The sequence below is a fragment of the Peromyscus maniculatus genome, chromosome 7 (genome assembly GCF_049852395.1).
Source record: "Peromyscus maniculatus bairdii isolate BWxNUB_F1_BW_parent chromosome 7, HU_Pman_BW_mat_3.1, whole genome shotgun sequence".
Taxonomy (NCBI): domain Eukaryota; kingdom Metazoa; phylum Chordata; class Mammalia; order Rodentia; family Cricetidae; genus Peromyscus; species Peromyscus maniculatus.
In genome coordinates this window covers 96,103,996-96,248,174 of record NC_134858.1, presented here as the reverse complement: position 1 = coordinate 96,248,174, position 144,179 = coordinate 96,103,996, and the positions used below count along the sequence as shown (strand labels likewise).

The window sequence follows — 144,179 nt, the reverse complement described above, 5'->3', positions numbered from 1 at the left end:
TCTCAGCTGTTCACAGGCAGGGTGTGCACACTCTGGGATCACTCTTCTCGGCTGTTCACAGACAGGGTGTGCACACTCTAGGTTCTCTCCTCTCAGCTGTTCATAGACAGGGTGTGCACACTCTAGGTTCACTCCTCTCAGCTGTTCACAGGCAGGGTGTGCACACTCTAGGGTCACACCTCTCGGCTGTTCACAGGCATGGTGTGCACACTCTAGGTTCACTCTTCTCAGCTGTTCACAGATGTGGTGTGCACACTCTAGGTTCTCTCCTTTTGGCTGTTCACAGGCAGGGTGTGCACACTCTAGGTTCACACCTTTCAGCTGTTCACAGGCAGGGTGTGCACACTCTAGGTTCCCGAAGGAGGAGTCTGACAGCTTGGATCTAGAACAGCATTCAGAGCTTCATATGTCAGGGAACTGGTCCCCAGCTGGCAGCACTGTTGGGAAATGATAGAAACCTAGGGACTGGGGCCTCGTTAGAGGAAGTATGTCCCTGGAGCATGTCCTCCAAGGTTGTATTTAGTCTCCAGACACTCCCTCCACTCTCTGCAAGTAGATGTATTCCATCACATGCTCCCACCGTGACATGCTGCCTCTCCTCAGACCCAGACATAATGGAGTCAAGTGTGCCTAGACTGAAACCTTTGATACCATGAGCCAGTGCAGTGGTATCAATGGGGTCTACTGGAGTCTTTCTTCCTTTTCAATGGTTTTTCTTGGATCCTTTTTTATAGCAACAAAACCTGATAGAGAGGTGATGGCAGGTTCTATTGCTGTCACTATAAGGATCAAGTGGGAGGTAATCCTTCGACCTTCCAGTATCCTGTTGATTTAGATGAGGCAAAGTCACTTTAAAGATCAATCCAACAGCTGGGCGGTGGTGGCGCATGCCTTTAATCCCAGCACTCGGGAGGCAGAGGCAGGCGGATCTCTGTGAGTTCGAGGCCAGCCTGGTCTCCAAAGTGAGTTCCAGGAAAGGTGCAAAGCTACACAGAGAAACCCTGTCTCGAAAAACCAAAAAAAAAAAAAAAAAAAATCAATCCAACAGCCAAAGTAATCGATGTCTTCATTGAGTGACTGACTGGGAGAATCACCCCACAGCTCAGAGTCCCCTCCACAGTACCTCAGCTCTCTGGACTCCATACCTGTTCCAAAACCCTCACAACCCAAAGGAATGTCTGTTTGATTGATCCCTGTAGGTCTGACCAGGTCAGTCTAGCACGCTGAAAGTGTCTGGCTGTTCTTGCATTCAGAAGTTTTGATCTGTTGGAGGAGTGCCCTCTCCCAAGCTCTCAGTGCAAAGTCACCCTCCAGAAAGGCCTCTGAATTCTGTTATTACCTAGAAAACTGAAAACTTTGGACAAAATGTTTAGAAATGAGAGCTCAAGAATATTCACAAGTGAAAATAGCACTTTTCCTTCTAAAAAATTTAAATATCTGAAGATGGTTATTTACATCTTGAAAATCTTTCTGATGTAAATTCTGGAACCATGTCTGGGTTGTGAGGAGACTGCTACCATGCTCTCTTTGGTAGGCCCCTAGCTCCTGACTCATGTTCTCAGATGCCACAGTGAATGCCACAGGGACTCTGGAACACCATGACTCTGGAATGGATTTCCTGGGTCCTTGATCTCCAGAGAAGAAAAGGGGGGCTCTGGTGGAGTTTACTGCAATCTTAATTTGAGAAGAAGTGTCTGAGTCAGTGGAGAGATTGGCAGGGCAAAGCAAGAATCATCCATCCATCCATCCATCCATCCATCCATCCATCCATCCATCCATCCATTCATCCATCCATCCACTCATCCATCCATCCATCCATCCATCCATCCATCCATCCATCCATCCACCCCCCACCCCCCCAACCCCCAACCCCCCAATCCCCAAATACATACATACATACATACATACATACATACATACATACATCTACCCATACATCCATCTGCCAGCCCTTCATGGGCATCTGTTGGTAACAGACTATGGCAGACTGTATTTTTCAAACACAGTCCCTCCTCCACCTTTATCCAAGTCCATATAATTTTCTTACAGTGTGAATGGCTCATCTTTCACATAGAAATGGAGACCCACCCGAACTCCATATGGATCCCTGGATGGCTGTGTGCAACTGGCATAACATGGCAGAAGTTATGTGACTGTTGACTTCAAGTCATAAAAATGATGTGGGTTCTCTCTGTGTGCCATGTTCTGTTCCTCTCTTGTGCTGCCTTTCTGCCTCTCTCCCTTCCTCCATCCATAGATACTTCATTAGGAGGACACTCACACAGAGAAACCCAGCTAGCCCCTCAGTCAGTGAACAGCGTGAGTTATTCGACATTGTAAATGGTCCTTCAGAGAGTTCTGGACCTTTGCTGAAGTTCTGGCCCTGTGGACAAGATATCCCTGCTGTGTTAAACTCCTTACCTTGGAAACCCTGCTGATGAGAACCGGCTTGTTTTAAGTCATTAAGTTTTAGGATAATTTGTTACACAGCAATTGGTAGCAAATACAAAATCCTGTGAGGAAGCTGGGTCCACAGGGAGGAAGAGCTGTCGGGGTCTCTGGGGGGAATCTCCAGCTAACAGGTGGAAGCTGGATTACTTGATGCTGCTGCCACTGACAGACACTCTGAGAGGGTGTGCCTGATGCCTCTAAGGTGGGTGTCTCCGGGACCTCAGAAAAGCTGAATGGAAGAGCTGACACTCATCATATCTGAAAGGACAAGAAAAGCCAGCTGGGGAAGGGAATGATGACTGCAGGACCTAGAGCAGAGGCAATCCCCGGGAAATGGCTATGCAGGGGCAGTTGCCACCCGGGCTTTCTTGCCATGTGAGCAACACATATCTCTAATAGATGAGCATCTAGCAGGGCCTCAGGTTGGCAAAGCACCTTACATCTGCCCTGGACAAAATGCAGTTCCAACCACAGCCTCTCAAACTCTGTCCCAGGCTCTAGCAAACTGGCTGGTGAGAATGTGGCCTGTGGCCGGCAAGAAGCCTTCTCCCAACACACTGCCTTCTCCTTAGTAACAGGGACTGTGCTTGTGTATGAAAACCAGTGGAGGGGGCCTGGGGATCCTGATGGGGCTGCTCCCCAGAGGGGAAAGGCCTTAACATGAGTCACAGCAGCCTCCATGCTGTAAGCTGATGTTGTCATGCTGGGCCAGCACAGCCAAGCTCTGACTCCTTCCAGATGTTCCCCCAGATGCTGCTGGTAGCCCAACCTTGCTGTATGAACTGCCCTCTCTGAACAGTTCCTCATGCTGGCCAGGTTCCTTCTCATGCATGAGTGTCTGCCTGCTGTTTCCACAAATCTCTCCTCCAGGAAGCCCTCCGTAACCCCCTGGGCTCCTTAGGATTTCATACTGCATGGACCTCCATCACAGAGTGTGTGTCTGACCAGGTGCGTGTGTGTGGCAGGGTGTCCCAGAGAGCATGGAATATGTCTTCCAAGCCCAGCACAGGTCTCCTTTAAAACCAGGTTTTGGGTGAAGAGGCCAGCATAACACTCCTGTATCTGTCACTAGAGCTGTGAGGACAGGTCCTGGGTTTGACATGTCCTTACATGCTCTCCTATGGTCATTACAGGCCTTTCATGCCAGCCCCCATTCATACTGACTAGTGAACAGTGAGCCTCTGTGTCTTATGGTCTTGGGCTTGAAGTGTCTTTTGTCAGGTCACTGAGAACTTGTGTTAGTCAGCACTCTGGATATGCTTGTTGGGTTGAACTGAATGAGATTCTGGGATAAGACCATGGGATCTTAGTGAGCCTGGCATCACTTCATGCCTGATAGATTTTGGGTTGTGGGTCAGTTCTACACATTTCTCTCTCTCTCTCTCTCTCTCTCTCTCTCTCTCTCTCTCTCTCTCTGTGTGTGTGTGTGTGTGTGTGTGTATGTTTCCACATATATCCACATATGTCTTCCATGACAATGTATGCTGTGTGCTACATGTTAACGTGAGGATGCTCCCTCTGAGCTAAAAGCTGAATATCTTCCTGAAGCCTTTTGTCTGATAGGCCCCAGAATGGCCAGCTGAGCTCAACAGGACTCTCCATAACCTTTTTAGGAAGTCCTGAGTCATGGCACAGTCACAGCCCATGACACTGCTCACCCTGCAGCCCCCTGCCTGGGTGGTGTGCACGTGGATGGGGCCAACATTTCCCCAGCCTGCTTGCTGCTTTAAGGAACAGATTATAATTCCTGCATGGGCTGCATCTGCAACCAACTTGAGAGAAATAATTGTTGAGGGAGTTGAAAGAAAAAAAAAAAAAAACTGTAGTAAGGAACTTCAATCCATCCATCCATCCGTGTCATTGAATTAGGCTAATCTAAATCCTCAGAGCCTAATTTAGCAGCCTCCGGGCAACCTCTCTGTGCCTCTCTGGAGTTCCTATTGTAAAGCCCTAGGCAGACATGCTCTTTGGCAACCGTGGGCAGTAATGGCCTGGCAAACTGAGGACACAGGGCCCACGAGGGACACCAGCTGCTCCTCGGGGATCTATGCAGGAGGAAGCTTCAACCAGCGTCTGTCCTTGCATTGCCCCGCCTCTGCATGAGCTGTCCTTCCACCCCAGGCCCCTCCGCTTCACCCAACCCTCCAGGATTTCAGTCACCCAGAGGGCTGAGGAGAAAAAGAATCTTCAAATGGAGGAGCTGACACCTGACTCCTGCAGAATTGTCCTGATGCTGCTCATTACGTGCCACACCACAGGACTTCGCTGAAGCCTTGATTTCAAACACAGGGCTCATCGACACTGACCCACAATTGGCTGGAAGGCGGCATGAGCTGAGCCTGCGCAGTAGCGCTTACCTCATTGGTGCCTCTGTAATCATGGCTTCTTCAGCTCGCTGAGACTCTTAACTGACTCAGTTCGATGCCCCCCCCCCCTTTTGCTTTACACGTTCTTTCCCCTAGACTCCTCCCTCATTCTGTCTGAGATTCACTCATCCATTCATTGCCTCCCCCCTTCCTCCCTTCTAGTCCGTGCTTTATGGACTGCTCAAAGGATTGAGAACCTAGGGAACACCCATACCTAGACTGTGCCCCCCACTTTTCCCATATCTCTCTTCTTGCCTCTAGCTCCCAACTGCCCCTTTGGTGGCATCGTCTCCTATCTGCACCCTCCACAGAGCGTAAGAGCTGATGGTGGCCGGTGGAGAAAGAAGCCTTTGCCAGGGGCACTTGGGAGAGGGAAAGGTGCTGAACTGACCTGATAAAGAAACTAGTGGAGATGTGTGGCCTGGCTCCCCCACCCCTTTGATCAAAAGCCTCTGAACCCCTGATGACATCCCATGGCGTATTCCTCTATTAATCAGAAAAGCCTTGACAGATGTAAGCAATTTGTCTTTGGAGGGGACTGAAGGGGGATGTGTGGGAGTCGAGCTCCATCGGGATAGAGAAGATGCTAAGGGGAAGGCTTGAGATGGGGACTGAATACATGCATACTAAGAAGGCAGGAGCAAGAGGAACCAGGCAGATCAGAAAGGGAAGCGTTTTCATTTCAAAGCATATTTCCTCCTTGATTGAATGGCCCCCCAACTACTACCGCCAAACCAAGATGCAGGAATGAGGCTGAGATCCAGGGGTTAATCCTACCCAGGCCCCTGTGGAGCTCAGAAGCATGACTCCGTGGGCTCAATGTTGGGGTTCAGGGTGGTGTTCTCATTCTTAGGACCCTTGTGATGTTACTGGGAGCCTCTGCCCTTGCTGGTTGATGCTGACGATACACAGCTTGTGAGCACTACACACCCTTATGAATCTGCCAGGCATGCAGAGGCCAGGAGCTGGGCACTAGGGATTCAGAAGAGAAGCAGCATCAGCTCAGCAAGTCTATAGGCTGACTTCTGAAACCCCATATGAAAAGTCATATAGTACAAGGTTTCTGAACAAAAAAAGACAAAAAATAATTTAAAATCAAATACACAGTGAATCAGACATTTCTGGCAGCACTCACCTGTGTTGTATCATGTGACTTCACTGCAACCTGGATCCCAAGCACAGTATATGATCTCTTTAAACTGAGAATGCCACTTCACCATGAAATGCTTGTGAATACCGCCTGAAACAGCCTGGCTCAGGTTTAAGAGTACTGTGTGTTGTGAATGACAGAGTTTCATTTCACACGTAAAGTTTTCTGCTTTTATAGAACCATAGTGGTTTAATGACTGAAATCGACTTTTTGTGCACGCATATGTGTATGTGTGAATACAGATGCCTGTGGGTGTTTGTGCAGGTGTTGTGAGTTCATGTGCAGGTGCATGTGAGTGTGTGCAGGTGCATGTGGGTATGTGTACAGGTGTATGTGGGTATGTATAAAGGTGCATGTGGGTACATTTGCAGGTGCATGTGAGTGCATGTTGAGGCCAGAGGACAACTTCAGGTGCCATCCTCAGAAATGCCATCCACCTCCTTTTGAGAAGGGGGTCCATCCATTGGTCTGTAAGTACCAGTCAAGTTAGACTGGCTGGCCAGAAAGCCCAGGGACCCTCCTGTCCCCATCTTTCCAGTGCTGGGACTGTGGGGCCTGCTACTACCCTTGGCTTTTATGTGTATCCTGAGAATCTTGCTCAGATTCTGAAGTTCTCAAGGCAAACACCAACTGGGCTCTCTCTCCAGCCTAGGGAAAAAAAGCAGTATTTCCTTATCCTCATTTCTCGACACTAAAGTATCAAATTGATATATCTTTGAGTTGAATTATACTAATTTTGCAAATTGCTGTTTGAGATTCTGAATTAAGTTTCATCAAACAAAAATTATTCAATGAATTTTTGGCTTGAGATGAGGACAGAATTCCTAACAACTGAGAAGTGACCCTAAACATACTTCTACCACTCTGTACTATACATTTATGCGAAGTGGTATTCTTAGCATTGATGATTACAAAACCAAATTATCATTATCAGTCACCTCTGAGAAACTTTCAAGATGCTGTCTGTCCTGCAGTATCAATATCCAACCAAGCTGTATTATGGTTGATACCAGCTAGCTCTTGCAGGATGAGCAGATGTGCTCATTTGAGATGGACCTTCTCTTGCCTACCTGTTTAGAGGATTCTTGCTCATCCTGAGGATTCACTTGGGTTTCCTCCTCCACCCCCCTCTTTCCCTTGCTAAATTTTTACATAAAAAGACTTGTCACTTTGGTCTCAGTGTCCAGCCAGAGAGCTTGGTACAGAATGGCCATGTGGCTATGTGTGAGTGGGATGGAGGTATCAGCAGAGACAATGGTGTGTGCAAAAGTATGGAGGTCAGCATGAGGCAGCCTGGGTGACAGCCCTGTGGTCTGTGCATCTGTGTCAGTAAGGCTGCATCTAAACAACACAGAAACTGAAAATAAAACTGATTTTTTTCTTTAGTTCCCACACTTGGGAATCTGGCCCTAAACAAAGACAGCCTAGCAATCTGACTACAGCTGAGCATCGCACAATCTCCACCAAGTGGCTCGGGAGTGGGGGAGTGCTCCATGAATCTGCTTAGATGCTTCAAACCTAACCTTTAAAACTCACTCTTGTAAGTTTCCGAGACTCAAGCCACGGCCAGTGTTTTGATCATTCGCCTCCTTCCCCTTCCAATAAACACCTAAAACACTTGGCCAAGCTTTCTTGTGGGCGGGATTTACAGATCTGTGACTCACCAGAGTGAGCCAAGGAACATGAAAAGATGTCGCTGGGGAGAAATATACAGGAAAGGATGGGAGAGGTCAGCGCCTCCGCCAAGCAGGACAGACTCCCACAGCTTTTCCTAATAAACAAGTTTCCAGGGCCCTTTGAATTCTTCTTGAGAGGAGAAGAGCATCCGCATCCACAGTGAGGGGAGGGGAGGAAGATTATGGACCACATGGTCCACATGGACCAGCGACCACATGGTCCTAGTCGTTCTATGGGAGTGAATGGATCTGGCAGGATGCAGAGCTAGGATGTGACTGGCACCAGGGTCATGGGTGCTGACAGCCATCATAGGTCACCTGCTGTTTGCCAGATTTTGGCTTAGGCCCATGTCATAAAGCTCTGAGAGGCCATGGCTATGTCTCGGGTGGCTGATAAGTAAGAATGAAAGCTGGAACTGCTGCTTCCTAAGCCCCAGTCTGTCCAGGCTCCAGTGTGATTTGAGCAGGTCCTGGATTGTTCAACATGGCTCTGACCTGGGATCTGGACCAGAGCTTCCTTACTGCAGAGACTGGTGCTATGGTAACAGCAAGGATGTTTTCCTGAGGCCAGGAACCTCCAGCTAGTTTGGAATGTGAGGGTTTTTCATGGGATTTGCCCCAGTCTGTCCAGCATTTTGTACATATGATTTGAATTAACTCTCTCAACCTGTGCAAAGGTGAGTTCTGTTGTCTTTGTTTTCCAGATGAGACCATGGAGATTCAAGGTTATGGAACTTGCCAGAAATCACATAGACTGTGACAGTCTGTGCCATGTAGTTGATCTTAACTTTCTAGGTGAGAAGGGACTGGCCTCTCCATCCTCTGGTGCCCTCTAATCGAATTTTCCCTGTTTACTCAAGGTATTTTGGTATGCTCAAAGCTCAGCACACTACTTCTGAAGATCGAATGTGTCTGAGTGTACATATGGTTATCTGTAGCTATGTGCATATATGAAGTAATATGTGAGTTGGCTTTGCGAGCGTGTGGATGTGTGAGCATGTTGGAGGAGAAGGTGAGGATGTAAGCGGATGAGCTAGCAGGACTTAGAGGGGGAGCTGAATGCTCCTGTTCTCTGATGGACCCCACAAGGAACAGCAACAACAGAGCAGGCACTGGAGTCCCAGCAGGGAAGACACATCCCCTGCTATGATGGACTTGATAATGGCTGCCAGGAAGCCTGAAACAAACTTGTAGGAACCGCCTGAACAGATGAGCTTTGAAGAGATAGATAGTGCCATTAACTGAGTACTTATAATGTGCTGAGTGCTCTGCAGACATGAAAGCATGCAACCCTCAGACCACTGCAAGGACAGGCTGTGACATTCTTGCATGTTGAGTGAGGAACATGGCTCAGAGAGGTTCTGGAGCTTGCCAAGGCCACCCAGCAGATTGGTGAATGTGGTTACTGTGAATCAGGACAAGCTAGATTTGCTCTCCAGTGACCAGGCTAAGACCTTCTGGAGGTGTGCAGTCAGCAACCTGAAGCCCGAAGGATGAATTCCAGAGGGCTGCAGGGGAGCGGCTGAGGGGGAAGCTCAGTTAGAAAACAGGTCTACTGAAATGGAAGAAGGCAGGGAAGAGAAGGAAAGACCGTTGCTATCCACTGGCAAGACAGCAGGGGGCGCTATTCGTGGCTTCCGGTGGTGTATCGAACAGCTGGAGTTGGAAGACAGTCCTGGCAACTGGTGGGCACATCTCTCTAATAGCTAAGAGGGTGCCTGAAGCGCCTGTAGATGCAGATCTAACTGGGAGGCTATGTGTGAATGTCTCTCAACATAATCCCAACACCAGGACCCAGCTGCTTCATTTGCCCCCTCCCATTGGAAAGTCAGAGTCAGGTAGTTGGTGCTGCAGGATGAAGAGCGGGCACAGACCAGAAGACTGACAGCCTGGGAATCCCATCAGACAACAGGGGAGAAAAGTAAGTCGTATCACCCAGATTCCCCACTGTCCCTCAGGAATCCTGAGAGAGACCTGGTATAAGGACACACAGGTAAGCCCGAGGGTGAGTCTGATTTCAGGGCTTATCATTATTACCATAGAAACAGATGAACTTTCTCAGAGAAATATAGCCACCAGAGAAAACAGCCTCGGGACTGGACCAGGAGACCACAACCCCAGTGATGGTCTTGTCCTGGAGCCGTCCACAAGTCCTACCAAACAATGTGTGTAGGGCTGTGTGGGGCTGCCACTGTGAGGGTAAAGATGGTCCCACAGAACAGGGTAGACTGAGAAGGGCCAGTTGGTGCACATGGATAAGGCAGAGAGGATTCCTGAGCATCACTGAGGAAGGATGGACCAAGACAGTCCAGAGATTCCAGAGGGCAGAGCTTCTCAGACCCAAGTATGAGGGGCAGGTGAGAGGGGCAAGGAAACAGGCAGGCCTCTGCCTCACTTTTCATAAGCCCCTCTTTTCACCAGAGGAGAATCATCACCTTCTCTCAACTCATCATCTACGTGCTGTCCCTAAGGACCATTGCTGTAAACACCCAAGACAGCAGCCCTTTAAAGACAGTCTGCCCTACTTCTTCCTTCAAGTGGGGAGTGTTCCAGTGATGCCCTTATCTTTCCATTCTAACCCCAGCACACCTTCTAGGGGCAGGTGGGAGAGAATGAAAAGAATGTGGTGGCTTCTCCAGCTCGCCTGGCTTAGCTGCTGTCCCATAGGGCAGGAGCACAGACTGTCGTCAGCATGTCGGTCAGAGCCTTGCAGATAGTCTGAAATAGTTTTTGTTGCCTTAGCTTTAGGGCTGCAAGTAACTAAGAGAGATTTGGAAAACCTGACTGTGTAGCAAGAAGACGAATCCAAAGCCAGTTTAATGACACAGAGGTCCCATTAAGGATCAAAGCTCGTTTGGTGGCATTAACGCCCCCATGCATGTTGCCTCATGGCTACAATATGGCAGCCACAACTCTAGGCATCACGTTCTCATACAGCCGTGTTCAAGCCTGCATCCCGTGCTTCTCTCTCCTGAGAAGGACATTTCTCCCAAAAGGTTAGCTAGGACCACTTTCTCTAAAATCAAGACACCAGTCATGGAACCAGTGAGGCAGGCTAGGGTAACTTCAGGTCAGGAAACCAACGGTGTGAGACATGGCAGAGAGAGGACACCAGAGCGAGGCGCCTCCTGCGGCAGACATGAAAGCCAGACCAGAAAGAACGTCCCAGGTGGCCGCTGCTGAGCTGAGCGGATGGTGCTGAGGGTGCCGGCCGCAGTGATGGTTGTTGACGGTGGAAACGGTGGTGGAGGAGAAGTTTCTGACAGAAGAAACTGAAGGAGGATGTGTTTACTCTGGCTCGTAGTTTGGGGACACAGTCTCCGTGGTAGGAAGACATGGTGGCAAGATCACGTAGAGGTGGCCGGCCACATTGCATCTGCAGTCAGGAAGCAGGGAGAGATGAATGCCGGTGCTTACTCAGCTCGTGTTCTCCGTTTTATACAGACCAAGAACTCAGCACAGGGAATGGTGCCACCCACGACCAGGGTGGGTCTTGCCTGCTCCGTTAAACCTTCCTAGAAACACCCTCATAGACACACCCAGGGTATGTTTCCATGGTGATTATAAGTCCCATGAAGTACACGATCAAGAACAACCATGACACCGAGGATGGATGGTCATAGCAGTGGTAGTGAGGGAGATGATAGAGCTGGGAGCTACAAGTTATAGGACACAAAACTTTACGTCACACTCAATCCTCCTGATAGTCCCACTGCCTCCTTTAGAAGGGAGCTGAGGCTTGGTCTCAAGTGTTAGCAGGTGATGGAGCTGAGATCTTTTCTGTGTCGTACTGGCTGCTGCTGCGGGCTATAGGGAGCACTCCAGGGCACTGCCATGCACAGGTGTGCAGGCGCCTTCTTTCTTCTGTCATAGACGTAACCAGTCTCCAGTGTCTTTCCTGTTAGGCTCATTCAACACACCGGCGTTCTTGGGGACAGAGGAGAGAGAAAACACAAGGATCCTTCTCCCACAGAGCCACCTTCCAGCAGGATGCAGGCATGATAATAATTAACTAATCAATAAATGGAAACAGATCATAATAAGGGTAATGAGGACATTGTGACCAGTTAGTGCCACCAGAGTGCTTGGGGACACAGCCTTGTTTATGAGTCTGGTAAAGAGTGTCTGAGATGGTACTGGCTGGAGCTTCATGGTGAGATGGGCAGCATGGGAGACCCAAGGGAAGGGAATTCCAGGCCCAGGGATCTTCAAGGGCACAGGAAGGTGGGGGCAAAAGAGAAAGAACTTTTGAAAACCAAAAGAAACCACCCTGGTGGGAGGGCTTTGCAGACCAGGGACTGGTGTGTGCTGGCGTGGGGCCTGGGTCTTTATTTCTAGTGATGGGAAATGCAGTAGAGACTTCAACCGTAGAATGCATGGTTTGCTTCATGCTTCTGGAAGAGTTCCCCTGGGCACAGCATGGCCCTTTTGAACGGCACATGCTCATGCTCCTTGCCCCGTGCTTCTAAACTGCCTCCCTAGGGCTGCATGTCCATGAGGCGAGAACTGAACTTCCCTCCCTTTGTACCTGCCTGAGGCCATCAGCAGTGAGCCTACAGAAGGGGCGCTGAGTACCCAAGTGTTGGATGCCCCCGTGGTTCCCTGGAGGGACCTGAAAGCAATGGCCCTCTGCAGAAAGTGGAAGGTACCTGCTTTTCAGAAGCTCCTGGGCCTACCAAAGTAGCAAAGCAGACTGAGAAACCTTTCTGCAGGTCTCAGGGTTCCTCTCCGCCCTGTCTTCTGTAGCAGCAGCACTGGGTCTCATTAGGAGGGGGGTGTCAGTGGGGGGAGCTCAGTGTCCGCCGGGTCATTCCTCCAGTGATACCTGATAGGTAGCAGACGTGTGTGCTGGGGGTGACCTGGCATGCAGTCATCCCTCTGCCCCTGCCTGCCAACCAAGGGGCTCCCCTGCCCCTACAAGGTGCTCTGCAGAACTCAGCTCCAAATACATGAAACATGAGGCCATCCTCATAATCAGAGCTGACTTGTGGGAAAATTAAACACAGAAGGGCACGCCAGGCCCGAGCAGCCTCCCTCTCTGCCTTCCTGGAGGCACAGTCTAGGGCTGGGCACCTTGAGGAAGAGAGGCTGACCGGCTGTCAGCCAGAGAGCTGTGACCTCGGGTGGCAGTTGCATCTAGATGACATGTTTGTATCAACTAGAACAGGGAGACTAATAACAAAAGGAGAATAAAAGGGTGAGATCGTTTTTTTGGTTTGTTTAGAATGCCCGTCCACTCTCCTAAGTTCTTGTGGTTGGATATCATTTGTTTCCATTAAGTTTTACCAGGTGAGTCCGTTGCAAATTACATAATTCCTTCTGAACCCGCTGGAAGGAATGCAGGGTTTGTGGAAGACACCATGTGAGCTTCGGTGGAGAACTTCAGAGTCAACACACAGTCGGGGCAGAGAGCTCTAGATGAAGGTTTCAGAGGACAGACCCTGGGGCGGTGGGGGGGGGGGCGTTTAAGGCAGGGCTGGTCCCCCAGCTCGACTCCACTGACACCTGTGTGGGTTGAAGGACATCCCAGGAGTCTTCTTTTTTGGGTGTTGTTGACCTTGTCCCCAGAGTCCCAGGATGACACTGAGCTAGAGGTCTTCTTCATGTGTCCTCACTTGTCCAGAAAGCCCTTTGAAGGCTGCTGTGGGCTCCCTTTCCACTTAGAAAGATCCGTTCTCATTAGGATTTAAAGCATATGCTTGGCTGAGGCTGTCAAAATGCATCACAGAGATGGTCCCAAACCAACCACGGAGCACCCCCCTGTCCTGATCAAAGCAGAGGAGGCATCCTCCTGCTCACAGGGGTTGGAGCAGAGTATGGGAGAGCAGGTGGGGACTTGAGTCTGACAGGCCTGCCAGCTAAAGGCCAGGGGCCTTGTCCCCAGGATGTGGAACAGTTGTACAACTGGATAGGTCCAGTATAGAAGGTCTCTTTCTAAAACCAGAGCCTAGGGAATCAGTCAGGCACACACTGTCAGGATGATGGGCTAGGGATATAGATGAGTACCTATGGGCCTGGTGTGGGAGGCTGTGTGTTTATGTCCAGGAGGTTGGTGAAGGGTCATAGGAAAGAAGATGAATCAGAACTGAGGACAGCAGCTCTGTTGCTGGAGTACTTACACTACTTAATCTTTTAATTAAATATTTTATTTAATATTCATACTTGCATATAATGTGCTTGGATCCCTCCAACTCCTCCGTATTCCACTAGCTTTTCCCTCTCAACTTCATGCTTCTCTCTCTCTTTTTCTCTCTCATTTAATACCCCCTGAGTCCATAGCACATCCTGTATGTGGCCTTCTCTGTAGGCTGCTCCTTAAGCTCTCTCTCTGCTCCAAACCCACCCATCATCACTGCACTATGATACCCTGGGATAGCTGAAGACACATTTTCCCTTTCCCACAGTAAATTCCACCTGCCTGTCAGGCTGTGCCGAGAGTTGCCAGAGGAACCTGCAAGGCTAGATAGAAGTGGAAGGAACCTGCAAGGCTGGAGGCAGAAGGGACCTGTGAGGCTGGAGGCAGAAGGGACCTGTGAGGCTGGAGGCAGAAGGGACCTGTGAGGCTGGAGGCGGAAGGGACCTGCAAGGCTGTTCCTTCTCTGTGCTTTGTGTTCCTCCCTAATGTGCATCAACTGAACTCTGCACCCCCTACCCCTGGTAGCAAGTGCTGGTTCTGTACAGTCCCAGAGGTAGCCCAAGGGACCCTTTCAGAGGTCCCCGGAAGCCTTACAGCCCCCTCTTACAAGTGTGCAGACTTTCAACCCCCAACTCTCATCTTTGCTGCTGCAGCCCCAGGGATTGCTGCTGACCTGAGCGTTCCTTCTATGCTCGTGTCTTTGAAGCATCTGCTCGAGCCATTTGCCCCGTTTTTAAGAACCTGAACTGATTTCTCACGCAGAGTTGCAGGAATCCTTTCCTTAAGTATCTACGCTGTCGTTTCCACGGTGAAGCCTCAGCTCTGTGGCTCCTGGGCAACCGCCTTGCATGAAATTTGCTGTCGGAAGGATGCATTGTCTCCTGATGGACATACCTGTCCATGCCTCCGATTTCCTAGTCATCTAAAGGGACAGGGATGTCACTACACAGCCAGCCAAGGAGATGCTTGTGAAAAGTGCATCCCAGGCCTGGCACTGAAGGAGAAGTTCGGTAAAGGCTCAGCAGCTCCAACAGGATCCTCTTCAGGCTTCTTCAAGCACAGTGGTCTCTCGGGCTGCTGCAGATCGAGGGGAAACTGAAGTGTTCTTCTGGGGCCAGTTGTCTCATCTAGAAATATTTTGTTATTTTGACTGGAAAAATCTACTTTGCACTCACCAAGGCAGAGAAGAACAGACCAACGCAGTTATTCCGCCCAACTCTGGCTTGAACCAGTGACTTGTCTGGGGTCACCTGAGAAGAGCATGGGTGAGAGGTGAGGCCTGGATGCCCCACAGGCAGCTGCATCACCAAAACACCCAAGATAGTGTGGGTGAAGGCTGTGTTCGGGGAAGTTACCTACATGGTCCACCCCATAGTGCCCTCTCCCCAGGCAGCTGCCTGCTGCTCACATAGCATGGGGGCAGGACTCCTGAGTCATGAAGCCTTTTTCTCAGCGGTGGGAGCCTCCTCCCCACCCTGCAGGACAGAACATTTCTATGGGAGGAAACAGCAACAGGACAGAAGGCAATTTTTTAAAAGAACCGAGAACCAACGCCCTGAAGGGAAAATAGTCCTTTTTGCTTGCACAGCCTAATCGTAGAAAAGCCTTAATGAGAAATGTTGAAAACTCTCTGATCTTCCAGCTACACTGTTTAGAAATGAAAAAAGGTAAATCATAGACTTGTAGGAAACAACTCAACAATTTGATTATCAGCGATTAAAACAATTAAGCAAAAGATCTGAGCAGATAGTTTGGGACTGAAGAGGTCGAAATTACTAGCAGGCACACGAGAAAATGCTCAGTGCATTTAATTAATCATAGAGAAATTCGAATTAATTTGAATGCAACCCCATCTCCACCTGCTAGTCTGACTGGAGAGACCAAGTGTTGGCCAACACGTGGCGCGGCCGGAACTGTAACACGTTGCTGGTGGGTTGCAAAAGTAATAATAATAATATAGCTGCCTCAGAAAACGGTCAGTTTCTTATAAAGTTAAACATACTTCTAATACGACCCAGCAATACCATTCGGAGCTATTTACCTGAGGGAAGTGAAAACATATGTCTACCAAGCTTTGTATGCAAATGTTCATTGATGTTTTATTCACTATGGCCAAAATCTAAAACAATCCACATGTCCAACCATTGTGACACATTAGCCCAGTGGAATATTAACTCAGCAATGAAGCCGGTGAACACAGTGACGGGGTGGATCTCGGAGCAATGCAAGGAGGATGAAAACACGCAGGAGAGAACATGTGCCATGTCTAGGAGTCTGTAGAAAAAGAATGATGGAATCTACAATGACAGGAAGTTATCCTGTGTGTGCTTGGAACCAGGGCTGGTGTGACTCTAACAGGGAAGAGCACTGGTTACTCTAGACTGAGGGTGATATTCTATACATTGTGTCAGTATGTATGTGGGTGTGTACACTTGCCACTAAAATCTGACTAACACAGATGCATTTTATGATGTGTTAACTGAACCTCAATAAGGTTAATTCGAAAAAAATATCACTTTATAGCATGAAGCAGTCTTCGCAAGACTGACATATGAGACAGGGACTTGTCACCATTGAGAGGCTCCAAATGACCCCTGTTAATATGAAACCCCATTACACACACCTGTGCTGGGCACTGTTTGTACGTGTCCTGCTTTGTGTCCAGGAGCCTGCCAAGAAAGAATGCCGTGAACAGTCCTTACCTGTTGTTAGATGGACTGAATTGGAGTACCAGCAGGAGCTCCGAGAGGAAGGTGAGGGTGATGTTTATTCCTCTAGCCAGCCCTGCAAGGGTGCTCCAGGCTTCCCATGTCCCTGGACTGAAGGTCCCAGATCCCTCTAGGCAGCCTGTCTAAACTATTCGAGCTTTCCAGGGTCTGGTAAGCCTGGCAAGCTCCCATTTTTCAGAATCTGTGCTGTCAGGGAGGCTTCCCGACAGCTTCCTCACACTGCCGGGCTTGTGGCTAGTTTGCTAGTTAAACCATCCTCAAATGATCCTTATCAGAATGCCATCTCTCACTTCTGGGGACACAGTTGACACTGTGTCACAGGATCTTGGTGGAATAAAACTGAGGCTTGGACTATTGCTGTGGGATGTTCTGTATGTCCTGTGGGAGCCCATTCTCAGGTTCTTTGTGGCGTTACCCAGCAGGTCCGTATAGAGGATGATTAGGACCATGGGCCTGAGTGCAGGTGTTTGAGATGGTCTGCACTTGGCTGTGCTGGGGGATGGTCTGTATGTCAAGTTGCTTTGATTGGTTAATAAATAAAACCTGATCGGCCGTGGCTAGGCAGGAAAGATAGGTGGGACTAACAGAGAGGAGATATAAAAAAGGACAGAAAGGCAGAAGGAGACGCTGCAGCCGCCGCAATGACCAGAGAGGCTGCAGCCGCTGCCATGACCAGTAGCATGTGAAGACGCCAGTAAGCCACCAGCCACATGGCAAGGTATAGATGTATGGAAATGGATCAATTTAAGATAAAAGCACAGTTAGCAAGATAAGGACAGTTGGCAAGAGGCCTGCCATGGCCATACAGTTTGCAAGCAATATAAGTGTCTGTGTTTATTTGGTTGGGTCTGAGCGGCTGTGGGACTGGCGGGTGACAGAGATTTGTCCTGACTGTGGGCAAGGCGGAAAAATCAAGCTACATTGATATGGATGTAACCAACTGTTTTATTAAATAAGAAACACAGAAATAATGCAAAAGAGAAAGCCGAGAGGTCAGAGCTCAGAGCCAAAATCTCACCCTTCCGCCTGCGGTGTCCCAGCTTCCCGAATGAGGGCTCCTTTTCCTGTCTGTTAGTCTATTTAAAGAGACAGAACAAGCCACAGCTATCTCACCTCACCAGTTCCTCAGCTGGTCTTGTTTCCTCAGACTGGAAGCTTCTGTGTCCTCATCCCAATAGCTCTCAGCTGAACTGTGTTGCTCCAAAGCCTGAAAGCTTAACCAGCCAAATGCTTCTAGTTTCTGGTCCTCACGCCTTATATATCTTTTTGCTTTCTACCACCACTCCCTGGGATTAAAGGCTGGCTTTCTGGGATTAAAGGCGTGTGCCACCACCGCCACACTCTTGCTATGGCTCTAATAGCTCTGACCCCCGGACAACTTTATTTATTAACATACAATCAAAATCATATTTCAGTATAATTAGATTACCACCACATTTCCCCTTTTCTATTTTAATAAAAAAAAGCAAAAGGTTATGACTAACAAAAGAAAAACTATACACAAAAGTACAATAACTATATACAATATATACAAATAATAAATACCTAAACAGGTATTTGACAAGTCAGAGAAAATAATTCCATTATCTATCCTATTTTGGTAATTCCAAGATGTATCTAATGCACTTTCTATCCTAATTAATTTTTCAACTATAAGTAACTAATCTTCAACCATAACTAACTAATCTTCAACTCCCTCAGAGACCCAAGAAGGAAATAATATTAGCTAACAAAAATAAAAAACAGGAAGTGCATACAAGCAACTTCCAAAAAATTTGTAAGTTGACAGAAACAGCCAGCTGCCTGGGCAGTCACCTGAGGTTTCTCCACAGTGTTGGGGCATCATCTTCAGCCTATAGGCTTAGTGTATCTGACAGACTCATTTGTGAAGTAGGTTGTACACAAGGTCAACAGTTCAATCTCACATTGGGTGAGAGCAGTCCATGTACCAGAAACACCTGAATTCCACTAGTGTCCTGTCATGATTCAGGATTTTAATTTCTGGAAATTGTTGACAGTTTTTTTTAATTCAGCTGTCCATTCTTCTTGGCTGTGTATATATGGCTTCATCTCAGCATCCTCTTCTTCTCCACATCCCTCTATTAAATGCCAGTCTACTTTTGAGAGGCATGAGCTTTCAGCTGCTGTTCCATTGTACAACAGAATCCATCGGCCCTCTGCCTGTTAAGCTGCCTTCGAAGAAAAGGGCACCGTACCTTTTCCGGATGCGAAGGCCACTTCAGGGATGGGGCCATATTGTCCTGGCCTCAGAAGATGCCTTTTGATAAAGCCATAACCACACTTGTTTTGGTAAGAATCAGTAGTCCATTGTTCGTGTTCTGTCTGTCCATTTTGTCCTGTTGATTCGAGGATACTTTGTTGTCCAGTGGCTAACTTTTGCCACAAGGAAAGTTGACTCCATATGCAGTTTCTTCAATGCCCATATTTTCTCTGAAATAGATTAGTACTGCCAGGAGCTGACATGTCTCAAAAAGAAAAATTTTCTAAGTTATTAAAACATTTTAAATGCCATATTCTGTAGATCTCTGAAGGGTTTGAAGATGACCTGTCTAAAACATCTCTGCTCAATTTTTAAAACATATCTAATATGACTACAAGTTCTATTGAAATATCTAACTACTAACTTTCATTTCTTTATATCCTAGTAGTTGGTAATAATAACATTCAAGGATCAGAAATTTGTATTACATTGTTAAATGAATGGTATAAATACAATTAGAAATATACATATAGCATTTTCTAACAATATCAGTTTCAAATTTGTATACAATATAAAACAATTCAATCCAATGTAAAGTATTAGTGATTGTCTTTTTCTTTTCTTTCTTTCTTTCTCTCTCTCTCTCTTTTTTTTTTTTAACAAGAACCTTAAATCTAATCTCCTTTGCTTAGCCTTTTTCTTAACCCTTGACAATAACTTGTAACCAGCCCCCCTAAATGCTGAAAATTATCCCAGACCCAAAACCCATTAAAAAGACCAAAAAACCACCCACCCCACACCACCTCTTTGGGAATGTGGGCGATGTAGTCTTAAAATTGCTTCCTGCTGGGTATGGGAGAAGTTTTCTTTATCATGAAAGAATGCTCTGAGCACCTTGTAGTTCAAAGCTGATCTGTGGATGATGTTTGTCAGCTTAATGATATCATTATTGTCCACGTGGAATTGTTGTTGTTGTGGGGCCCCATCTTCTTTCTGGAGACTTCAGTTGATGTTAGGCCTGGCCATGATTTCCTGCAGAAAACTGATAAGAGACTCGAACACAAAAACATATATATGCAGCTAGCCTTTTTTCTAGAATTAGTTAGTACTCTATATGACCATTCATATCTTAACAAAGTTTAAAATGTATATATATCTATATATCTTTATATGTTAATCTTGTAAATTTTGATATAAAATTCATACTTTAAGAAAAGTTTAAAGAATCAGAATAGAATCAAAGAGTTGAGATTAGTAATAGAATAGTCCCTTAATTAATTTTGCTTTTGTCCGGTACCATAGCAGAAGATGGCTCTTATTCTGGCATGATACAGGGAGTTTGCATTTTCCTTTTAACAACATGCTTGATTTTAAAGAAGGAGAGAGCCATTCTCCAACTCCAAAGTCAGCTTTAAATTATAATTGAACTGGGACTATTAGAAAACCAATAGTGTTAAATCTTTAGAGAAAAGCAGAAACAAACATTTAGGAAGACATAAAAATTTTTTAGATAATATATACCAATACACCGTTTCATTCTGTTTCTTGGGATAGATGATTTGTCCCTTTTCTTCAGTTGTCTCATTTGTCCAGTGTTCTTCAGATTCCTTAACCTTCATTCTCCTAAAAGACAAAAACAAAAAACCTTTCCCCAAGACTAATTTTGGGGATGTTTCCTTTTGACAAGTTATTATTTGATTAAATGAAAAGGCATGTGTTATTGATACCATTTAGTTTAAATTGGATGTTCATGCTGGTTGATGAACTATCACCTCCTCTAATTAAGAGGTCTCTCTTGTTCAAATCGAACCTTTATCAATTTTGATGGTACCCACAGCTTATCTTCTCCTGTAGAAACAAAAGCAAAACCTCGTCCCCAATGTAATACATACCCTGGTTTCCATTCTGAGGTCAGCACATCCTTAAAGTATATAGGCTGATTTAATTCTGTAGTTTTTTCTATTATCCAATGTCTCTCTGCAGCTGTTGTTCCTTTCTCATTGGCATTCAGAAAATTCAAAGTTAGAAGAGCATTATGCAGTCTATTTCTGGGGGTTTTTGTTACCCATTTCTGTTTATTTAGCATATCCTTTAGAGTTCTGTTTGATCTTTCTATAACTGCTTGACCTGTAGGATTATGTGGTATGCCTGTAATATGTTTTATATTGTAATAAGCAAAAAACTGTTTCATTTTAACAGAGACATATGATGGAGCATTATCAGTTTTGATTTGTGCAGGTATACCCATGATGGCCATAACTTCTAGCAAATGAGTGATTACAGAATCAGCTTTTTCAGAACTCAAAGCAGTTGCCCATTGAAATCCTGAATAAGTATCGATAGTGTGGTGTACATATTTCAGTTTTCCAAATTCTGCAAAGTGAAACACGTCCATCTGCCAGATTTCATTTCTCTGAGTACCCTTTGGGTTACATCCTGCTGGTAATGGCGTCTGATTATAGAAGGAACAAGTAGGACATTTCTTTACTATTTCTTTGGCTTGTTGCCAGGTTATGGAAAAATCCTTTTTTAAACCTTTACTATTAACGTGATGTTTTTTATGAAATTCTGAGGCCTCCAGCACATTTCCTATCAATAATTTATCAATCTCATCATTGCCTTGTGCTAGAGGGCCTGGCAGACCAGTATGGGATCGAATGTGAGTTATATATAAAGGATGATTTCTTTTCCTGATTGTATCTTGTAATTGAATAAATAATGAAGTTAATTCTGAAGTATCAGGGATAAATTCTGCAGTCTCAATATGTAACACCACTCTTTCAGCATACTGAGAGTCAGTTACTATGTTGATGGGTTCTGAAAAATCTATTAATACCAACAGAATAGCATACAATTCTGATTTTTGCACTGAATTATAAGGACTTTGAACCACTTTACTTAAATTTTCTGATTTGTATCCTGCCTTTCCTTCTTTGTTGGCATCTGTATAAAATGTACGAACTCCAGATATGGGTTTTTGCCGTACAATTCGAGGCAAAATCCAATCAGCTCTCTTTATAAGATCAATTCTATTGCTTTTGGGATATTTGCTGTTAATTTCTCCCAAAAAATTACTGCAAGCTCTTTGCCATGGTTCACTTTCTATCCATAATTTTTCAATGTCCTCCTTAGTTAATGGTACGACAATTTCTGCTGGGTCTATGCCTGCTAATTGACGAAGTCTCAATTTTCCTTTATAAATCAAGTCAGAGATTTTTTCCACATAAGTTTTTAATTTTTTATTTGGTTTATTTGGTAAAAATATCCATTCCAATATAATATCTTCCCTCTGCATTAATATTCCAGTAGGAGAACGCCTAGAAGGTAAAATAACCAAAATGCAATCCAGCTTTGGATCAATACGATCCACGTGTCCTTCATGCACTTTCTTTTCTACCAAGGCTAATTCTTTCTCAGCTTCAGGTGATAATTTTCTTGGACTATTTAAGTCCTTGTCACCTTCTAAAGTTTTAAACAAATTAGTCAGTTCATCATTTTTTACCCCAACAATAGTTCGTAAATGAGAAATATCTCCAAATAATCTTTGAAAGTCATTAAGAGTCTGTAGTCTATCTCTCCGAATTTGCACCTTTTGGGGTCTAATTTTTTGTAGCTCTATTTTATATCCTAAATAATTAATAGAATCTCCTCTTTGTATCTTTTCAGGAGCAATTTGTAATCCCCAGCGAGGCAAAATTTTCTTTACTTCTTCAAATATTATTTCTAAAGTATCTGTATTTGAGTTAGCTAGTAAAATATCGTCCATATAATGATAAATTATAGATTTAGGAAATTTTTTACGTATCACTTCCAATGGCTGTTGTACAAAGTATTGGCACAGAGTTGGGCTATTCAACATTCCCTGTGGGAGGACCCTCCATTGAAATCTTTTAACCGGTTGAGAATTATTATAAGTAGGCACTGTAAAAGCAAATCTTTCTCTGTCTTTTTCTTGTAAGGGTATTGAAAAGAAACAGTCTTTTAAATCAATAACTATGAGAGGCCATCCTTTTGGTAACAGAGTAGGCAACGGCATCCCTGATTGTAGAGAGCCCATTGGCTGAATTACTTTGTTAACCGCTCTAAGGTCTGTTACCATTCTCCATTTGCCAGATTTCTTTTTAACAACAAAGACAGGAGAATTCCAGGGGCTACTTGATTTTTCAATATGCTGAGCATTTAACTGTTCTTCTACTAGCTCTTCTAAAGCCTGGAGTTTCTCTGTTGTTAAAGGCCATTGTTGGACCCATACAGGCTTGTCTGTTAACCATTTTAAAGGTAGAGCTATTGGTGTCTTTGGAAGATCATCAGTTACTGTGCCCTGTTCTTGTATAATATGGATAGCTGGTGACCACTCATTAGAACAATATCTTCTAATATTTCTCTCAGTAACATGTGTTAGGTTATGATTTGTTTCTGAGATTGGAGGGATGTTAATCTGAGTATCCCATTGTTGTAACAAGTCTCGACCCCACAGGTTCATAGTTATGTTAGCCACATATGGTTTTAATTTTCCTCTCTGTCCTTCTGGACCTATACATTCGAGCCATCTTGCACTCTGTTTCACCTGAGATAATGTCCCAATTCCTAACAGTTGAACGTTTACCTCCTGAAGAGGCCAAGTTGGATGCCAAAATTCTGGTGCAATTATGGTAACGTCCGCACCTGTGTCTACCAGACCAGACAACAAAACACCATTTATTTTTATCATTAATTTTGGTCTTTGTTCATTAATAGAAGTTTGCCAAAAAATTTTCTTTATGTTTTCTCCTGAATTTTCTATTCTCTCTGTTTCATCAACCTGACCAGCATGATTTATTCCAATAGGCATTTGGTTATTTAATCGCTCTCCAGAGCAGGCATTTCCTCTATAGCTGCAGGAAAGGTTTGAACTGGATTTGCACTGGGGGCCTGCGCGAGGCCCCTCTGGGAGTTTCCCGAAGACTGAGGCAAAGGATTACCCTGTCTGTCCTTTGTTGATCTACATTCGTTGGTCCAGTGTTTTCCCTTACCACATCTTCTGCATACTCCAGAAGGAAGGGGCATTCTGTTGCCCTTGTTCCTTGAATAAACATTGCTTCTAGGAATAACCTGTTTACAGTCCCTTTTAAAATGTCCTTGCTTTCCACACCCAAAACATCTAACATTCCTCAAACCTTTTGAAATTACTTCTCCTACCCACGTATCATCATGCTCATCAACCTCAACATTAATTGTTTCTCTAATCCAATCTTCCATAGGTGCAGATCTTGCCCTTAATGGCCTGATTATTCTTTTGCATGCTGCATTCGCATTCTCAAAGGCCAAAGATTCAATTATTGCCTTACCAGCTTCTGAATCCGAGACCGTTCTCTTTACCGCTGAAGCCAGTCTTTGTAAAAAATCTGTAAAAGACTCTTTTGGGCCTTGCCTCACCTTTGTAAATGACTCAGATTTTTTTCCTGGTTCCTCAACTCTGTCCCATGCATTCAAAGCTGCCGTTCGACATAAAATTAGGGTTTGGACATCATATAAACATTGTGTTTGTACTGAAGCATATTGACCTTCTCCCATAAGCTGATCCTGGCAAACTTGTATTCCTTTATCCCTCCATTGTTTTTCTATATTTTTAGCCTCCTCCTTAAACCAAGTCAGAAATTGAAGTCTCTGGCTGGGTTCCAGAACACCTTGTGCAAGGTCCCGCCAGTCCTGTGGTATTATCCTATTATATGTTGACCAAGTGTTTAACATTTGCTTTACATATGGGGAATGCATGCCATAAGATACTATTGCCTCCTTAAACCTTTTTAAATCCAACATTTCAATTGGAGCCCAATTATTTTGTGTAGCCATCATTTGATCAGGCACCTGCTGTACAGTTACAGGATAAATTAAGGGTGACTGTGTGAAAACAGGCTTTCTTTCTACAACCTTATGATCCCAATTTGAAACAACTTCACTGTTAATTGGATAAATTAAGGGTGTCTGTGTGAAAACAGGCTTTCTTTCTACAACCTTATGATCCCAATTTGAAACAACTTCACTGTTAATTGGATAAATTAAGGGTGTCTGTGTGAAAACAGGCTTTCTTTCTACAACCTTATGATCGCGACTTGAAACAACATCTTCTAAAGCTGTTATCCTGGCACTTAAATTGACTATCTTTTTAAATATTAAAATGTGGATTAGCATAGTGATAAGGTGCATAATTCCACCAATACTAATATTATATAGTTGTTCCATTGTCAGACTGCCTAATATTTCGAACAAAAACCAATTTTCTTCCAATGTACACATAAAGCCCATTTTTTTTTTTAAATGTGGAAAAAAATTGTCTTTTAAATAGTTTCCTTTATGACTTACCAAATCTGCGTAGAACAGTAGAAATCCCAGTGAATTAAATCTGCGTAGAACAGTAGAAATCCGAGGGGATATTCAAAACAGCCACCTAGTGTCCCAGGTGTAAATCCAAAGAGAAAGAGAGAGAGAGAGAGAGAGAGAGAGAGAGAGAGAGAGAGAGAGAGAGAACAAGAAAGCGTAGCTGGCTAAAGTTTAAATGCAGCCACGTTTTCCCTCTTGTGCCGAGTCAAGGCTTGGGTCTGGCTTCCTTAAACTTTGACCACTTGCGTTGACTTTACAGGCAGGGACCTGTTCGGCAGGGCAGGTCTGAGTTGTTTGTAGCACTGGCTTTAAGCAAGTTGCTCACAGACCTAGGCCCGGGCCAGAAGCTGCCGCTCGAACGAGGAAGCCGGCAGCTCGGACTAGGTAACCGGAAGCTCGAACTAGGAAGCCGGGCGCCCGGTCTGCCGCCCTTGCGGGAAAGCGGACCCGCCGCCAAGCCAAGTGGTTTTCAATGGATTCTTGTCACGTTGGGCGCCAGATATGGATGTAACCAACTGTTTTATTAAATAAGAAACACAGAAATAATGCAAAAGAGAAAGCCGAGAGGTCAGAGCTCAGAGCCAAAATCTCACCCTTCCGCCTGCGGTGTCCCAGCTTCCCGAATGAGGGCTCCTTTTCCTGTCTGTTAGTCTATTTAAAGAGACAGAACAAGCCACAGCTATCTCACCTCACCAGTTCCTCAGCTGGTCTTGTTTCCTCAGACTGGAAGCTTCTGTGTCCTCATCCCAATAGCTCTCAGCTGAACTGTGTTGCTCCAAAGCCTGAAAGCTTAACCAGCCAAATGCTTCTAGTTTCTGGTCCTCACGCCTTATATATCTTTTTGCTTTCTACCACCACTCCCTGGGATTAAAGGCTGGCTTTCTGGGATTAAAGGCGTGTGCCACCACCGCCACACTCTTGCTATGGCTCTAATAGCTCTGACCCCCGGACAACTTTATTTATTAACATACAATCAAAATCATATTTCAGTATAATTAGATTACCACCACAGACTATGGCAGGAGAACCAGGGTGCAAATGCAAAGGACGACAGCAGGACCGGGAGGCACCATCTCTCCTGGTGATGTAAAGGACGACAGCAGGACTGGGAGGCCTCATCTCTCCTGGTGATATATGAATTTTCACTCCACTGCTGTGCCAGAGGAGCTCCGGTCCCTTTTCCGGTCCTTGGCTTTATCCCAGCCCCAGACCCAAGTTCTTTCTCTGGAATCCATAAGGAGTTAATCTTTTTTTAAGTAATTTTTTTTTAATTAGTCAACACTAATAGGCATTATTGGGATCATGGATGGAGAGAAGGCTAGAGGCCCAGAGCATTGTCATTGGTGTGGGCCAGGGACAAGCGTCCAAGGCGGCCACTCCCACAAAAACCACTTTCCCCAGCGAGTGGTGGTTTCCACAGCTGTAACGATGCCCACAGTTGAAGCTGCTGATTAGTGGTAGCTACTGTGCCCTGGGTGTGAGAATGCTCCTGCTGCAACAGATTACTTCATCTTTCCTCATGCCAGCCTTGATATGTCCTCCTGATACAGACTTTGGGTTTTTAGGCATGATGCAATTAGGGCTCATCTAGGCCAAGTAACTTGTCCAAGACCTCAGGGTTTACAAGAAGCAGGCCAAGATGCAAACTCCTCTGAGTGTCAGTTCAGACTCCTTGCCCTATGAATTTTGAGGTACAAATGAGTCTGTTTTGGAGGTGTGCCCATAACTGGAAGCCAAGAAAAAAGATTACTTCCAGGAACTGCCCAGAACGCCACAATGAAACCTTAGAAACCTACACCTTACTAAGTAGTGTTTTGGAGGGAGGCGGTTCCACATCCCCATCTGGGCCCCTGGGGCCTTTCATTGTCCCCTTCACTGTGTCCTGCACCCTTTGCTGTTCTCTGTAGTGGAATAGAGAGCAGAGAACTTATATCCCTGGACAAGGCACTCAGCACTGGCATAGAGAGACCGGCCATACTATTCTTTCATTTAAAATTGAACAACCAGATTTCTGATGTCTTTTAAAAAGCTTTCCTGGGCCGGGTGGTGGTGGTGGTGGCGGTGGCGGCGGGCGGCGCACGCCTTTAATCCCAGCACTCGGGAGGCAGAGGCAGGTGGATCTCTGTGAGTTCGAGGCCAGCCTGGGCTACCAAGTGAGTCCCAGGAAAGGCGCAAAGCTACACAGAGAAACCCTGTCTCGAAAAACCAAAAAAAAAAAAAAAAAAAAAGCTTTCCTGGGCATCCCCAGCAGCTGGATGCCAAGATTGGCTTCACCTACCCCTCTCCTAGCCTCCACCTCTGTTAATTCTTCCAAATGCACAATTGCACTCTTTATTCTTAGTTTTGGAGTATATAAAGTATTTACATACAGTTTAAAGGATATAACACACACACAAACACACACACACACACACACACACACACACACACACACACCACATTTTTGTATTAACCAGATCTTAGATGACCCATGTTAGCATCTGCCTACTTTCTCCCTGGGAAGGTGTCTCAAGATCAACACTATGGCATTTTGGGAAGAATGACTCTTTGGTGAGTGGCGGGTACAAAGCTGTCCCATGTTGTGGAATTCTTGGCAGCCTCCCTCATCATAGCATTCAGCAGATGTTAGTGGTATTCTTTTCTCTTCCCCCCTGGCCCTGGGTATCACAAATATAGCTCCGACACTGCCCAATACATCTCACATGGTAGTTAGCTGTCTGTCACTATGAGAAAATGTCTGAGAAAAGCACGGTTTATTTTGGTTCCTAGTTTCAGCTCATCATCATCGGCCAACTGCTTTGGGTATGTGGAGAAAGTACATGGTTGTAAGACTGCTCGCCTTGTGGTGGCCAGGAAGCCAAGAGGATGGAAGGAGAGAGAAGTGGGAGCTAGTACCCGCAAATCTTCTTTAGGGATATGTCCCAGATGCCCAGTTTCTTCCCACTAGACCCCATCTCCTGCAAGTCCCCCCATTTCTCAACAGCACCACGGGCTGATGACCAAGCCTTTCTCACAAGAGCCTTTGAGGGAAACCCTGTGGGGGGAGTTAAAATCATCCCCAGCCAGACTCTGTCCTGGAGGAAACCACCAAACAGGTAAACCATTCTTCTGATTCAGGGAGTATCCTGGCTTTGATGTGTAGATTTATGATTCTCCCCTCCCCAGGCAAATATCCAAAAAAGCAGCATGGTTTTGCCTTACGTGCTTTGAAACTTCGTAAAAATGGGGAGTCCTACATCTTCCCTGTGCCTAGCTTCTTTGGCTTGTTGCTGTGACTCCTTGGGAGCCATCTTTCTTATTGTGTGACTCCTTGGCAGCCATCTTTCTTATTGCCTGTAGCTGCCTTGGTGCGTTTGCATTGCTCTGTAGCCTTCTATGGCGTGAACTTGCCACTGTTTATTCACTCACATTCTAGTATCTAGGTGTTTCTGGTTCGCAGCTGTTGAGAGTGGTGCCCGGATGCAAAGGTACAGTTCTCCTGGGGGACACGTGAAGGTGTTGTCCTGGGTCACACACCCAGGGGTGGAATCCTTGGAACACAGGGATGGGCCTCTCCAGAAAACATTCTGGAGTCATTGCACTGAACTGGCCTTTCAATGGCAGGATATGACATCCTGATTGAACAATACCTTTTCCAACATTTGAGATGGCCAGATTTTAAACTTGCCGGATACGTCTATGCATACAATATGCGTGTGCGTATATGTAAAATAATACTGATTATTATTCACAATCTCTTCCCCCCCCCCACATATCTTTGGGCCCTTGCCTACTCCTGAATAGTACCCCAGGGAACTCAAGCTTCCTCTGTCCAACTCTCTTTACTCAGTCATGGCTACTTCATCTCTCTCCTACCCTCTGTGTGCCCTGGGCCCGAGAGACAGCTATGCAAGGAAAGTTGTCAATCACAGAGGCAGTCCGTGCATGGGCTGTCTCCCTATGACAAGCCAGAGAACTGCAAGATATCAGGGCAAAGGGAGGAGCTCAGGGCTCCCGGGGAAGCAGGGCAGAGGCTCCTGTTTCTCAACTGTATCCTCCCCAGTGTGATACGTGTGACCTTTCCATGGGCTGATGGGACAAAAGCCAAAACCCCAGACTCTGCTTCCTTATCCCTTCTCTGAGGAGCTTGGGTCTCCTGCAGGCCTTGGTTGAGGATGAGCAACAATGGACTGCTAGTGTGAGCTCCTCTAGTTCCTACCGTTTGGGGAACAATGACTATCTATGACTATGGAAGGAGAGCATATCAGTGAGATTGGGGGAGGGGAAAGCAGGCAGACACTGAGGAGGCAAGACCACGGGCTTAGAATGCTGAGAGCATTAGAGACGAATGTGGGGACCCAGTGTGAGGATGACCCTTCCTCTCAGATAGACCTAGTGGGCTGCCAGGAGGCCATCTGGCATATCAGAGCAGATAAGAGGTAGTGAGGATAGCAGATGCCTTCAGTCAGGGCATGAGGCCTTTTCCCCCCACATCGGTTCACTTTCCACTCAGAAGCCTCTTTGAAATAGAGCTGCATACATCATTCCTGGGGAGCAGGGAGGATGCCAAGGCTCCAAGCTGGCAAGCTGTCTTTCTTCGGCCTTGCCTCTCTAGCAGAACACACCCCCTACTACAGCTGTTAAATGGACGCATGAGCCCATCTCCACTGTCCTACGAACTCCCCTTGATGACTACAGTCACAAGTCCAGGCCACAGTGACAACAGGGTTGGGGTGGGGTGTTATGGATAGAATAGTCTTCCCCCCAAAACTCACATGCTGAGAACCTAAGCTGCAGTATGAATAAGGATAAGATCTTTAAGAGGTAGTAAAGGGCTGGTGAGGGCCTAGAGTCTCCACGATTGTGTGGCCTCATAAAAAGAAGAAGAGAAGGGACAATGGAGATAGCTCAGTTGGTAAAATGCTTACTATGCAAGCATAAGGACCTGAGTTCGATCCCCAGAACCCACGTAAAAAGGTGTACCTGTCATCCCAACACCAAGGAGATAAGAAGGCAGATCCCTGGAGCTCACTGGCCAGTTGACAGAGCTTAGCTGGTAAGCCCCACTCCCTAATGAGAAACACTGTCAAGGTGGAGGGTTCCTGGGAAATTACACCTGATGTTAACCTCTGGCTCCACGTGCACACATATGAACACTCATACATACACATGTGCACGTACACCCATAGAAAAGAGGAAGATAATATTCCTGTTCCTCCATGAGCACTCATCAAGGAAGGCCACAGGAGCACACAGAGAAAGGGCCCTGTCTTTGAGGAGGACTGGACTCTTTCTAGACCTCATGCTGGACCCTGACCCGGGATATCTGACTTGCAGAACTGTGAGGAGCAGATTTCTGTTGTTTAAGCCGCCAGGCCATAATAATCTGTCAGAACAGCCCATAATGACAAGAAACCAGGAAGTGGCAGAGTAGAGAATGGCTTCAGCAGCTTCTGAGCACCCACATGGGCTTCTCCAGACTTCTGGGATGGTGTGTGTGTGTGTGTGTGTGTGTGTGTGTGTGTGTGTGTGTGTGTGTGTGTGTGTGAAAGTCAGAGGGAGACAGGCGTGGGGAGGACAGGGGAGCCCATCAGAAGGGAAGGGATCCCAGAGGAGTGGAATAAAGAGGGAGGCTGGGGACTTAGAATGAAAGGAGCAACCCTTTACTTGCTGTAGAGTATCTCCTGTGTTACATTCTCAAAGCGCTTTGCAGTGTCAAAGCCCCGCCATCCCCGTGACTGCTTACGAAAGAAATCTCTTGAAAGAATAAGTGAGCCAAATAAAATACAGCATGACCAGTCAAATTTGAATCCCAAATAAACGCTAGTATTTTTAGTACAGGTATGTACTTAAAGGTTACCTGGGATGCATTTGGGCTGCAAGATTATTTGCTGATTATTTGAGGTTCACATGATTTGGACACATTGAATCTTTCTTTGCTCAACCTGGCTCCCCTGAGAAGGAAGCCTGTGCTGGCGTCATCTCCAGGTTCCTGGGAACACTGGACAGTTCCCCAGAGGGGAGTGTGGGGTACGGCTGGCACCCGGACCTGGGCCTCCTCGCTGCACACAGCTGCCACCTCTGAGAGCTAATTGTTGAACTGAGTTGCAACCTGACATCTGGGGCATGTGTCAAACCACAACAGAGCCCGTCTTCTCTTTCATCAGGCCGGGCTGCGGGAGCTGCCAGAGCCGGGGAGGGCGGGGGAGCCGTCACTTCAAAGGCCTCCTCCGCAGAATCCCAGCCTCAGCGCTCAGGTTTGCTTTGGGCCCAGTTCTTGAACTCACTTGGCTTTGGGGGCGGAGGTTTGGCTTGTGTATCCTAAGAACACATTGCTTCTTTTTTCCACTGAGGCGCAGCTGAATGGCGCTGCCCTTTCCCAGATCCCCTTACATCAACCCACTAATCCTATGACAGCCCCGAACACTGCTTTGAGTGCTGCTCGCCCCATACTGCAGGTGGAAAGACAGACTGACAAAGTGTGCTTTGGGGAACACATATATCTGTCCAGGAGACCAAGAAGGGGGACAGGGAACACAGAAGGGGGCTTTTGACATTTTCCAGACTCAGAGCCTTGCCAGGCTCTAACATTAAAAAAAAAAAAAAAAAAAAAAAAAATCATACAACATGTCAAATTGCGCCTGAATCTCAGAATATACATCTTAAGCCTCAACTGCATAAGCCGAGTGTCCCTCAGCTTCTGCCATCAGCATGTAGGAGGTAGGAGCACCAGGCACCAACAGAGACTCCACCTTTCTCCCGGAGGCTTCCTGCACATGGATGCGTCTACAGGCCTGCTCAGTTCTCCCCAGCATCATATTCTTCTCTTTTCTGTTGCTGGGCTCAGAGTCATAGTCAAGGGACCTGTCATCCAAAGCTACCCAAGGCCCTGGCCACTGTGAGCGTGAGCATCTCAGGAGATTATCAGCTGCGGGCAGATAAAGCGATTTCAGGTTCTTCTCCACTCCACCACTTCCCCAAACCTCCCAGCAACAGCCAAGGCCTCCGGGGGACAGTTCCAAGGACTAATGACAAGGTTGTGGTACAAGGAGACAGTGAGGCCAGGCTGGCTGCCGCAGCCTCGCAGGCTGGCATGTGGACATAGAATGTGGCCTTATGGCTTTGTGTGACTCCCCTTGTAGACTCTTCATTCCATGCCTGAGTATGTGTTCATGTGTGTTGGGGCTGCCCTGGGTTCCACAGACCATACTTTCTCTTGAAATGTCTCAGGTGGACATTGGGCTTGATTTCCTGCCTTTCTTGGGGCTGGGAGCTGAAACTTCGGGGACCCTTTATGGTGCCAGTGCAGACGGGAGCATGCATGTGAACAGTGCTGGGCTGTGTGAACGCTATGCCTGGCCAGTCCTCCCCCTGGAGACAGAAGCATGAGGTCATCCTGACTCTCCACTCTTTCCAAGGGTCAAGAAGAGCTGGAGGAGGCGCCGTGACTCAGTCCCATCAAGGGCAGGGTGAAACAGTGGTTTCTGGAGCCTGCAGGCTGCTTCCATCTCTGTCCTTCTCAGCTGCTGCAGGGTCCTTGCACAGGCCATCTCGTTTGTTATTGAGACTGGGAATCACGGAAGCCCCTGATGGTGTCGGTACTGGGTTTGCGTTCGGATCCTGGCACCGATGACACCCCAAATTGGGCTCTGCCAGCTCCTTTCAGCCATGAAGGCTGGGTCCCACTCACCTGCATCGTTACAGTCATGGTTTGGCTCGTGGGGGTCCACTCTCCCTGCACTCCATTCTAACCTCCCGTGTCCTCCTCTGACCTCTCAGCACGCAATGTCTGCCCAGCCACAGGGTACTTTTCCCAAGCCTGCTGGAGTTGAGTATCGTTTGTGTGTGTGTGTGTGTGTGTGTGTGTGTGTGTGCTGACCATATGAACACAGATGCCCTCAGCTCGAAAACTGGCCCAAGACTTCCACGCGACCCGCTTACCTATTCACTGATCTCAGGGTTTGTGGAGCCTGAGCTCTGGTAGACTCCTGATGCCCATTCTCCCTCTCCTCCACTCTACTTTTAAGAGACCTATGACAAATCCTCTCAAATAGATGCGGTAGCAAAGGAAGTCCCAAAAGATGCAGACCATGGAGATTCATCATTAAACTTCAAAACCAGAGAGTCTATGAATTTTTGGTGTTTAGGAGATTTAAAAACAAACAAACAGGGGGCTGGAGAAATGGCTCAGTGGTTAAGAGTACCTACTACTCTTCCAGAGGTCCTGAGTTCAATTCCCAGCAACCACATGGCGACTCACAACCACCTGTAATGAGATCTGGCCTGTAAAGACACACGCAGACAGAGCACTGTATACATAATAAATAAATAAATCTTAAAAAAACAAACAAACAAACAAACAAACAAAAAAGTCGTTGCAGTTAGGCCACTCTCTCTGAGAAGTATGTCCTTGTGCCCTCCACTTCTGATACTGGGACACACCTGGCCTCCGCCTGGAAGAAGGAAGAGTTAGTTGTCTGTCCTCTGGGCCAGTGGAGAAGGTAATACGAGACTGAATGTAAAAGGATGCTCCATGTCCCTAGGGAAGATGCCGAACTTGGAACTTGGAGCAAGCAGGCCTGCGGAGGCCTTGCCTGGAAGGGTGCCCACGGCTGAAGCCTCCTGGGAGGCCCCTTGGGCCAGCCTAGGTACCCACAGCGGTCCCACAGTGCCACCTAGCGTCACTTTTGAAGAACACGGCTGAGCACTGAGGAGTGAAACTGATCTGCCCCGTGCAGTCCCTCCTAAGGGGAGGACCAGAACATTCTCTGCCCACCTCTAGCATTGCTCCTTTGTGCTTCTCTGTCCCCCACCTGTGTCTGTGCCCTTTGGGAGAGGCAAATGAAGGCTGTAGTGAAAACAGGTAAAGTACCCTATTCTACAGGACTAAGTGCCATTCGCTAGAACCTTCCCTGCACCCAACAAAGGCTAATCCCTTCAGGAGGGTTATCGCTTAAGCCTCAAGCGACGCTGAAAGGTGAACATTATCAAACTCACTTTATGGGAGAGAAACTGATTTTCAGAAAAATGAAGTCACTCCAAAGTCACCCTGCTGGTATCAGACAGAGCCGGTGGGTGCCTGGCTCCGTGATGAGAACCAGGGCTCTCATCATCTTTCTGGAGCTACTGTGGAGGAAAAGAACATGGGTTCTCTCTCTCTCTCTCTCTCTCTCTCTCTCTCTCTCTCTCTCTCTCTCTCTCTCTCTCTCTCTCTTGGTTTTTTCGAGACAGGGTTTCTCTGTGTAGCTTTGCGCCTTTCCTGGAACTCACTCTGTAGACCAGGCTGGCCTCGAACTCACAAAGACCCGCCTGCCTCTGCCTCCTGAGTGCTGGGATTAAAGGCGTGGGCCACCACCGCCCGGCGCACATGGGTTCTCTTACCACCCACATGTGGGCGCTAAGCCACTCTGTCACTCAACAGCCTTGGCATGCAAGGACCCACCTCCATAGCTTTACCTTGGGCTCAGGTCCTTCCCCAGAAAGGTCTCCCTAGAGACCTCCAGTTCCCAAGGTGAGGGACTTGCCATTCCCTGCTACATTCCCTACAGTCCTCTAGCCGTCTGACTCGAGAATGAGGTGCTGTCTGTAGTCCTGTTCATGTACTCTGCAGGGTGCACAAACCTGCCTGCAATGCCTTGATATACCTTCAAACGTGGAACCCAATTCGCCTCTTGGGGAATCCAGGCTGATCTGGCTATCTGCTTTTAACGAATAAAGTGACTTAGAAACATAGTGTGGGCCTCTGAAGGCAGAATTAGGGATGGTAGTAAAGTTTTGACTTCGTCTGTCTCTTCTGGATGTTCCTGTTGGGGTGCAGGTACCAGAATGCTCAGGTTGAGCACCCACAGGAAGGTTTGCTGACTTACACTTCTGCTGAGATCCCTATCAAAGCCAGCATCAACTGGTAGGTGCAGAGAATGAGCCTTCAGCTGACCCTAGTCACAGTCTTAGAGCCACCCTAGCTAGTATAAGAGAGAGCAGAGATGAGCTGCCCCTCCCCCAAGCTCTGCCCAGATTGTAGAGTTGTTAGTAAAATAAAATCAGTAAGTTTTGGGGAGTGAGGGGGAATCAATTACTCTGTTGTACATAACTAGGGCACGTACCTAACTTAAATGGACAATTACGAGCCCCCACTGAGAACTGAGCACTCACTAGGGTGAAAGGGGTATGAATGTTGAGCAGGCAGGTGGGGGAGGACACACTTTGGATACATCAGACTATCTTGCTAGAGAGGCCAGGCAAAGAAAAGAACCGTGTGTGTGTGTGTGTGTGTGTGTGTGTGTGTGTGTGTGTGAGAGAGAGAGAGAGAGAGAGAGAGAGAGAGAGAGAGAGAGAGAGAGAGAGAGAGAGAGAGAGAGAGAGGCAGGGTGCTACAAAATTGCACTGATCTCTCCGGCCACTGCATTTGTACCCGCACCTGACATACAGCATGTTCCCTGACTGCCCAAGAGTGGGCATCACTGTGGTATCTTTTCTCAGCAAAGAATTTTGCTAAGCACACAGGATACTGATGGGCCCTGGGCAGGCACTCTTCAAAGGTACAACAGTAACTGCAGATGGAGATGCTAGCAGCCAAGGGTATCCAAAAATCTGACCCTAGGCTGCAGGTGGAGCTCAATGGAGGTTCATATGAATGAAACACAGAGAACAGATTTTAAAGAATGAAAGATGGTCTATTGGCTGTGTATTAACTTCAAGAAACTTGATATACATGTAATGGAGTCACTGAAGGAGAGAGCAGGAATGAGGAACTAGGAACTATTTGAATATATTGGACAGATACATTGAGAAATTATTTTAAGATAGTAAATACAAGTTTTCCAAATGCACTGAAAGCTATAATCTACTGTTTTGAAATATTACTTTAACTGGGCAAAGATGTTACATTTGTTTATACTGCATTTGTTGAATTATGTAAAGATATGTTACTTTGCCTGCTTAAGGCACCTAACTGGTCTAATAAAAATCTGAACAGCCAATTGCTAGGCAGAGGAGGGATATGTGGGGCTGGCAGGTAGAGAGAATAAGTAGGAGGAGGAATCTAGGCTTGGAAGAGAAGAGAAAAGAGAGAACTAGAGAGAAAGAGACTGAGATGCCTAGGGCTAGCCAGGCAGCGGTCAGTAGGACATACAGAATGAGAGAACGTTAAAAAGCCCTGGGGAAAAACATAGATGAAGAGAAATGGGTTAAATTAAGTTGTAAGAGACAGTGGGACAAGCATTAATTAAGAGCGAGCATTCATAACTAATAAGAAGTCTCTGCATCATGATTTTGGGGTTGTCACATCTGCAGATTCTGGAAAGCCAGCAAACCTCAGTGAAAGAAATATGAAGGGATATCATAAGCCAAGTACTCAATGCCAGTGATAATGTGAAAACATTTTAAATAACGGTTCAGAGAAAAGACAAATTATGTACAGAACAAGAGTAAAGGTGGCAGATTTAGCATCAGAAATGGAGTGCGCACAGAGACATTGAAATAACTTCCTTAAAGTACAGAAAGAAAAAAAAAACATCATGCTGGGGAAAGTGTCTCCCACAAGAAGAAGGATAAATATTTTTTTTCTCAGCTAAACAAAAGCTGGGAAAATTTAGCACTAGCAAACTCACATAGAAATAAATATTGTGGGACTTTCCAGGCAGAGGCTATGATACTAGCTTTTTAAAATCTGGATCAACAGAAAAAGATGAAGATCATTAGAAATGGTATCTATGTTTTCAGTTTGCTTTGGTCCAGTATTTCCTCACTATGCTCCCTTCCCTCCCTTTTGGAAGGGTAATGCATATCCTGTGCCATTGTATATTGGAAGTATATGGTCTGGTTTTTTTCATTTTTATTTTATAGGGGATTGCAGTTAAGAGATTGCATGAGTCTCAGAAGAGACTTCAAATTTGGATTTTTAAACATTGTTCAAATTGTGATAGACTTTGGGGACTTATGGTGTTGGCCTGAAAGCATTTCTGCATTATGATATAGCTGTAAGCCTATGGGGACCAGGCAGTAGAATGTGGTGGTTTGAATAAGAATGGTCCCCATAGGCTCACATATTTGAATGCTTAGGGAGTGGCATTAGGAGCTCTGGCCTTGTTGGAGTAGGTGTGGCCCTATTGGGATCAGTATGGCCTTGTTGGAGGAAATGTGTCACTGGGGTGGGATTTGGGGTTTCAAAAGCCCAAGCCAGTCCTGGTGTCTCTCTCTTCCTGCTGCTTTCAGATCTGGACGTAGAGTTCTCAGCTGCCATGTCTGCCCGTGTGACACAATCCTTCCCAAAATGAGGATAACGGACGAAACCTCAGAACTGTAAGCCAGCCCCAGTTAAATGTTTTTCTTTGTAAGAGTTGCCATGGTCATGGTGTCTCTTCACAGCAATAGAACCGTGGCTAAGACAAATGTCTTTGGTGAACATAGGTAAGTGTAGAGAAAAGCCTTGTTCGTGGGTTAAAAGGCCCATTTTTACTACTAAAGCACAATTTCTCTCCAAACTGGTTTGTAGATTTGACACATTTTCATTAAAAATTCTAGGAGGAGTTTTGTAGACATCTAAAAACAGATTCTAGAGCTTACATGGAAATGGAAAGGACAGAAACAGATGGCAATGGCTTTAGGGAAGAGAAAGAACGGAGGTGGAGGAGGAGTATTACCTGATTCTAAGAGTTACTCTAAAACCATGGTAGCTGAAACTGCACAACTGGCATAAAAATACAAAAATGGGACAATGTAGTGGAACGGAACCTCCACAAAGCCCCACACATCAACAGCCAACTGATTTTTTGGTAAAGGCAGAACACAGGTTGGCAAAGAAATGACAATCTTTTTGACAAGTGATTCTATAACAGTTGGTACACACAGGTATATAAAACACACACAGACACACACACACTAAAATAAAAATTTTATAAATAACTCAAAATGGACAATAGGCTGAAATAGGAAATGTAAACGTACTGGTGAGGATGCTGAGGGGACAAAACCAATTTAAAGGAAATGCAAAGAAGTCTGTGTTAAGAATCTGGAAGTAAAACCTATCACTACACACATCTGGGGATTTACCAAAGAGAAAGGAAAATATGGGTTCCAAGAAACATCCAAGAACAGAAACATCCATAGGGGCAGATTATAAACAACCACAAATATGCTCAATAAGTGAAGACGTAACCATATACGGTACATCCATACGGTGGACTATTTCTCAACAATAAAAAGGAGAACAATAGGTACATGTGACTATTGGTGAAATTACTAAGGCCACTCCATGTAGTTAAAAGGAAGATTTATTTAGTGGGTAACTTACAAATAAAGGGATAGGTAGGTCGCAGGGTCTGGGGAAGGTGTATTGCAGTCCAGCGGTGTTCTCTGAAGCTCTGCTCAGTCAGCCTCCACTGTCCAGGGTCCAGGAACAGAGAGAGCTCACTCATCTGGATCTCGGGTCTCTAGGATCCTCCCTTGGCCCCTCCTTGTAGGTGTGACAGTTGCCGAAGCCTCAATGGGGGTTGGAATTTCCAGATCAAAGCTGGAATGGCTACCCACTACATGTGACTACTGGGTAAGTTTTAAAATAACTGTGCTAGGTGAAGGAAGCCAGACCAAAAACAGAGTCCAAACAGCTAGTGATGTCTTTTCTATACAACTCCAGACAATGCAAAATATTTAGAATGAAAGCCGGGGGGGGGGGAGTGTTATGCAGAAAGAGGATGAGATTGCTAAGGAGCACGAGGAGGGCTAAAGATGGCTCAGTTAGTAAAGAGCTTCTCACACAAGCACAAGGACCTGAGTTCAAATCCCCAGCATCCACACACCAGTGCAGGCATGTAATCCCAGCTCTGGGGAGGTAGAGACAGGAAGGTCTCTGGGGCTTGCTGCTCAGCTAGATGTGATGGTATTGTGTTCCCCAAAATATTGTGCACCCTAATAAACTTATCTGGGGTCATAGACAGAACAGCCACAATATTGAACATAGAGGATAGGCAGTGGTAGCACACGCCTTTAATCCCAGCACTTGGGAGTCAGAGCTAGGCAGAAATCCATGTGTTCAAGGATACAGCCAAGCATGGTGACTCTCACACCATTAATCCCAGAAAGCAAGCCTTTAATCCCAGGGAGTGATGGTAGAAGGCAGAAAGATATATAAGGTGTGAGGACCAGGAACTAGAAGCATTTGGCCTGGTTAAGCATTCAGGCTTTTGAGCAGCAATTCAGCTGAGACCCATTCTGGATGAGGACTCAGAGGCCTCCAGTCTGAGGAAACAAGACCAGCTGAGGATCCGGCAAGGTGAGGTAGCTGTGGCTTGTTCTGGTTCTCTGATCTTCCAGTTCACCCCAATAACTGGTCTCAGGTTTGATTTTATTAATAAGACTCTTTAAGATTCATGCTACAGCTAGTCTTCCCAATATTGGTGAGCTCCAGGTTGATTGAGAGACCACATCTCAAAAAATAGGGTGGAGAGAGAGAGAGAGAGAGAGAGAGAGAGAGAGAGAGAGAGAGAGAGAGAGAGAGAGAGGAAGACTCCTGAAGTCAACCTCTGGACTCCACCCACATGCACATGAACATGCTCACATCCACTATACCCCTGACAGCCTCCAAACATAGACAGAAACACAAGGAAGCTTTTAGGATGGTGGTTATGATCATTGCTTTGACTCTAGCTGCAGTTATATGGCATATATGTGTCAAAACTTAGCAAATTATATGCTTTAAATATGTGCAGTTTATTATATGCTAGTTTATCTGAATAATCCTGGTTGTTTGTCTGCTTGTGTATTAATTTATATAAGAAAATCTATCAGCTCCATTGAGTAATCCGTGGGCATGTGTGTGTTCTATCCTTTCCTTTCCTGGGCCTGTGTGTGTTGACTAGAGCTAAGAAGGGTTGATTTCTGGCATCACTCTAAGGCACACCCACACAGAAGCAGCTCATTGGACAAGGATGCTTCCTGTGGTCATTTAATAGATGGGAACTGACTTACTAAAGCAGCCAGAGACATGTGGGTGATAGCACTTATCTGGTCATTCATTTCCCTGGAGTATAAGTTCAGATAAATCCATCTCAATATGAAGCATTTGTAGTCTTGGGCATTTTCAAAAGGAGGTAGAGTAAACGCCACCCATTAAGTTGAGAAGGAAAGAGGACAATGGTGACCGTGGTGTTGACAACTGTGATGACAGTCAGAACAGCCTTTGCTGCTTGATGGCCACTGATACATGGGTCTGTAATCCCAGCTCCTGAGGCAAAATGAGAGACAGAGACAGGAGAATCCCTAGAAGCTTATGGACCAGCCTGCCTGGTGTACACAGAATTAAATACCAAGAGACTGTATTTCAACAGGTGGAAAGTGGAAACTGACAGTGAGATTGTCCTCTGACCTCCACAAACAGGCAAGTACCTGTAGTCACACACACACACACACACACACACACCGTGCACATGAGCAAACCCAGAATAGTCACACATGCTCACAATGCATGTTCACAAGTGTCCCTTGAACATGCATGTACATGTGCATATACCACCCAGCCTAATATACACACAGGCTTACATTTGGGACACTCTGAGGACATACATTTTGCCCTTCTTGTTCTGGTTCCCACAGGCAGCAATCAAGGCACACCACTTCCAGCCTCCCTGAGACTTGGCCTTGGGAACCTTCAGAACACTGAATTCTGAAGTCTAAAGAAATTATGCACAGATCTCTGCTTTGGGAACTAGATAGAAGTCAGAGCCATCAAATGTATCAGCTTCCCATGAAAGAAATTGCCAATGGGCTTATTAACCTTTAAAAATCCCAGATCTCAGTCCAAAGGACTTCCTGAGTCCAGAGAGAATTGAAAAATAGCCACATGACAGACCACCCGGTTCTGAGATGACGGGAGTTACTTTCAACCCAGGCCAAAATGTCCCTCAGACAAAATGTTCCACATACCAAACCTGACAACAGCCAGCTCTTGGGATCAGAGGAACCAAGCATCATCTATTAGAGATTATGTTCATGATGGCTGTGACATTCATGGATGGTTCTCTAGGCTTAAGTCACCTGCACCCAATTGGCCAGAAGGATCCGGCTTTGGTACCTTTGTCATGTATGCCCCAGGACTATAGGACATAGTGTGTGTCTGTCACCACAGACAGATGTAGCCTTGGCTGGCAAATGTGGAAATGTAGTTCAGTGGATGCTGGTAGAACAGACAGGTTTCCTGTGGAAAACTAGAGATAGGCAGATAACGCCAGGGGCATGGGAAGTGGCTCCACCAACCCTACATTCTCACAGACACTCTTCTCTGCTTCTCCCTTCCCAGAAGAGTCTGTGCCATTTCTAGAAGACTATGTGTCCTCCTTCACCCCATGAAACACAGAGGGAGCAGAGATTTCCTACCATAACAGCCAGAGCCCCAGATTTTTGGGGGCAGGTGCTCTCTGGGCAGGGCAGCACCTTTCCCATCCATTCCCAAACAATCTCCCTCTCTGCTTCTGAGATCTGTTTCCTTTCTCTGCAGACTGGCTTTCTCTACTCATCACGGAGCACATTGCTGGAAAAGGCTGACATTTCCCAAGTTCTATTTACTTCAGGTTTCTACCGTCGACTATAGTTTCTGTGTCTCTTCATTTGGATTAATGAGAGAAAATCTTCTTGGTGCATGCTCAGTTGAGTAGGCTAAAAACAATCTCTCTTACTTACCCATGCCCCCATCAAAGGTAAGTACTTCCTAATCCCTGGAGTTTGTGACTGTAGTATGAAAATAGAGCATTCGGGGGAGTGGTTAAGTTAAAGATCTCAAAATGGGGAGATTATTTTGGACCATCAGCATGGGATTCAAAGGCAATTGTATATATCCTTAGAGAGAGGCAAAGAGAAATTAGGTATTGATACAACCAAAGGGGCAAAGGTTAAGTTAGAGGTGGAAACAGGAGTGATACAGCCACAAATCAAGAATACTTGCAGTCATGAACAGATTCTACCCGATGTCCTCTGAGAGGAGCAGGGATCTGCTATGCTTTGATTTCAGCCATTGAATACTGACATTGGATTTCTGACATGCATAATTTTGATAGAGCATATTTCTGCTATTCTAACCCACCAAATGTGTTCTAATCTATTACAGTGCCATGTGCAGTTAATACAGCAACTACGGGACTCATTTCCTCTTGCATTAGTGTCCACCTATTGTCCATTCATAGGGTTCCCCAGGTATGTTGGTTTGAATGAGAATGGCCCCCATAGGCTCATATGTTTGAATGCTTGGTCCCCAGTTAGTGGAACTGTTTGAGAAGGATTAGGAGGTGTGGCCATGTTGGAGGAGGTGTGTCACTGGTGGTGGGCTTTGAGGTTTTAAAAGCCCACGCCAAGTCCATGCTTATCTCTTTTCTCTGCCCACAGAGGCTTCCTAGTGAGACCTTACTCAGGGTCAGAGAATCTAAGCTTGCTTTAGCAGCAGGGCTGCATAGAGAGATGATTTGGCCATGGGCGTGTTTACCAGGTGTTTGGAAGGGTCTACTCTTGGCTGTATGGTGTGCTTTGATCTTGCAAGGGGGAGGTCTTTGGCCTCTCCCCTTGGCATATTATAAAAATCCCTTTTTAATAAAGGACTGGGTGGCTGGGTATCAACCCAGGCCCTCCTGCAGTCATCTTGTGTCTTTGTCTTTCTTATCTTCTCCTTCTATCTTTCTATCTATCATTTCCTCATTCCTCTCTCCTCCACCCAAGAACCCTTCAAAAGGTGGGAGCAGGTTGGAGTTGAACTCTCACACCTGCTGTCTTCAGATCAGGATGCAAAGCTCTCAGCTACTGCTCCAGCACCATTCCTGTCTACTTCATGTTATAATGATCAAGGACTAACCCCCTACAACTGGAAGCAAGTCTCCAATAAAAACATTTTCTTTTATAGGAGTTGCCTTGGTCATTGTATCTCTTCACGGCAATAGAATGGTAACGAAGACGCCAGGATATAGAAAAAATAACCACTTTGGCCTTTCTCTTATCAGTGCCTATGGGAAGGAAGCAGGGGGTCAATTCACTGAGAAAAGGCTTGAGATGGGAGCCCCCTGCATGCCTTCAGTCTCACTCTCTTGACACTTGTTACTACATTCAAGAGTGTTGGGGGAGATAAGCAGCTCTTACACGAACTAAGGCCATGCCTTGGGCTTTCTTCCTCCCCTATTCAAATAGCAGAGCTCATAATGCTGTCAACTTCAGAGGGCTGGAGAGATGGCTCAGGAGTTAAGGGCACTTGCTGTACAAGCATGAGACCCAGAATTCAGATTCCAGCATCCATGTAACAAGGTGGACATCCATGTATGCCAGTCAGCAAAGATGGAAAAGGGTGGAGACAAGAGTATCACTGGGCCTTCCTGGCTTCCAGGCTATCCAAGAAAGCATGAGCCCAGGTGTAAGAGAGACCCTGCAGCAAAATGAATAGGCAAATGGGGAATAGAGGAGGGCACACAGACATCCACATAAACTCACATTTACAAGTAAATAATCTTTTAAAACTCAAACAGAATAAAGGCATGAATTTCCAAAAAAAAAAAAAAGGAACTTTTATTTGGGAACAAACGAAGATTAGGATGAGAAGAAACTGGGGCAGACCTGCGTAAACTAAGATGATCTCTGACAAGTTCAACAGCAAAGAAAAAGTCATGCGTTTTACTTAGACAATCAATCTCAATCACTTTGAAATGTAGAGAGGTGATTTCTTTGGGCAGGGTTATTGCTTAAGAAAGCTGGCAAGAAGCGGGAATAACTATGTACAGCCAGTCTAATGGTCATGGCAGCTCTGCTATTAGTTGCTAAGTAACGTTTTTCTTAAAGACAGGACAGCCTTTGTGAGTGGATTGGTTTTGTGAAACATCTCTTGAGGTGTGCATGACTATAGTGTTTTCTGTGGTCCTAGACCCCTTTATGGTGGGGTATGCTAGGAATGACTCCATTTTGTATAATGAATTTTCACAATGGTGAGTGGGGAAGAAAAGAGGCAAGGGTAGGAGTTAGGTCTCTCTATCCAGATAATTCGAACACAAGTTACTCAACAACTTTCTTTTGCCAGGTCTTGGGCAAAGTTCTTAGACAGCATAATCTAGGGAAGGAGAAGACTTGCACTCCCTAGGCAGCTGGGAAAGTGCAAAATGAAAGTATTCACACATCTACCCATCAATCCATCCATCCACCCACCCACCCGCTAATCCATCCATTCATCCATCCATCCATCCATCCATCCATCCATCCATCCATCCATCCATCCATCCATCCATCCACCCACCCACCCATCCATCCATCCATCCATCCATCCATCCACTCACCTACCAGTCGATCCATTCATCCATCCATCCACCCATCTATCCATCCATCCATCATCCATCCACCCATCCATCCATACATCCATCTACTCACCTACCAATCGATCCATTCATCTATCCATCTACCCATCTATCCATCCATCCATCCATCCATCCATCCATCCATCCATCCATCATCCATCCATCCATCCATCCATCCATCCATCCATCCATCCATCCATCCATTCTTCCACTCAACAAATGTTTGCTCTGCATATAAGCTGTACTAGGTCAGATTAAATACTATAATAAAATATGTAAAGGCATTACCATCATGTGGTGAGAAAAATAAGCAGATAATAAGCAAAATGATCAGAAAATATGGCTTATAAAGGGAAGGAATAATGTGTATAATGTGGTAGTGGTTATGGACTCAAAATGAAGATTTAATAACGGGGGTGTATATGACAGGTTAGAAAGAAGATCCACAAGCAATTGGATTTAAACCTGCAGGTGGGAGAAAAGATCTAGGCAGGCATTGCAAATCTATTATTTAGAATCATAAAAACATAAAAAGAAAAGGAGCATATAGCAAAAAACTTTAACTCTACACATAGCAAGAGACTCAAACATCTACTTTTGTGAATAAGCAGTTTGTGGGGGTTTTGCACGCGAGTGTGTGTGTGTGTGTGTGTGTGTGTGTGTGTGTCGCCTTGTATGTATGTTGCTGGGAACTCAACTTGGGGCTTCACACATGCTGGGCAAGTACTCTACTACTGCTGAGTGATATTCCAAACCCTTGCTTTTTAATGTATGTACTCTTAGCATTTCTCTTAATAGTTCTCATATACAAATGAGAAAACTAAGATTAAACAAACAATAAGCAAATAGGGACCAGTGAGATGGCTCAGCCGGCACAGAATCTGCTACCAAGCCTAACTGGGGTTTCATCTCTGGAAGGAGAGAAGCGACTCTCCCAGGTTATCCTCTGACCTCCACACGCACACGTTCACCCGCACGCACACACAAAATTAATAAAAAGGTAATTTTAAAACTTCAGTCCCCACATCTGTAATCAGAGGGCATATGCTGTGGGTTCGAGGCCAACCTGGGCTACATAATTATTTCTAGGCCAGCTTACACTGTAGTGTGAGACTGTCTCAAAGCTCATCCCATATAGCGATCCTCTTGCTTGTAGTTATATCAGTTTCAAAACTGCTCTTTGCCTCCACCCAGACTACATTTCCCAGCATGCTGTACGAAGGCTCGCGAGCCGGAAGTCGACCTAATCGATTCCGGCGCATGGAGCGGCGGGTAATCATGGCTGCTCTCAGGAGTCCGCTGTCGCTGTGGAGGTTCCAGTTGGGCTGTCGGCGAGCGCAGAGGGTCTGTACTCGGGCCGCAGCCCAGCGCCACCCCGATGCTCTGCTCGCGACGCGGCCCCAGCCCTTCGAGGTGGGGCAGCCCTGCCGCCCGCTCAGCTCCGAGGCCGGTGAGTGACCGCTAGAGCTCCGCCGGGCTTCTGGGAGACCCAGCGCTTGCTGCAGCCGGGGAATACTGCGCGGCGGGTTCTTAGACCCAGTCGGTTTCCGTCTGTCCTTGCAGAGCTTCTCTGAGCCTTCTCCCTTTATTCATTCATTCATTCACTCACTCACTCACTCAGCTAGTTGTGCTTGCAGTGCGCTCATTGCAAAGCGCTACACTAGCTTGGGACAGACTATAAGACTGATGGATTCTCTCCTAGTCCAGGGGCCAATGACAGCGCGGTGATCCCGGCTGCGTCCGGGGCTCACCTAAGAGACTTTCAAACTAGGTTGGACGCACAGGGATGGGTTACAGGGAAAATACAGCCAAAGCGGATCTGGCTGGCCGTACTAAAAGGTGAAAATAAGCGTTCCAAACGGAGAGACGGCATAATAAGCAGAAGAAAGTGAACGCAGGTATTTTGGGGAACCTATTTTGGAGTTAGGATTCATAATGCCTGAGCAAGTTTACAGGTTTCGATGGTAAGCAGTTGAGTGGAGAGCAGTGCCAAGCTAGAGAATATTAATGGTAGGAGCAGAGTTTATTTGTTTGTTTGAGTTGGGATTGGTGAGTAGGTCAAATGAAAATAAAAACCGCAAAGAAGGCAGAATTATGCTTGTTTTGTATTGAATTTGGGGTGCTTTGTTATTCCAGGTTTAATACACATTTAAATACAAATTGAAGAGCATCAGAGTAAAACTAAGAGTTGGGCAGGTGAGTGAGATTGTCTGGAGAGAGTGTGGGGCTGAGCACCTGTTGTTACTGGACACTCTTGAGAGCTTGTGGGTGCCCGTAAGAATAAAACGGGATTTTGGTCTTCAGAGAATGTGCTGGCTAGTCTTACGTCAACTTGACACCAGCTAGAGTTATCTGAAAGGAGGGAACCTCAGTTGAAAAAATGCCTCCATAAGCTCCAGCTGTAAGGCATTTTTTTAAATTAGTGATTGATGGGGAAGGGCCCAGTCAATTGTGGGTGGGGCTATCTGTGGGCTGATGGTCCTGGGTTCTATAAAAAAGCAGGCTGAGCTAGCCAGTGGACTGCACCCCTCCATGGCCCATCGGGTCCTGCCCTATTTGAGTTCCTGTCTTGACTTCCTTCCATGATGAACAGTGATGATGAAGCATAAGCCAGATTAACCTTTTTCTCCCCAACTTGGTTTTGTTCATAGTGTTTATCGCAGCAATAGAAACCCTAACTAAGACAGAGAATAAATCTCCTAGTGGAGGACACAGTTAAACAGTCACTGAGTTTTAAACATGAATGTCATCTTGATTGCATTTTTAGCAGGTTACCCTCAAGTAATCTTTTTGTAGGAATGGTTTATAGTGAAGTCAGAAAAGAGGCAGGGAAGCCAAGATAAGGGTTAAGAATGGCCTTGACCAGAGTAGTGACCATGGGAAACAGAGCTAAGAAGAGACGTATGATGGTTAACTCAAATGCTGTATTCATGTTCCTCTTTGTAAAAGGGGGATATTGTAGTATTACTTTATAGGTGGGTTTGGTGTGAGGGTTGACTATGCTGAGTATGGTATATATTTAGCTCAGTAAGTACTGCACAGTAAATATCTCATATGTTAATACTAATCACTTCTGTCATTTGAATTGCTTTTTTTGTCTGGGTGTGGTGGGTATGGAAGAAGGCAGGAATAATTTTAAGGTTCTGGACTGAATGATCCGATGGATGGTGCTGTGATGGGGGAACAGTAGGGAATGCAAGAATGAGACAAGAAAAAGTTGGGGTGGGTTATGGTTTGGTGGTATTGCAGTACAGACCAGATATCCATTGAGTAGTGGATGTAGATGATATTGGCTAGAGAATGGGATTTTAGAGTAGTTAGATATAAGCCACAGGAAGCTAGGAAAGCACCCAGTGAGAATATGAATAGGGAGAAAAGGAAATAGATCAGGATTCTATAAGACACCAGCATCTGTAGGACTGATGGCCAAGAGGAGCCTAGGAACAGATGGCCCTTTGTGAGGCAAAGGAAGAGGTAAACTGCATGAGCCAGAGCTGAACTTAGATTGGAAGTGCTTGAGGCTCTAGAACCAGTGAACTCTGCTCAGTCCTTCCTCTGTTCTTAATGGCTAGTTATCTTTAGGTTAGGCTTGGTGCACTCCTTTATAAAATTGGAGTGTTAGGACTTTCGTGGGCAGGCTATGTCTGGCTTTTAGGAAGCGGGTCTGAGGGCCACAGTGTAGCTTACTGATAGTGCTGTGTGCCAGGCTCTGGGTTCTGTTTGCATCATCTCCAAAATACCAACTAAAAAAGGAAGAGACGAGTCTGTGAAAGGTAGCAGTTCTTGTCATCTTCATTTTTCAGGTGGTTTCTGTAGTAGAGCATCTTCTTGGCAGACTGTCTGCGTGTTGTGGTGAATGTTCAGGGAATTTGAAGTGCAAGTTGACTAAATGGGAGGATCACAGCTCTCCGCGTCATGTAATTCCGAAGTGTAACCTGTACAAACAGTTTTTACTGTTCACTTCCCGTTCAGAAGTCTCAGCTTGCCATTGTCGGCTTCTTATTACTGAAATCTTTTTTAACAGAATCTGGTAGCTCAGAAGTCAAGAAACCTACGTTTATGGATGAGGAAGTCCAGAATATCCTCACCAAGATGACAGGCCTGGACTTGAAGAAGACTTTCAAGCCTGCCGTCCAACCACTGAAGCCACCGACCTATAAGTTAATGACCCAGGCCCAGTTGGAAGAGGTGTGTCCTCCCCAGGGTACTGGCAGAGTACCTTTCTTTCTGAGTTCAATAAAACTCAGAGTCCCCTGCAGATGTCAGTGCCGTTCCTCCATAGGTAGGGGCGAGAGGGTGAAGCAGGCCCAGAATTGAGGAATGTGAGTAGGGAGGCAGAGAGGAGCAGGGATGTGACCATAATTGAGCAGACTGGGGTCAAGTCTAGTGTCTAGGCTGAAGCTCCTCCCTGCCCCAAACCAGCATGCTCATCTTTCATCTTGCCCGCTCTAGCTCCCTTCCTTGAAAAACTTCTGCTATGAACTGCTTTGGAGCTGCAGGTGTGGTGAAATTAGAGAGCTGCTGAACAGCACCCTCTTCCGGGTAGCAGTCTGAGTCCTCTGTGGAGTGAGTACACTGCCGTATGACTGTGTGAGACATGGACATACTTCTGACTCAGCAGTAACTTCACTACCCAATAGCGTATTGGAAGGAGGGTGAGACGCCATTTCCTCCTCAAAGGTCATCACTGCAGTAATGTGACTAATGCAGTGTAGTTGAGAGTGGAGCTGTGGCGCTCAGTTCGGACTCCAGGGCTGCAGCTCCTAGTACTTCCTGTCTGTAACTCTTGTTCCCATCAGATAGAGATGTTAATAACAGCACCAGGCTCCTGTAGGTTTGGAGCACTGAGTGAAGCCAGTACTTTTGATTTCCTCTGTTTTATGTGCATGGGTTGTGCCTGTATGTATGTAGGTGCGCCATATGCATGCCTGGTGCCCATGGAAGTTAGAAGTAGGCACTGGACCTTTGGAACTGGAGTTACAAATGGTCATGAGCCACCAGGTAGGTGTTGGGGACTGAATCCAGGTCCTCTGAGCCATCTCTCCAGCACCCAGTTGGAGTATATGAATGATGTCTGGCACATAGTGAACACTGAATAAATACAGGCTCGCTGTCTTCCCAGAGTCTCTTACAGCCTGGCTCTCAGCATTCCTGTGCTGCTTGGATAGTGGGTAAGTGGGAGCTGGTGTCCTGTCACACCACAGGAAAGGCCAGGCCCCGCCAGTCCAAGTTTGGCTTTCACTCTCGGATTCATGGCTGCAGCTGCTTTTCTTGGTAGTCATCAGCATTTTTGATGAGTGCCTGCTTTTATCAGATGTTCCTTTTGGACACTACTGCTTTCCGTAAGAGATATTTTATTTCTGTAGGCGACTAGACTGGCAATTGAAGCAGCTAAAGTACGATTAAAGATGCCACCAGTTCTGGAAGAACGAACGCCAATAAATGATGTATTAGCTGAGGATAAGATTTTGGAAGGAACCGAAACAAACAAATACGTGTTTACTGATATATCATATGATGTACCACATCGGGTGAGTATATGCTAGATTACAGAATAATCTTTGAAATACCACAGGAGATAGATCTGAGGAATGATTTGACATCCCTCTCTGAAGCTTCTAAAGCAGAGTATCTCTGAAGAGGCAAGAAATGCTGGCAGGCCCGCGTCATGTTGTTAGCATTTCTTTCCATACTGTGGACTTAGTGTATTTGGGATTGGTACCAGAGACATGTTGTGCTGGCTAGTTTTATGTCGACTGGACACAAACTAGAGTCATTGTGGAAGAGGGAGCCTAAATTGAGAAAATGCCCCATCAGATTGGCCTGTGGGCAAATCTGTGGTGCCTTTTCTTGATCAATGATGGATGTAGAGGGACACAGCTCATGGTGGGTGGTGCCACCCTGGGCTGGTGGTCCTGGATGCTATAAGAAAACAGGCTGAGCAAGATGGTAAGTAGCACACCTTGATGGCCTTTGTTTCAGTTCCTGCTGCCAGGTTCCTGCCATTACTTCCCAATTCAGTGATGGATTGTGTGCAACCTGAGAGTTGGAAGATGAAATAAACCCTTTCCTCCCCACATTGTTTTGGTCATGGTGTTTTATCACAGCAATAGATACCCTAAGACACATGTGCTGAGACACAACAAAGCCAGTGTAGGCGGGCAGACAGCAGTGGACAGAAACTGCAAGATAGTGAGAGAAAGATGTTCTTTTCACCTAGGCTGTACTGATTTCCTTTGCTGAAACTTCAGGAGAAGATTGTTTTCTCGGGGGGTGGGGGTGGGGGGAGGGGTCATGGCACCCTTCTTTTTCCTTTAATTTTAAGAATATTCTTTAACAGTGCCATACATGTGTGTAATGCATTGTAATCATTTTTAGCCTCTAGTCTCCTCTCTTACTCCCATTCCTGTTTAAGTCCTTCTTCACCTCAAGAAGTTGTTCTTCTTTTTTCTTGTCTGTATTTGTATGATCCACTGAGTTCATTGGGGTTGCTTGCATGAGCTTGAGTGAGAGGATATTTACTGAAGCCAGGGCAACTTTGTCAGTGTCCAGAACATTGAAGAAACAGATGCCTCTTTCTTCCCTAGCAATCATAACTTCAATGGACACTGTGCTGGCTAGTTTTCATGTCAACTTGACGCAAGCTAGAATCATCTGAGAGGAAGGAACCTCAGCTGAGAAAATGGTTTCATAACCTCTGGCTGTAGGCAGTCCTGTAGGACATTTTCTTAATAAATGATTGATGGGGGAGGGCCCAGCCCATTGTGGGTGGTGCCATCTCTGGGCTGGTGGTCCTGGATTCTATAAGAAAGCAGACTGAGCAAGCCAGTAAGCAGCACCTCTCTGTGGCTCTGCATCAGCTCCTACCTCCAGGTTCCTGCCCTTTTGAATTCTTGCCTTGGCTTCCCTTGATGATGAATTGTGATTTAAAGTGTAACCCACATAAACCCTTTTCTTCCCAACTTGTTTTGGTCATGGTGTTTATCACAGGTTTAGAAACTAACTAAGACAGAAATTGGTATCAGAATTGTGAGGTATTGCTGTGACAGACCTGACCATGTTGTTTTGGGGAGGACTGTAGAAGGACTTTGGAATTTTGGGCTAGAAAAGCCATTGAGTGTTGAAAGTTCAGTGGGCTGTTCTGTAGTAGCTTGGAAGATAAGAATGCTGAGAGCAGTGCAGAGGATGGAGGCCTGGTTTGTGAAGTTTGAGAATCCAGTAAAGATTCTATGGGGGCCGTTACATATTTTGAATTAAGACTCTATAGTTCTCATCAACTGGGGTCAAAGAATCAGTCATGATTAACAAGAGAACAGCACCACTTTGCTTTACTGGGACAATTGATGCTGGTCAGCTGGAGCAGAGAAACTAGCAGTGATTGAGACCAACATCACTGAGGTGAAACCTTCAGGGAAGTGTTTTCTTAGAGTCAGCACAAAGAAGCTGCATTCCAGAGATGGCCAATGTACCTTTTCCTGGCAGCCGAACTTGGCGACATAAGAGTCACCCAGTAAGAGTTTGGAAGGCATGAAGGGGTCATGGAGAGCAGCGGAGGCCTGGCACTGTGTGGCAGGACTGGAGTCTCTGAAGAGAGTCCAGAAGAGGCCATTGGTGAAAGTGCAGTCCAATTGTAGCAAGGGACTCCAGCATTTTGGAGATGTCAGTATCATGGGATGACAGCCAAGAACAGCAGGAGCTGTGGAGTGGAGCTGTCCTGATCTTAGGAGACAATCTATGTGGGGACAGAGAGTAGAGCCAGAGATATGACCCAGGCCCTTTGGAGGAGCCCAGAAGATCATTGAGTGGATCCCAGGCATTTGCACTTGAGTTATTTACACGGTTGGAGTTTGGATTTTCTATGTTCAGATTTTGATGGTGCCCTGGTTGTTTCATCTTGAAATAAAACAGTATTTAATTTATTTTTGATTTTACAGGAGTCCACAGTAGAGGGGCTTGAATTTTTAAAAGAGATTTTGGAGTTTTACTTTAGACTTTTAGAGACTGAACTTTTAAAGTGCTGGAATTTATAAAGACTGTGGGACTTTTAAAGTTTGTAATATGTTTTATAATATGAATGTGAAATTTTGAGGACAAGAAGAAAGGAAAAGCTATGCTTAATAAGTGATGTTTGTGTGTCAGGTTGACAAGGGGTCAATTTTTATGTCAACTTGACACAAGTGGGAGTCATCTGAGAGGAAGGAACCTCAGTTGAGAAAATGCTTCAATAAGATCAGGCTGCAGGCAGGCCTGTAGGGCATTTTCTTAGTGATTGATGGAGGAGGACCTGGCCCATTGTGGATGGTGCCATCCCTGGGCAGGTGGTCCTGGGATCTATAAGAAAGTAGGCTAAACAAGCCATGAGGAGCAAGCCAGTAAACAGCTCCCCACCATGGCCCTTGTATCAGCTTCTGCCTCCAGGGTCCTGCCTGCTTGAGTTCCTGTCCTGATTTCCTTCAGTGGTGAACAGTGATGATGAAGTGTAAGCCAGATAAACCCTTTTCTCCCCAACTTGCTTTTGGTCATGTGTTTATCACAGCAGTAGTAATTATAACAAAGATATTCAAGGAGAGGTGGAGCCTCTTATGCCCCTCCCTGGTCCGTGATGAAATGTTCACTGGCCTGCTCTTAATGTTTGTGTAGGTCCTATGCAGGTAACTACAGTTGTAATGATTTCATGAGTGCAAAAGCCATGTCATATCCTGGAGGCAGCATTTCACAGCTCTCCTCTCCATCTGGCTCTTACATTCTTTCTGTCCTCTCTTCAGTCCTGGTCCCTGAGCCTTGGAGAACTGTAGTATAGTTGTCGCATTTAGAGTTGTGCAAGTAGAGTGGTTTTATCTTAGGTGGCTCTGTTGTTGTTGTTGTTGTTATTGTTGAGACAGGGTCTCACTATGTAGCTCTAGCTGTCCTGGAACTCGCTCTGTAGACCAGGCTGGCCTTGAACTCAGAGATTCTCCCAGCCTCTGCCTCCCAAGTGCTGGGATCAAAGGTGTGTGCCACCACTGCTCCACCTTAGATATTTTTCAACATTGCAACATCCCTAACTTCCCAATGGATTTTTCCACTTTTTAGTAAAATCACAGGAAGTTTTGCCAATCATTTTCAGTCAGACATTATTGCTTCCATTTAGTTCCCTTGATTGCCAGTTTACAAGAGCAGTCTATTGACTAAATGCAGCAGCTTATTATACAGCAGCTGTCAAGGGTAAGAGTGCTGTAGAGTTGGACCAACAGACTACAGTAGAGTGCTGCCGAATGTTGAGGTTAGAAAAGTGACCCACATTTCTCATTCTGGTCATCCATGTTTATGGTTAGAAGACAGGATTTAGTTGTGACTTTGTCTGTGGGCCAACTTGTAATCACATTGCATCCACAGTCAGGAAGCAGAGGGATGAATGCTGGAGCTCACTCACTCACTTTTCCCTGATGCAGTCCAGGACTCAGCTCATGTATGATGCTGCCCATTACGGTGGGTTTCCTGTCTCAACCTAATCTACATAATGCCTCAGACACACCCCTGCAAATTGTCTCCACAGTGATTTTAAATCCTTCCAAGTTGGTCATATTAGCTATCACAAGAGATGAACAGAAGTCTTCACAACTCACCTCTGGTTGCTTTCTGTTTCAGGAACGTTTTATTGTTGTTAGAGAACCAAGTGGCACACTACGCAAAGCTTCTTGGGAAGAACGGGACCGGGTGATACAAATTTATTTCCCGAAAGAAGGTCGTAGAGTTTTGCCACCAGTAATTTTCAAAGATGAAAACCTTAAGGTATGGTGGATTCCATTTCCGTGATGATCCTTTGTTTGTTGAAGCAGTGGCCTCCGGTGCAGCTAGCAGTTCACCATGGTGAACACAGGTACTAACGTAACAGTAACTTGACAGGGTTCATCATGGTGAACACAGGTACTAATGTACAGTAACTTGACAGGGTTCATCATGTGAACACAGGTACTAACTAATGTAAGAATAACTTGACAGGGTTCATCATGGTGAACACAGGTACTAATGTACAGTAACTTGACAGGGTTCATCATGGTGAACACAGGTACTAACGTCAGAGTAACTTGACAGGGTTCATCATGGTGAACACAGGTACTAACGTAACAGTAACTTGACAGGGTTCATCATGGTGAACACAGGTACTAATGTACAGTAACTTGACAGGTTCATCATGGTGAACACAGGTACTAACGTAACAGTAACTTGACAGGGTTCATCATGGTGAACACAGGTACTAACGTAACAGTAACTTGACAGGGTTCATCATGGTGAACACAGGTACTAACGTAACAGTAACTTGACAGGGTTCATCATGCAGCTAATTTAGTTGGGATTTGAATCCAAGTGTGGCATTTACAAAGCCTGTGCTGTTTCTGTATGCTTTTTAAAATTTATTTTATTTTATTTATTTATTTATTTTTTGAGTCAGGGTCTCACTGTGTAGCTTTGTCTGTTCTAGAACTCACTATAGAGACCAGGCTGGCCTCGAATTCACAAAGATCTGCCTGCCTCTATCTCCCCAATGCTGGGATTAAAACCTTGTGCCACCACTTCCAGCTCCCTTTGTGCTCTTGGTAGGCACATAGGTGGCCTGTATGTGGACAGGCCTGACAAGGTGTCAGGACAAATGGTAAACTTATGTCTTGTCTGACTCCCATTTTGCTTTGTGGTTTTAGACCATGTACAGCCAAGACCGGCATGCTGATGTCCTCAATCTCTGTGTTGCCCAGTTTGAGCCAGATTCCACTGAGTATATCAAGGTAAGTGTATTTAATAGTTTCCAAAATGGGATTTAAATATAGGTATGCAAAAGGTTTTGTTTGTTTGTTTCTTTTCCGAGACATGGTTTCTCTAGGTAGCCATGGCTATCCCTGGAACTTACTCTGTAAACCAGGCTGGCCTCAAACTCAGATCCACCTGTCTCTTCCTCCTAAGTGCTGGGATTAAAGGTGTGCGCCACTACTGTCCAGCCTCTGAAGGTTTTTTAATGTAGCACTTGATTTCGGCTACTGGCTTTGCTGAAGGTTATAGGAAAGGGACTTACCTGGAAATTCATTGAGTATAGACACGTATTTTATGCTCTCAGCCACCTTTAAGAATGAGGGAAGTGAGGCTTGGAGAGTGAAGTAGCTTGTTCTGAGTTGCACTGCTGTTATGGTTGGTTGGGACCCATGATGGCAAAGCCTTTTCTCTTTTCCATTCTCCTTACAGGAACAGTTAGTTATCCACTAACATTTGTCAGAGTGCGGTATGTGGGGTGCTGTGTGTAAAGTACAGCTCAGTTAGGATGTGTTCATTAGAACCTGGTTTGGTGGGCAGTGTTACTGTGGGGAGCATAGCTGATGCCAGGAACTAGGATTGCCTGACAACAAGGCCTGCACTCCAGCAGTGATGTGCTGGAGTAAGACAGTGTGCAGATAACTGTCGATTCTAGCCGGAAATGTTAAGTATAAGAGTGCTCTCAGGAAAGGCTTCATAGAGGTCTTGAAAAGAAGGGCCAGGAACAGTGTGAGAGAGGGATGTTTGGAAAATAGGGCTGTTTCAGAGAGGATAGACTAAGCAGTAGGGAGAAAATAACCAAGTAAGCTTGAGATGTGGCCAAACATCTGGTTTGTACATATAGTGGATTTGTAGGGGAATGATTCAAGGTGGATGGGCTGTATCACATGTGACCTCAGTGCTGGGTGAGGAACATGGTCTTCAAGCAGTTTTAAAACCTTTGGACAGGGCTGAAAAGAGGTCTTAGTAGGTGAAGCGCTTGCTCTGCAAGCCTGAGGACCTGAGTGCAGATTTCCAGCACCCATGTAAAAGCCAGGTGAGTTGGTGCACATCTGTAACCCCTGTTGGAGGGGTTAGAGACTGGGGGACCCTGGGGACCTTGTTGTTCACAAGAAGACACACACAACAAAAAACAAAGTTTTGGACAGAAATGCCCTCATTTAGGAAGATTTGTCTGGAAGGAAAACTGACAGACTGTCAGATGGCATGGATGAGCTGGTAGGGTAGGGGAGTTGAGATAGGGAAAGAGCAGTTTAAAAAACCCTGACTTCTTCCCAGAGATAAGGGACTTTTTTGGTCGTTACTAGTGGTTATAGTATATCGGATTGGTGCTTGCTTAAGATTGCTAGGCTGCTCAAGAGTAATTGACAAAGCTTTTTTAGTATTTGCCATTATTTACTCTAGGCTGCCACACACTCTGTAGTAGGGAAGGCACAGATTTGCTGTCATGTAGACAAACGCTCTTTTCCTGTGTACAGGTCAGAGGACAACCTTGGGTTCTTCATGTACTCTCTCTGTTTTGAGACGGGGTCTCTCATGGGCCTGCAACTTCGCTTGGTTGGCTAGGCTAGCTGGCCATTGCAGTAGCTTCCAGGGATCCATCTTGCCCTCACTGGGAATACAGCTGTGCCCACCACATGGTTTTTATGTGGGTTCTGGGGATCATACTCATGTCCTGCACAGTGGGCACAGGCTTGACTGAGGGAGGCTGGGGAGGCAGCGTGCAGCTTGCAGGCAGCCCTGGTTGCCCTGACTTGTGGCAGCGTTCCTGCTAGTTCCTGAACCATGGATGCTGCTCACTTTTGATCTTCCTGTGCATTTTATGTGGATAGGTTCATCATCAGACCTATGAAGATATAGACAGACATGGAAAGTATGAGCTTTTACGGTCAACAAGACACTTTGGTGGAATGGCTTGGTATTTTGTAAATAAAAAAAAGATTGATGGTTTGCTCATCGATCAGATCCAGAGAGACTTGTAAGTATGATCTGAATAATTAAAATAATTGTTTATTGCCCAACAGTAAATCAGTATTTTCCCAATGGCAATGTATTGTTCAGTGATAAATGAAAGTTTGCACTCATCTCCATTTAGATTTGTTTTTCTAGGCTTTGTTTTTGTTATATGATCAGAGCTAGATTGTTAGAAAAAAATTGTGACTTTGAATCTTAATAGTAGATTGGTTTTTTTACCCTTTCTTGCCAGTGTTCCTGGATATCAGGTTTTCCAGGCACTAGAGGATATTACATGGGAATTGTAAAGAAGTAGATGTAAGATCTGGTGGGTGCTTATTTTCTGGCAGAACTACCCTACCCATGGGGCTTCCAGTAGATGTGTTTAACTTACAAAAATAACAGTTTTTTAAAATGGCCCATGCCTTTGAGAGGTTTCTAAGGTTTCAAAAAAGTTATTTTCAAGTGGTGTGAAAAAAATGTCATATTGTTAGCATCGAGTTGATGTGTTTCCAAGTTTCTAGCTGAAAAATAACAAACATAATTTATCATGCTGTGCTGTGTAGGTATGCACGTCTTTACAATTTGAGGTCTGCCTGGGTGTAGTGGTGCATGGGTACAAAGTGGGAGGATATCTGAGTTTGAAGGCAGACTGGTCTTTTTAGTCAGACCCTGTCTAAAAACAAAAACAAAAGCAAATTGATGGTTGGTACCTTTAGTTGAGCAAGTTTCTTTTTTTTTTTCTTCTTTTCTTTTTTTAAAGATTTATTTATTATGTATAAAGTCTGTCTTATCCCAGAAGAGGGCACCAGCTCTCATTACAGATGGCTGTGAGGTACCATGTGGTTGCTGGAAATTGAACTCAGGATCTCTGGAAGAACAGCCAGTGCTCTTAACCTCTGAGCCATCTCTCCAGACCCTTGAGCGAGTTTCTTGATATTTTTTAAAAAGAGTATTAACATTTTGTAAAAAATATTTCAAATATATTATACATATATATTGTATAAATATATTGTACAGTTAATAGACTACTGTATAGTATAAAAATAACTACACTGGTAAACTTAAAAGGTCATATGACTAGTTTATTGCTGTGGTTAGAACTAATTTCAGTATTTTGGAGGTATACGTGTAGTATGCTATTTGAGATAAAACTGGAAAGAAAATAGCTTTGTACATGACGTGAAAAAGATCCAAAGTCACAGGGAAAGAAGCCAGCATGGCTGTTGTGAGTCCTTGCTGGACTCTAAGATTGACTAGGAAGAGGCGTCAGTAGTCTTCCATTCTCAGACTGTAGAAGTAGCTTACTTGCAATTTGAACATCACACAGGAAAGTTACCCTAGTGTTGCTTAAGATGCAGCATCATTTCTCATCAGGACAGATTTCCTATGATTTCCCGGCTGGCTTGCTTCTCAGCACATACAGTTGATTCAGTTCAGAAGGCAGCAGTATTCCCTCATTCCCACCAGCTGGCCTGGTTGGGGATGAACAGAGTACTGTGCCTTTCTATGGTACATGACCTATGAACTGTTTGCTCAGGCTTCTCAAATGTAGACATCCTGAACTTAGTATGATAGCATAGTTTTAGATATTGAAGCCACAGTATGTAGTAACATGTGGTATTCTCTTATTACTCTTTATCATGTAAGAGTTTCATATCTGAAGTTGTTCATGCCTGCAGGGAGAGCTTTTTACCTCAACGATCTGGACTGTGAACTGACTGCAAAGCCCAGACTGGACAGTAGAGGGTACACTTTTCACTGAATAGAGACCAAGTTGACCAGTCCACTATTAGGATTCTGCACAGACTTCACAATCCTTTTAAGTTATTTTCGAACCTTTACTGAATGTAGAGTGTTATAAAGCTACATTTAAATTACTGAGACAGGCACAGGCATTAACTTCAGCATGAACCTCATGAAGTCCTAGAACTAATTCTGACACATAGAAACCATAGAACCAGCATGCCTATGTTTTAAACGGAAATGTTTTCATCTTTTATTGGGGAGAGACATTTTGTTGCTCCCTTTTATTGAACTGTTAGAGATTATAGTAAGCATGATAGACAGGTAATGGCCATTTCAACTTTTTGTCCCAGAAAAGCTTGTTCCTTGTGAGCGGCTATTTACTTCCTTGTCTTGAGACAGCCTTTTCAGTGAATAGGGTGAGCCTAGAGCATGTCACTAGGTCATCATGGCTTCAGGCATTCTGTACTCCTACTATCTCTCAGCTCAGGTGTTTAGAAAGTGGGGCTGGTCAGCCAGGCGGTGATGGCGCACACCTTTAATCCCAGTACTCCGGAGAAAGAGCCAGGCGGGATCTCTGTGAGTTCTAGGCCAGCCTGATCTACAGAGCGAGATCCAGGAGAGACATCAAAACTACACAGAGAAACCATGTCTCAAAATCCCCCTTCCCCCCAAAAAAACAGAAATAAAGTGGGGCTGGTGAAAGTGACAGCTTTGGCATACAATGAATTATGGTGCCCTTGCCCCTCCCTCTCACCTGGAAGCCAGGGACTAAATATACAAGTGTCAAAATGTGAACACTTGGGCTTATTTTTATGTCCTCCCCAACCCTCAGTTTTGAGGTGCAAGTGGGCAGAAGGCATGGACTATGTGGGAAGATTGTGACTGTTTGCTTTGGGGACAGCCAAGAGATTTTTCATGCTGATAGAAATTGTCTAGAAATGATCTCAAAAGTATAAAGCAGAATTTGTATCCTGAATTGAATCAACCTATTTCGTGTTGGCTAAGTGGGCTGGTCTGGAAATCCTCTGCCACTAGGAATGCTGTTCCTGTAGGAAGGGATGTTCCATTTCCCAAAGAACACAGCCATATTTTCATAAAGTGGGCAGGCGCTTCCTGTGTTGCCTCTTACCTTACCTGTGTCATAGGTCAGAGGATAGCTTTGTGGACTTGGTTTTGTGCAACAAGTACCTTATGCTCACTGAGCCATCCCGCTGGCCCCTTCAAATGCTTTTGAAATTAGAGAACTACCCTCTCCTTTACCAGAGTTAAGTCGGAAGTGTCAGCTAGTTTGGAGTTGGCAAACACTGGGACTGTGAGGCTACTGGGAACCTCTTGGTAATGTCAAGTCCTTTCACTCTCAGGATTGAGGACGCCACCAGCCTGGTCCAGCTGTATCACATGCTCCATCCAGATGGCCAGTCGGCTCAAGAGGCCAAAGAGCAGGCTGCTACGGGAGTAAATTTAATTAAGGTATGGTCTTTTTTTGTCAGTTCTGTGGTGATGATTAAGAGGAAAGATCGAGAAATGGGTCATATTTAATAATACACAGTTGTGAATATGGGACATTTTTGGTCTTGAAAACATTAATGTGACTATAAACCCTGTTTTTCTTCTACTTGGACTGGGGGCATTGGGAGAAGCGTGCAGCACTCTAGATGGTGTAGTACGCGTGCTGGCATCTGTAGTTGAAGTGGAGTTGTAGGAGCAGTGGAAGGCCATGCTGCACTGAGGTAGCCAAGGCCCCCAGGTGCCCAGCAGCCTCCCTCCCGTCCGTGGTGTAGGCACGTTCTCATTAGGCTGGCAAAGGGCAGCCTCGGTTGTATGGTCATTTGGGAAATGCACACCCCTCAAACCAGACTTATTCTTAGTGTCAGGTTGACATAGTATTTTCATTTGGGAAAGGAAGGTCACTGAAATTTGCCATATGAATTTTGCTTACTGCAAAGCAGTGAGGCTTCCTAAGGACAGAAGTGATATGCAATGCCCTAAGAGGAGCAAGAAACTGGTACTCACATTGACTCTCTGGAAAAGCAGTATTTTGGAGAAAACTTTTTGAGAGATGAACTCACAAACAAAACTTTTCATTTAAAAAAAAAAAAAGTAAGCTTTCTAGCTCTTACTCTCTAGGTTTCTCGAGTGTAATGGTTTTTACTTTTTTCAAACAGGAGATGCAATGTCAGGATCTTAATCTTTACTGAAAGTGGATTAATAGAGATGAGAGCCATTCTGGGGTTTAGAATTAGTATTGCTACAGCTGTTGGATACTATACTTCTGTCTACATTCATTTATCGCTTCTATTCAAGATTATTGTGACACTCAAAGACTCTATTGGGAATTGTGTTCCTACTGCAGAAATATTAATGATGTCTTAAAACTGACTTTATATACTTGTATCCTGTTGCTCTAGAACTTTCTTTGTTTGTTTCAATAGGTCTTCGCAAAAACAGAAGCACAGAGAGGACCATATATAGAATTAGCACTCCAAACTTATCAAGAAGTAGTCATCAGTCATTCTGCAGCATCCTGAGAACAATTAAAAATGTCATTTGTTTTCTGCTTTTTAAATTCTCAAAAATTTCTTACCTTACTCAATTTCTATGCACATGAAGATGACCGAAATTTCTATTTGAGTGCCTGGTTATGAACTCCTCTATTCACATTAATGCAGGTAAAACAAACAAACAAAACACCTCAGGATACAAAGAGGCCAACAGCTGGACTGGTTAGGAGGTATACCTACAAGCCAAACTATAGAGACTGAGATAGTGATACAAAGTCAGAACAAGGGTTGGAAAAATGCCCTTAGCTATTCAAAGAAAGCTGATTCCCAGTGAGATACTTGGCTTAGCCCTCTAAAACTCCGTGTCCATTTTCATTAGGAAGCAAACAAGTTTTTCATTAGTTCAAAAGATTTTATGAGGTGGTCTAATGGCAATATGAAAACAAAAGTGCATGTCTGTTTCAGTTAACAAGGAGAACATAGTAACTTAAACGCTGCCCATCAACTCCTCTGAAGATGAGGAAATGGCTGTGTTCCCCCTTGTTTACATATGCAAATCAAGGAGTTCCCATAGTTCCTGGTCAGGGTGGTTTGTGATCAATTTGTCTTCATCTGTTACTTAAGTAAATGGCAAACTGTTCAATCATCCAGAATATCTTCATCCAGATTGATGTCTGCTGCGTCAATATCATCTAATTCCAAATTATCCAAATCGACTTCTAGTTCTAGTAAGCTCTGCATGGAAAGGGAGAGGGCAGATGTTACACAGTTCTGTGTTAAATTACCTGTTCACAGTCTAAAGCCAGAATCAAATTTCCTTAACACTGACATGAACACCATCCCACTTGAAGCCTCTTCTCTGAAATACGATACCAAAGTCATCAAAAGCCTGCCCTCCTGACTGGGGGTGAAGGATGTCTGACCCACCTTTTCTTCTTTCTGGGAGGTTTGGGAGGCCATGATAACTGGGCTAGAAGCAGGTTTCCCATCAGGTTCCTGAAAATTCAGTAAGAGGTAAACATGAAGCCAAAGGAACTTGCCCAGAGATTTACATATTCCCCCATGCAAAGGAAGTTGCAGGGAATGTTATAAATCAACAATGTCAATCATGCTGTCACATGCAGTTCTTCACGAACCTGCTGAGCTGTGGCTCTTGAGGGCTGAAAGCCTTTTGCCTCTTCCATGACATTTCTCTCTTCATTTGGCTGTCAGAATAAAACAATGATAAAATGAAATACTCTGAAATCAGAAATAATCTAGACACTTGGCCCGAATCCCAGACATTAGCTCTTAATAACATTTTCAAGTTAGACTTGTGGATGTGTTTCCTCCTTGCAGTCACTCTAAACGAAGCCTGGCAGTCTGCCACTCACCGTGACAAGAGGGTACTGCTTGGCTGGCCACAAATCCACATGTGTCTCCTTGACCCATTCTTCAACAACAAAGGCTTCTTTTAATCCAGGGAAAAGGTTTTCATACTCTGTGGGGTCCGCAAGGGATTCTGCTGCTTTCTGATTGACTTTTGAGAGATTCTCCCGCCACAGCTTCACTACCCTAATGAGAGAGATCAGAGAACCAAACAGATGAAGCACCCGGGCCCTGGTTTTAGTTAAAACATATCTCCTTAAACTAAGTCCACACCTTGAGACCTGGCTGGGTAAGTAAGTGCGGGCCAGGAAGGCAGCTTCTGGGAGTCTTCCTGTTCTGATCAAGAGCTCTAGGCAAGCGTCAAGCCTGTAGAGGAAAGCAGAGGTATTGTTAAATAAAAGCACATAGAGCCTAAAGTGTGGGCTTGTTACAGAGGCAAAATCCTCCAATGCTCCCACCCCACACATTCACTTCTGTTGCTAGCCTTATAAATAATTATCTTAAAGTTGAACAAAACCAGTGGATTTCAGGGGTGTGAGGGATAAGACAGCATTCATGACACTTTTAGCTTATTTAGACTGAATAACTTTAAGAATATAATGGGACTTTAAGGAGAGTTACGGCAAGCTTGTTATGCATTCTGAGTTTTATGACATGCCTGGAAGTGTAGCTCAATAATGGAGTTCAGTTCCTTAGCACAAACCTCAAAAACAAATGTTTGATGATTGATTGAGTCTAGGATTTTTAAGAACTGGTATGTAGAGCAAGGCTAATAAATACTTCTTTATTTCCAAAAGGCAGACTAATGTCCACATGACTTGGCTTACATTAACTCTGCTAGACTTAAAAATTGGTGACATTTTTAAAGTTGAGCTCAAACAGTAAATAGCATTTTTATTCCCCTTCCCTGCACAAAACAGATCAAAAACATCGCGGTGTAGACAGTCCTCTGCCATTAGTCCTTTTGGAAGCGAACAGCCACCTCTTCCTATCCTTTAGTAAAATGGTCTTGGAGTAGGTAACTGGTGGGCTCTTTGACCCTGAACAGCTCATGCATAAAGATACAGATCAAAAGTCACTACAAGTGCCACCACTACTCAACAACAGCCATCCCTCAGCTCTTTCCTAGGAATGGTGTTCCATATTCCTCTCCAACACCATCCTCACAGTCAGTGTAGAAATAACTGCTTACAGCTCCTTCAAGTCTTTTAGACTTTGAGATAATACTTACTTGCCCTGTAAAAAGTAGCTCATGAATGCCACATTATTTTTGCCATCTCTCTCTGCGCCTTCTGCTAACTTGTTCACCATATTAGCATTTCCAGAAGCAGTGGCCAAGAGCAGCAGACCCCCATAGTCCTGGGCATGGTGCAGACACTCCTGGGCTAGACTGAACTGACATTTACTAATGGCGAGTTCGGCAAGCTGTTTCCACTTCTGCTCTGACTGTAAGAGTTCAAGATAAGACATCTTTGGAAATAAACATTTAAGCTTCCAGTATCAGATCAGCATCATTCTATTTCTTTGAACATCACTGTGATGACAATTGAAGATACAAAGACAGACACACATATGTAATTTTTGAGTTACATTTGGTAAACTCGCTGTCAGTCAAAGGCATGATAAAAATGTGTAATGAAATGAAAATCCTATGAACAAAATTAATTCAAATGGTACATGGATAATTAACTCATTTTCATTTTTAATTACCTAGTGAAACTGAATCTAAAACCATGTAAATGGAATTTAAACATCATTAGACTGCAATTATTTTAACAAGTAAATCAGTAACACTTTTTTAGGAAGAATAGAAAATTATGTCCTTAAATATTGAGTAATGAATATGGTCATTTGTAGCTTCCCAGAAATAAAATAAAATGTACATGTAAATGATCTTGATAGCTACAGTTTTTTTGTACAATCTGAAATTTACTTATAAATGCTGTACTTAACCCCTAATTACCAGTACACAGTATATACGAAGACCTACAAATTGTCAGAATTCTTCTTTAAAATCAGTGTCTCTCATAAGTTTGTAATATGGCAAATTGTTTTCATGTCTATACTGTGAGACCTAGACTAGACAGGAAAAAACTTCTCAAACAGATTACAGAACTAACAATATATTGAATTTAACACATTTAATTTATACAAAGATTAACAATGCATCTTTGAAAAAGATCAAAGAGACAACAGCCTCACCAAATTGAGGCACTAATTTGTATTTGAAGAACATTAGTAACAAAATGTTTCAGAAAAACATATAAGTACCTTCCGGGATTATGGAAAGTCGTGGATTAGAACATACCTCTGCTTCCACTGCTAACTGGTAAGCAATTTTCAACTCTCCAAGTTGAAGAGCAAGCTCAAAACGATGTTCAGGATCTGTGGATACTGTTAGTGCTTGCTGCTTGAAGCCCTACACATTTTAAAAATGAAAAATGTGTGACTTAGAAATTATGTGCACATAGAGTATACACACAACAAATTATTTCTCAAAAGACCTTACTGACAGGAAAACCCCATAGTCTATAGTAGACCACATGGAATCTAAACTTCAAATAACTTGATATCCATTAGTCAAGAATATACTACCAACAATGCAAAACAGCAGCCATTTTTGGCAAATGAAGTGTACATTCCCATTTCTTGTGCTTTTATTTCTAAAATGTCTACTTTGCATAATTTTATACTTCTATCTTTAAGATCATCCTGTAACAAGGATGCTACAGGAATAAATACTTCAATTTAAAAGATTTTTGGGAGAGCTGGGTGTGGGTCAGAACTAAAGAATTGATGTTTTCATGTATTTCTGTAAGTCCTAATCAAATACAAAATAAAATTTTATTGACTGCATCGGGGGCAGGGAGCACATGCATAGGTCAATTCAGCTGCTGGCAACCTCAGAAGTGGGCCTTAGAGGCCATCTAGTCCAGGATTCATTTTATAGGATTAATGACAGAAATGGGAAGAGGAAGCCGGGCAAAGGCAAAACCGTCCAACTTTCCATCATCTGTCGGTCATTTGGCTTCTAGCTGGGGTCCAGGCACCGATGAGCTGTCATCAGTGTGCTTTACTTTGGTCTCAGATTTAGCCTATCACGTATCCAAAGGAAGAAAGCCAAAGTCTCCTCCTGCTCTATTAAGCCATCAGGACAGGGTTTTACAACAAATGATGTAATTACAAATTTAGCTTCTGTAAGACAAAACTACTGATGGGCAAGGTTTTAGCTCTGGGAATGTGGCAGTGTCAGGGGGAAACAGGGGTGTACTTCTCAGCACACCAGAGGAAAATACTTAGTAGAGAATGGTCAGGACAGAAGAAGCCAGACAACTTTCAGAGTTCAATCTGGCTACATCTTCAGGATGGCTTTATGCCGGGGATGTGCTGCTCCGCGTCCCCCACCTACCCATTGGTGCAGTGTAAACACTGGGTCTAAATAATCCAAGTTACTGCTTTTCTTCACTAGCGCTGACACAACAAAGGGCAGATGTCTGGAACTGGTCAGGTAGGGACAGAGCAGAACAGAGGAGGGTGACAGGTGCTTGTTTTTGTTGTATTTCCAATCTCCATTAAGATAACTTTAGCATCATCTTAGTGGAGACTGGAAATACAACAAAACTCCTAAGGACATAAACTCCTAAGGACAGAGGGAGAGGAAATACGATTGTGAAATAAAAATATAATTAACAAATATTAATGTATTATTAGAATTAATTACTGATTAAAATACAAATTTTAAAGAGAACTTTTTAAGATTTATTTTTACTTTATGTGTATGAATGTTTGGCCTACATGTATGTAAGCACATTTATGTATGCCTAGTGCCTGCAGAAGCCAGAAAAGGGCCCTGGATTCCCCTGGTACTGGAGTTACTGACAGCTATAAGCTGGTAAGTACTTGCTGGGAACCAAATCTAGGTCCCCTGAAAGAGCAGCAAATACTCTTAACCACTGAGCCATCTCTCAAGCCATCTCCATCCTAACCAAATTTGAAAGGTTGGAAGCTGGTGGGAGAGTAAAAACACTGAAGAAAACTCACTAGGTCAGAAGTGAGGGCGGCAGAACACGACCTGGTTTACACCTCAGAACCCTACGGTAGCTCATAAGGACCAACACTAAAGATAAAACTTCCTAAACGCAGGCGGACAGAACAGACCCGCCACTGTCCCTCTAACCCTGACATACAGCTCTGTTCTCTGAAGGTCTCCAGTCTAGGGAATACACAACCCCTGGAAAAGGGAGTACTGAGTATGGAGGGAAAACAATGTTAATAATGGAGAGAAACTACATGAAGTCCTAAACGTCCAGCCTCTGAGCTGGCTTCTACTCAGTCTACAGAATGATGGCGAATCGAGTCAACTCGAAGCAGCTCAAGAGGAGGCTGCATTAGAATACTCCAGTGTCACTTCCATCAGAGCTGTGTATAGGCTGAAATCCTACCTAGAAGGTTTTAAACAAAGTCCCTAGATTGACTAGGTGACTATCTGGACATGATGGCTTCCTATTGCACCCCTTCCTGTGATGTCCACACCCAAGAATCCCTACTCACAAGCTTCACTTCACATGAAATGCCTAAAGCTGAAAAATGAAGCACCAGTGTATCGCGGTATCCTTAGGCATGAAAACAGAGTAAATGCCTCTGGAAGGTAGGAAGGGGACAGGAAGAACATCTCATTTATACCTTGCAGAACCTACTTTATATGCTGTGAATATGTAACTGAAGTAAAACAAAAAATGTTACATTAGGCAAAAGGTATATTGCTAATGATAAACTTTGTTATGGGCACTTTACAACATTTTTTTTTTTTAAAGTTAAAACAAAATTCAGTTTTTTTTTGTTTTGTAGCCCTAGCTAGCCTGGAACTCAAAGATGTGCCTACTTCTGCCTCCCTAGTACTGGAATTAAAGGTGTACATCACCACACTTAACGAGAAATAAAGACATCAAGAACTTTAAAAAGGGGGGTGAGTATAAGGCGACTGCTAAAATCAGCACCAACACTGACAGGCACGGAGGGTGCTGAGCTCTCAGTTCAAGTCAAGTGTGCCGCATGCTGCCACAGCACCTCAGCTGGGAAACCTGACTCAAGAGAATCAATGGTGAGGAATATGAGGCAACATTCTACAATCCATATCAACATTCTGTCAAATGCTAGTTTTAAAAATAAGAAAGAGAAAAAAAGGAAGGCAGGCCAAACCTCTCACCTGTTTTTCCAGAAAGTGTGCAACTCTAGTCCTCTGTTCTTTGGGAATGGTGGGGAGGACCTTATCAGCCATGCTGAAATCCCTCCGCATGACAGCAGTCTGGTATTCTAGGACTGAAACCAGCAGGGAGTAGCTAACAATGTTCAATTCCTTATCCCCCAGATAAAGCCTATTGTCTTTAGGGATATAACCCAGAAGGTACATTGTCCTGAAAGAGAAACAGAAATAAAACTGAAGCCCAATTCTACAGTTTCAATAACAACACACACACACCTCTCTTGCTCAATATCTTTACATTTGATGGATGTGGTTTTGGTTACCATCAGACAACCTACTAAAACTAATGTGGGGAAACCATCCCATCACAGTGACAAGTCAACACTACATTTGGTTCACAAAGCACTTTGAAATTTAGACTGCTTAAGATAAAAAGCAAAATGATACTCAGTACCTGTCCAAGTGAGCAATGGTGACGATTTCTCCTCCCACGTAATAGTTTAATCTGTTCACAGAACTTGTGTAAATGAAGCAATCACCTACCCACAGCCCAGTTTTCACAATTTCCTGAATTTCACCAAGAACCTATAGAAAACAAAACAAACAAACAAAAAACAAAGACTATTGCTATCTTAGCCAACACCAGACACCTGTGAACAACAAGCTGGATATGATGAGAGTGGTAAGCTAACAAAAGGAATGCAAAGTAAAACTCATTTCGAGAACATTCTTCCTAGGAATTTTTGTCTTGGTTTAAAAACAGAGTTAGATGAATATTTATGTTGTGAAATCTTAGTTGTACATGACTATGATCTACGAGTATTAGTCTAAACGGTTTAACACACAAGAAGCTGGAAATGTTAAGTATCTCAGAGTCCTTTAGGACATCTATCCCCACAGCGGATGGTTTGTTTTTCCCATTTCAGAGCCCGTTTGAATCACTCTGGCTCAATAGTCTTAGAACCAAACATCTTCAAGTTTCCTTAGTGAAGGAATCAAAGTAAGCCTGCAGATTTCCTAAAAGCACACATTTATTTCAAACACACTTTCAGCTTCTGTTTGTGTCAAGATTTTAGTTTTTATGTTATCAGAATTTACACTCTTCCCAAACCTAGTTTACACTAACATGTTAAAATCAGCACAGTCTGTTTTAAGGCTATAAAATATTAAAAACAAACCCTAAGCTGAGCCGAGACACTTACCTCAAAGGCATCTTCAATGCCGTCTTCAGTAACTCCCTCATGTGTTTCCTGGGCAGCCAAGACTTTTTCTGACAGGTATTTAAGAATAAAAAATGACTCCTCAGTGGCAATACAGACCAGCTCTCCAGAATCAGACCAGAAAATCTGCAACCCAACAAAGAAAAAAACCACAGATGACTGATCTGCCTTTCTGAGCGGCCACCTCAAATGTACACACTTCGTTCACTACAGGTTCAGTCTTACAGGAAGGGAGTAATTGTGCACTTAGCAGTGTACTTCTCCATACAGTTGGGAAGGTGACTGCACAGGGCTGCTGTACTCAGGCCAGCAATGGGAGCCAATGGGAGACCAGCATGCTGTCATTCAGGAGGGGCGCTCTGCTCCCTAGTCTCTAAAACAGTGACTCCCATGCCTTACTTCTCTCTCTCCAACACATATATATGAAAAAACAATACAAGCCAGTACCCTCCAGGGTCATGACCCCATTTTTTAAAAGACAGACTCAGGACACAGGGAGGCAAGATGCTCTTTAACGACAATGTCCCAACAGTGAAAGCTGTCTAACCAACTGGCATCTCTAAGGTTGTTACTGAAGAAGGTCTCCTGACCATCATCACATCAAGTCTAGAAGGGCTTTTCCACATCAAGAATTCCCTAATTTCCTGTCTTCAACAAGCACATTCACTTTGTTAAGGCCATTTAAAATATGAATGGCACTTGGAATTTGTATAACATTCTCTATTCTTACAAATAGCCAATGTTTATTGTCTGATTCCAGTGCAGAACTGATATTCTGAGCGCTTCTTAGGTAAATGTCATGGTATTCAGCACAATGGGACCAGGAGAGCAGTGTGCAAAGGGTCCTTCTTGACCTGAGGAACTCAGAAATTCCAAAGATAAACCTCCCAGAAGCAACCACAGAGGAGACACTCACATGCTTGGGCTGAATTTCAATCCTGCGGATGAGCTCTGTATTGTCCCAGTCGTAGAAGGCTAAGCCATTCACAGACCTGACTCCCAGCAAGAAGCCCCCGTAGATACCTTAAAAAGGACACAGATTCTGCTCAAATATTCTGAGCCATTACAAAAATTCTCAAAATGTGTCATAAATAAATAGCACTCACTTTCAGCTCCAAAATCGGGTTTAAATGACTTTTTTTCCTTAAAGTTCTTAAATATCTTTACAACACTGTTGCTTTCTCTTATTGCATACCTGAAGAACAGAGGAAACAGCATATTACATACCAAACCAAATTCCATCAACTGTTAGAAGTATCTTCAAATATTTCTGACTTAATATTAACTATTCAGAAATATAAAATGTATCTCCATTTGAAAATTCACTGACATGTTTTTTTGTCCTAAGAGATAGCGAAAACTTTAGTTAGACAAATAATGAATGGGTTTCATGCTATGTGTTATGCAAATTGCTAAGCTTACAAACCATTTTAGAAACTAGAAATGGCACCAATATCCATCAAAAGGTGAATGCTTAAATTGTAATACATCTATTCAATGGACTACCACTCCACACACAAAAGACCTACTTATTAATACAGATGAAAACATAGATGACCTCAAAAGCCAGATCCAAGAATGCATGCCTATAGTGCTCCATTTATATGAAGTGCTAAGAAGTCTAAAGAAGAAATTCTGACTTACACAGTAACAAAAAGCAGATCAGTGTTTGTCTGGGACTGAGGAGTGAGGTGACTGGGATGGGATAATCTGACTGTGTTGGTGGCTATGGACTATATATACTAGAAAGAGTTCATGTGGCCTCTCCTGCTTTTAATGAGAGCATTCTATGAATATTCTGAATTCAGATGGAAATCGGTTAAGAATGAGCAATGGGGAACATGCAGAAACAGAGTTCTTGTCCAAGTGACATGGCATAGCACCATCTCTCCAAATACTTTATAAAGGGCAGCCCCTTGGGAAGCCATGTCTGCGAGGGCTTCCTAAGGACTTGATGAAAGCCTACTCTGCCTTAAACCCCAAGCATCAAGTCCTGTCACAGGCTCCATCAGATATAGGTCCTGGATCACCAGCTGAATGAATTTATTACATTAGCCTGAGTGAGCCAGCTCAGTGGTAATTCAGATAGGTCAAGGGAAGTTTACACTCTCCAAATACCTCAATGAAGCAGCTGGGGTGGAACTGTCTTTTAACATGGAAAAGCATCAACCATATTGGCACCAATAACCTATCTGCAGTCAGGCATCACGCAACTCTAACTTACTCTGAAGAATCATGGGCCCATGCAAACTCCTGGGCAGACCCAAAGCTCTTGTTTCTCAGAGCCATTGCTGTGTAGATGATATACTCCCCATCACCACACACCACAACAAACCTAGAAAGAACAGAAGTCAGGGATGATGACAGATAGATGTCAGGAAACAGTAATCCACATTTATGATAAAATAATTCAGTAACAAATGCTACTTTAGTCAATTATTATAATTTAAAATGTTGGCGCTACACATTTCTTTGAATATGCTGTGCATAATATTCTAAGCAACAAGTCCAAAAGCAATTATCAATATAGGGTTACTGACAAAAACACTGTTGCAATGGCCTTCTCTGATGAATCCCAGAGCCAGGGGCAGAGTGGCAAGCACAGTTGAAGATGCAAAGCACTCCAATTATTCAGTAATGCCTGCTGAGCACCAAGGTGCCTACCACCGTGCTCAAGGCAGTCACACCAACGAAGGCACTACTTTACAGCGAGTTTACCTGCGCACCGATGCGCATCATTTAGATGAACAAGAGATCTATTCAACTGCTAAATTTGTTAAAATAAACAGGATCATTAACATTTAAAAACAAAAATAGAATGTTACATACCCAAACATATTTCCCCAATAGACAAAATACCTCTCTTCAAATTTCATTTAGAAAATAATAATGTCTGTTATTGGAGGACAGTCAAAGGTAAAATGAAAACCTTACAGCAAAAAAAGTTTGAAGATATTAAAAAAATAAATAATATATATGCCTTAACTTTCATAAGATAATTAAAAATGCAGTTATCAGCGATTAAGTCTTGATGCCATACTTTGTCATTTATGATAGTGAAGATGGCTTAAGACATCCAGATATACTATAAAATGACTTTTATTAAAGCTCTAGGGCACTGGTCCTCAACCTTCCTAACACTTCACCCCACACAAGTCTGAGAGGAATGTTAGCGACAGACAGCTTACCTCCCATTAGGATTGTGCTGAATAGTCTGGGGATATATTTCACAGCTGCCCATATCCTTTACTGCCAGTGGCAATCTTTCTCCATCTTTAATTTCCGCGTCGCCCATTGCTTTTAGGTTGGCCTGCTGAACTTCTGAATGCTTGGCCCAGATTATCTTTCCATTGGCATCCATGGACATGGCAGGTTCCTCCCGACCGAGCTGGAACAATGACAACAGCTTTTAGTGACTAAAAGGAAATCAAAACCACGGAACAGACTTTTTTTTCTCTCATGGAGTCTTATTTCCTTTCTTCCACATTAAACTGTCATTGCCTAATCTCTTCTAGTTAACAAAAGAAATGCTAATTTTACAAAACTGGTGACTTGGAAGATGGCTGTACAAAAACCCAAGAACGGCTTTGCCTATGTCCACACATTAAAACAAAGTATAATTACCTTAACAATGATGCTCCCTTCATCATAGCCCAGAGCGACATTGTTGGACCCTCTCAGACTGGCCACACACCACACCCTCTCCATTCCATAATTCAGTGTACTCTCAAGCCGGTAGGTGCTAGAATGCCAGATTCTCACCGTTCCTAAAAAGCAATGTGAACATTCCCTTTGGATATGAACATCCAAGATAAACTCTTTGTGGTGAGTGAGCTGCATGGAAGCCTTTCTATTTCAATAAAAGTAGTTTATAGTGATTTTATGACATTTAGACCTATATTCTTTGGCTGACTTTACAAAGCAACATAAATATGAAATAGCAACAAATTTGCAAGTAGGAAACTAGGAAAAAGGAATTAAATTTAAGTGTAAAATCACAACAGGGTTTCCTGGGTAGAGTGCTTCCCATGTACCACATGTTTGCTGTGTGTGATTTCCTCTTCCCTCTTGCTATAATCCTATGAGTAGACTAGCATGTTCTCATCTCTTAATCTACCTAAAGCATACATTTGCAAAGTGGCAGGGCCTAAATTCGAACCCAGGTCTGTCAGACTCCAAAGCACAGGCTCTTCCAGTTCTTCTCTAGAATATCTGATGTACTTTTATTTAAATAACAGAGTAAAAGACACTAGAATGGTGATGATGATAAAGCCATTTTATTCTTCTATATTATAAGTCTAGAATCCCAATAAAGATATGGAAGCTGCTAGAAACAGCCCACTGAATGGAGGGCACCACTTGGTTTAAATATGCAGGGAGTCATGTCAAGCACACAAGTGACATGACTCTAACTTACCATCTTCTGATCCTGTGATGATGATGGGCAGCTCAGGATGGAAGCTTGCACATGACACGTTCTGGGCATGCCCCTCCAGAGTCTGCACACAAGTTTTATTCTGAAATCAAGACACAGGAAGCAGATTCAGTAGTGAAAGCAAATAACACATCCTTAATTTTCTCAGTGCACTTTCTTTTTGCCTGATAGGAGTTATGGCAAACTCAACAGACCTAATACAGACATTTTAAAAACATTACTCTTTTGTTGAATATAAGACTATTTTCTTCAATTATGTCATAGATAAAAGTAAATGTAATTATTACATTTAAAAAAAATCCCAAGAGATGGAGGTTTCGTCTGAATATTATTTTCCTGATAACTACATTACTTTTATCTATGACATAGTCAATTTCTTCATTACACAGACTTCACCTGTGGCCTTAGGCAAACATATTGCTTTAGCCTTTAATTTTTTTCTAGATTAAACACAAATCTGAAAAAGTTTCAAAGTAAAATTGTTTTTTTTGTTTTTTTTTTGGTTTTTTTTTGAGGCCTACTTTATTAACTACTTGCTTATAGAAACTTTTTCCCAGATAGTTTTGCTATGTAGTCCATGCTGGCCTGGCAGCAATCCACCAGCCTCAGCCTCTCAAATACTGGAATTATAGATGTGCACCACTATATTCTGCTATTGGGAAACTATTTATGCTGTTAGAAGTGGGGGGGGGGGGTGCAGCAAGAAAACCTTCGAGACACAAAGCATGGCAATACGGGTGCATGACTAGGTTTATGACTGTTCCATGTAGTGAAATGTGTACCATGGCTACATCACAACATTCACTGTTGGGCTTGTTTTCATTCAGGTACAAAAGTCTGGGGATGAGGACACTTAGATATGTGTGGTGTAATATAACAATGTAAAAGCCTTTTTAAACAAACAATAAGCATGCTGGCATTTCACTTTTAAAATCTTAAAATGCATTTGTATTTGTTTTTAATAAAGGGGAGAATTCTTGGACCACATTTTAGGTGCAAATACTGGGGCCTTAACTTACAATTCTCTAAAGACTTCTTCCATCCAAACCTCCGAGGTACTATAGGAAGCAGTAAAGACCACGTCCAGCGTATAGCAAGGAAGGGTATAGGAACTGTACCTGATAATCCCATATTTTCACGAGCCGGTCATCTGCACCTGAAATGAGGTACGGCTTGTCGCCACCACTGTAGTAATCAATGCAATTCACGCCTTTCTCGTGTCCCTCCAGAGTGAAGTTTGGTGAAGAAGAGCCTAGCTGCCACACCTTCGGGGAACAGCAACATTGCCAGTCAGCACTTTCAGAGGCAGTTCCACCCGCTCCTCACACAAGACACCAAACACCACAGCCCAAGGCAGAGAGTGTTCAAGGGTGTCCTGCTGTTGTTCTCATGTTAATTTTCAAGGAGCAGAAACATGGCTCTCTGCAGATGTCAATTCCCAGGCTTCTCCACACAAATTATGGCTCAGCTGGTGTCCAGTTAGTTGTTTATCAACCTGACACAAGCTGGTTATCTGGGAAGAGGGGCTTCAATGGAGAAAATGCCTCCACCAGAATGGCCTTTTCTTGGTTAATGATTGATGTTGGAGGACCCAGCACACTAAGGGTAGTGCCATCCCTGGGCAGGTGAGCCTAGGCGGCATAAGAAAGCAGGCTGAGCAAGTCATTAAGAGCAAGCCAATAAAGGGCATTCCTCCACAGTTCTGCTTCCATTATGCCTCCAGGTTCCTGCCTTGAGTTCCTGCTCTGACCTGGATGACGGACTACAAGCTATAAAATGTAGTAAGAAGCCCTTTCTTCCCCAAGGTGATTTTGTCAGCGTTTTATCACAGCCACAGAAAGCAAACTAAGAAAACTGGTAACCAGGTAGAGTGTAGGAATCAGTGTATTCACATGCTGAGAACCTCTAAGGTAAGTAAGGATTTGATGGTGATTTAGTAGATTAGTAGCATGTACTAAAATGAAAGAAAACTTGTCAGGTAGAGAGTCACAGGTCTGTGTTCCCAGCATCTGGGAAGTTGAGAAAATTGAGAACGTGAGGCCAGTGTGGGCCACACAGTAAATTCTGGGCCACCTTAGCATATACTGGAGACCCTGACTCAAAAATAAATAGATAAACCTAATTTAGTCAAGAAGTTAGAACTGATCTCAGTTTTCCACCTATGTCAAAAGCAAGGGCAATTCAACAAAAGGTAACAAGGTCAGGTAAAAACCTGAAGATCTTCACACACATAATAGCTTAGATGAGTTAAAGTAATAAAAATATTATACATATGTCAGCAAATGTATAAACAAAAATAATGTGATTTGAATTTTAAGTCAATGGACAGAGATAGTATGAAGAGAAACCTAACCACACTCACTGCTACATGTACTCAGTGTCCAGGACAGCCACTGTACTGCTCTCTCAGAATGTCTTCTTAGGGTTGTGCAAGGGGAGACACAGCTCCTGCCCCAAACATCCAGTTCGTCATGAGGATAAATTATTCCAGATTACATGAATTATGACTCAATGTAAGACTGTTAATAGAAGGAAAAGCTAAGAAGGAAAGTGGCACACACTCCAGAGCCATCAGGTGCTTGACTTGAGTTTCTCAGAATGACTATTTGTGCTAACCCTTAGAGAGCCACCAAGATGTCCAGAGAAAAATGAATCTAAATGGGAGAATGAAAAGACCTGCAGTCAGAGGAAGAGCTGATGAAGGCAATGTTCTGTGGACACTCATGGCATTTCTAGAGGACACTGATTAGGTCTGTAACATCAGCCCAGGCTAGCCCCGACAATCCTGTATCACCCTTAGGTATCTGCAGTTTACTCTGAGAGTGAATGGACAAGGCAGACTCTATAGGAAAGGCAGCCCATAAAAAGGGGAAAACAGACAGAATTTAAATGTGAAACAGACAAATGATGAGGAGCAATAATGACTGAGGACACAAAACACAGTGACCTAGAAAATCATGGCACTGCTTCTTATTTTAAGATCCTATAGTGTGAACTAATTTACACCATGTTGCTTCCACATGGCAAATGTTCCTTCTGTAAGAGCAGACAGGCACAGTAAAGCACAGACAGGGTGGACACCTACCTTGATGGTCCTGTCCAGAGATGCACTGGCAAACTGATTGTTATCTTTGGGGTTTATCACAATCTGCATAACATAATGCGTGTGTCCTTCAAACACTTGTGAACAAGACCACTTTTTATCCCAGTCCCAGAGCTTAATAAGCATGTCATCTACACCAAAAGAAAGTCAAGTCAGTTGCAATTTGTTTTTCATTTCTGTAGTAAGACAGTCTTGGTGTCTTTAAAGCAACAAATGTAGCAGAGTTTACACATCCCATTATCTAAGCCATAGAACCAATACTGGAAAAGACCTCCAAATCCCCATTTACCAACTCAGAGTAAACCTAACCATAGAACAGTGGGGACAAAATATATATAATCAACTATATATATAAAAAACTATCTTTTCATTTAGTTTAAAAAGAACTGTGGTCACCGTCTAAGTCTGACTGAACAACACTGACTGTTGAAAGAGGTGGCATTTGCCTGATGAGATAGACTGCTTTTATAAAAGTTCTCACTTGTCAATTTAAAAACATTTCAAAGACTACTACTAACTCAGGGCTACCCAGAGTAGTTGTCCTCCCACAGGTCCACTGCTTTCCACTAATACCGGGGAGCTAGCTAATCTGAATATGCAGATAAGCCAACCAGTGTTGATGGCAATCTGCCAACAGCTCGCTCATCGGCATACTAACGAGCTTTCGGCTCCCCAGATAGTGAAGCATCTAGACCTTGGCATTTTCCCTGACAGGAATTGGAGCAATTGCAATATAATCCTAAATACAGTTATTTCATTAAAATACACAGGTGGGCCGCTTCAACAGCAGAGTAATGGATTCCAATAGTTTAAAAGACACTTGGAGTAAGAGCTCCACTTGAAACAGCGGTTAAAGCCTAACTTGTCTCACAGAAAGAAAATCATTACTCAGAGAGCACACGACCGAAACAGGTGTGTCTTACCACTGCTTGTGAGAATGAATGGCTGGGTGGGATGAACAGCAATACAGCGAATGTAATCCGAGTGGGCTTCAAACATATGCACTCTCTCCAGGGTGTTATAATTGAACACTCTAATCTGCATATCATCCTAGGAATGGAGGTTTTAAAACGTCACTATTATGAGGTAAACTGCATAAAAAACGAAACAGTATTACAGGCTCAAGGTACAATATCCATCCTTCACACACTACTTTTAATTAACTAAACAAATCAGGCATTACAGTTCTGCAGCTGGTATTCATAATTCCTGACCAATCAGAGGGTAGGGTCTGATACTCAGGATTACTTACTGCGCCTGTCACTACCCAGTTCTTCCTTGCGACAAACTTGGCAGCTCGAACAGGAAGGTCACATACTTCAAACGTCTTCACCAGTGTCTTGAAATTTTAACAAGAATAAACATGTTGAGTTATGAGGAAATAACTGAAGTCTTACTCGGCTGTACTTAAAACATCAGACTAGAAAGCATTTCTAGTTTAAAATGTTGTTAAGCAAATGTATGACAGCCCAACATTAAAATGGGGAGAAAAAGAAAAGGACTAATCACCCTTTCCTTAGTAGATGTGAAAATCAAAAATTTAAGAGAAAGCAGATGGTCACAGACCGGCATTCTAGACCTTCTGTGCTCTGGCCCTCCTCTCCTGTCCGGTGCTCCCTTTGGCTCCTCTGGAAAACCCTACCTAGGGAGACTTTTATTCCCTTCTTGTCCCACTGCTCAGGGAATCCATGCTCCCCTTCCATCTTCCCCACTGTGCTCTCCAAGGGCAGGAGTCATCACCACTGTACACCCTACCGACAGCTGCAGAATTCAGCTGCTGTGCAGTCCACTCCACTATCCGTTCAGTGAATTATCTCTTAGCTTAAGTTTCCTTTAAAAATTGAGCCATCACAGGACAGGAGAGATCGCTCAGGGGTGAAGAGCACTGGCTGCTCTTCCAGAGGACCGGGTTCAGTTCCTAGCAACTACATGACTGCTCACAACTGTCTGTAATTCCAGTTGCAGGGGCCCTGACACTCTCACACAGACATATGTGCAGGCAAAGCACCAATGCACATAAAAATAAATAGGTCTTAAAAACAATCGAGCCATAGATGGGGTGCAGTGGTGCAGTGGCGCACACCTTTAATCCCAGCATCTAGGAGGCAGAGGCAGGGGATCTTTGTGAGTTTGCTTTGAGGGATTACAGCCAGGGCTATGTAGTTATACTGTCTCAAAAATAAGATAAAATAAAAAAATAAAAATTTTTTGAGCCCATAAAAATGACTCAAACAAGATATAACTGTTTTTTCACATCTTAGCAACACATTACTAGAAAAAAATGGCTGTGGGTTATTTGTAGTTCTTGTTCGTTTGTTTCAGTAAGCATGAAAACTAAGGGTTTAGATGTCCCTTGGGTGCTCAGAGTGGATCATCTACATGAGTGGAAATTCAGACCTCCTAAAAAATCAAAGATGAACAGATTTCTTTGCTTTCCCATTTTAAATGCCTGCTCTTTTAAATTCTGAAAATTAAGCCATCATTTTGTTTGTTTGTTTCTAAGTTTTTTGAGACAGGATTTCTCTGAATAGTCCTGGCTGTCCTGGAACTCGCTCTGTAGACCAGGCTGACCTTGAACTCACAAAGATCTGCCTGCCTCTGCCTCCCAAATGCTATGATTATAGGTATGTGCTGCAACCACCCAGCAAAGCTATCATTTTTAATGCCTCTTTTTGTACCAAGAAAGCAATACTGAAATGTTTCTGGAACATAACACATCTTACTGGCTCATTAACCAAGATACACTGAAAATCCCAGAGTCTAGTTCACAGGAAGTGTTAAGGCTACCCTGACTTCCCAGGACAGAACTCAAAAGATTCTTAAGACAAAGCCTGAATGAGTGCCACACAGATACACAGAGCTAGCTACTGGGTGACTATGATATCAACAGAGCAGGCTGAATGTGCAGTCTGCAAGATGGCAGAAAAATGTACAAAATCTTTAGAATCATTAACAAATCCAAAGATGTGTGGAGAAGTGAAAGAGGCCAGCTGCAGAACCATCATGACCGGGTAACACATGAGGTGCTGTGGTGGCACAAATGGCGAGAAAAGCCAACTCACACTCCGGGAGCTAAACAATCTGAAGAGCAGACAAGGCTGCATTCTCAAGCCATGGAAGTGCTACATGTACGGTAAGAAAGCAACAGCTCACACGGAGATGGTTCTTTGTGAGTCATTGGATTCCAGGTGCTGACGGTTCTGACATGCAAAGGTCACAACTACTATCATCCATTCAGAGTAATAAATCAAGGCTCAGTGTGGTTATGAGCTGTGTGTAAAATAGCAGGAGGTGGGCATCAAATAACAAAACACCACCTCAAAAGGGCACAACACTTCCTTATTTGAAATATAAGAACATCTGGATTCTAAAAATGCTGCTGCCACTCTCAATACATGGGAATGGCAACTACCGCCTGGCCATTGGTGACAGAGGCAGGGCAAGCAGAACACAAGCTGGTATAGCACTGCCTACACCAACGCTGCTGTATTTAAATACCACATACCATAAAGAGTTTCTTCCACAAGCCACCCCCACACAAACCCAGCTCCTGATCACACCTGAGAAGCAACGCACATACAGCTGTTGGACTATGGTGCTTCTTTCATTACTAGTGGCATTTTATTGCTAATAAAGGCCTTCCAAAAATCTTACCTGAGTCTCATGATTCCAAACACACACACTGCCATTGTAAAGACTAGCCAACATCCATGGCTCTGTAGGATGCAAATCCACACTCTTAACTCGATCAGATCTAGCAGTTAGCTTTCTCTTGATGTCAAGTCGAAGAGGCTAAGGGGAAAAGAAAATTCAATAATTAGATGGTTAAGCCAAATAAAATATTCTTGAAACAGTGTATCAAGAAGCTTATGAAACAATTTTGTTTTCACTTTCCTAAATTGTGAATAGAGTTAATTAAGTCTAACGCACCCATGTTAATCACTCTTATAAAAATGGGATATTTTTTTAAGTTTGTATTTATAGCAGTGGTTTTCAAATTTTACTTATTCAGACCTCTTTCTTTACATACTTAAAATTTATGAGGACTTCAAGTGATAATGTTTTATATTTTTGTAAAAATTTTCAATTTGACTTTCTAGAAAACTGTTTTTCATATCTGCTTTTGTCTCTAGTATGTTGTGGTATACCATTCTGGTTGATATGTAACAAAAACAACCACCATCTGGCCTCAAACATATATAGTCAGGAAGCAGAACATGTAAGCCATTTTTGGAGAATGGGATGTTCTACTTTGATGCTGCCTGAGAAGCAGGGGTTCTTAAAAAACACTTGTATTGTAGGATCTGAAGCCATAGGAGTAACTGTTTATACTCCACTAAATTAAAATCCACTGGTTTATATTACACTTTGAATAGATCTCAACTACTGCCAAGCTTTTCAGAGTAATACACAGGTTATTTGGGAAATGATGGTTCATTGAGTCACACAGATCCATAAATATGGCACATTTCATTACACTGAATCAAGTCACATTTATTAATACCACTATCTACTTCAACTGATAGGCCTTTGAATATGAGAAATACACAAAGTTCAGTCTCTAAAACTCTGTCATCAGTAACAAACATGGTCAGGGACCAGCTACCTTCTTTCAGTTATCAGGCTATGTCTACTAAAATATGGCTAAATAAGCAGCACCATTCCAAGTAAAGCCTGCAGCCTGAATTTTTATCTGTATTAAAGTCCCTTTTGCACCAGACACATGCAACTTTACAAGTATTTTACACACCCTCATTTTGTCATACAAATACAGAAGATTTAGAAGAGGCCTTCTCAAGTGTTGAGGTTGACAGCATTAATAATATTTACTGTTTCATCAAGGGCATTCTGACATAAAATCTGGCTTTTAAAGCAACTGTTTGACAATCAAGAATATATTGTCACGTTGGGTGTGGTGATGCACTCCTGTCCTCTCAGGACTCTAGGCCCTGGAAAAGAGGACTGTGAGTTCAATGTCAATCTGGGCTAGAAGTTAAACTCTTGTCTCAAAAAGGGTGTATCATCAGCATGTTCTGGTATTACTGCACCAGCATGGTTACCTCTTTCGTTAGTGCAAATATAACCTAGTAGAAAGGCCAATAGCATCTTACTACCAGGGACACTTCTCATCTGTGACTTCCTAAAACAGTGAGAGCCATCTAAGGAACCACAGGATACTTCTAGAACACCTAGTTTAGAGACGGGTAAATCGATTTAAACTAAACTAAATTTAAACATCATCAACTAAATCACAATTTCATGTCCATGCTATTAGCGTTGTGTTAGAAAATATTGTGAAGATGTGTCATCATGAAGTTATAGTAATCCTAAACCATATTAAATGAGTTCTTTGGAAATGATCAGAGGTGAGGGTGGGGGAGATATTTAAACTGTAGACAAGTAGTAATGTCTGATCAATAGAGGTTTACTCATGTTCATGAAGGCCTTTTGAATTTACAGAAACATACTCAAAAATTAGAAGCATTTTAAACAAAACCAAGCCATAAAATAGTAATAGATTAAAACTGCCCTTTCCAGCCAGCCTCCTTATCTGGACCCTGGGACAGAAAATGATTTGATGATAGTTTTCTGTTTCTCCCAGGGATGCCATCACATTGAAAAGTAATCCATTAGACAATGATGCCCCGGAGCAGCAGGTTCCACTCTCTTCTATTGGCTAATTTAAAATTCATTTCCCTTTCAACAAGCCTAAATCACAACCTAAAAGCCTTCTTGGCAGGAGGAGTTACTGTGCTTAATTCTTTGCGCTGTTCCATAACAATCATGAATGGGACAGAAATTTAGGGTTACTTTTCAACACATGAGGATCCCACGGAGTGGTACCCTGAAACAAACACCCAAGAAGGCCTGTATTCACCTCTTTTTGGATCACTGTCAAATATAAGTCACTGTCGACTCTTCTTCAATGTATGCCAGACCCATGGTCTAACTCTTCGGTTCCCTTGAGAACACTTCCACTGCCATGTGTTCCTATCCATCTCAACCATCCTCAAGCCACCATCTTTAAACCACATGCTAATTCCAGAAGGCAGAATCTTTTCAGTGTCTTCTAAAGTTCTGCCCCAGTCACTACTGTCACAAATTTTAACTTCTTCCTTTCATCTTAGAGTCAGAAAACAGAAAGTATATTTACGCCAGGAGCCATAGTGGGATCTTTCACCTAAGTATATACTTACAAATACATACACTATTAATGCTTTAAAATTGATCAAAGTGGTCAATCGGTATAGCTGCACATACTCCCAAATGCAGACACTACTTTAAAAATGTCCGTTACTTCAGGCAAGAGCTCCTGTAGTCATGCTTATCATCCCAGTCACATTTTAAAAAGATACTGTAGCAAGTCCTAGATGGTTAAAATACTCACAATGCATCCTCAACTCCAGACTTAGTTTAAATGCCACTGCCACGCCACCAATTCGCCATTTCTGATTAGCCTAGCCAGGATTCTTCCCCAGTCACGGTACATCTGTGCACACAGCTCTTCTTGCTTACCGAGTGCATATTTCTTAAGGTCAGGATCATTACTTACAGAGGCCCTTCTCTTCACACTTTATTCAGGAATGGGGGTTGGAACAGGTATCATAACTGAGGTCTACAGTCTTGCTACGTTCAAACTTCAGCTGCACCACTCAATTAGACATGCAGTAATAAGTTTACTTAACCTTCCAGGTTTGACTTGAATAAACAGGGATAATAATAATATCTACCTCTTGGTGTTTTGAGATGTAAATTCAGAGTTCAGTTAGAGCAGTGCAGGGCTTACAGTAACCATCTCATAAACATTAACTCATAACTATCGGCAGGCTGCTGTGACAATCAGCTGGCAAATGTTTGGCAAAATACAGGACAGTAAATACTCCGGTGGTAAGTACGCAAACGTATAAATTCACGTTTTGTGCTTTCTGTGAGAATTAAAACAGTCATCCTTTGGTGTCTGTGGATGGTCCCAGTACCCTCCACCAAACCAAAACCCACAGTTGCTCAATTCAAGTTAGATAAAATGGTGTGTTATTTGCTTATAATACACCCATTACTCCCTGTCATCTCTAGATGAGTTAGAACACCAAGACAAGATCAAAGAGTTGTTATACTATACTAGTTAAGGAAAAATCACAAGAAAAATGTCAATACATGTTCACACAGTATTTTTCCCCAAATGTTCCTTCCACCCAAAGCTGTTTCAATCTATGGGTGTGGAATTCACACACATCAAGGAATGAAAGCAACATATCACTATTTAAAAAAAAAAAGTCTCAAAATGAAATTAGGCAGATCCAAGGGCCTTTTCCAAAAATGTGGTTCTCTATGAACACAGAAGGCTCCACCAACACCAGCTGTTTAATATAAAGTGGTGTGGTTACCACACAAGGTCTGTTGAGGTGGCTCTCAACTTTGGAGACCTGATAAAGTGTACAAATGAGGATGGTGTGGGAGGAGCTGGAAACACTAAATTTTATGCCAAATTATTTCTCCAAGAGATTTTCTGGGAATGGCCATGCCCTTCACCAGCCAATTCTTGTTCTAATTTCAACTTTTCTATAATCTCCTTTGTGCAAACTTGTCTTAAGTGTTTTTTAAACGGTCAGGTAAGAGACTTGGAATTATTTCCCCTACAGTCTTCAACCACCAAAATATTTGATCATGTGATCCAAAACAAATAAAATAGGCAAGAAAATGTTTAAGAATACAAATACTGATTTTCTTATTTTTTTTTCCAGAAAAGGATATTATCACACTTCTTTCATTGTAACAATCCTGTACAAAGGCATTTTGGGTCACGTTTGAGCGTGACAGTGATGATAAAAAGAAAGTGCAGAAAATCACATCAGCTAGTTTCATAAACAATCCCCCAGTCTGTCTTTGCCCCTAGAAAACGACGAACTGGGCTGCCAAAGCATTTGAAATGCCACTTTTGACTCCATACACATTTGACTTTTTCCCCCCTCTGTTTAAGTTTGCAATTTGGGGTCTGCACACTACCAAACACCGCGCGCAATCTGGACGCTGGATTAGCAGACACCAGCTTAATGAGAGAAGGACGTGATTTTTGTCCAAGTTGCCTTTGCTGTCCGTTTTCTGCCTCTGGCGTTGACTCGCGCTACTGGACCCTGTGCAGACGGCGGTGCACCGACAGGCTCCATGACGGCCAGCAGAGTCAGCAGCCGCTCACTCGCAGGCACCCAAACCATCACCTCAGCCTCCGGGCACGGCCTTCTGCCTAGCGGGGCTCCAGTAGAACCCCTCCAGGCCGCAGCAGGAGCGCAGACCGCGTCTCACTACGGTCCCCAGCCCGGGAGCCCCGGGAACCCGCCGCAGCCGGTGAGCTTCGCTCTCGGTCCCGCGGGACCCGACCTACCATGGCTCCGACTGTCCGAGCCCGAGCCTCTCACAGGCTCCCGGCGCCACTAATCCCGAGGAACCCACCGACCCGCGGACCGGCCGACCCACTGACGTGGAACTTCCGGGAACCGGTTCTCGCGATACTCGCAGCCTGGCTGTGCGCCTGCGCAAATCCCCCCGTAAGGCGGTCGGTGCCAGGCCCCGCCCCAGTTTCCTAGGTAACGCGGCCTTCCGCGCCTCCCGCTGCTGAGCTGGCCGAAGTGTGTGGCGCTGAGGCCCCGGCTGGGCGGTGGCTCTCAGCGGCTGTGGCTGAACCTTCGGTCAGGTTCAGAAAGCCAGGAAGACAGAGCGCTGTGCTGGATTTCTGCGAATGCCCGCGGCAGCGGAGGAGCCCGGAAGCTCTGTCCGACCAGCTTGGGCCTCTGGCAGAGAAAACAGGGCTCTAAACAGTGTTCTCAGATGGGCTCCGGAAAGAGACCCAGAGCTGTCAACGACCCAAGGCCCAAGGGTGACAACCACCGAGGCCGAGAAGATGTGGCCCGGACCCCGGCATCTGAAGTCCGAGGCGCCCTGGGACCTTGGTTCTGGAACCTCCTGGAGTCAGCTGCATCCGCCCTGCGTTTGTTTGGCTATATACCTTCAGCTAATTGTAGCTTAGATGCTTTCCTTTCCGATCTTCAGATCAGACTCAACTTGTCTCCGTTTTATTGAGTAGGAAACTGGGCAAAATGGCCTAGTAAGTAGTGCTGTTAGGATCTGGGCCCAAAGGAATATACCCTAAGAGCTCTGTGCTCTATCTACTACACCAAAGTAGCTCTGTATTAAGATAGCTGAATTTTAGAAGGTACCGTGCCCTAGGGGTTGCCAAGAAAAGTGCAAAAGCATTGTCTCCCAATGTCACACACACACACACACACACACACACACACACACACACACACACACACACACACCTTTTAAAAATAACACTATGGAACAAATGGAACTTGCCCCTTGATACTTAGAAAAAGTCTAGGTTTCCAGAAAGGAAGTGTGTAGACTGAGAGAGGGAAGCCGAAGTTCTCATCAGGTAGTTCCTGGTTCTTGTGAGATTTACAGGGCCTCAATTTTCCTTTACCAAAAAGTCACTTAGTTTCCAAAGATCCATTTTTACTATTCTGTGTTTCAGTAAAAAGAAATTTTCTCTCAATGATGAGATCTTACATAATTGAGACGAATAATCATACATTGCTTACTGTACAGGAACCAATTGCAAAAATTAATTTAAAATTTCTTTTAAATGTGAACTATATCTAGTGTGGTAGACTAGTATGGCTTCTATTCCTGAACTCTCTTGCATTTAAGATGGTGCATTTTGATTTGATACACTACCAAGAAATACAAAATAAAATAACATCTCCATTCCCCAGTATCTCAGTTGACAATACTTAAATATATATAACACCAGGGCACCAGAGATTTATGTAGTTTACCTTGTTGGAGACCCCCGAGTGTGTTCATTTTATATCTTAATGCCTTTTTCTGCCACAGTTTACAAACATTCAGTTCTGTAATAGTGACCTATAATCACCTCTTAGCCCAGTCGTGATGGCATGCCCTTGTAATCACAGCATTGGGAGACTGAGGAGGAGACTTGGGAATTCAATACCAGTTTGAGCAAGACTGTCTTCTCTTTTTTTTTTTTTTTCTTTTATATACTGAACTTGCACTATATGAAAAGTTATACTGGGTACTGTCTTAAGATTATGTTTCTAAAACTCTGGACTTGGGTTTTGGTTGAAAGAATTTTCAAGAACATAGTCAAATACTAACACAAACATATGCATACACACACACATTTCTTAAGGGTTCAATTGTGGGCTTAAAACAAAATCTTTTGTTTACTCTGGTAGAGGAGACTGGAAGGTTAGGAAAATAGCTCTGGGGAAGAAAAGAAATATGGTCAAGCTTAGCAAATTGGTAGAGGTTTTCCCAAGGGCTTGATTGCAGTTGATAACAGAGCTTAAAGTCTTACCTGGTCAATTTCTGGGATGGCTGTCTTAACCCAACGGGGAATTCTTCCAGCAGTGCTTTTAGCAGGACTGTCTATACACTCTTCCCTCCCTATCTTCCTAGTTTGACGTCTGTTGCTTTGATAAAATACTGAAAACCAACCTGGGGAGGAAAGGGTTTCTTTCATCTTACAAGTTACAGTCCATCACTGAGGAACGCTAAGGCAAGAACTCCAAACAGGACCCTGGGTTGAATCTGGAGAGAACAGAAGCACAGTCCATGGAGAAATGCTGCTTACTGGCTTGCTCTCCACAGTTTGCTAGGCTTTTTTATACAACCCAGGGCCATCTGCCCACAGTGGCACTGTCTACAGTAGGCTGGGCCCTTGCACAGCAATCATTAATCAAGAAAACACCACTCCCAAGACTTGCCTACAGTGTGATGGAGGCGTTTTCTCCACTGAGATTCCCTCTTCCTAGATGACTGAGCTTGTGACAAGTTGACAAGTTAACTAGCCCACATCCCATTTCCACTTCTTTTTAAGAGGCTGAGACAATGAAAAGTCTTTGAAGAGATGTCTAGGTTTGTTTGTTTGTTGTTTAGTACATAGGTATCAGCAGAGAAATAGATGAGAGCATGAAGCAGCAGCCAGTTGTTCCTCTGGAAGGGCTCCAGTCTATAGGCAGGAAGGCTCAGTTATGCACAAAACATTGCATGCTGGGCAGAGAGGGAGTGCCTGAGGGAGGAGGGACGACAAAGTCCAGCTGAGAGGATAACAAGCTTCATTACACACGCAGAATTGGAAGCAAACCTCAATTTGTAAAGAGGATATGGTATGTTTGTGGATCGTAATATTTCATGTTTGCTTGGAAAATGGTATTCATTTACAAGAACAGTGAGGGAGAAGGAAGGAGAGGGGACTGGAGTTGGAACCCGAACATAGGGAGAATTAGGGCTTTGATTCAGTGCGGGGCGTTTACCCACCAACCCCACAGCTCGCCAGAGTTTTCTTGAGTGCGAGCAGCAGGAAATATTAGATAGAAGGTTGTAGATTGTGGAGACAAACAGATAGAAAATAAAGGATAACCTGGAGAGAGCCTGGAACCTATTCCAATGAGCCCTGACTGTCTCTGACCCAGAGTATTTATAGAAACGCCAAGGGGTGGAGCAAAAGCCCTCCCCCCCAACAAAGCCAAGTGCAGACCATTTCAGACACCTGCACTGAGGCCCGTGGACCAATAATCCTCTCTATAAGGACCTGCTGGGTAAAGCCACGAGGAGCCTGAAAACTTGCTCCTATAATTCAGTAAACATTGAAGCAGACAATACACTTGTTCACATATGTACCTGTGCTGATGTATATGACACAATTGAAGAAATGAATTGGGAAAAATAGACTATAAAAATATGAAGTAAGTGGGTGTGAAAATGATGGTAAAGTTTTTATTGAGTGCCCACAATTAGGATTCATAGGGTAAATCTAAAAGATATGCATTATTTTGTCTAATTTATAGGGGAGAAACTGAGACCCAAATGGGATGTGTGTAGTATGTTTCATGCCACATTGCTCAAGATGAAAGACAGACTGACATTTGTAACTCAGTCATCCCAATTCTGATTGTAGTTTCTCATCCCTCTCTTCTACTGATGTCCAAGAAACTAGAATAAACTAGGTACATGAAGAGTTTGTAGAGTTGATGGAGAAGGAAGAATTTAAGTGCTGTTTTAATCTAATAGCCCCCCCCCATTTTTTTCAGTAGAGGAAGATGGGGAGTCTTTGAATGATGGTGGGGCCAGTGGAAAAAATCAGAGAAAGACCTTGGAAAGAGTAAAAAGTGAGAGGAAGAACAGGGCACTCTGAAAGATGTCAGTATAAGAAACAAGGCAGCAGGATGCACAGAAGAGAACACGGGAAGCGGGGGGGCTGCAGTCTTGCTGGCTTTAAGAATCTAGGGAAAATTAGTATTTGCAAAATCTACTGTGATGATGAGGATCTTCAAAATAGGATGTTTATTTTAATCTAAGGGGTTTTATTTAAGGGGTTTAAATCTAAAAAAAAAAAACCAACACAAAACATATTTGAGTAGTGCTAAGAGAAGCAAGTCTGTAAAAGGCTTTGAATGATGGCATAACAGTGACATGGGAGTAGTGGATACTGTTTGCCAGGAGATTAGTGATGCAAAGACATACGTTGGTTTGTAACATGTAACACTGAACATGGGTTGACTCTTTCTGCACGCAGGGTGTAGCTTATATAAACTATAACATTCCAAATGAATACTTGTGAGCTAATGGCCCTTTGCCGTCTGGGTTGAAGGTAGCTAGGCACACACCAGGAGACTGTGTGCAGAAACGTATTTTCCCATAGAACTAAGAATAGATTAGCACACTTGGGCCATGGGTAAGGGAGAGAATTGGGAAATGGTACTGGAAAGACAGACGAGGCTCAGCTCTGAAGATGTGTGATTGTCAGTTTAAGGAGTCTGGACTTTATCCTGCAGACTCTGGGGAACGGTGGAGGAATGTTAAGTAGGGTAATCTTCAGGCTTCTTTATTGATTCATTGCTGCACATCACTTACTTTCTCTATTAAAGGAAATGTTAGAAATTATTACCTGGATTTCAGCTTAAAGTGAATGGAAGTGAGACTTTGACCACGTGGTTACACTACTATCCATCACCAGTCTAAATTGAATTGGAGAACCATCATGCTGTTTCCTAAGAAGAATGGAAATATGGCTGCATAATACTTATGGGCAGAATCTTGACTAAAAAAGTTTTTGGCTTTTGTTGAGACAGGGTCTCATGTAGACCAGGCTAGTTTCTGAACTTGATATGTAGCTGAGGATAGCTTTGAACTACTAATCTTCTTGCTCCAGCCTCCTGAGTACTGCTATTACAGGCAATACTGATCTTATTGTAAAAATTAAAAAATACTTGTATTAGTCCTTTTTGTTTAACTTTTCCAAGACAGAGTCTTGCTGTGTAGCCCAGGCTAGCCTTAAACTCACCATGTAGCCTAACTCCTGCCTTGACCTCTCAAGTGCTGGAATTAGAGGTGTGTGCCACCAAACCTGACCAACTGTAGAAGTTTTGATTGATCTCAATGTGACCCTTCATATGGCGTCATAAGAACTTAAAATTTGTTCAAACAAATTTTCTCCATGTGAATTTGATATAGAATTTGTGATGGACAGAGAATACTTACTCTTTTTTTTAGCTGAAGACTGCAAACACTAGATTGTTGATCATAGTTTTGAAAATTCTTTTAAATACTTATTTTCAATCCCCTCTCCCTTGTCTGTCTGTCTGTCTGTCTCTCTCTCTCTCTCTCTCTCTCTCTCTCTCTCTCTCTCTCTCTCTCCCTCTCTCTCTCTCTCTCTCTGGGTGTGTGTGTGTGTGTGTGTATGTATGTATGTATGTATGTATGTATGTATGTATGTGTGTGTACACACATGAGTTTGGGTATCAGCAGAGGCCAGAATTGGCCATCAGATCTCCTGGAGCTAGAGTTACAGATGGTTGAAAGCCACCAGACATGGATGCTGGGAACTAAAGTCTGGTCCTCTTCAAGAGCAACAAGTGTTCTTAACCCATGAGTCATTTCTTCAGCTCCTGATGATCACATTTTTGACTTGTATATAATTTTTCAACTAGCTTCATGTCTTTTAGTCATTGTTTAGAAAGAGTGGAGTGGGCTTTGAATGGAAATCAGGAGGTAACTTCATAGATCAGGGCTGCTTTTCTCTGTAAATATGACTGTAGAGTTTTAGGAGTCTGGCGTGTAGTCACTCCCATAGTGGACAACCTGCCCAGGCATTCTATGCCTTGCTCTTCATACATGGGGTGCTAAGAGCACTCTGGGGTACCTACTTGAGAGCAGACAGCTCTGGGTGCTTCTCCACCTCAGGGTTGTCTTGTGGAGTGACCTGTATGACTCTGGGTTTTGTGGCCTACATGATGATGCTGTATAACATGAGTTCTTGTGTCCCTTCCCACTCCAAGCTCTTTTAGACTCTGGGTCTGTGGTTCTGTGCTCTCAACTTACACTTTTGACCAGAGGAGCTGCAGATCTAGAAACAGATGTCTGTTTTTACATCACATGCTGTGTAGCTCTTTCCATGGGTTTCAGAGGATGGCTTGTTCCTTTTCTCTGGAAGACACACTCCACCAGTGGATTTTGTTGTTGACTCCATCATGTTTGGAACACTGTTCTGTGGAAGACTGTTCTACTTAAGGGTCCTGGGAACCTGGGTAAGAAGTCAGCAGACAAGGACTGGGAAGGCCCAGCAATGCATGCTGTACGGTGGTCCCCAGTTCCTGGCAAGCTCTCTCCTAATTGGCCTTGAACTTCCTTCCAGGAAAAAGAGTCACAAAGTTTTTTATAACCAAGTTGGTAAGTTTGGAGCAATTATGTTCCCTTAAGAATTATGTCCTTGTAAGTGGCAGTCCTGCATAAAAATAAATGAATAATAATGACAAATAGCCTGGCTATCTGGCATATAGCAGTTACCTTTAAATTAATTGGAAAAAATTGAATGTAAAAGTGAAATATCTAGAGTGACAAGGCCCTGCACAGTATAATTCCCATCAAATTGCTTTATTCTACTTTCTTCTAAAGAATTTGTCAGCTCAAGTTGATCTAAAGACATTACTGAATTTGAATTCAAATGTAGTGCTGACCCTAAGATTTAAAAGTGAAATCCTTGGGCTGAGCACCTGATGTATTTTGTGTATGAATATGATAATCTGAGTCATGCCCTACTGTGAACCTTTCTATTGGATGTCAAAGCATATCAGTGGATAGTCCATGGTAAGTTCACTAAAACCCAAATGATGCTTGAGAAGGGATAAACTGCTTCTTTTGATGAACAGGGTGGCATGTGGCTATAGGTGTACATTCATCTTGAAAGATGTCTATGTAAACTCAGTGTTACGTTTCACATTATCTGCCTTCATACCAACAGCAAAGTCTGGGTGGGGGGAGTGAGAAGGTTACTGGTGATTTTATTTGTGCTCTCTGATTTTCATAATGTATATACTATGTAAAAAGAAAAGGTTACCCAAAGTGAATATGAAATGTTTCTAAGGAGTTTGCTATGTTTCCTTCCTTTCTTTTTTTTTTCTTTTTGAGATAGAATCTCCTATAGCCAGGGCTCACCTCAAACTTGCTAAGTAGCCAGGGATGACCTTGAACTCCTGACCCTACTGCCTCAGTCTCCTGAAGTGATATTACAGGCATGTGCCACCATGCCAAGAATCTGCCATTTTGAAGGAAGACTAATTTGAATCTGAATAACAATTTTCATTTTCTTATTTTCATTTTATAAAACCCACTTTTGGTGTGTCAGAATAATATAGTCACATTCAAAATGAATAGTTTGCAAGAAAGAGACTATATATACAATCCCCTCTGATTGTCTCAAGGGAACTGAGAGCAGGTTTTGAGAAAGGAATGGATTTATGTTAAGGAATATTCCCAAGGAAGCTACTCTGTTGCAAGGTTCAAAATTGCAAGGAGAAGAGTGAGGCAGGGGATAGACAGAGCCCAGAGGGTGTAGTCGATGAGGCGCATGAGCGGGAGGGCTCTAAGCAGGGCACATATTCACTTAGTATGTACTGGTTTTGTCAACATACACACATATTGAAACTCTGTTAGGTAGCCTTTGTCTTGAATGTCTTCATCACTCTAGCTGACTTAGGTTCCTTTCCAGGGAGCATCCACATCCCAGCTCTCCAGGGTAATAAGCTCATTCTACGAGGCTCCATCAGAATCCAGATCCCGTGCAACAGCCAGCATCAGGCTGATGGGAGGCTCTGATTTGTCACCTGAGGACCGCAGCTAGCAGTGTTCAGTGTTCTGCGAGTCAACCTTCCTCCAGAAAAGGAATAGAGAACTGGTCCTGATGCGTGGAGATGAAAGGGGGAGCCAGCCAAAGGAGAAAGGGTTTCCCACAACAAACTTCACAGCGGCATCCGTGTTAACGTAGGCCTGCTTGGGTTTCAGCACCACTTCCAACCTTGCAGACAGCCCTCCTTCCCGTCTCAGTCAACTCTGCTTCATGGAAATGCCTCATTTTATAATTTCATTAGTCACCGGTCTGATGAATTCATCACTGGCTTATCACACTTACAGTGCAATCAATCACCCTGAGTTTTCCAAGCCTCTTCCAGAGTGCTCAGAATTCAGTAAGAGCCACAGACAAAGAACAGGACCCAATAGTGTTCTCAGGTCGTATTTTTGCTGTTGTGAGTGAATAGAATTCTAGATTCACAGTAATTTTCTGTGAGCCCATCAAAGTCCCTTCAGCCCAACTTTCTTTGACTTGCTGTCTACTGCTGTTCTCTCTTTGGAAGATGATCCAGCTTTTCCTGTAGTAGTTGTTAATTTTTTTCCAAGTGCTTTAGGTTTCTGAAGTTTTGTGGTAAATTTTCTAAGCATGAGCTCTATTTTATTTAGCTAGGAAGTCACTGAGTCTCTGTAAGTTTTATCTTCCATGAGTCCTGAAAACCCCTCAGTCTCTATTCTTGCGTTCATCTCCTCCAGAAAGCCCTGAGGAGGTTCCCAGCAGTCGCTAGAGTCTCACATCAGAACATGATCTTCCACATTTTCTCCTGATAGCACCCTACTTCAAAGAAAGATGAATGACATGAAAGAAACTTCATATGGAGTTTGTTTTCTTTATGGCAAAAGCTAGCCATGTGGGCAAAGAAACTGCCCTTGCCTCAATTGCTGACAGTTCCTGTCCAAACTGGACCAGTGAGTCCATCAGGACACAAAAAAGGTAACGGCTAATTTTTGCCAAGACAAAGTAGAATAGTCCTCCAAAATTCCATGGTTCACAGGAAAATCTGTCAGATATGCTAGGCAGAGAGAGAGAGAGAGAGAGAGAGAGAGAGAGAGAGAGAGAGAGAAGAAGAAGAAGAAGAAGAAGAAGAAGAGGAGGAGGAGGAGGAGGAGGAGGAGGAGGAGGAGGAAGAGGAGGAGGAGGGGAGGGGAGGGGAGGGGAGGGGAGGGGAGGGGAGGGGAGGGGAGGGGAGGGGAGGGGAGAGGAGAGGAGAGGAGAGGAGAGGAGAGGAGAGGAGAGGAGAGGAGAGGAGAGGAGAGGAGAGAAAACAATTTCAAGACCATGGAGCCCATGTTAAAATCCAAGTACCAAGTTGATGGTCTAGGCTTCAAAGTTCCCCTTAATTAGCCCTGTTATCAGAAAGGCTTCATCCAGCAACTGATGGAAAGAGATGCAGACTCAGTCAAACATTAGATAGAGTTCAGGGAATCCTTCAGAAGAGGGGGAGAAAGGATTGTAGGAGCCAGAGGGGTCAAGGAAACCCACACATAAGAAAACCCACACAATCAACTAACCTGGGCTCACAGAGACTGAATCAGCAACCAGGGAGCCTGCATGAGACTGACCTAAGCACTCTGCATATATATTACAGTTGTGTAGCTTGATCTTCTTGTGGGACTCCTAACAGTGGGAACAGGGGCTATAACCGACTCTTTTCCTGGTCTTTGGAACCCTTGCCCAGCCTTAACACATGGGGAGCTGCTTAGTCTTACTGCAAGTTGATATGCCATGTTTTGTGGATACTCATGGGAGGCCTGCCCTTTCCCTAAACAGAAATGGAGGGGGAGTGGATTGGGGGTGGGGACAGAGGTGGGGGGACTGGGAGGAGAGGAGGGAGCAGAAATTGTAGATGGGATGTAAAATAAATTAAAAAAAGAGAGAATTGTCACTGTTAAGATTGGCAGAAAGGCCAAATATTTAGCCACATCTTTTTGGAAAAACAAAGTATTGTATTGATTTGTGTGCATGATATGTGCATACATGTATATGTGTATGATGTGTGGGTATGCATATCAGCATGTATGGAGGTCAAAGGACATTGGTTCTCTTCTTCCACCTTTACATGATGTCCTACTTAGCGTTCTATTGTGATAGCCAAAGTAATCTGGGGAGGAAAGGGTTTGTGTGGCTTGCACATCTGGATCAGGGGAGGAAAGGGTTTGTGTGGCTTGCACATCTGGATCAGGGGAGGAAAGGGTTTGTGTGGCTTGCACATCTGGATCAGGGGAAGAAGGGGTTTGTGTGGCTTGTGCATCTGGATCACACAGTCCATCTTTGAGGAAAGTCAGGTCAGGAACCTAAACAGGAACTGAAACAGAGACCTTTGAGGAATGCTGCTTACTAGCTTGCTCTTCGTAGCTTGCTCAGCCTGTCTTTCTTTTCTCTTGCTTTGAGATAGAGTCTTACTGGGTAGCCCTGTCTGGCCTGGAACTTGCTATGTAAACCAGGCTGGCCTACTTGGTTTACCTGCCTCTGCCTTCTGAGTAATGGGATTAAAGGCATGTGTCCAGCTTCAGCCTACTTTTTTTTTTCCCTTTTCTTTGTTTTTTTGAGACAGGGTTTCTCTGTGTAGCCCTGGTTGTCCTGGAACTCACTCTGTAGCCCAGGCTGGCCTTGAACTCACAGAGATCCGCCTGCCTCTGCCTCCCAAGATTAAAGGCCTGCACCACCACGGCCCAGCTAGCCTACTTTCTTATGCAACCCAGGAGCACTTGCCCAGGGGTGGCACTGATCACCATGAACTGGCCCTGCCCCCATATCATCAATCAAAGAAGTGTTCCACAGAGTTGCCTACAGGCCGGTCTGATGGACACATCTTCTCAACTGAGGTTTTGTCTTCCCAGATGACCCCAGCTTGTGCCAGGTTGGAAAAAAAAAAAAAAACAAAAAACAAAAACCAAAAACAAAAACAACAACAAAAACAAAAACAACAACAACAACAACAAACTAAGTAGCACACTTAAGTTCTACAGCTCAAACTCAGGTCTCTAGGTTACAGAGCAAATGCTTCTACCTGCTGAACCAATTCACTGCACACCCCATCCCCATCTTAAGAAATCTGATAATCACAAAGTCACATAGTTTGCCCTAAGCAGCAATATGTGGTAGTGTTGAGTCACAAACCCAGGTGGGTGCTGTAAGGTCACAATCTTCCTGTTACGAGGACAATGCTGAGCTAAGTCAGCTCCTAAAGTGAGCTCACAGTAAATATCAACCCCCTCTCTTCTTCCTGTACTGTCTTATAGCCCTGAGCTCAGCCCCAATGTCTAAAAGGGGCCAAGAAGCCAGCAACAACAGGATGCACGTGTGTGTGTGTGTGTGTGTGTGTGTGTGTGTGTATGTGTGTGTGTGTGAGACAGGGTCTCTCACTGAATCTGGAGCTCACAGATTTGTTAAGACTAGCTGGCCAGTGAGCTCCAGGGATCCTCCTGTCTCCACCCACCAAGCACCAGGATTACAGGTGTAGGCCATCATGTTTGGTTTTTCACCTGGGGGTTGGGGACCCAAAGTGAGGTCACCACACTTGCACAGCAGGTGCTTTACTGAGGAAGCCCCCCCACCCACCCCCAAGAGCAGGCTTCTCAAGCTGTTAGGTTTGCAGTTCTTTTTTACCTGAGAGATGCTGATGGTATACAGCTATGTAAAATAGTATGCAAATCAAACATTTGTTGAATAATCAATCAGGAACACATTTATTTTAGATGGTTTTCTTTAAGTTTATTTTTTGTGTGCGTATGCTCTTTTAAAACAATCTTGCAATACATACCATTTATTAAAGACCGAAACAAATTTGCATACTAATGAGATGGGTATGCTTATTTTTTAATTAAGAATTAAATCTTGGCTGAATATTTGATACTGTGGGATGTGAAGAACCCTAGATGTTTTTCGGAGTTGATAGATGTTTTAGTTTTATAAATGTCAGTGCTGAGAATGCTCTTTGCATAAATGCACAGTACAAAGTGGCAAACGTATGTTCAGGCCATTTCAGAGACTACTCGAAATCCTGTCCTAAGTCCAAGCTAAACTCCACCGAATGACTTTTTAAGAAACTCAAGTCATCAATGCAAACATCAGTTTTTAAAATCATCCTAATACAAAGATAGAGGGATTTGATACTCACTGGCCGAGGAATGATGGTGAGAAAAAAATATGGAAAGTCTTTGTTTTCTGTGATGAAGCCATTGTCTTTCTGTAAGAGTGGAAAAGCTCAGAGAGATTCACAGCAGAATCTCTACCTGCACTGAGATGTCTCAGCTTACACTGGGATTGCATGGCATGATGGCATATACAAAGTGTGCTTTTGGGGTACTCAGAACCAAGGCTGCAGGGGCACTGTGAGAGGCAACATGACAGAGAGCTCCCAGGTTCATTCTGCATTTGACTAGGAAATAATCTGGGTTGTTGTGTGTTCAGAAACCTTTTGCTTATATCAAATTTTTTTGTGATAGTTACATAAGCCCATGTGGTGTCACCACGTGCAGTGTAAGAAGTCAGGGAGGGGGTAAAGGGTGGCATTGTGGTGCTGGGGGCAGGAGGAGACTGATACCAACCACTGGGGCCTGGTGGTTGGCAAGGAGCCCCCATTGCAAAGACCATGCCCACATGTCTAGCTTATATTGTTGAGAAGTTGAAAATAAGTTCTTTACTGGGCTCCCAGACTTCTTCATCATCAACATGACTACAAATGTTCATTGATCAACTTCCAGAAAGCACCAGTTTTTCTTAGACTGTATGTGTGCTTGTAATATATACAAATCAATAACTCTATCTGTAACATTAGATACTTAGCAATTTGCATATCACAGCAGGGCAGTGTTTCTGACTCACTTCTAGCACGTACCATTAGTTCAGTTTCTCAGCATGCCATTCCTAGTTTGGAGACCTTGTCATCCCCTCATGGCCTGAGCTTGAGCGTCCCTTGGTGGCCTCTGTGGGGGTGATTGACAGCCTGTCCAGAGATGTTCATAGAGATGTGGGAGTTGGCCCTCTTTGCTGAGTCTTGAGAGGCTGGTGCTAACTTTGTGGGGTCACAGCACAGGGGAACACACAGCAGTATCTTTGGAAAGGGGCTCCGCTCCCCATCTCCGCTGTACCAGGTGGAGCAACAGACCCCACCACAGGATTCTGGCATTTCTTGTTCCCCAGGCAGTACACTGTGAATTCATAGTGTTTAGGCTTAAGCTTTCCAGGGTCTGTGTCTGTTTTCAATCAGAAGTCTTCCAATAAAATGACCCCACAGAAAGAGATGAGATGGCACTCTGGGCAGTGGTTTTGAAACTTGAAGGAAAGCCCAAAGGTTGTACTGACTGTAATAACAGTCACAGCAGGTGAGAATCGCAAGGAGCCATACCAAATTCACCTGGGTTTGGATGTCATATGGAAACAATGCTCGTTTCTCTCCTGATAAAGAAACAGCAAGAACACAGAATCAATCATCAAGCCAGGTCTGGCCCCTCGGCTCCTGGGGCTCGGTTGGTTTCTTGGCTCATTTCTTATTTTATCTAAAGCCGGGTCAGACTATCCAGGTGGAATGTTCATAAAAACCAAAGCCTTGGTGTGAACATTTTCTTTAAGGTCAGGGTAATTTACAGTCTGTCCAGAGAAGCTCTTAGAGACGCAGAATGTGACTATAATCCACAATGCACCCTGGTTGCCCTTCCCTTCTCTGAGAAATTGATCTTGGCATGCTTCCTTCAGGTGAAAAGTGACTCCGTCAGCAATTGCTGTTTCTTTTTTCAAGTGTTGGGGTCCCCCTCCCCAAAGCATTAAAGCCTCTTTAATGTTCCTTTAGGAGAGGTTAAATACACTTATCACCAGCATTTGGAGTTTCGAATCTGTCTGCTGCATCCACTGTGCTCCTGGGCAGCAGGCATCACGTTGTGTCAGGTGACCCTGAAGGGAAGAGCTGATTCACAAGGCTGAGTGCCGCTGTGGATGACATTGTGTCTTCTTTTTGTCTCTACCTGTGGGGGTCTCCTTGTACCTTCTGAACAAGAACACTAATGCTGTCACCGAACTGTTTGATGCCTTGCAACTCTAGACAGACCCAGAGGACAACTACCTTCAGTAGAACAAATGAAGTTGGGAAAAGCAGGGGCAGCTCATTTTTGTACTGTTTTGTATTGTTTTGTGAGAGCCTTTCTCCCCCACGGCCCCCTCATTCCCTCTTATTTTCTTCCCTTCCTCTGATCCCTCCCCTCCATCCCTGCCCTGGCTCCCCAGAGTCTCACTGTGTAAGCCCAGGTTGGCCTTGAACACCTGATCCTCTTGCCGGAGCCTCTCAAGTGCTGGGATTGCAGGTGCATGCCGTCACAGCCAGCTCATCTAGCTCTCTCGGTGTTCATGGTACTCTCTTTCCAATCAATGCCTTTCAACCTATTTAAATCCTTCCCCTTACACCGAATAGCACAGCTCGCACAGATTCGGGTGTCAAGTGATTTTCCTTCCTTCCTTCCTTCCGTCCTTCTTTCCTTCTTTCCTTCCTTCCTTCCTTCCTTCCTTCCTTCCTTCCTTCCTTCTTTCTTTCTTTCTTTCTTTTTGGCTTTTCAAGACAGGGTTTCTCTGTGTACCTTTGGAGCCTGTCCTAGAACTCACTCTGTAGCCCAGGCTTGCCTCAAACTCACAGAGATCGGCCTGCCTCTGCCTTCCGAGTGCTGGGATTAAAGGTGTGCACCACCACTGCCAGGCTCTAGTGATTTTCTTTAAACTTACTCATCTTTAAGGTTTTCATATGGAGGTATGTTGAGCATACCTTTAAAAATGAAGCAGGCTCCCTGATGATTTGGTTGGCTGTATAGGAGAAGGCTCTCCTTAGTAGTAATGGGTTATAAATGTGCATGGTGGTTACTCACTGTGTTACTGGGTAGGCATGGATAGAAAAGGAAAGGACTCCATTTCGAGGCTAAGGAATTACCATTAATACAGGGTATTCTAGAATTTATAAAGCCAGTACCTGACTCACTTATAGGAATATGGAGTACTATGGAGTAGATATGCTTTCTCTAGTCTTCTCTGTTCTTAAGTATGGCCGACCAGCTAGGGACCCCAGGGCCCAAATAATGACACGGTGATGAGTTCCCTGTTCTTTCTCTTCACCGTATATCTCAGAGTTGGAAACACCAATGGTCACAAACAAAAAACAACCCTGTTTTCACCAACCAGTGGACCATATATAAAAGGGGCAGCCAATTAAGGCAGGAACTTTTGATGATGGCCGATTGACTCCAGAAAATCGGCACACAAACAAAGCCATTCTACCCCACCCACACAAAGACCAGGCAGTGAGCTAGACTTCCACTTTCCCCAAACTATCATAGGATGTTCTAGTCTTCCTGCCAGGGTGGCATCAGAAACCAAGTAGAAATCTATGACCAAGTAGAAATTATACCCACTGGCTAGGAAGGAGGCCACTCCTCCACAGCATCAGTGGAGACCAGTGTGAAGCCTGGGATCTCAACCCAGACATGAAGTCCTCTCCAATCTCATTGAGGTAAACTCTAAAAAGGTCTAAAAGCAAAAGGCCCCTCTTTTCCCTCCCTGGTACCAGTGAAGTCGACACTGGAAATGACAATGGTACACACTTTGCCATCCCAGGCACTGTAAAAAGGCCTCAGTGAACAATGATGAATATACTAGAAATCCAAGCAAAAGAAAAGAAAAATTTAAAAAGTGAAAAGTATATGAGAGAAGAAATAAAAGCTGAAGAATCTAATGAAAAATTATAACAAAAGTTCTATTACTGAAATTACAAGGTTCAGTAAGTAGAATATACAGCAATTTGATGGAGCAGAGAAATGACCAGATCTCAACAATACAGAGAAAACGGACTGAAAACAATGAACAGAGCTGCAAGGACCCCTGGGATTTGTGCTAACTCTAAAAGCAGTGTTTGTTTTCCCACCAAGGTCAAGGCTAGCTAGAAATAATTAACAGAAAAGCAACAGGAAAACCCACACATGCTTGAAGACTCAGTGCACACAGAACTAGTAAGCAACAGAGAAAGTCTGGGGAAAAAGTACATTGACTAACAAAGGCAAAAGAGCACACCAAAATCCCCAGTGTGCGGCTAGCACAGCGTTGACAGGTGAACCGGCAGCCCTGAAGGAGCAAGTTAGCAAAGAAGAAACGCCTCAAGTGATAATCTAAACTCCGACCTCAGAAACCTGGAAGAGCAAACAAAATCCAAAATAAGCAGAAGAAAGAAATCCTAAGGGCAGACATAAGGGAATTAAGATCAGGAAATAGAAAAGATCAGGGAAACAAAGAGCCAGTGCTGGGGAAATCTCTAGCAAGAGCGACAAAACCCACAAACGATAGGCTTGAGCAGTGGCTGTCACTATAGACCACAGAGTTACCACGAGGATAGCAAGACCACAAATAACCCCACATAAAATAACCAATTAGGTGTAATGGTGCAGTTCTTCAGACATTCTATCATTCTAACTCACCAAATATGAATTTGGAGCATTTTTATTATGAACTCATTTACCTTAATGTGAACCTTTTCAAATTCCAATATCAATATATCCAATACCAAGTGCTCAGCCCTGAAGCCATACACATACAAGTAACATATGAGCTGAGCAGGTTGTGTTTATATACCTGGTGATACACACACACACACACACACACACACACACACACACACACACACACATATATGTAACAACAAAGAAATAGAGGCCGTAAATTTGAGAGAGAGAGCAAGGGGGTGCATGGGGAATATTGGAGGGGAAGAAAGGGAAAGAGGAAAGTGACGTAATTATATTTTAATTTCAAAATAAAAAATATTTTTAAAGCATAAACAGTAAGTTATATTTGCATACCACAATCCCCCAAAGGACTAGTAACTAGAATGTATGCAGGATGCTCCAAATTCAGTAATCATGCAAACAATCTGGTTATAAAAATGGGCAAAAGACATAAAGAGAATACGTACAAATGCAAATAAGCACAGGAAAAGATGTTCAACATTATTAGCCATTGGGGGAAACGCCGCATACTGATCAGCACAGCTAATGCGCTGGCCAGGATCTGGAGCCACAGTTATTCATTTGTTGCTGGTAATGATGCAAATTGTGGAAATCAGTTTAACATTTCCTTAAAAAAAAAAAAACTGAATATGAAGCTATTCTAAAACTCAGCAATCCTGCTTCTGGGTCTCCCTCCTAGATAAATGGAACTGTGTGTAAAAACTCATAGTTCATGGTTATAACATCTTTGTTCCTAACGGTGAAAAAGCCTGGAGACAGCCCCGCTGTCCTTCCACAGGTGAGCAGTTACACAGTCGGAGACATCCATGCCACAGAACACGACTCAGCAGTGAGAAACAATGACCAATGAGAAGCCGGTGACAGCCTGGAACCGCCAGACAACCATGCCCAGTGAAAAGGGTTCTGGGGTGTCACACAGTGCAGGGCCTCCTATGCTTGGTACGGCTGAAGTGACAAGATCGTAGAAACTGGCCTGGCTAGCTGCTGGGCGCTAAAGAGATGACAGCTAGATGGAGATGCTGCTGTAGGGGTCCCGAGGAACTACTTTCACACTTCGCAGAAAAAGCAAAATGATAGTCTCTATGTAGCCTTCAGCCTTAATCTCTTGAATCAACAGCAATGTTAAGAACCAGGAAATAAACACTGGCATGATATTAGCAAGTTGGAAGCTCCATTCAAGCCAGTGTGTCCACTAAGGTTACATGTTTGCGTTTTGTTTGTTTGTTTACTGTACTGGGGATTGAACTGAGAACCTCCCACATGCCAGGCAAGCACTCTACCATCGAGCTACGACTCTAGTCCTAACCTTATTTCCTATTTTGAAATAGGATCCCACTAAGGACTTGAACTCGTAACCTTCCTGCCTCAGCTTCCAGATTAATTGTGATTCGAGGCATACATAAAGGGGGATATCCTTTCTTTTTAAGTTGGGGGATCCCTCAGTGTATTTAGCTGTCACCCTCCCTGTCTTCTGACAGAGTCCAGTTGTTTCGCAGTGTTGTGTTTCATGCATGGCCTTGCCACAGCCACAGAGTGGATGTGTCCCCGAATGTCCCCCATCACAGCCCTGTCCAGGCAGTCTGAGCATTTGCATAATCTGATGGATTCTGGCTCCCGAAGCTCTCCCTGCCCCGCTAGGAACGGGAAGGCAGGAAAGTCAGAGCTGTTGGTACAGCGAGGCTCTTACCCACGGAGCCAGCCCAAGCCCTGGGCCATTCTTGTCAGGATGCTTGGACAGTGAGAGAATGTCATCCATGCTTTATATTCAAAAGCTGCTCTGCCGACTTAACTATGATTTCCAGTTATCTGCATTTTTAAAGACCTAGAAAGCGAAGTCTTTATGTATAATACTAGTAAGACACCAATCAGGATTTTTTTGTTTGTTTGTTTAATTTTTGCTTTGTTTTTTGAGACACAGTCTTATGATGTAGTCTCAACTGGCTTGGGACTCACTACGTAAACCAGGCTTGCCTTGAATTTGCAACAATCCTCCTGCCTCTGCTTTCTGAGCACTGGCATTGCCAACATGTACCACCACACCTAGCTTTAAAGAAAAACCTTCACAATCTTGGACTAGGCATCATGGTTTGTGTGTCTGTCTCCCGACAGTGCCAAGCATAATACCACAATCTAGCAGGTGGGTGATGGCCACCGGCTGATTTGACACTGCTAGGCAAGTTCACTCTGTGAATGTGACACAAGGCAGTGTAATAGGAAGACTAGCAAGATGGGTTCAGGGAGTCAGCACAGCTGGTGTTGACAAGCTGTGTGAGCTCAGGCAAGACTCAGTTATCTTTATCCACAATATGGAATAAACAAACACTAATCTCTCACAGGACTGACAAGGTTAGATGGGACTTCCATTAGTCAGGGTCCTCTAGAGGAACAGAACCAGTGGGATGAATATGTATATATGTACACACACACACACACACACACATACACACACACACACACACACACACACACACACACACACACACACACACACAGCAATAACTGCAGAATTGCACCTGGGAGGCTGAGAACCTGGTAATTGCTTGGTCCTGTAGGCTGGACACCTCAGCAGTCAAGATGTCCCACAGCAGCTATTTTTCATTGGAGAGGGTGACAATCTGGTCATACTCAGTCCACAAGGCCGTGTGCCTCAGAAGTTCCATGAAAACCTAGGAAGTTCTCTGAGAGCCACTGATCCTTAGTCCATGATGGAAGCATGGAAATGCTGGTTCTGATACCAGTGAAAGAACCATCCTTGTCAGCAACGGGGCAAAATCAGCTCAAAAGAGGGAAGGCCGTGAGAGCGAAGGGTGAGAGAGCGTTCCTCTGCCTCGTCCTTTTTATCTGTGTTGCTACTGGATGGGTTCACAACCTGGGCTGGTCTTCCCACATCAATTGAGGCAACTCAGCCAGCTCTTCAAATAAGACTTCTTAGGCAGCCGATTCTCATCTGTGGCAAGTTGCCATTGAAACCAACCATAATAGGGTTGTGCACATATGTATGTGCCTGTATCATGATATGTGCGCGTGTTCAGTTAATGGCAGCTATCACTACTACAACAAATACCATATGTTGAAAATATCCCCAAACAAAAGTTCAGATTTAGTCATGATAACATCTCACAGAAGGGTTACTGGATCCAGGCAGCATCCCTCCAGCATACCCGTGGTAATTCTCACCCACTTTTGTCCTCACCCACTCCCGAAGCAGCCACACATACAAGGATGAGCATATTTAACAGACAAAATTTCATATTAAGCATGACTGTGTCTGTAGATATGTGAGTGTAGGTGTACGTGTGCATGTACACATTTGTAGGGCATACTTCTCCAAAATTAAAACAGTCCCCGCTCAAGACTCCAACAAGTTGCATGCCGGTCCCCTAGTTGTTAGCATGTTCTCTCCTTGCACAGACACTATCAACCACTAGGCGGCGCCTTAACCCTTCTTTTCAGCAGCATATTTGCTAGTTAACACTGGGGAGTCATCGCTAAAGGTTTTTAAGTGAATCTTTCTGAACCCACTGTGGAGCCTGCAGATCATTCCCACAGCTGATTCCAATGTATTATGATGTGCTGGGAAACCTGAGCATTCTTCACCCTGTGGAGATTAATTACCTTGAAATATTCATTGGATTAAATGTATTTAAACACGCACTGTTTAAAGCTCAGTGCTGCAAAATGCCATCCTCAAGATATATATTACGGGCATTAAATAATTAACTTAGTGTGTGAGAGGGAGGCAGAGAAGGGGAAAGGGAGAAGGAGGGTGAGGGAAGGAGAGGGTAAGCGGGAGAAAGAGCCAGCGCATGCTCAGCTAGGGATGAGAACCAGAGCAGACGGCATCCACACTGAAGGCTCTCCATAAACCAGAAAAATCCAGCCTCACCTGCTAATAGAACTGCACACTGTCTGACCTCTCTATGCATCCTCATCTCTAACATGAGAAGGAAGGCATATCAGAAGTGTGAATCCTAAGAGACAAGTCTGAGGAAAACAGAGTCGACAAGCCTAGAATGCCTGTTCATCTCTGTCACTTTTCAGATGGGGCTGTACCCTGGCTCTCTGTCTCCCTCCTTGCCCAGTGCCCACGTGTCATCATTCAGCTCTGGAAGAGACATCAGAGAGCATAATGGGATGGGCACAGACTTTGGCACCAAACCGCCCAGACCTCAACTGTATCACGTGTCCCCAGCTCAACCCTAGGTGTGCTGCTTAAACTTGGTGCCTCAGTTTCCCCTGTTATAAAAGTGCCTTCTCCTGATTGGGGGTTCCTGATGAGTTATCACACATACAGAGCCACAGGGAGAACACCTGCCGCACAGCCAGGGCCTTCTAGATGCTGTCTCTTTTACTTCCAGCTCAGTTCACCTACATACATAGTATCCTCTTAGTTAGTATACTGCCTCCTCCTGTTGACCTCGGGGCCATGCTTCACGGAACTTCCAGAAGCTTCTATATAGACTGCCTGCCCCCAAACAGGCACTTGGAATTTTCTTCTCCTTTGCACCTTGATTTGTGGCTGCTGTAGGGAGTAGAGCTAAGAAACTGGTCTTATCATTATATTAAGACACGGATGGCTGATTCTGATCTCCAGGGAGACAGAAGTCTTGTCATCCTTATCTACTACTTAACCTGGGTACCTGGTGGGAGCCTGAAAAGTATCTGTGGCATGACCCATTGGACCTTTGGGTACAGAAAAGCTTAGTTAAAAGTCAGTGTGAGAAGGAGTATGGTTAACATACAATGTATATTTCTATGAAAAATTAAAGACTGAAAATTCTAAAAAGTGAGGCATCTTGAGGATGAGTTTTCAGGCATCTTGGTGGGACTGGAGAGGAGACGGTGAAGGCAGGCGACACCTACCTTTCTCCCCCAGGTCTTCAGCTTCACTTACACCTAGAGCTGTATTTTTTTTTAAAACTTTTTATTTTGAGATGGTTTTTGACTCACAGAAAAGTTAGTGAATATTAATAAATCGTTAATTAATATTAACATGAATTAATATTCATAAACTCACAGCTGCCCTGAATGTTAATGTACTACCTACCGCAGTCACAGCCCAGTGATCAGCATATCAATGTTACTGTTAATGCTATTAATCCGTTTAACTACACTACCGCCCTCATCTGAATTCTAGCAGGTCTCCTTGGCATGCTCTTGAGCTCTGTCAGCTGCCATGGCTCTCGAGGCTGCTCCCTCTGTGAACCAATTCTTCAATCTTCTCTTGGCTTTGGCACTTTTAAAGACCATCAGTCAATTTCATGGTGGAATAACTATAACTTGGGGTTTATTGGGTGTTTGTTTACTGTTTGATTGAGGTTCTGGGTTGGGTGGGAATGTCACAATGATGTCACACGAATGGCTCTTGTTACTTGTACTAGTTAAATTTGATCACTTGATTAAGGAGATTTGTGAAGCTACCACTTTCCCGTCTTTCTTTCTCTCTTCTGGTCTTTATTTTTTTAAAAATTATTTATTTTTATTTTATTTGCATTGGTGTTTGGCCTGCATGTATGACTGCATGAGGGGGTGTCAGATTTTGGAGTTACAGACAGCTGTAACTGTTAGCTGCCATCCAGGTGCTAGGGATTGAACCCAGGTCCTCTGGAAGAACAATCAGTGCTCTTAACCACTGAGCCATCTCTCCAGCCTACCCATTCTTTCTTTCCTTTTGATTAAGTTTTTAGATTTTTGAGAGAAGTTCTCACTATGTATCCCAGGCTGGTTTTGAACTCTAAATCCTCCTGCCTCATCCTCCTGAGAGCTGGAATTATAGGCATGCTCCATCATGCCTACGTCACTATTTTGCCTTTTACAAATGATAACTATCTGGAAGGATATGCCTGAGAATACCCAGATATTCTGTTTCTCCCCAAACCTTTCCCACAGTCACTTAAACATCCCTTGGTGTATTTTATGTGTGGCCATTCCATGGTGTCTGGTGATGATTGAAACAATAATTCTCATTTCATATGTTTAGTAACTGAAATTATTCTGTAAGAAAGTGCTATTCTTTCTTTCCATTTGTTTATATAATTTTAAAATGTTTATCAGTAAGGAATTGTGGATACATATTTTGTTGTATGGGTTATAATGCAAGATGTAGTTAATATGCTTATTTCTCAGTTTCTTCCAGTTAAGGTCAATGGGATTGCCTTCCAGTGGATGCTTTTTCTGCCTGTGTCCTCATCCTGTTTGAGGGGCTCCCATAAGGCTATGCGTGCTAACCACATGGGATACCTGGTCATGTCCGTTTTACACTTGTAGGGAGAAGGTCCCAGAAGGTGGACAGCTGTTAGATGCTGGCCAGGCTTAGAATCTAGGTCCCAAGATCTTCCCTGTTATAGCCACACATTCCAATCTTTGTTTACCACAGAATTCATGTATCCCCACACATCCTTCCACCTACTTCCCAGAATTTGGGAGGCTGGGAGATTAGGAAACAATGAGACATATTGATAAATAGAGTATCGACAAAATTGGCCTGTACTGTTTATAAAACCAATACCATAAAAACCTAAGGCAAAAGTGGCCTAGGGAGAGCTGGAGAGATGGCTCAGAAGTTAAGAATGTGTGTTGTTCTTGTAGAGAGGACCCAAGTTCTCAGTACCCACATCAGGCAGCCTGTAATTCTAGCTCCAGGAGATATGATGCCCTCTTCTGGCCTCCGTGGGCATTGCACTCCTGCACACAAACCCTCATGTAGTTATAAACATGTAAATCTCCCCCCCCCCCCCCCCCCCGAGACAGGGTTTCTCTGTGTAGTTTTGGTGCCTGTCCTGGATCTCTATCTGTAGACCAGGGTGGCCTTGAACTCACATAGATCCGCCTGGCTCTGCCTCCCGAGTGCTGGGATGAAAAGTGTGTACCATCACTGCCTGGCTATAAATGTAATTTTTTTAAAAAAGTGGTGGGGGTGTTATAAATTAAATGATGGTATAGATATGGATCAGACACTACTTTCAAACTCTCGCACCATAAGAAAATCTTAAAGAACAGATATAAAGAAGCCAAACAGGATTTGACAAAATCTTTGACAAAGTCCTGATTTTTTTCCTAAGAGCTATAAAATCATTTTGAGGTTTGAATTTGGACTGAATATTATTTACAAGGGAGTTATTGACTTTGTAATCTGTTATTTTACAAATAATACATTATAAACTAAATTAGCAATCGTCAAATTGTTACTTTATAACTTCTTAAATTTCTCAGTTGTGATCATACTGTTACCGTCTTGTGGAAGAAACATGCTTGTTTTTGAAAGATCTGTGCTGAACTATTCAGGAGCAAAATGCTTTGATGTCTGAAATTTATTCTCAAATAATTTGGAAAGGATTGTAGTCTACACAGTTGAGCGACTATAGCAGAGCATTAGCTGTTAGCAGCTGCTCAATCTAGGGGTGTGATGTTTTTCTCTTTTGGCATTTTCCACACTCAAAATCTTAAAAGCCTGAGGGAAAACGACACCTATGATCCTGTTTTCTATTCTATACATATCTAGGAAACATGGTCTCAAAAGGCAAGGGATGCCACGTTGTATCATAATATCCAGTTTGGGCTGTGGAGGCATAGGCTGGCGTGGAAGGCAGAGCCCCGGTCTCTGCAAAGCTGAGCTCAAATCCCAGCTCCTTTATTCTTTCATTTGTCAGTGCCTTCTGGCCCTCAGATAACCCAGCTATAACAGGAGGCTAGAGAGATGTTATTAATTGTGAGAATCACAGGATTAATTTATCCATATTGTATAAAATGCATATGTGGAACGCATACACATAAGACCACAGATCTGACTGCGAGTAGTATGTCAAAGGCCAGACTGTGAGCCTGAGAAGCCTTCAGTTCTCCTGGGGAGTTGCAGAATCCACTTGGGGAAGAAGATCTGGGGATGGTGCAGGGCAGGCTGGAGTAAGGTCTATCCCCAGGGGCCTTGAGACAATTTTAGCAAATTAGAGTATATTTAATCTTCTTGGCTAAAAGAATTAACGTGTTAAATGTGAACATTCAACAATACTTCGCAGTGTTTCAATGTTCTGTTTTTTCATAACTGCATGTTAAAAAAAAAAAGGCACAAACTAAGAATTCTCCTAAAAGAGAAAGGTTGACATTTGGATATCATTATTCAAAAGGATGACTCTTGGATCTTATATCATACCATATAAAATTTAAGTAGTTAATAGAAATAAATGTAAGGTTCAACCACAAAACTACAAAGAAAACACAAGAAAAAGGTTAGTGTTCTTCTACTTGGCACATAATTCTGTAGGACACAAAAGGCATGAATTTGAAAAATTGGTGAAGATGGACTTCATTAGAAGACAGTGTCTTCTAGAGCATCATTAGGAAAAACACAAAGCACTTCTTAGACTGGTCAAAAAAAAATGTTTGCAAAAAAACTTGCCCGAGAAGAAATGCATATCTATATATAATATGTGAAAGAGTTCTTACACCTTAAGAATAAGGAGGCCAGCAATGTAATTAAAAATGTGGGTAAACTGTTTGAATATGTACCTCTCTAAAGAAAAGAGACAGCTGTCAGACAAATGCACAGAAGGATGTTCTGCAGCATTAGTTGAAAACAACACACACCCATAGATGACTAAAACAATCTCATGGGTTGGCAAGAACACAGTGCAACCGGAACTTCGTCCACCGTGGGCAGGCTTGCAAAATAAGAAGGCCACTTCAGAAAAGAGTTGGGCAGTTTTCTATGAAATCAAGAACACCCTTCTCAAAGCACCCAGAGGTCCCATTTCTAAGTGTTTACTCAAGAAAACCAAAAACATAGCTCCACGCAGAGACGGTATGTGTGAATGTTCATAGCAGCTTCATTCATAATAACCCGAAATCTTGAAGTGGCCTAAGTGGATGAGCACACTCCGGTATGCTGGATAGATACAGAGCTCCATAGTAACAGAACAAGGGGTGAGCATGTGAAAACATGAATGTGCTCAGAAGCATTGCCGCAAATGAAAGGAAGCCGACGCCAAGGTCCCCACCTCACATCATCCCACCCATGTCAAAATGGAGTACCTTCAACAGTTTTCCCCAAGAAGTAATCTAGTGGTGGCGGGCAGTGGCCTGGCTCGTGGAGATTTCATGGGACAACTCCCACTAGGAGGGATTGCTTGGCCCTGTGGAGCTGGAGCTGGGAGGCATCAGAGGAGGAGCTATGGACTTCTCTCATCCTGGCTCTGCTAGGGAAGAGCTGTCTGCTGTGGGCAGATCCTCTGTGGCTTGTAGGAGAGTGAGGGGTAAGCTGATGTTCCACACCAGGTGGTTTCTCACAGCCAGGACAGAAGTGGCCCTCAGAAAGGGGTAATTCCCTTCCCAGTGGCTTCTGCTTCACTCCTGTTGATATATCTCACTCCAGCTCCCTGCTTCAGCTTAGTCAATGAAAGCACAGACAGGCCAGCAGACTTCTCGCCAGCACTAACATTCGACGGGATTTCATTCTGACTACTTAGCTACTCACGTCCTGTTGGACCTTGTGCCTGTCAGCTGTTGTCTATAAAATAAAGACTGTGATGGGCCATTGAGATGGCTTAGCAGGTAAAAGTGCTTTCTGCTAATGAAAGCCTGATAGTCTTCATTCAATCTGCAAGACTCATATCCTGGAAGGAGAGAACCAGCTCCTCAAAGTTGTTCTCTAATCTCCACATGTATGTTCTGTCATATTCGCACCTATATACTACACACACACACACACACACACACACACACACACACACACACACACACACTGAAGGGAGGGTATTTATGTGAATGGGTGTTTTGCACATGCATGATGTTGGATCCCCTGGAACTGGAGTTACAGACAGTTGTTAGCCGCCATGGTGCTAACAACTGAACCTGGATCCTCTCTCTGAAAGAGCAGACAGGGCATTTAACTGCTGAGCCATCTCTTCAGACTCCGTATGCATTATTATTATTATTATTATTATTTTAAAGAGTGTGGGCCAATCTGTGCCGTGGGAAGCAGTTTCAGCAGGTTTATTCTGGGTTTTCACCAAGGCATGAAGAGACAGCAGAGCTCAGCAAACAGCCACACATGGCTGTCTGTGGGGGGAGTCAGGCCAAGGCCAGGAGCCTGGGCTGTGGTCAGCCTTGAATGGAACGGTGGACTTAGTGTGAGTGTGGCAGGGGAACAATGAAGTCAGGATGTCCCCAGAAAAACATCAGTGGGCACTGTGGGGTGTGTCTGAGCACTGTGCCTTTTCAAAGGAACATCATTTCCCAGGGCACTGCCAGGGGAGCCAGGGGTGCCAGGGGTGCCAGCCCCACTCTCCTGCACACAAATCAGTTCTCAGTAGAGAACACTGACTTGGCTCTACCCAATCTTTCTGGATTCCTGGTTTTCAAAGAAAAGTGGTCCGTGACATTTATAAGCTTAGATGCTAAGACAACAGAAACAAAAATCTAACTTCAGCTGCCTCTTTGGAATGTCCAGTATTTTAGAAAGGTGTGCAACTGTGCCTCTCAGGATGAGTGACATTTCATCCTGGAGTCAACTGCTGACCCTAGAGCTCAGGCAACCTGAGCAGACAGGGCCTGCCTTCTGGATGTTCTCCTGTCTTCTCTGTCCACCCAGGGAAATACTGTCTGCTCTCTGCAATATGGAAGCAGATACCAGTGCATACAGTGTGCCAGGACCTGGCTAGGAGGCAGGGGCATGGATGGCTGCCCAGGTCTCCTTGCTGTCTCTTGGCCTCCACTGGCCAGCAGCATCTACCATGGGTGAGGAAATGGCAGAGCACCATGGTCAACCCTGTGGCCTCAGCCTCCAAGACCAATCCCTCAGAACAACAGCCTGAGCAGCTTCCACTGGCCTAAGCCATTCACCTCTTCAGGCAGAGGGTGGCTAATTTCAGCCAGCCACCCTTTCGCCTAAAACTGTGAGGCCTGTGCTTTTCAGATTGTCGTGCTGGGTACCCCTCAAGCTTGCAGCAGTGTTTTGTCTCTGGTAAACAGACTTTGGGAGCTTCTGTGTGCCTTAGTTTCCCTGCATATTGTGATTGATGAACTCACTTCAAAGGTTCCTTGTGAGAAGTGAATGCCAGGAAAACAGCTGTGGCTATTCCATCAATGACAGGCTGGCTGCAGCTAATTTAGAGCCCCACACACAGAAAAGGATCCCATAGAGCAGGATGCTTCAGACATAGGTTTGCTTTGTGAGCCCAGCCGTTCTTGGTGTGGCATCCTTCAGATCCAAGTCAGGTGAACTCAGCTAGCTGTTTTAATAAACCCTCTAGGTGATTCTGAGGCAAATTGGAGAACAAAAGAACTTTTGCTTTCAACTAAGAGAATGTGTACATTAATTGGTCTTCTGTGCCAAACTTGAAGAAGTGTAATTTTCCTTAAATATACCTATCATCACGATTGTATCATTTTCAAAAGCTGATGGGTTGAAGAAATTCTGAACAATATATATATTTTTTTTGGTTAGTATCAGTTAGAATGCTTTGAGAAGTAGCTGACAAAAAATGCCTCCCTGAAACTGGCTGAAGAGACAGGAAAAGGTTATCAGTGCCTCTGCTGAGAACACAACGGATACAACAGTGAGCATCCATCAGGGTGTGGCCGCTCTGTGAGTTTCTCTCTTCTGTGTGCACCTGGTTGTGGGCTAGCCTCAGGGTGGCATGATGCCTACAGCAGTTCCAGACGTCATACCCACGATTGTCAGAGCTGTGAGGAAGAAGCCTGATCCTGGCTTTCTCTTTAGGAACCTGAGAGGCTCCCTGAAGTTTGTCTGGGTTAAAACGCCATTCTGCCGATATAAAATGCTCCTGTCAGCTCATCTGGACACAGAACCATTGCGTGTGAGTATTTCCTAGGACATTCTGGAAGGATTTCTCTGGTCTCATTGGCTAATTGTGACATGCCCACCTCCAAACCAGGGACCTGAAAAACAGTGAGGGCACGACTGGATTATACCAATCTTTCTGGTGCTTTCAGTGGTTTTCACTGCCCCCAACCCACACAAAGCACACATGTTGAGGTTTGACCCTTCAGTATCTCAGAATATGACCTCTATTTGGAACTGGGAGCCTTTCAGGGAATTGTGTAGGATGAGGAGATATGAAAGCAGAGTGGACCCCCTAACCCACTATGAGTGGCAACCTCTTGAAAGAAGGCTGACACACACGCAGGAAGAACGGCCTGTGGGTATGAGGCAGATTTGGCCAAGGCAGCAGAAGCCAGGGAGCATCAAAGATGGGAAGAGTGACAGGGGGCAGGTTTTTCCTCAGAGCCTTTGAGGGAACTGTCCTGTAAGCAGCTTCCGCTTGGCCTTCTGGCTTCTAGGTCTGGAGACAGGAAGTGTCTGCTATTTAAAGTGCTCACTGGGTGTTACCTTGTCTTCACAGCTCTAGGAAATCAAAAATGCAGATGTCAGCTAAGTACAGGACAGCCCACAGTTGTTAGCACCGTATCTCCCAGGTAATGAATGCTGTTCTCAGACGGGAGAGACAGACACCTGAGCTGGAGGGAGCCTCAGCCTAGGGATCCTGGGTGGTGATGGATTTCTGCATTGAGGGTGGAGAATGAGGTTGGACCAAAACTCCTAGGATACCTAATGAACGAATAAAATAAATTAAAAAAAATTAAAACCAATATCCTCCCCCAACCCCTAAGCCCAGCAAGAGTGTAGATTTGCAGACCCATGGTCATGTGCTGATGTCTGAAGAAATTATATTTGCTTATACATACATGTTCCACATTATATTTCTAATTCTTTTGCGCTTCTTTGCACTGAGCTGACTTTTTAATCTGACATCAACTGTGTATTTTTTAAAATTTCTTGTGTACATATACGCATGTGTGCTTACAGGTATATTTGCCTGTACGTGCGTATGTGAAGGCCAGAAATGGATTTTGAGTAGTCTTCCATCTTACCACTCTACATATTATTTTTTTAGACAAAGTCTCTCATTGGATGCAGCTGAAGCTCCCCATGTCAGCTGTATGGACTGCCTATCAGGCTTCCAGGGCCTGCCTGTTCCCCTCCCCCACCCACTCTCTCTTCTTTCCCATCCCAGCACTGGGATGACGGACACACAGGCCACTGTGCTCACTTTTCTCTGAGTATTGGAGACCTGGACTCAGGTCCTCATGTTCGCACAGAGGCACGCTACCCACTGCGCCATCTCCCCAGCCTCTAATGTTTAAAAACAGTTATAGAAGTTCTTTGAGAATTTCATACAATGTATTTTGATCAAACTCATTCCCCACGTCCTCTAAGATACAGCCCTAGCCTCTTACTTTTGGAAACAAGAAACTCTGCCTTCTTGTAAACAAAACCAAAAGCTTCTGTCTGTGTCTGTCCCACTCGAGCCAGAGGCTTTGGAGGTGCCCAGAGCACTCAAGGATGAAAAAGGCCGGAGATGTGAGACTGAGCTGTTCTTGCTGTATAATGAGTACCAAGCAGCTTGCCTGGCCTCCGGACAGTCCCACAGCCTCGAGTGCTGGAGGTGTTTCCACACAGTTGCTTTAGCCTGCTGTGACCATGATCAGCTGTGTAGGTAGCCAAGGGGATGGCAGTGTTGTGGCAGTTGGATTGTTTTGAAAAGCAGGAAACAGCTGTCCAAGAGAAAGGACCCAGCACCTTACTGACTGGACATGCTGTGGTAATTGTCTCTCCTCTCTACCTCAGTGCCCCTGTCCACAAAATGGAATTAATGGAACATCATATATTATAGGCCACAGTAAGGGTCTGATAAAATAATTCATGTGAAAGATACTTGATAAATGTCAGAGTCCTCCTCATTGTCTTTCCATTAAGCTCTTAAAATTAGCCTTGCATTTTATTGATGGCCAGGCTGTGGGCTGAGGACAAATTTATTTGGAGATGTGGCAGGTTGAAGACCCCGTCTGCCCACACACCTAGGCTCCAACAGGCCTCATGATCTCACCGCCTGTGGGAGTCTAACAATTCCATTATTTGTTCCCAGAACTTGACTTCCCTGTGCATTATCTTATTTGATATGTGAGAAACAAGAAGATTCTGCTGTCATTTCTATGAATAGAACATGATTAAACAGTTGTCAGCAAAGCAGTACAAAGGAAGGGTTTTAGACTCAAAAAGGCTCACAATTGAGCTCTGAGAGGTCACAATGGCGTCTATCATCTGAGATGGAAATATGGCTTCCCTTCCCTCTCAGAGTGACAGGACCTCTTCCAGCCTTTCATCTCTGGGTTTCGGCTCAGTTCAGCAGCAGAATTAGCCATCTGCCCTGGGCTGAAACACAAGTTGAGCGCATCCATTGATGTCCAGTTTAAATTGGAGCAGCAATTTAGATTTTAAACAGTAATTAAGATGAGTGAACCAGTTTTCTCTTTTAGGAGGAACAACCTGTCCCAGGGTTTGATAGAAACATTTTCTCTGGAGCACATTTAACACAGAAAGCCAGCAGTGCATGGACTTTCCCAAGATTGGTGTTTTGGAAACAAAAATTAGGGCTGGAGAGGCAGGTTCTGCCAAACCTGAGGACCCATGTTCAATCTCAGGAACCCAGGGATCGGTAGGAGGAGAGAATTAACTTCTGAAAGTTGTCTTCTGCCTTCTACATGTGCTCTGAGGTACCTCCACATGAATGTACTGGCATACCTGCACCCACAAATAAATTTAATAAATAAAGTTTTGTGCAACTAGTACAGCGACACAGGGAACTCGTCTCTCTGAGTTCCAGGAGCCATGCATGTGGCCACAGGGTCCAGGATTAAATCCGAGCATCTCTTCACAGCTCAGGCCATTCTCCCTCAGAAGATAACATTTGTGTTTTCTGTGAGGGGTAATGTTGAAAAAAAAGATGGATACATATTCTGGCCACATGCTTCAGAGTTTAAAAATATAAGAAGAGCCATGTCAAACTTTCTCAGGTAAATAAGGGAGTCATACACTGATTCCCCTGCTGTCAGTGTGTGTGTGTGTGTGTGTGTGTGTGTGTGTGTGTGTGTGTGTGTGTGTGTGTGTGTGTGTATGCAGGCTTTCTAATATCTTGACCCTCATGAGCATCCTTGGCATGAGAGGAGGGGATGTGGGAGCATCAAGGGCTGCCCATCACAGATGAGGATGCTGATGAATCAATAGCCAACAAATGGTCCAGCACTGAGGCCAAGCTCCTCTTGTGGCTAGTCATTGGTGTCCATAGAACTGTCAACTTGGCCCATCTTGTGGATGACTCTGTGTGGGTGCCTGTGCATGCATGTGGGACTGTCTGAGTGCTAGTGTGTACATTTTTGCATAGAAACATTAAGTGGAAAGAACAGAAATAAAAAATGGAGAACAATTGCCCAATTAGCTGTCTGTGCAATTACGGGAATGTGACATCCAGTTAAAAATGCAATGATCATTTAAAGCTAAATTGCCCGTTTTGAAAGTGTCCTTGTGGCTCAGTCGTCATGCCAACTGTTTCTGAGAGTGGCGGCTGCCTGTTGCTTTTGAGAGGCAGGGCACAATAGCTCCTTCACAGGGCCCAAATGGCTTCCTTAATTAACAAAGTAGAAGTGTGTGTATGGGGGGGGGAATATGGAAGGGGAGGGAGGGCACAGTGAATTCCCTCTTCACTGATTTCATGGTCTACCAGGGTGGCCTCAGGGTGAGGCTGGGGATCCAGCCTGATCACGGGCACTGTGCATCAGGTGATGGTCTCTTTTCAAAGCAGGATGATGCAATGTAGGGAAAAAAATGAATGAAATCAGAATAGAGCCCAATTGGTAGGTCACAGAGATTCAACACCATTAACTGAGGCCCAGCTGGTTTCTTATTAATATCCACTGGCATCAGAAAACCAACGGGGGAATAACCCTGCAAGACTCCCCTCCTCTGTCTTTAGGAGCCTGGTCTCATGTACTGCCCTGCTCGACCACCCAGGGCCCCGCCCCAGGACACACAGGAACCTTTGGCATTGTTCTCTCCTGGCATCATGCCCAACTCCTGTCCACCATAGAGAGCACAGGCTGGAATTTGAAGTGATCCACTGTTCCCATGTGTGTCAGTTTGGCTCCTCAGAACTCAGTCAGAGGGGGGCCAAGTGAAATCAGGATGTAGGTCCAGCTTCTGACAGCCCTCTCTGCCTGGGGAGCAGCTCAGATCCAAGCTCTGTCTGTAGGGACTGCTTAACAGGCATACACACATGAGAGGATGTTTCACAGAAACTCCCATCAGCCCGTGCTCCTGCCTCCCACGTTGCAAAGCACAGCGTTCATGGTGGTCACAGTGAAGAGCACGGATAGGCACCTCCTTAAGAGAGGCAGGTTTTTTGGGTCTGGACTTCCAGCAGTTTCTGCTGCTTTACAGCTGGGGGATTTGGCCATTTCCTTTGAGTTTTCTGAGCACTGGGGAGCCTTGCCTGTAAAATGGGAATTAGAATGGTGCCTACCCCATTAATTATTGGGAAGAGTAATTAAGCAAATGCATGAGATGGGCCTACTACGCCAGTGCAATTGAAGTACTAAAACAAAGGAGTGCATTTGCTACACTATAGATACATTATTCCTTTCAGAAGGTTGGCTCAGTGGGAAGGCTGGGCTTCCCAGACAGGATCCAGCAACCAATCAGCTTTGTATACAGACCCTGAGGCCTGGGTGCTGAGGGAAGCTGGCTGGCCTACCTTGTGACTCATCTTCACATGGTCTTTGTGGATTCTCCCTAAAAAGTATCTCTCTGTGTGGCAGGATCCTGTGTTGTTTTTCCCTTTACGGGAGGGAGGCCAAGTAGGCACAGAGTCAATGACACAGACTCTAGGAGAATGTTGAAACAACAAGCTCAGTTTATTCAGGAAGAGGCAAGCCTTATATACCCTCCACCCTGCCCCAGGGGAAGGTCTGATGAATATGCATCTGCTGGTGTGGCATGGCTGCCTCTCATTGGTCCAGGTCATCTGCTAATCATGTCTTGGCTGCTGTTGCTAAGGCCCTTAGGCCAGGTTGGCTCTCAGAAAGTATCTTATTCCTGGTTTGGGCTGACTGGCCCTCAAGCCTGTTAGGGATGAGCCATCACACATCTGTGGCTGATCTCTTCTACCTGGAGCCCTTCAGTGCAGCTGATGACCACAGGACACAGCTAGTGGTTTTTGTACTATTAGAGAGTGCCTCACTGTTAACTCTGTGAGATGTGACCCATTCCAGCCTCTTCCCTTCCTGTGAGCGACATTTCAGCTTGACTAACTGCCCCACTTCCCATGATGACATTCCAGCAGAGCAGCCCCCATTTAGACCCAAATAGCTGCCTCTTCCTTGCAGTGAGTTGTTTCAATTCTCCAAAGCCCATTTCCTGAAGTCAACACTCCAGTACCATTCTTCCAGTAGTCTAGCCATTAACACCGCGTAGCTGAACTATGACTCAGTCCCATTCCCAGCATGACAAGACCCCGACCTATACAAGAAGTTTCCCCTCTCTGTCCCTGACGAGAGCCCTTCTCAGGTTCATTCCAAAGTAAACCTGTGCCTGCTCTTCAGCCACCTCCTGTCTTCCTTTGTTTCTGACAAGCTAGGGCCTGGGTGAAGGCCTGGGTATAGCAAAGAGGAAATAAATGCCCATCTTAGGATACTGGCCATGAGGGAAAGGATGTAAGGACTGCTTGGGTCGGGGGCCATGATTTATCCCAGGTCTAGGAATGACTCAAGAACATACTGCATACAGATATGGGACACACATTTCATGTCCTAAGGGAGGAGGGGACAGTCTCTAAGATGGCTGGACCTCAGGTGACTGTGGATCTTGAGACCTCTCTTTATTCCCTTCTTGCCTCCTCCATCCTGTGGAGCCACCTTACCTGTCATGGTAATGTTAAGCCCAAAGATGGGAGGAAAAAGACCACTGTCCCAAATCATCATGGCCAAATTAATTAAAGCAAGCTTTTTTAAATTGGTGTACACAGGCTGCCTCCTGCTAAAGTAGGGTTCAAGGGTCAACACTGGATGTGAAGAAGACAAAGCTTTTATAGCTCAGCTGTAGGGGCTTTCCAAATGGGAGATTTAGTGGACAAAATAGGTGGTGTTATAGGAGCAGAACATAAACATAACACATTAGTCATAATGACCTCCTGAAACAAAGACTTGATTGTAAGGTGGCCATAAGGCAGTCCTAACAAGGTAGCCATAACAGCCCTTTTGAAACAAAGGTAGGTTTGCAAGGTGGTTACTAACTTTTTAAAACAAAGACATGATTGCCATTGCTGGAACAGGCAATAGAGAACCATTTGTAGTTAAGGTTATAGGTGGGGCATAGCCCAATCCTTGGGAAGTTTAATCATAAACAGGAATGAACCTAATTTGTCTTTACTATAAGATGGCTTTTAAGCATAAGATGGAGGCAGGCTGGTTATTCAGTAAACATGGAGGAAGCACACAGGCTCTCTAGCACCTGTAGCTGTCAGATGCTAGAGACATGGAATTTCCCCAAATTCCAAAAGGAAGAAGGGACATATTTATCTGTGGTACCTATTATCATACCAAAGCACAAGCTGGCCTCTGGGATTCCCCAGTATCACAAGTACCCGTTACACATCTCAAAGTCGATGCTAGCATTCTAGCTCTTCTCACCTCCTCCCTACCATGAATTCCCTCCAGTTCACTGGGTTGTTTCCCCCTAGCTACTCATTCTCATTATAACCCTATTATTTGTTTATATGCTCTCTCTCTCTCTCCCTCCTTACCTCCCTCCCTCTTTCCCTTTCTCTCTCTGCTCTTATTCTGCTTTTCTCCTATCCTTGTCCAGTCTTCTGGCCATGTTCAATCTACTTTCTTCTCTGTTATGGACTCTTCCATATGCCTCTGGTTATTCTCTCTCTCATTTCTACAATAAAAACCTTTCCCTTAGCCATACCATGAAGCATTCATATCAGGTATATAGAACAGCTCTCCATACCTTCTAATCCTTCTCAAACAGTACCACCAACTGGGGACCAAGTATTCAAACCTATGAGCCTATGGGGGCCATTCTCATCCAGACCACCACAGCTGGGAAAGTAGCTGAATGCTGATAGCAGAACTTCATGGGCCATCCTAGTAGGAGCTTGTAAGACAGTAGTGCTGACAGCCATGTAGACGGTAAAGGCATTGCTCAAGAGGTTTCTGGGAGAGAACAATATTAGCAACTGGGCTAGAGATCATTCTTGTGATAATTTGGCAAAGAGTGTGGCTGCTTTCTGCCCTTGTCCTAAGAATGTGCCTGGGGCTAAATTAAAAATTAATGAGCTAATTTCTTTGGTGGAGGGGATCTCAAGATAGCTGAATATTGACCCTCTTATGTGGTTATTTGTTATCATTCTTATGCTGGTCTACAATAAAAAAGAACAAATGGGACAAAAAAAAAGAAGAATCCCATAAAACATGTAGTTTGAAGAGAAAAAGAACATCAAAAAATTTAAAGTTGGAGCCAAGGCTTGCACTTGTATAAGAGGCCTGATAAATAAATAAATAAATAAATAAATAAATAAATAAATAAATAATAGATAGATAGATAGATAGATAGATAGATAGATAGATAGATAAATAGATAAAGAGAGGGGTATCTTCAGGGCAAGATCCCACCCAGCTAAGCTTCCAACTTGGGAAAGGCAAAGGCCTAAGGAATTTTCTACTCCTAAAAACCAACAGCAAAGCAAATCTGCTGTAAATGTGACTCATGGCGGGCAGGGTCCATCCCAAGTTGGCAGCCAAACTTGGCAGCATTGTCCACATGGTTCTGACTTTAGAGTCACGAAGGACACAGGAGTAAAGAGGCTTTGCAATCTTCCTACAAAGTTAAGGAGAGCCAATGACGCCAGGCAATGTGGGTCAGGGCAGGCCTTGCATAGAAGCCCTGAGAGGACAGGAGGCCCTGAGGGGTCATTGTATGAAGCTGTGAAAGTGAAGCCTGGGTTGTGTTGGAGACACAAGATGTTGGATGCTGGAGCCATGAGGTATCTGCAAAGGGGATCTATAGACAGGGACTGGAACCAGCCCGAGAGAGAAGAGTGCTTTCTTCAGCAAAGCTTGGAGGGAAGAGCCATTTAAATTTTGTTATCAAACATGGAGTTACAAGATGCATGGTTTGCCCTATGGGGTTTTGGTCTTGCTTTGGTTCAGTATTTCTTCATTCTGCCCCATCCCTCCTTTCTGGAAAGGCAGTATATAACCTGTACCATTATATTTTGAAGTATGTAATTTTTATTTTGATTTTACAGGATGTTACAGTTATAAAATTACCCTGAGTTCCAGAAAAAAAACTTTGAACTTTTAATCATTGTTGAGATGGAAAGACAATGGAGACTTCTGAAGTTGAACTAAAACTATATTGCGTTATGATATGGGCATGAGTCTATGGGGACCAGGAAGTGGAATGTGGTGATGTGAATGAGAATGATTCTCATAGGTTCATATGCTTGACTACTTGGTCCCTAGTTGGTGGAAGGAACCATTTGGGAAGTATTAGGAAGTGTGCCCTTGTTGGAGTAAGTGTGTAACTGGGGGTAGGCTTTGTGGTTTCAAAAGACTCATGCTATTTCTAGTGTTTTCTCTGCTCCCACTTATAGATCAAGGTGTAAAGTCTCAGCTGTGTCGAAGTAACCATCTTATTAAATAAGAAACAGAGCCAATGCAAAGATGAAAGCTAAGAGGTCAGGGCTAAGAGCCTTACCCTTCACTGCTGCAGCTATTCTCTTCAGCCAAGACACCTACTTCCTGTGTGTTTGTCTTTATATAGACTTTCTGTTCTGCCTTCTCATTGGTTGTAAACCCAACCACATGACCGCCTCATCACTGCCTGTCTGTACAGACCTCTAGGTCTTCTATGGTTGGTATTGAGATTAAAGGTGTGTGTCTCCATGCTGGCTGTATCCTTGAACATACAGAGATCCTCCCAAGAGCTGGGATTAAAGACATGCGCCACAAACGCCCAGCTCTGCTATGGCTTGCTATTAGCTCTGACCCCCAGGCAACTTTATTTATTAACATACAAGTAAAATCACATTTCAGTACAAATAAAATATCACCATACAGCTGTTCTTGCCACCGTGTTTTAGCTTTAACCCTTTGAAACCATAAGCTCAATTAAATGTTTTTTAAAATAAGGTGACTCAGTAATGCTGTTTTTAGAAAAGGAACTAGTACAAGAGGGAAGGCGGGCACTAGGAAACTGACAGTCAGTGCCCAACAGTGTCATCAAGAATGCAAGCCACCCCATTTCTCAACTCAATGGATGCCCCTTACAGGCCCTTCTTCAGTCTCAGGATGGCTGCTGTGACTACACCCGTCTGAACTAGCACCCATCTCCTCACGAGGTGAGGCCAGAGAGTAAGAGATCTCCCATGAAAGGTCACTATTTCTCTTCTGTTTGTTGGGCCATTTCTGGGTACCTTAGACCTTCAATGGTAATCTTGTTTGAATATATATCAGAAGAAGTCTGGGACTCTATTGGAAAGGAATCAGGGAGGAAGATTGTTTTGGAGGGCAAGCAGGTCCTAACATCTTCACACTGGCCCCAGGACTTAGGGCTGGGATTTCCTCTTGCTTCCTGAGGGTTCATGGCAACCTCGTCAGGGAAGCAAGGACTGGCTTAATCATTTGGCAAGAAGGGACACAGAGAGATTTAGGAACTGGTTCAAGCAGACACAGGTAGAAGAGCATCAGGCCTTTCTTTTGCATCCCTGCCTTCTTGGAGTTTGTTTATGGCTTATGTCCTATGGAGACCCAGAGAGCAAGACAGGAACAGGGCTGATGAGATTGTTCACTCTGTATGCAGTCCATAAGTAACTGTTCACTCTAGAATAACCCTTAACATGAATATTCTAGAACTTTGGTGCCTGGCTGTCTTCTTCCCCTATGCAAGCTACTCTAGGACTCATTTTTCTCTGGGGTCACCTCTGCCACCCACCCATCCACCCACAGACTGCTCTTTGTCATGTTTTCCCTCCACACCTTGGTGATACCTATGTCTCAAGACTTCCCATGAATGTGGATTGGTGACAAAGCCTTTCTAGTGCGGGTTTGACAGGCAAGGTCCTCTTGGTGTAAGAGGAAGAAGAGAAGGACTTCCTGTGGAGAGAGGCCAGGGCAGCTCTTAGGAACAGCACATCTATGAAAACCCTCTGAGTACAGCTGAGAGGATGGGCCTGAGGGTGGGGGTGGGGTGTCTGCTTGGGTAGCAACTCCTTGAAGCAGGTGTGCTGGCTTGTTCGTTAGGAGATGTGGACCTTTCTAGCCATTTTCCTTTTGGGGTTCAGTGTGAAGTTAGGGGTCGGAAACAGCCGTCAAGGAGCTGGCTTTAGAGCTGTAAGAGGCAGGAGTCTCCTTGGCTGGTGGGGTTTAACTTTTGCTCCTGGAGCCAGGCAAGGACACTCTCCTTTCTTCTATGCTCTTCACACTCTAGTGGATAGCCATATCAAAGAATATTCATTTTCCTTCTTTGCCCTTTGAGGGGGCTCCCTGCCTGGGTACCATCAAGGCCAGTGGTTGAGATGTCCATAGCCTGGCCAGAGAGTTGGAAGTGGCATCTGGGTCAGCCTGAGTCCTGCCTCTTTCCTAAGGCTCCTTCTTTCCCTTTCCAAAATGTCCCCTAATCATGAGTAGGGGACTTCCTCCCTGGACCCCAGCCCATGGTCACTTTACCCCTTAGTGGAAGCTTGCCTTTCTCTCCTGAGTCTCTTGTAATACAAGGTACCAAGCATAAAAGTGCAGTGAAGAGTGAAAATTTCCTAAGTGGAAGAGGGTCCCTCCAGAATCCCTGACACAGTGTCATGGAAGATGGCCCCTCTAGTATCCCTGATACAGTGTCATGGAGGATGGCCCCTCTATTACCCCTGATACAGTGTCATGGAAGATGGCCCCTCTAGTATACCCGACACAATGCTGTGGAAGTCAGCCCCTCCAGAATCCCCAGCACAATGCTGTGCTCTGTAATTTCTTCCTGTCTGAAATTAAGATCACAGAAAGGTATTGGTAAAAGTATTAAGGCAACTCCATCTTAAAAGGGAGGTTTATTGGGGGGGGCATAACTTACAAATAAAGAGATAGGTTACAGGGTCTGGGAAAGATGAGGTGCAGTCCAGCGGTCTTCTCTGGAGAACTCTGCTCAGTCTACCATCCAGCATCCAGGATCCAGGAACCAAGAGGGCTGGCACATCTGGATCTCAGGTCTTAAGGGCTCCTGTCTTGGCCCCACCTCATAGGCATGACAGTTACTGGAAGCCTCAATGGGGGTAGTACTTCCAGGTCAAAGCTGGAACAGCTACCCACTACAGAAAGGCATCATGGCCTTCAGTGAGGTGGCTCTCTTCTTCAGAAAGGAAGTCAGGAGAATCTGAACTTGAGTTCCAACTTTCTCAAATCCAAGACATCACTACAGGATCTCAGCAAGTCTCTTCTCTGTCTTCCCACAGGGAAGGCATGTCCGGTCCCCCATGGTTCCAGGTCTGAAAGTCTTATTGACCACCTTACCCCCATAGCCAGAGGTAACCCCATTCTCGACATAGAGCCTCCACTTAACAAAACAGCCGTGAAAATGTTAGTGAGGTACAGACGTCACTCAAGAGACCAGTCACCCCACTGCCACACAAGAGGAAGAGCCAGGGACTGAGCCTCAGTAACCTCATGTTTCAGGGCAAGCACAGCTGCGTACCAGTCTTTTTGGTCTTCCAGAGCCTCGTCCTGGTTAGGAAACCACAGTTAGTCTCTAAGTCTCCTGATGTTTCTGACAAGGTCATTGTTCCTTAATCCTGAAGGATTTGAAAAAGCTCTTATCTGTTGGATTTGTATCACATGCCGCTGGCTTCCAGAGTTCTCCTTAGCTAGAAGGACATTAGCATCCACCCGGAGATCACAACAGAGCTAAGAGGGGGACTCCAGGCCCAGGACAAAGGAGAGAAAGGACTCACAGAGGACAATTATTGGAAATAGTGACTACATCATTGCAATCCTCACACTCGCTGAAGAACCAGTGAGACCCCGGGGGTCATGGAGTGACCCAGACAGTGGTATTATCCTAAAGGAAGCCTTCTAGGCCACTGACACTGTCCTAAATCTCTCAAGGTGAAGCAAAGATGAGGACTCCTAAACACAGGTAAGAAGAAAAGTCTTCTAGCTTACTCCAGGAGGTCATCAGCAACACGACCAGCCACTGTGCACCCACTAAAAATAACATAACAGGATGGTAAACACCCCAGGAAAAGTCCCCATCAGCTCAACTGCTTATCTTCTGTGTTTGAAATTTGGGGCCCTGTAATTCTTACTGGGGGGCAGCCCTGTGTAATGTAGGGTATTTAGTGGCACCCCAGCCTCTGCCTCAATACCACTTCACCCCCAGTGATGACAAGAAGAAAATGACACTGCTTACTGTCTTCTGGGGACAAATTTGTCCCTGCCCGAGAAGTACTGCAATAGAGTAATATAGCCCATTTTAAAATAATTAATGTGATAGCATACTATTTTTGTTTGAGCCACTCTTTATTATGTGAATGTTATATGTCAGGCATTATGTGAAAACATTACAGGTGGGATCTCATTTATCTGTGACTAGTGGATGACCAGATGCATTTATTTTCTTTTATTGGAAGACACAAAGCAGCAGAGTCTCCCAGTTTCTCTAGTTAATTTCCTGGTTCTTCAGCTGGCTCCTGCCTCACCCAGGAAGCAGGAGAGACAGTGCTGGGCAATGTATTTGTCAGGTTCGTGCGGCTATAATAAAACACCGAAGGCAGACTAATTTTATAGAGGTTTGTTTAGATCCCAATCTGAAGGGCTGGAGTTCTAATAGCACAGTGCAGATTTTGCCATGTCACCTCAAGATGAATGGTAATTGTGGGGGCATTTATGGAAGGAAGAGTTCCCCTTGCTAATCAAGAAGAAGACAGACAGAGAGGGGTTGAGGGGAGAAGATTGGGGTCCTATAGTGCTTCCTGAGACCAACTCCCAATTGGCCTAAGGTTCTACCACTAGACCTCACACCTTAAAGATCTCATCTTCCAATATAATCACATTAAGGATCATGCTCCAATCATACAAACCTTAGGTGAACACATTTAAACTATACGGAAACCATAGCAAGCAAGGACCTTGGCACCTCTCAGGGCATCTGCTCACCCTATTTGAACCTGGGTCTTTCCATTTACAAGATGTGCACAATAGTTCCTGCCAGGCAAGGTTGTGAGTCTGAAAAGCCAGAGCCTGGAATGAGAGGCATGCTAGCTGGTTTTTGTCAACTCAACACCAACAGACATATCTGGCAAGAGGGAGTCTCTATCAGGAATTGCCTCTATCAGGTTGCCCTGTAAGCAAGTCTGTGGGGGAATTTTCCTGATTGATGACTGAGGTGGAAGAATCCAGCCTACTGTGTGTGTGTGTGTGTGCCATCCCTAGGTAAGTGGTCCTGGGGTGTATGAGAAAGCAAACTGGGCAAGTCAAGAGAAGCAAACCAGTAAGCAGCTTTGGTTCCTGCCTCCAGGTTCCTGCCTTGAGTTCCTGCCTTGCTCCCCATCCCCCCATGATGCATTACTATAATCTGTAACCAAATAAATCCTTTCCTCCCCAGGCTGTGCTTGGTCATGGTGTTTTATCATAGCAGCAGAAAGCTAACAAGGACCAGAGAGAATCCACCACCTTTGTTAACGGCCATCTACTCAATTCCTGCCGCTGGACCTGGTTCTTCATAGATGATAAATAAATATTCCTTGAGTGAATAGTTGATGAAGAAAGTGCTTGTTATCTGTCACGGCCACTGGTGTGAATACTGCACAGCAAAAGCCAGCAGCCAGCAGACCTCAGGGACAGCATCACCTGGAACACTGAAGGCAGACACCTCTGACCTGGGAGGATGAGAACGTCGCATGTCCTCTGAGTGACTGAAAGTGTGAAGAGCCCTGAGGGGTGAGGATGCAGAGACAGCCCTCTAGCAATGGTCAGGTGAGGCCTTCTGCCTGGAGCCATCTAGCCTGGATCTTGGGCTCTAGGGAAGTTTTAAGATAGAACTTTTAGGCAAAATATTCATACACATAAAATATTTTTTTTAAAAAAATTGAAGTTTTAAATAATGAACTCTAGTAAAAGAAAACATTTCCATGCAGCTTTTAAGTACTTAATAGGAGTTAAAAGTAATTAGGTGAACAAAAGTCTGTTTTGTTCCAATTCAATAAGTGCTTTTTTATTCACTTCATTGTCCTTTGTGATTTAGATTAAGGTTTGTATGCATTTGGAAAAGGTCACATTTACCATTTGCTCAAAGACTGATGGGTGACTTCAGAAGCGAGACAGCTATGGGATGCTAGCCAGACACTGGGCTCTGTGAAGTCACATTCCATCTCTGGCCCTGCCACATCTTGGCAGTCACCCTGGGTATGTGTGCCATAGCCAGCTTGGCCTCAGTTTCCTCATTTAATTGTTTTTAAATTGTATGTGTGGGTATTTTGCCTACATGTATGTCTTTCCATCAAATACATACATGGTGCCCGTGAAGGCCAGAAGAGGGAATCAGATCCCCTGAAAGCAGAGTTACAGCAGTTGTGAGCCATTATATGGGTTCTGGGAATATGACTTGGGTCCTTTGGAAGAGCCTCAGCTTTCGAAACAGGGTCTAGCTGTGTATCTCAGGCTGGCCTGGAACTTGCTACGTAGCCCTGGATGGCTTCAAAGTCACAGTCCCATTGCCTCTTCCTTCCAAGTTTTGGAACTACACATGTGTGTGACCACACCCCATTCTGCATTTGTAAAGTGGGGTTAACACCACTGTGTGGGGTGTGTGTTAAGGATCCAGGAAGCTAAAGGCTATGTATAAAGTACCTGGGGAGCCACGTGGGACAAGGAGGGCCGTGTCAGCTGATGAGGACCACCTGTCTTCTTCCTTTTACTTCAGAGACCCTCCCATCAAGTCACTCAGTGGCTTTGTTTTCAGTGCTGGAGATCAAACCCAGAGCCTGACACAAGCCGGGCACTGCCAGCCTCGTGTTCACTATAGCTCAGCTCAAACAGCAATCACAGGAAGCGGGAGCCTCTACCTACCAGAGCCCCGCCCTTTCCTGGTCAGCTCTGCTCCGAAGGGAGCCCCATTGCCAGGACCCTCTACCTACCAGAGCCCCGCCCTTTCCTGGTCTGCTCTGCTCCGAAGGGAGCCCCATTGCCAGGACCCCTGGCAGCTGTAGGCTTACTGGTGTGTGCAGAGGGTTGGTCAAAGGGGCTAATGACAGGAGGTTAGAACTCGGGAAGAGAGGAGAGGCTGGGTGGGTGTTCCTCTGGGTCCTCCTTTTGGCAGTGGCCGGGTGACAGTTCGTCTTAATTGGGGACTAGATGGAAAGATGTTTCGGGTAAGACACACTTCTGGATGTGTCTGTGAGGAGTTTCCAGAAACAAAGAACTAAGAGGAGATCTGCTTTGAATCTGGATAGCGCCATCTGATGGGCTGGGGGAGAAAAGCAGAAAAGGCAGGAAGCCTGCCAGCATTCTCTCTCTCTCTCTCTCTCTCTCTCTCTCTCTCTCTCTCTCTCTCTCTCTCTCTCTCTCTCTCTCTCTCTCTCTCTCTCTCTCTCTCTCTCTCTCTCTCTCTCTCTCTCTCTCTCTCTCTCTCTCTCTCTCTCCCACCCCCTTCCTGACCTCCTTGTTCTAGGTTTTGTCTCCTTGGTATCTGCCACAGCACCAAACAGTGGCCAACACGCTATGCTTGCCTGACAGCCCCTCTTCACGGCCAGATCTGCTTGGCAGCCCTGGTGTCCCCGTTCTGGTAACACCGCTTTCTCCCCGTGTGCTTGGATTCCTAGTGGTGTTGGCATTGTCCTGGCTGCGGCTCTGACCCTTGTCACCACCTCTTGTTGGGCATCTCAGCATTTCCACTTTCCATATTAAACTCTCTCCATGTTAAATTCTTTCCCTGTATGAAACCCCTTCCGGGTGGAATACTTACAAAGTTTCCTTCCTCTCTTCAAAGACCTGAGCTGATGCATCCCGCGGCCCCAGGCTCTGTTATAGCAGTTGACCGTGGTAGGATCTCCGGAAAATCTTTCTGACTTTTTCATTGTCGTAACAGCACCCGCCCCTCGCAAATGGCAAGTTTTTGTTAATTTTTCCAGGCTTGCCCCTTGTGACCCCCCACCCATTTTTTTTTTTTATAACCATATCATTCTAAAACCATAAGGAGCAACTAATGTGAGGGCTAGCCTCAGAAAAATCCACGACTAAATATTTGAAGTTCTTAAAATTTTGGACTAGTTAATTTCTATTTTTTTTCTCAAGCCCAAGGTTCTAAGATGTCGATCTACATAACAAATATAATCAGGGAGCCAAAATTAATGATCTCTGACCTTTATCCTTCTAGTCAAGCACAAATCATGAAGGAAAGGGCTAGTCTGGTGGAGAGTCCAGTGCAGAGTCAGCTCTGCAAGGCCAGCTTTGGCCATGTAATCTATTAGGCTCTGGGAAGAATCAGGACACAACACTCCACCTCTCCACCCTTACTCCCACTACCCCCCCCCATCCCCCAGCCAGAAAGGATGCAAAGGAATCACTTCTGGTGGTATTCCACGTGCTCCTGAGTTAGTCTCAAAAACTTTATTTTATGAAAGATAAGTCTAATTTCAAACAACTGTGAAGAAGTGGGATCAGAGGTCTCTGAAGATGCCAAGGGTCTGTTCTTGTCAAAGCAGTTTTGGTGGTTTGAAAGAGAATGGCTCCTATGGATTCATTTATTTGAATGCTTAGTCATCAGGGAGTGGAGCTGTTTGGGAAGGATTAGAAGGTGTGGCCTTGTTGGGGGAGGTGTATCACTGGGAGTGGGCTTTGAGATTTAAAAAACTCACATTGGGTCCAATCTCTCTCTCTCTCTCTCTCTCTCTCTCTCTCTCTCTCTCTCTCTCTCTCTCTCTTCTTGCTGCCAGTGAATCAGGATATAAAGTTCTCAGCTACTTCTCCAGTACCATGCCTGTCTGCTTCCTGCCATGACAATCATGTACTAACCCTCTAAAACTGTAAGCAAGACCCCAATTAAATGCTTTCTTTTAAAAGAGTTGCCTTTATCACGGTGTCTCTTTACAGCAATAGACCAGTAACTAGTAGAACAGCCTTCTATGCGTATTGACACTGGTTAACTAGTTTTACCCAACAATGAAGATGGTTTTTGGCTTGAGGATGCTGTGTGAACTATTTCTTGGGAGATATGAACAAAAGTCTACTCACCAGAGATAGGGAACTGATGATAGACCAAAGAAACAATACCACCTAAGTTCAATTTAGTAAACTGGTGAGTTTATTTGAGGATTATGGGTGAGGGGTTACTTACAGGAGACTGGATGACTCAAAGGCAACTGTATAATCAACTTCCCAGCTTATCATGGGTAACAACTAACATGCTGGAACTTGGAGTTCTGTGCCCTATTTTCAGGCAGGTTGACAGGTCAGAGAATCTCTTATCAGCAGTCCTTACTGCTTACATAAATTTGAGGAGAGAGGGGCCTCATACATCTAGTAGGTTTCAGGGATTTCCTGAGACTTGTGAGTTGTTTACTTCCTGGGTTTTCATGATACCTCTCTCCCCACTACCTGCTTTAGAACTTCTGAATCCTACCAAGCTTCCCTCCTGGATGGAATGTTCCCATTCAGGGAATTGCTCTACAGCAGAGGATATGGTGAATCCCTCAGCACACCATGTTCTAAGTGAACAAAGCCAGAGCTGTCCGTGTGCCTGCCAAACTTCTACAGGGAGATGAAGTGGTACAGTCTAGACAAAGGTCCATTCCCCAAACCTGGAAAGGATGCACAGCAGGAATCCATGTTTTGAGTAAGACTTCCAGGTGAATGTCAAGTCTTAAAATGCCTGTTGTAGGGGGTCTTGGTGCTTAAGCTTTAGAAGAGAGTGTTTTTAACAAAGGGAATCATACCATCATATACACAGTACAAATTACATGGGTTTGGGGAGGAGCGTGTGTTCATGCACAAGTGCGTGTGCATTGGTAATTGACTTGTGTAACTGACTGTGTCCCAGATACCACACTAGTATCTTATTCATACCTCCTTTGGGTCATGTTCAATAGTCCTCACTTTACGGAGGAAGAAGTGGAGACTCAAGAGAGGAAGGAACAAGAGCAGCTGGAGAGGGGTGTGATCTGGGTTTGGACCAAGGGTGAGCCCAGAGTCCATGCTCTCCTCACTTGACTGAACTCAGCTGTCAGGCTTGCACAGCAAGTGGTTTCACCCACGAAGCCATCTTGCTGGCCTCTCTTTCTTATGTATTAGTCACTTTCCTTGCATCTCTGATCAAACCTCTGACAAGCAGCAGCAACTTAAGGGTGGACATGTTTGCCATGGCTCCCAGGTTAGGTAGGGATGTGGCCTGTCACGGCAGGGAAGGCATGCTGGCAGGAGTGTGAGGCAGCTGGTCTCCTTACACTGGCAGCCAGGAAGGAGAGAGTGGACAGGAAGTAGGGATGGGCCGTAAGACCTCAAGGTGTCCCCCGGCCCAGTGACCCACTTTCTCTAGAGCCCTCAGTTCAGCCCCCATTGGCTGTCCAAATGTAACTCTTCACTCCATTCCAGTCAACATGGCTTGCGGGGCAGGGGTGAGGCCTTCATGTCGACGTTTGTTTTCAGGCAGGGTAAGAAACAGGAAGCCAGTGGCTTGACTTATCCTATCTGCAGTGGGTACAGGAACACATGGGCAGCCCTGGTGCAGAGCACACGCCCTGGCTTTGAAATCGGCCTGCCAACATTACTCATTCAACTTCAGTCACATCTTCTTTGAAAAGAATTATCAGCCACTTTCACTCCTTCGCACCCTACGTGAACTATTTGTTCTGTTTCTTATCGCTTGTGAGGAACATGCTGTCTGAGGTTGTTCCATTAGGAGACCAGAGTTCCAAGTTACGCTGCTCGCTATCTGTCATGGAAAATGGTTTGCCCGTTAGAGGAGAGTGCACAGCGCTTCCGCTCCTCTCAGGGGGGCAAAGCTGCTGTGTGGAAGGGGTCCTGTCATTCAAGGGCGAGCTCCACTGCTAGGAGATTTTCAGAACTTTAAAATGCTCTAAACAACTTCTGAGGTCCATCCTTCCCATGGTTCACAGAGTCTTGGGGATTTACTATTCTCTTAAATACTTCTTGTGGAACCCAGGATAAAAAAACTACCAGATATTAAAGTTGTTTTGTATTCAGGATACTTCTACAGCTGGTTCTTAAACAGCTACGATTACCTCATTCAGTTGGGTTTTCTTGAGACAAACAGGGTCATCTGAGGTTACACTGAGCAAGGACAAGACTGAGGGCAGCTGTGGTTGGGGTATGAGGCCCCGGGGAAAGTTCTGGGAAAATCGGGGCAAGGGTACACCCCAGACCTTTCCCTCAGTCCTGGTCTGCAAGGGAGATGGGGCCCAGTTCTCCTTAGGAGGCTCTGCTGCCTCCAAGGCACATTCCACTTTCTCACTAAACCGGTTCCCTTAGAAGCCCCTCCCCCCCCCCCCCCCCCCCCCCCCCCCCGCCATGATGCTCCAGCCAGGCACTTCATTGGCTTTCTTGTCCCAAGGCACATGACATGGTTGCTGGGAAGCACAGTGTGCCAGGAGCCCCATTTCACAGGTTGCCGGGCCAGAGTGTGTGAGTTAGGCTGGCCCTGGGCCACATGGGTGTATGTCAGCCTTCCTACTTATCTCCCAGTTCCAGGATGCCAGCATTGTGAGATCCGATCACTACGCTATAGGAAGGTGCCACCATGTTCTGCTCCTCTCAGGAGAAAGTATCTACCTGTTGGTGGGATGCCAGGCTTTTTGTAGAGGGATAAAGAAGATGGTTTGAGAGGCTGGAGAGATGGCTCTGTAGTTAAGAGCACTGGCTGCTCTTCCAGAGGACTCAGATTCCCAGCACCCACATGGCCGCTCACAACAGTCTGTACCTCCAGTTCCAGGGGATCTGACACTCTCACACAGACATACATGCAGGCAAACACCAGTGAACATGAAATAAAATATAAAAAAAGATGGTTTTGACCTGCAGGACTGACTCAGTGAACCCCATAAATAAACCCCATAGATATATTACCATTAAGCACCCTGTCTTTGCAGGTGCACCCTTCTGTGTGTCCAGCAGGAAAGCACAGTCTGGCTTGGAGTATCAAGCTTAACATTCTGATAACACCGTGACGTGTTAGAGGTATTGACCTATCACTGTGGTGTCTCTGCTCATCTGTTGCTCCGAAGGGAGTAACTTAGAACAAACCCCAAATCCGGAATGGACCTAGTCTTCACTGGGACCAGGCCCCATGCCAAGCACTGAGGGTGCATTGACTTGCTTAGTTGTTACAATGACCTTGTATCTTCTCCTCTTACAGAAGAGAGAACAATGTGTCTCTGGTCATTTAGCCACGCAGTAGAGCAGCAGAACTTGAACTCAGACATTCTAGCACACAACATTTAGTATCTTGAGTGGGTGGGGTGGGGGGGCGGCGGGAGAAGGTGTGAATGGGCAGGTGCTTCGTAACCCACTTCAAGACGCAGGGCTGAAGGGCTGAGAGCTAAGAGCAGCTGAAGTCGCAGACCTGCCGAAGCTCTAGGGCAGCTCCCTTGGGTCTGCTCAAGACAGGGTGCAAACCAGATGGCAGATGAATCTTTATATAGACTGTTAATAGGAGGGATGCGCATCTCTCCAAAGAACTGTCTTCCAGAGGTGTTCATGAATCGGCAGTGTCTAGAAGACATTTCTAACACCTCCAACAAACCCAACAGAGGAAAAGAAACAAAGAAAATGAAAGCCAAGAGCATGGTAAGCCTGGCAGACAGTGGTGCCCCCTCTGCCTGTAGGTGAAACGGACAACTAGGAATAAAGAATGGGAAGGGTTTCGCAGGCTGAGAGGCATTTTGTTTCTTCATTTAATAACAGGTTCCAAGGTGGGAGGTGGGGTGGGTTCCTTTACACACTCCAGTTTAAACATAGGCAGGTGACATAAGTGGGCTCTGTCAGGAACAGGAGGGTCCCCACGCCGCTTTCCAAAGCTGGCAGAGAACTCTGCATGTGTGCCAGGCTTCCCCCGCGGCCATCACTTCTTTTTGAACACTTGTCGGCACACCTGGTCACCACAGGTCAGCTCCTGAAAACCAGAAAGTGGGCGAGTGACTGACTAGTCCAGATTTCCTCCTGCCCACCTGGCCCTCTTAGTGTCTGGGGCAGGTGGGCGAGGCTGGAATAAAGAGGACATTTAGTTGTTCTGGGCAAAGTGTCCCTCCCAGACCCAATCGGCTGCCATGCCCTGCAGGTAGCAGTAATTTGATTTTGACACTCAAATTGAGCTTGAACAACTATAAAAATGAAAAATGCAAAGAAATGACCCTCTTGGGCAGGATTTCTCCTACTCCCATGATTAAAGCAACATTGCCTACTTTATTAAAAGGTGGCGGAGCCGAGAGGAAGGGAAGGGTAGCATGGAGAAGCACTAGGCAGGTGGTTAGCGGGGGCCCAACAACAGGGTAGGAGCTTCAGAAGGGCTCCCCCTGGCCTGCCAGCACAGCTGACAGGGTCCCACTTTCCATGGAGGTAGAGAGAACCTCAGGCCTGCATCTCGATGAACCCTGAGGCAGGAGGGTGAATGAGCATGAGCAAGGCCACCATGCTCACTGCAGCCGGCTACGAATCTGTTGTCTTAGCCACAGGTACTGCTGGGGATGGCCCTACAATTAAAAAAATTCCATCATCCAAGCCGCAGCAAGCAAGGGAGAGCTGCCAGCGGGAAACACTGGGAATGCCTCTCCTGTGTCATCCGCTGACAATGCCCCCAAAATAAAGATCTCAGGTGAGGTTAGCTCGGCTCTGAAGAGCGTCTTAGTGACATTCAGGTTGACCTTAGAGCTGGGTACCTGCCTGACTCCATAGGTGAATGAATGAATGAATGAATGAATGAATGAATGAATGAATGAATGAGGATGCATTTGCTGAAGGAGCTATTCATTCAGCAAATGAGTGGCTGGATGTTTGAAAGAATGAAACTGTTCTCACTACTCTGATGTGGGGCCCATAAATTGCTGTGAAGATGAAAGAACGAAAAACAGAGCTGTCTAGGCAGTGACAGTTTATTGAAAGATGTCAGCCATTGTTCCTACTGCTCCGTTCTAGTAACCTCACAGGAGTTGGGATCAGGTCCACCATGCCTTAGGCTCCAAGGCTTAGGGTGAGAGGCCAATGCCCCCACCACACTCTCCACACCCCTCGTGCTGTCAGCCTCCCCGCCCCCCAATCACCTCCCAGTAACCCACAGGATGCCTGGTCTTCTTGCCTTCCTCCAGGCGGGTTAATTCCGTCCTCACCTTTCTCCCCAGCTGTTCTTTAGCTGGCTCTCTGCATTTCTCCTTGGACCCCAGTTTCCTAACTCAGCATTTTAAACTTTCTTTTTAATTGCAGCCGCTCACAGAAACAGCCATATAGATTTCTTCCTAAAGTCCCCTGAGCCGGAGGGGAATGGCTTTCTGACTATATGACCAAACACATTTGGCTGGAGCTCAGGGCCATTTTTCTTGTCAAAGCTGCCGGCCAGGTGAGTGTTGCAGAAGGTGCCGTACAGACCCCAGGACTCACCAGGTACAGCTTGTCTCCTTCCACCCACTGCTTCCAGCCACGGTTCTCCTTCTCCCCTTTCTGCACACACACGAGAGTGTTACCTTCCCAGGTGACCAGCGTCTGCAAGGACAGATTGTCAGGTGAATTACACAGATAGCCTTGGGAAACTGAGCAAGCTTACATCTGCAGCCGCGATTCCTGCAATCTCTGCCAGGCTCCTGCATGCCCATGGGACAGAGTCCTGTCTCAGTGACCCCGGGGACCTTCCGGTCTCCATTCCACACACACGCCCTCCATTCCAGCCGAGCTGGTTTCTCCCTGGGCTGTCTGCATTCTCTTTTAAGGAATTCTACCCAACCATTTTATTATCTGGTAAAAATAGCATTTCGAGCTAGTGAAGGAAAGATGATAAATTCAACTATTAACAATGTGAAATTTCTGGAAGGGAAAATACCTCAAAGTCAACAGACAAATAACCAACAGGGAAAAGGAGCTGTAGCATATCAGTAAAGACTTGATGTCCTTATATATAAAGGGCCTCTGTAAATCAATAAAAAGATCATTAACCTAACACTCCACGCCAAGCAAACATATGAACCGAGGGCTTACAGGGGAAGCTCATGCAGTCGATGGCTTTAAACGTAACAAGAGATAGCCTACTTCACAAATAACAGGAAAATGCTGATAAGACTCCTCCTCAGATCCAATTAATCATGTGGTCAAAGATCAAAGATATAGTAGCACGGAGGGGAGGGCTGCCCACCCTCGCTCAGGGCTGGTGGGAAGAGAAATGCTTTGCAAGGCCTGTTTTATATTAGCTTTCAAATGGTTTTATATTAGCTTTCAAGTGGTTTTATATTAGCTTTCCAAAATATGGAACTGCGTATATTTTTGCTTATGGTTTTGCTTTTATTTACTTATTTACATGATTTCAACAATATCTAATTTATTATTCGAAATTTCCCTATTTCATATGCTTTTAATAGTTAAAAATAATAGCAAGACAGGGTCTCACCAAGTCCTGGCTGGCCATGAACTCACTGTGTAGCTGAGGATGACCTTGAACTCCTGACCTTCCTGCTTCCACCTCCCAAGTTCTGGGATTATCATCTCTGATGAAACTGCGCATATTCTTCGACCTAAAATTTCTACCCTGGGAATTTTCCTGCAAGAATCACATTTTGAGCCTTGTCCACCGTAGGTGGAAATAAACGCAGGGAGGCTCCCTAGCTGGGGAGCTGCTGCTCACGTGGTTCCATCCCCTAGAATGAGGAGGGTGGATCTGCTTTTCTTCAGCTTTCCTCTGGGTAGTGATGCCAGCGGTATAATAGCAGCAGAACTCATGAAGGGCATCCTCCGTTCCAGCCAAGCTGAGCTGGCCAGTTGTCGGAGAAGCCGGAGGCCTGCCAGGACCCAGGAGGCTGCAAGCCCCGATGCACACACTTGCAAGGTGTGTGTTCTCTAGACACTCCTGCTTCTCTCTTAATACCGCGCTTGGTGCCCAGATCAGGCCCACTCACTGCACCTGCTGAGCTGTTTATGCCATCCCCACTGCGTCTGTATCCTGGGGAGGATGAGCTTGGTACAGCTGGGTTGTTTTTGTTCCCCCTATGTATGCATAAACCACCCGGTGCTTTTCTAAACAAAATTAGGCTAAGGACCTGTTTCTTCCACATCTTGTAAACCCTACTGATGATAAATGGACCTGTAGGTTTTTATCTCTTTTCCTTGTGTATTATACAGACCTGGTTTCTACAGGTTGTTAAACCTACCTATTTTTAAAACAATATTTGACCTTGGCCATAATATATACTTTATGTACAGTGTCCCTCCTTTCCATTTTTACTCCTCAATGCATCACAGGATTGCACGTTACAACAAAGGACTGGAAGCTTCATAAATACTGTCAGTGGGGGGCTGGTTAAATATGATGTGATTCTTCCCTGCTTCACAGCCATAGGAAGAATACAGCCAGAGCCGGTTGTTTAAATGTTTAAAAATGCAACTTGATAAGCAGTGTGCATGCGACAAGGGAGCCAGGTGAGGGGTCCGAATGTTTCCCTGCACTTAGTCCCTGAGTAGTAATTATCCCTGTGAAGGGACCGAGCTAGGGAGCCACGGTGGGAAGGAAATTTCACTGTTGACTGTTTTAAAAAATTGTAACCATCTATATCTTCACAGTCCCCAAATCTAATCTAAAAATAAAATATTCTGTGCTTTTTTTTTTTTAAATCTCTTCCTCCTTTAAGACCATCTGAAGCCCCACAGCTCTGAAGGACTTAGAGAAGTTCAAGCCATAGGTCTCCTGGCTCCTCTGGGAGGAAGAAATGTCTGCGAAATGCATCTGCCATTTCTCCTCATTGCCCTGGACTCCATTGCTTCCCTAGTAGATGAGTAGGGAATCTTGCCTTCTCCTTAGGTAAGGAATGTGTCTTCTCTTCTCCTTCCTCCCATAGTGCCTTGCACCGGAAGCCCCCTGTGCATGCTGACTGCACAGATGTCTGTCTCCCTTTACAGGCAGTGAGCTCAGGAAAGGAGAGGCTGTGTGGCTGCAAGGACACTCAGCACAGTGGCTGGCACTGTGTGGGAGACAGTTTCCCTGAAGCATAGTCTCAAGGGAAGCCCACTCACCTCCTGCCTTAGAGGAGGTCCCAGCAGAGAGCGCACATGTCCATGCAAGGGGGATGTGCAATAGACATTGTCCATTTAATTGTCTGTCTTCTGTATGAGGCCTGAGATCCCTGAGAGCAGGAAGTTGGGAGGTGGGGGTGGCTAATTCATCATGTCACCTACCTCACTGACATAGACTTGGCAGGCTTATCAAAATTTTCAGAATGAAGAAAGGAGAAAAATGTTAGTGCAAAGAGGCCTGTCCTAATATTTCACTTTAATAACTCACATTGGGCAGCAAGATTCAAAATTATTCTGACCCAAAAGTAAATTGGTTACCAATGAATTGTGGTAACGCTTACAAGATTGTGGGCTCACTCCTACATGAGACAGCGAGAGGCAGAAAGAAGAGAACAGTTAGATGAACCAACTCCAAAGTTTAAACATCTTATTAATTAAATTATCTTCCTCCTCTTCCTTCTTGTTAAGTCTCACTATATGGTCCAGGCTGACCTCGAACTAGCCACATTTCCTTGTCTCAACTTTTCAGAGTGCTGGAGTTATACTTTTTGCTACCATGCCCAGCTTTTAGTTGATGACTTCATCCCTGTGTCTGAAGAGGTTTGAAACACAGACTTGGTTGTTTTGAAAGATCCTGCAGCTGAGGAAGCCATAACCTCTGAGTGAGGAGATGGACATGGAGAGCGCTCCAAAAAGGGCAGGTTTGTGAGGAACAGAGGCAGGGGGTGGAGCCCCACTGTGACTTTTCCTCTCACACTTCCAAAGTCAGCATCTCTCAAAAAGGTTCTTTAAGTCAACTTAGATACAGGTGGCTGCCCAATGTTTAATCTGGGTGAGTCAATAGCTGAATCATGGACCTATAGAAGACTATCCTATTTCTTTAAAAAAATAATTTTTAAGATTTGGCCGGGTGGTGGTGGTGGTGGCGGTGGCGGCGGCGGCGGCGGCGGCGGCGGCGGCGGCGGCGGCGGTGGCGGCGGCGGCTGCTGCTGCGGCGGCGGCGCACGCCTTTAATCCCAGCACTTGGGAGGTAGAGGCAGGTGGATCTCTGTGAATTCGAGGCCAGCCTGGGCTACAGAGTGAGTTCCAGGACAGGCACCAAAACTACACAGAGAAACCCTGTCTTGGGAAAAACAAAATAATAATAATAATAATAATAATAATAATAATAATAATAATTTTAAGATTCTAATGATATCATTTCCCCTTCTCTTTCCTCCTTACAAACCTTCCCATGTAAACTCCACGCCCACCCCACTTCAGATGCACGGTCTCTTTAACTGTTGTTACTTATGCATGTGCATGTGTTCTTAAATCCATGAGTATAGCCTGTGCAGTCCATATAATGTTACTTGTATGTTTTCAGGGTTGACTATTGGATAGCCAGTTGGGGAATTTCTCCCAATTTCAGCGTTCCTTAATTGCCTGGGCTGTCTTCCATGGTACTAGAAGGTGCAATGCAAGCTTTCAAAGGAGGGAAGCCACCAACAGCCTTACCCTGTTATGACACCTACAAACCACCACAACAACCATCATGGGATGACAACCCCAAGAGTGCAGTAGTGGTACACACACCTTGGAGGTAACCAACAGCTCTCTAGGTGGCTGTAAGGCTCACTCACCAAGGGGAGAATCATGCCTGGTACTGGAAAACAAGCCAGCTACACAGGGCTAGTGAAGTTGTGGGACCTGGGAAGAGAACCAACAGCTTAATTCTTCAGAGGTACAGTCATTTGAAGGTTGTGTCAGATTGTTCAGTACAAATGTGCATGTATGAGAGAGAGAAAGAGGCACAGAGGAGAGAGAGACAGAGAGAATGTGAGAACATGATAAAAACACACGGGGCAAACATTAATAACATGCAACTCTTTTAAAGAAATATTATCATGTGTATGTGCCTACACAAATTTACATGTGTTACATTACCAAATACATGCAGGTGCCTGTGGAGGTGGAGGGCACCCGATTCCTTGGAGGTGGAGCTACAGGTGGTTGTAGTCTACCTGATAGAGGTGCTGGGAACTTACAGAGGAGTTCGGGCTCTTCACTGCTGAGCCATCTCTCCTGCACCAACAACCGGTAACAGTGAAGGGTGCAAAGTTGGTCTTTGTTCTCTTGCGACTTTGCTATGAATCTGAATCACTTTCCCCAAGAATGGAAAGTAACAGCTATAAGTTCCAGGCATTCACCTGTGGAGATGCTCCTCCTTGAAACTTTCCTTGGAGAGTTTTTTTCCAACCACCTGCTTGCCTTGTCACTCTCTGCTTTCTCTACCCCCTCACTGGCCCACTCCAATTTCAACTACTTTTTAAAAAAATGGATATATAATTATCACAAACCATAAAATTCATTCTGCTAATGTCTCCAATTCTATAGAGCTCTATAGAGTGGTGGCAACTTTTTTTCTCGTATATTCCCAAGATTGTGTGGTCGTCATCACTACTGTATCCAGAACAGCTTCCTCACCTTGCATCAGTATTCCATCTACTCGCATTCAGTATTGCTTCTTTTGCCCTCTATGCCTAGCCTTGTGCATTTACCTGTCATAGTTCTTCATATAACACATAGTCTTTGGTGTGTAGCTTCTGTGGCTTAGCATGTTTTCCAGGTTCATTCACACTATACCAGGAATCAGTACATCATTCTTTCTTATGGCTGTGTATACTTGATTCCATTATATGGATGTCAATTACTTCTCGTTTATTGGTGTATGTACAAACAATGTTAGTTTGTTTGTATGTGTCTGCTAGTGTGTGTGTGTGTGTGTGTGTGTGTGTGTAGGCTAGAGACAAATGTTGGCTGTCTTTCACAATTGCTCCCCACCTTACTTTTTGAGACAGGGTCCCTCACTAAATATGGGGCTCACTGATTTGGCTGGACTGCCTGGCCGGCAAGCCTCAGAGATCCTTTGGTCTCTACCTCCCAGCACTGGGGTAACAGATGTATGCTGCTGTGCCTGGCTTTTTAAAACATGGTTCTGGGGTTGCAAACTCAATTCCAGAACTCATGCTTATACAGCAAGAACTTTGTTGGCTGGGTACCTCCCAAGCCCCTCAATTTTCTCTATATTTTACATGCAAATATATGTGTATCTTTTAAGCTTTGAAGATTTAACCTAAGACATTGTGCATGCTAAGCGAGTGTTGTACCAGCTAGCCACACCTCCATGCCTGCTGTTGTTTATTTGAGAAGGGACTTTTAGCCTTCTTATAAACAAGTCGGGGTAAGAAGTGGGGAACAGATATGGTGCTGAGAAGAGAAAGGGAGGGGCTCTGGGCCCCTTGGAATCAGCCTTATCTTTGCTGTATTTTTACACTTCTGCTTCTGATCCAGGCTGGCACAGAACTGGCTCCTTCAGGGCTCCTGCTCTAACCACTCCTTTCTCTTATGAACGTCAAGTTTTCTTGAAGGTTCTGAATATGATCAGAGAGTTGAGAAGTGGAGCCCTAGGGAATGAGAGTGTGCCAAATGAGAGTTACAGCACACAAAACACACGCACCTGCACATCTGTGCAACACATGTGTACACACAGTGAGTGTACTGAGAGAGAGACAGAGACAGAGAGACAGAGACAGAGAGACAGAGACAGAGACAGAGACAGAGACAGAGAGCACTATCCCTGGCTTTTTGCTGCAGGCAAAGAAGAGAGAAGCCATAGAAAAGAGACTAGTTTCTCCCTTCAGGGCAAAGTGATGATCTGGATGAGAGGAAGGAGAATGGGAAATGGTGATGCCAGAGGCCAGGGGTGGTGACAGGTGGAATTCTTTCAGAATCAGGACAGGCCAGAAGGGCGTGACTTATTTCAGAAAGAAGAAATTTCCTGTCATCACCGGTGATAAAAACAAGTCAGAGAGGAGCAGCTTGCCTCTCAAGAACCCACGCCTCACACTGAAGGAGCAGGGGAAGGAATCATTGTGAGCTGATTAGGCTGGGACAGTGGAGAGAGGCAGAGCTTCGGAGACACATTTTCCCTTAAGTTCTGGTGTCTGACGAATTTGGCCAAGGTTTGGAAAAGCCTTGTGGCCCTGTCATCGCACAGACCCACAGGGAAGGGTCCTGAACTGGGACTTTCTTTTGTCAGGACAGCTCTGATGGAAGAACTCCCCAATGCTTTTTCACCCCTGTCATTTTCCAGCAAGAATCACTGAATCTAATTTTCCTTGATAGATGAGATTATGAGTGCCAGGTCACCTTGACTGGGAGCTGTGACCTGCTTTCCATGAGTCACCACTGTAGAATAACAGCATTTCCTCCTGAGGCAGGAAAAAGGACCCACTACTCCTTAGGACACTGGGAAGGTGTCAAGCATTATGAAAGTGGGTTTAAATCACTACTAGTTACTGATAGGTTCTTATGGTAAGCGCCCCTCCTGGTGTTTTCTTGAGAGTAAGATGTTGGGGCATGGGCTAAGTGGATTCCCTAATTAGCAGATGTTGGACTCTCCCTCGCTGCCCTCACTCCTTTGGGCACATGCTCTGTCAGTCCAGCTGGACCACCCTTAGGATGGCATGAGCCATCTTGAAGATACCATGAATGCCTTGAGAAGGCTCCTTGATGATCACAGCTAATTGCTCTGGCTTCTGAAGGCTTGGCTTTAGCCGGGGTTGCTGGAAACAGTTTGTACCAGACTTCGTACTACCCTAGGCCTTGGTGACCACTAACCGGATCTGCCGCTTCTTCTACCTTCCCTGACGGCCTTGCAGAGGAAGCGCTGTGACTGGGCTAAAGAGGCAAGGCTGTGACTGGTCCTGGCACCGCTTTCTCTGACTCTCTAAGCAGGCTCCTCAGAGAGCTGATACTTAAGAAAGATAAAAAGCTGGACAGAGCCACAGAAGAGATTTCTAGGTTACTAGGTTTCCAGAGAGCTGTCACGTGTTTAGAACCAAGGATCTCAGGCACTCAGGCTAAGAGCTCTAGCAGTGGTCAGTGGGAAGGGTTAGGTCATCTGGACTTGTAATCTACAGAAGAGCTTTAACACCTGTTGGCTAAGGGTCCCCATTCCCGAGACTGGCGTAGGGTCAATGACGTTAAAGGGTACCACCTCCTGCTACCCCCACCTGCCTATTGCTGCCAAATGCTACAGCCAAACAATAGGAGAAATAAAAGTGGCTAGGGAACAGCATTTGAAGAGCTTTTCTCCTTTGTGCTCCATGGTCTCTCTCTTAGTAGAGCTAAAAGATCCCAGCTAGCTGTGGTGATGTATTGTGTCCCCCAATATTGTGAACCCTAATAAAGTTTAACTGAGGATTAGAGGAAAAAGCCAGTCACTATATTAAACATAGAAGTCAGGCAATGGTAACACATGCCTTTAACCTTAGCATTCAGGAGGCAGAGATCCATCTGGATCTCTGTGAGTTCAAGGCCACACTGGGGAAGAGAGCCAGGCATTGTAACACAGGCCTTTAATCCCAGCATTAACCATAGAGGTCTGGAGGTCTGTGTGGACAGACCAGAAGTGATGTAACTGGGTGGAGAGAGGAAATGAGTTGGCAGAACAGAAAGGCATATAGGCATGGGTATATAGGAAGTAGGTCTCTTTGGAAGCTGCAGAGTTGGTGAGGTGAGGTTAGCTGTGGCTTTTCCTATTCTTCTGATCTCTCAGTTTTTAACCCTGATATCTAGCTCTGGGTTTTTTATTTAATAAGACCTTTTAAAATTCGTGTTACAGCTAGCCAATTACT

At 44.6% G+C, this 144,179-nt stretch overlaps 3 protein-coding genes across 3 annotated transcripts in view; 1 reads left to right on the top strand and 2 right to left on the bottom strand.

Moving 5' to 3' along the window:
• Positions 1-45,621: 45,621 nt before the first annotated feature.
• Positions 45,622-61,425, top strand: Mrps22 (mitochondrial ribosomal protein S22). Its single transcript, XM_006975150.4, has 8 exons — positions 45,622-45,825; positions 48,400-48,563; positions 49,742-49,906; positions 54,003-54,146; positions 55,055-55,138; positions 56,990-57,135; positions 60,221-60,329; positions 61,292-61,425. The coding sequence occupies exons 1-8, from the start codon at positions 45,636-45,638 to the stop codon at positions 61,385-61,387; spliced, it is 1,098 nt and encodes a 365-aa protein (XP_006975212.2). The 5' UTR covers positions 45,622-45,635; the 3' UTR covers positions 61,388-61,425.
• Positions 61,426-61,751: 326 nt separating this feature from the next.
• Copb2 (coat protein complex I subunit beta 2) lies at positions 61,752-85,222 on the bottom strand. The gene is made up of 22 exons (XM_006975151.4): positions 85,070-85,222; positions 80,344-80,481; positions 77,942-78,028; positions 77,613-77,739; positions 76,672-76,820; positions 74,705-74,851; positions 73,569-73,668; positions 72,776-72,918; positions 72,340-72,539; positions 71,376-71,486; positions 70,258-70,346; positions 70,068-70,174; positions 69,134-69,277; positions 68,386-68,516; positions 67,935-68,142; positions 65,037-65,147; positions 63,960-64,174; positions 63,002-63,094; positions 62,734-62,914; positions 62,497-62,565; positions 62,288-62,356; positions 61,752-62,095 (listed from the first exon to the last, which is right to left on the bottom strand). The coding sequence occupies exons 1-22, from the start codon at positions 85,070-85,072 to the stop codon at positions 62,000-62,002; spliced, it is 2,718 nt and encodes a 905-aa protein (XP_006975213.1). The 5' UTR covers positions 85,073-85,222; the 3' UTR covers positions 61,752-61,999.
• Positions 85,223-134,142: 48,920 nt separating this feature from the next.
• Positions 134,143-144,179, bottom strand: part of Rbp2 (retinol binding protein 2) — a 21,850-nt gene continuing 11,813 nt past the window's right edge. Inside the window, exons 4-5 of the mRNA XM_015994067.3 lie at positions 135,886-135,987; positions 134,143-134,407 (exon numbers count right to left, since the gene is read on the bottom strand). Coding sequence (XP_015849553.2) covers positions 134,357-134,407; positions 135,886-135,987 — 153 coding nt within the window. The 3' untranslated portion in view covers positions 134,143-134,356. The remainder of the gene's footprint in view (positions 134,408-135,885; positions 135,988-144,179) is intronic.

Excerpts from the sequence above, each read along its gene's own strand:
- Mrps22 (XM_006975150.4), top strand. The coding sequence starts at position 45,636 with ATGGAGCGGCGGGTAATCATGGCTGCTCTCAGGAGTCCGCTGTCGCTG. Across the intron at positions 49,907-54,002 it reads CATATGATGTACCACATCGG|GAACGTTTTATTGTTGTTAG; the intron begins GTGAGTATATGC and ends TTTCTGTTTCAG. Across the intron at positions 57,136-60,220 it reads GATCAGATCCAGAGAGACTT|GATTGAGGACGCCACCAGCC; the intron begins GTAAGTATGATC and ends TTTCACTCTCAG.
- Copb2 (XM_006975151.4), bottom strand. Across the intron at positions 69,278-70,067 it reads TTGAAATTCAGCCCAAGCAT|ATTTTCTGGTCTGATTCTGG; the intron begins GTGAGTGTCTCC and ends GTTGGGTTGCAG. Across the intron at positions 62,096-62,287 it reads CCTCCCAGAAAGAAGAAAAG|AGCTTACTAGAACTAGAAGT; the intron begins GTGGGTCAGACA and ends CTTTCCATGCAG.